This window comes from Chaetodon auriga, chromosome 2 (genome assembly GCF_051107435.1).
Source record: "Chaetodon auriga isolate fChaAug3 chromosome 2, fChaAug3.hap1, whole genome shotgun sequence".
Taxonomy (NCBI): domain Eukaryota; kingdom Metazoa; phylum Chordata; class Actinopteri; order Chaetodontiformes; family Chaetodontidae; genus Chaetodon; species Chaetodon auriga.
This window is the reverse complement of record NC_135075.1, coordinates 10,256,486-10,380,051: the sequence shown is the minus strand read 5'-3', so window position 1 is coordinate 10,380,051 and position 123,566 is coordinate 10,256,486. Positions and strand designations below refer to the sequence as shown.

The following is a 123,566-nucleotide window of genomic DNA, read 5'->3' as shown; positions in this document are numbered from 1 at the left end:
ATAGAAAACCATAATGTAATATTTGATAGTGTATATTTGAACAGAGAGAATGCAGCAGCTGCTTCGAGGAGTTTGGAAACAGGCTGTGCAGAAATATATCAGCAGATATTTCTGAGACTTTCTGAAATAGGGGTGCTGCCAGAGATTTGGGACCTCATGACAGACTGTAATTATAATTCTATAATAATTTTAATATTATTAGAAAATATTGGGCCCCCATAGATCACTAATAGTTGTATGTATGCATGTAATTGTATACATGTATTTAATGATGTATTCTGTAATAGTATCATCATAATTTCAGTGTAATTACATGGCATTGTCGTTAGAATTATTATAATTAACTAAATAAATTCTTTATTTTGAATGATCTCTGCTCTGGCAGAATTAGAGGAGGATTTAACTTTCACTCCAAAGACTGGCATTTTCCATCTTCAGCTCCACAGATCGCTCTGGGCAAGAGGAGCTCAATACTATCGAAGCAATACTGCTGGGCAGGAGAGCGAGGAGTGATGGGGGATTGACTGGAGCTGTTCTTATTAAATTTTGGATAAATGAAATATAATGATAGTATCAATTTGGTAATCTTGAATATAGAGTGTATTTAAGTGAACTCAAACCATTTTATTAGTTTTATTTGTTGTACTCTAGCTAGCTTGCTTCTAAAACAATAATTCAGGGTATTGCTGACAAAATGCTAACGTGGCTGTGCAGGCCTTCATGAGCACTTGCCTTTCTTGGAGAAAAGTTGGGTAACAAATTGTTGCCTTTGGTTCTCCCTTTCAGCTCAGGTCCAACTGTTGTCAGTAGTTTGGCACAGTCCATGTATGTGCACTTTTTTCCCCACTGACAGATCTATCCACACCCTGGGAAACCTTATACTACTGTTACCCAGACTCCAGGACTGAGAAAACATGTCCCGAAGGAGGTGTTCACCTTACAAGGCTGAGTTTCATTGGCCATGTCTATTTTTCCCATGGAAGTTCACAGTTCACAAAGCAAACCACATGGCGATAACCACGTGCTGCAGCTATCAAACTTAAACTGTGCCATGTTGCCTGTGTTTATGATATTGCCTTCACGTGGCAGAAATGTGGCTCACATGTTTGTAATAGGCCTATGGATAGCTGCCAGGCAGTCGTTTCAACAATACAACTAATGTGAAGCCGAAGGAGAATAAAGCAGCCATTGATCAGAGAACAAGCTGCCTGAGGAGAAGGTTTTTTTTGGGATTGAAGACCAAGCTCTGCTGCTTTTGTGTTTGTCTGCAGGAGCTCTTTTCCTCTTTGTCCAGAATGTTGCAGTCACTCCATTTATCAGGAAGTTAGTGTTCGACGCTGCACGTTTCTATGGGATAACTCCAGCAGGGTGTGTGTATGTGTGTGTGTGTGTGTGTGTGTGTGTGTGTGTGTGTTACCTCGACAGCTGGTTGAGGCTTCTCGTATCCTGATCTAAACACCATCTGACGGGGGGATGTCTCTTCTGGACTTTGGCCAGTTGTGCATATGAAGGCGTGTTCCTCATGCTCACACGAGGTCAAGGAATGCAGGCAGAACAATGGACAGCATGCATTAACGTGAAGGATACTCTCCAATGTTTTAATGATGGGCAAAAGAAGAAATGTCTCCCAGCACTTTAAAACTTGACAATTTGAACTCCTCGTGGCATGATGTATCGTATACAGACTATTCAAGGTAAGCGCCGGGATTTCTTTAGTGACCATAGTCCAACCACTGTCCTCATGTCTGACTGCTGTTTTACCTGCCCAAAGAAGAAGAGGGCTCAATGTCACAAAACTTTTATCATTTAATACGCTTTTAAGTATTATTCAAGGCTCTGGTAATTGAGAGGCTCAACACGGGTTCATGGAATCACGCTGGAAGCAAATGCTTCATTGATCCTATCATAGGTCTGTCTGCTCTGGCCACAACAGTAAGGTTTATGCAACATTGCTGCTGCAGTCGTTCACATTTTGAGCATACAGAGCAGCTCACGTTCAAAACTTTCTTTACATCTTTTCAAACTAAATGACCCAAGGTGTTATGACAAAGTGGGTTGAGTTCTTTAAGATAAAGTCAGCCATATTTACACAATCTCAGTGGTGTATGGTGTGTATATAATACATCTGAATGACATTAGCTGCTTGTCTTGTTAGTTTGTTTTGCACTAAAAGGAAGAGGTAGTAATACATCAGGCTTAGAGAAAGCAAAATACTCAGTTGCAGTTAATATTTGCAGTGAATGTCTTTGTTTTTTGATGGCAAGTCAAACACTAAATCAATCTGTCGATCATATTCTTGGTCCATTGGTCCACAACTTTAGTCCAGACTGAAACATCTTCGCAACTATTAGATGGTTCCTGTCACAAAGGGGGTTTCGGGCCCAAGTGCAGAACCACCAAAACATGGATAAAATTTATATCAATTTTTAATCTTAACTTGGCAAAACCAGATTAGCAGCAATACGTACAGCCTTTGGTATCACGCAGGGAGTCAATCATCCAGCAGTCACAGGCAGGTAAAGATTCAGGACATGCTGAAATCAAAGTCTTAGAGTCTCTCTAGGTGTTTGGTGTGGCAAAACACCAAGCACTCTCAGACAAACAAAATCCAGGAAGCAAAATGAAAGCTAAGGTATTTACAAGAGAACAGGTGTGGTTGTAAACAGCCAGTTTTGGCACCGGTTCAGTTCATGAGAAATATCTGGAGACTCTTGTATTAGAACAATGACAGCCTGGTGAGTGAGTGTGGCAGGGCAGCTTATACGCTGCACTGATTGCTATGAGTCTCAGTTGTGTGTGGCTGAGAATAGAAAAGTACTGAGGGCACCGGTGAGCAGATGAGGAAACAATGGCAGCAGGTAAGAACTGAATATACTGTTCCTACACGATGGCTTTGGTGAGCTGTTCAGTTTTCTTCTAGTGCCACTGTGAGGTTGACATTTGTGCTTTTTTAATCAAATATCTCCACAGCAATTGAAAAGCTATGAAATTGGATTCAGACAGTCATGACAGTCATGCCCCTTTTAAGATGAATTGTAATAAATGGTGATTTTGCGTCTAGTGATATGACCAGGTCAATATTTTAATGGCCAGACACCTGCAAAACTAATAGAATTACCCTCAGCTTCAGCTGCACTTTGTGTTTACTGCTTATTAGCAAATGTTTGCATGCAAACCAGCTAAAAAAATATGACGAACGTGGAAACCTTGACTCTAAACATCGGCATCAACACAGAGCAGCTAGCATGGCTGTAGACTCTAAAGAGTAACACAACACCAGGCTCTGTAGGTGAAAGTTTCAAGCTGTGTTTCACCTCCTGGATGTAGTTAGGTGTCATTAGGAAGTTTGCCCTGTTGCATCTGTAGCTCACCCTACTAACAGTGATGTCACAGTGTCCTGGAGTACACCTGTCTGTCACTGCAGCAAGGTGAGTGTTGAGGTGCTCTTTAATATCATGTGGGATCTGTGTGTAGAATCTGTGCACAAATACTTCCTGGTGAACTTAGCAGCTTGTGATAGAGTGTTATGCTCACCACAGGCTCTCCCTTTAAAATATTAGACTGTGGACCACCTTGCTGAATAAATCAGTGTTCTATTTCTGTATTGATATGACCCATGTGGCCTAGAAGGAAAAGCACATTTTTGCAAATGAACCTAGTTTAATTTGGTTAATTGCTGCCGTAATGCCTTCATTGGTGTAGCTGGTTATGTTTAATGTAGTGGTGATTATGGGTGGACAGTGGATAGCTCTATACTGTAATGCTGTGACATGTGCAGTAGTCAGTGTTTCTCTTTCTCTTTCTCTTCCTACTGTGGGGCTGACCTCAGACTGTAATGATGAAATGAGAGAGAGAGAGAGAGAGAGAGAGGGAGGCGGGGGCAGCTCAAAGTTAATCATTTTTCAGTGTTATATCATTGTCATGTCTATGTAATGTTTGGTCAGTTGTCGTCCTGCTAGCAGTGGATACACAGCCTGAGCGTGAGTATGTCTGCAGTCCACAGTTGTGAATTTTCTCAGCTGTGATCCACAGAGCTGTAGGAGTTTGGTCAACTTGACTGACACTCATTCTTCTTCAGATGCACTATTATTTTCTGACGCACTGTTCACATAGGATTTCTGTGTCTTCTTTGTTACAACTATTTTTAGAGTTAAGTTGTAGAGGATGAGAGTGAATCAAATGTAAGGATAGCCTCACTTAAATGACAAAATGATTTTATATCGTTTGCATTGCTACTAATGTACAGGTAATGTACAGTGATTAGGAATATTAACTCTAAGCCTAAGGCATTAATCAGTACTTTAATGACGCATCAAGAGACAATATGCTACTAATAAGCATCTACTTGATGCACACACACACACACACACACAAAAAAAAAAAAAAAAGATAGATGGTCAGATCTTTATCTGCAAAGAGAGAGGAATTCATTAACCACATGTACGTCTAGGTTGTAGGTAGTTTCAGGACATGGCTCCTCTGTCCTAACCTGAGAGTATGTGGCAAAGTAAACAGGTCACTTTGTATTCTCTACGCAAGGCCAGGGACTTTGAAGCCGTCCTCTTTGCGTATATGTCTTTACCCAGGTTTCCCTCTGCGTGTTTGACAAACAGAAAGACCCCTGACTCTTCTGATGCACTTCAATATGTTTGCAATCTGGTCCAGATTGCCCAATACAGTCACAGTGTAGACAGTGTACAGCCACTCTACAGCAGGTCAAACCCAGGAGGTTACATCCACTGTCATGCACAACCACAATCTCAGGCTAAACCATGCTTTTTGTCTCATGTCTCATCATCGTCTTCTGTACCAGGTGCAGTACATTCAGCTTAACTATAAAAGGTCTAGGTCCACCTTTGAGGGGCTTTCAACTGCATGGTTTGCTCAGTTGGCACACAAAAATGTTGCTGTGTAATAGTTCTTTCAAGGTATACTAAATGTGTTGACAACGGAGCCTCAATAGGGAGGAAAAATTGTTATGGATGAATGTGAGCTTTTCCAAGTGTTTTTAATGCCGTGAAACTGATGAGTGATTCAGCTGTGGCTTCAAAATCTCTGAAAGCTTCAGATATACACCCTAAAAAAAAGATTCAGTTTGAAATACTTTAGCAACTTCAGAATCCAGATTGATAATGGGAGTTACTGACTCAAAGTCAAATAGTGAGTAAATAGTCAAGTAGTGATTTAGTTGAGTAATTGTAGAAAGGAAAGCTCAGACTATGACTATGAGTCATATGTCTTCAGTCATCTTATGAATTCACTGCATAGCTGTGGTTTTTAATTCTGCTCCTCTGGACTCAGAGTCCTGCTGGTTTTCATTGTAGTCATCTGATCAGGGACTCATTTACATTCTGGGAGCTGGCTGGAGGCTATCAAATGTTTTTAACTGTGTGGTAAGAGAGGAACACTGACTCCTATCAGTCATGTGTAAAGTGCTTGGATGTTGTCTTCTTTTTGTTTAGTAGCTTTAAGGTCTAAAACCCTGCAGTAACTTTTTCACAAATGTCATCAAACCAGACTTCTAGCTTTAAATACATCCCACAGTCCAATGCCCTGCACCATCTTTGTTTGGTAAAAATGATGCCTGAGCCTCACAATTACACTTAAATGGAGACACCAGATTTCATACAATGTCTGCTGTTCAGTATCTCAGAGTGTTACTCCTTTTATAACCACTAGGTGTCAGACTCAGGCTTTTAATGTGACGTGTGTGTGCGTGTGCTGTGGAGTCCTGTAATGCGAGGTAGGACAAATCCAGATCATTGTTTCTTTCTGTTGAGTAAAATCCAATGCTTCAAACTGTGTTCAGAGTTCTGCTGGTGGAGTTTCGTGACAAGCAAACCTTTTTGCATGTTAGAACACTGATTTGACTTTGTCACATTTGCCTTCTGGGTAAATCCTACACTTGTGACCAACTTGTGATCAATAATCCTTAGTGTTCTTGAACTATCATTGCATGTCAGCACAATGAAGCACTGTCGTTTCCTTTTCAGCAGATGTTTCACTCTATAGTAAATTGCACTTCCCCCTCTTTGTTGTGAAATGCGTCTTGTCTCTCTATGGGTATTCTGTATGAGCTAGATATCTGACACGCTATGACCTTCTCATTTTAGGGTGCTGAAACATTAACATGGACAAACCACGGAAGCACGACCCGACTGACCACAAGATGAGTGACTCCAAGAAGAACTCTGAAAAGGTTGGTGTCATTAAATCACTGAAAACAGTGCTGCCAAGTGCATATCTTTCTCTTTGTGATGTTGACTGCTTTGACAGCTTGACAGTCCTGTCCTGATGGCTCTATGTACGTCACGGCTGTTTGACGTTACTGTTATTTGCCTGTTATGTTATACATTAACAGGTATGATGATGATAGGTATGGAAAGGACGCACTGTGAGGATGCTACATTTCAGAAAATATGTAGCTTTCTGCACTGTTTATTCCTGGTTATCTTTAAACATTTTAATTAACATGTAGAATTTTCTGTTTGCAAATGCGTCCACATTGAAAATATCATTACTAATCTGAAATATGTATCAGATGTTTATTGTATTATTCATGAGTGTTTATAATTGCTTATTAACATTTCATGAAATATAAACCGCACTCCACCCACTGGATGCCATTCCCTCACTGCTAGTGGTGAGGTAAACGTTGGTATTATGGTGTTGATCTAGCCAGAAATGCCACTTTTATTGACGGCCTCCTCCTGCTCAATAATAAACCGCTCCTCAAAGATAACACACACAGCTGCTTTCTAATCTTCCAAAGTATGATCTTAGGATACAGGTTTGAGCCACAGACTGATTTAAACAGGTTTGAGGTGTGCCAATGGAGCAAGGTCCCAGTGGAGAACTTTCCATACTTCATCTGTTCAGATACTACCCCCATTTTATTGGGCAGACTCAGCAACAACAATAAAGTGTCAATATTGGTGTGGGTGGTACCCAGTAACTCAATAAATCAACCGTTCTTAAACAGTTTTTGAAACAATTTTTTCTTTTTTTTTTTTTGCTTTTCTAGTTACATTTTCTGTATGTTTACAGTGACGAACACACATTTTCAGGCAATGATCAACAGAGCATCATTAACATTTCTGTTCAAACTGAAGCTGAACAGCATTTGTCACACAGGTGTGTATTCATGTACCTACACACACCTACTTATTGTGCTCTAACAACTGTTCTTCTATAACAGTTGGAGCGTTATGTCCAAGTTTACTCTTAGAAATAAACATAGACTCTCTGCTAAAATAGCGCCATGTCTTCCACCTCCACATTCAGCTCCTCCTTTGCTCTGTTTGGCCTTGTTATGACGACCTGCTGAACTCAGTCCTTTCAATCAGATGTGTTTCCTTTAGCTTCGACTTCTCCTTTTCGCAAAGTCAAATTTTATTGGCCATACGGCGTAAGCCATATGCTAAACCCATGTTCAGAGCCTGCTCATAGCTGTAAGTTCGTGATGTAGACAGTTTATTCACTTATTGCTGATAGCTTCAGTATCATCTGATCACACATTTGAGAGAGACACTTCTTTTGCTTTGGTTTAGCAGATAACATCCTGTGTTCCTCACTGTGAGCTCTAATCCTTAACTTTGCCATAATTCTTCTCCCCCTCTGGCTCCAACCCACCATCCTCTCTGTTCTACCTCCACCACCAACTCTTTCTCTAATCACTCCTACTGGGTCTTATCCTGATGTTTTGGATGATGCAGCTATGCCTCCAGGCTGTTGCTCTCTCTGTGTACAGCACAGGCTGATGCTGTGCATACAAAGGGTCTTTGTCCTTCACTTAGCAGTATATGAGACACACACAGGAGAGTGTTTATTGCCTCAAGACAGGACCCAGATCTGCTTCAGAGAGGCTGTTCATCATATAGGATTACAGTCCCAGTAAAGCTCTTCAGGAATTCAAACTAACCATTTTGACACCGCTTTCAAGTTATGAGTGGAAATCTGCAAAATGAGTCTTTTTTTTTCCCCTTAAAAATTAGATAAAATCTGTGAACTCACCAGCAGTACACAACAGTAATATAACAAGAGTCTGCAGCCATGCAAGCGGCTGTCAGTCTGTGCATAGTTTCAGCTAAATTTCACAATGCTAACTGATTAGCATTGCTCATTTTAAACAGGCAGAATGTTTACCATTGCCACTATCTTACTTCAATGAGCCAATAACCACAAACACGGAATACAGCTGAGAGTGATGGAATGACAGCTCTGCAGATATTTGTCGAAAACCAAAGAACTGGAAAAATGACCCGTCTGACCTGATGATGGCGCCAAAGGAAAAGTGATGGGATCACCAGAGTGTTTACAATGAATCCAACAGGGGACAAGACTGTCAGTGCCAAATCTCATAGCTTTCCATCCAACAGTTGTTGAGATCCACTAAAAGCCCAAAATGTCAACCGGCTGGTGGTGCTAGAGGAAAGGTCAGAGGATCACAAATGTCGGTAGAATCCATCCTCTTGAGATCACGAACGTCTGTGCAAAATGATACGACAATAGTTTGAGGGTTAAAATAAAAGAGACAGACTGACATTGTCATCCCTTGTGCTGTGCCACTGGAAGAGCTAGAAATCATCTGATTTACTAATATATTAAAATCTGGGTGACAGTTTTAAAAATCCGTAAAAAGCTAAAACTATTACTTTTATTTATGTCTTGCTAGCAGCGAGAGCTAAGTGGAGGTGATTGTGGAGTGTTCAATCTGTCATACAGCAAACATACTGCCATGGAATTCTGATATTATGGATATTAGTGTGCAAAGGATGATCTCTGCTTCAGGTCACCTTTTAACGTTTGTTTTATTATGTCAGGTCAAATTTCCAACCTCTATACAAGACATATGAAAATTAACTAGAAAGATCACCATTAAAATCGCAGCACATTCATGGTCCCCAGGGTGAGAACCTATTCCATTAATACTCTTCACTGCTGGCCTAAATGTCAGCTTTGCACACTGTATATATGTGTGTCTCATAATCTATGTGCCAGGAAATTTCATCAGGTCCATTCCCGAACCATTCATATCCCAAAGGGCTTGAATTTCATGATATTGTGGCCTTTTTTCTTGTGCCACTCGTAGAACAAACTTTATGACTCTGTCCCCTCAGGTGGTCAGACTCTCCGAGCTGAAAATCTCCAATGCTGTTTTCCTGCTCTGTCTGACTCTTTTGTGTTCTGGATTTTAATTAACTGCTTGTGGGTCTTCACACTTGTAGTCTTTTCCTGTTTTGTACCTGTGCCACCCGTTTACAGTGTCCTTTATTTAAAACTAATAACGTATGTCTTTGCAATTTCATTCATTCTTTCCAAATGAAAACAGTCTGTCTTAATGTCTCCTTTGAGTTTTGGAACGTTTTGATGTTAACTCCAGTATGCAGTACATATAGCTCAGTTCTTCTCTAAAACACCTTGAATAACTGCTGCCTGTACCATTTTGCACTGGTTTGCAACAGAGCATGCACAGACCACCATGAACTTCCCACTGTGTTGTTAATAACTGTTGTTTAAACTGCAGTCAAGGGCAAAGTGAAGGGAATAACCCAGTTTCCTGGCCTGGATACCTGGACCTCTATTAAACGTCCTAGTCTGAGCCCCCTTGGTTTTAGTCCAACTTAGAAATTGATAAACAACATGTGACGAATGCAAGACCTCTAACATATGTAATATGAAGGTGTGTATTATGATCCTGTATGTGTGCTCTCTTGTTAGCAGCCAGTCACAGCCTGTCTGTTGAGCGCAGCCTTCTTCGGTGCCCTGGGTTCATCTTTCATTTATGGATACAACCTCTCCGTGGTCAACGCCCCCGCTTCGGTGAGTCAGACTGTTCAATTGTCTTGTAGGTCTGCTTGTGGAGCATCACCAGTCAATTCTTTCTTTGTTAGCACTGCTAGAAATCGCTAAACTTTCTTCTGATTGTGCCTCATAAGCAGGTTTTGGAGTTAGCTTTAATGTTGAAAATTTAGTTTGAGTTGTCTCCTGTTTTGAATGAATTATCGAAAATGCACATGTTCACAAGTTCACAGACACTGTCACTGTTATATTCAGCCCCACTACAGAACTCATTAATTGCTGTAGAGTTGTCTATTTTTTGTCACTTAATTAGCACACACTATTTTTAGGGCAAAGCAAATCTTCTGTTTTCCAACCACATTGTACATTGGTGACAGTAGTTCTGGGTTAATGATTTCACAGTTTTTGCATGCACATTCAACAGAAACCAGTGAGCTGATTGTGAGACCAAAAAAAAAAAAATACACAAAACATATAACCTGAATGTCTAACCAGTTTACATTAAATGGTGTAATACCAGACAGTAAACTTTCTAAACAATACATTGCTGAATGTGACACTTTCGTACAGTCAGCAAAAGACATGAGCTGGATGGCAACTTCAGTATGCTCATTTAGGATGGATTGGGAAACTGTTTTCACGGTCTGTAAATCCTTTTTTGACTGGTGAAACTCAAACGCAGTTTTCAAAAGCTTTTATGTACCGGTCCAGCTGAGCTGGAAGAGACGCAGCTTTTTCCGAGGGCGCACTTTTTAATCTGGCCTTCTGTTTGTTTAGAGGTAATTAGATGCCCCACAGGTCATTTCATTAGTATTCAAACTTTACAACCCTCAGCTCTGCAGCTGTTAATGCATGTACAGGCAAAGTTGTAGGAAAATGCAGAAAATGGATTTTAGCTTTCACTGAATGAGATATAATAGAGCCTCATTGATGTCACTGCTTCTGTCTGAAGTTCTGATTGATTCAGTCATTCTGAGTGTCAATGCAAGCACTAATGTAATAATATAAAGGAGTAGAAGTACCATAAAAATTCAAATATAATTGTGTGTTGTTTTTATAGTATTTTTTTAAAGCCAATACCCAATACATGAAACATGGAAAATTGTCCCCCGAAATATTTGTAACTTACACATCAGTTCTCCCCAAAAAGCTGAAAGAAAGCAGATTTCTTCCCTTCAATTTTCAGAGTTGAACGACTCCAAAATGCACTGAATGTTTTTCATTCACTGAAAACCACTGTGTCTTGTTTGAGTTCATGTCAACAGCGACACTGAACACAGCAGCTGTGAGCGAGGTGCCGAAGCGTTGTCCATCCTTGAGGTCCTGCAGAGCGCTGCTGCTTCAGCTCTGAAAGTTTTGAGCTGAGCCCCCAACGTTTCTGGTCCTGGAAACTGGTGTTTTAATGCAACAGAGCAGAGCTTAACATGGAGCATACTGCAGAGAGCAGTAAAGATTCAGTTTTCGTGGCTTTAGCATGATGCAGAGGTGCACACACAGCTCCAACATCACAAACCAGCTTTCACGTATTTTGCTTCTTCTGCTGTTCTATAGTGTTGCATCTGTAACATGATGGACTGAAAGGTCCATCAAAATGCAGCTATTAATGTGACTCAGGCAGTGTTAAAAGACCAAAAAAGGACCAAATGATGAACACCAAGGTAGACAGGCTGAAGAACAACGAGGGAGCTTGAATCCAGACAAACGAAACAAACAGGCAAACACTGCAGGAGCAGAAAAATCCCCAAAACAAAGAAGAAACACAAGGTCTGAAATGTGTTAGATTGACATCTGAGGCTGACAATAATGCCTTTCAGGTGTCACCGAATGAATGCATTTATCAAACACCTGCAGCAACACACAGCAGCTGAAACGATACGTTTGTCTTTAAATTGAGAGTGATGTGCGCATTTACCCATGTGGCACAGCAGCAGCTTTGAGTAGGATCTGACGCACATCCACACAGGTCAGCTGCTACACACAGAGGAATTCTGTGCAATAAAGCAGCTGCTACAGGTGAATGCTGAGCTCCATCAGAACTCTCAGGACATTTTTATTTTAAGATATGCTATTAATGCTAATGTTGCTTCTGAACTCGTGCATGTGTAAATATGCAAGTTCACCACATCAGCTTGGAAGATGTGTGATTACTGTGTGCACAACTTGTTTCTGCTGCCCCTGAGTGGCCAAGAAAAAAAACACACTGCAGGTTTTATGGATTTAATAACATTAGAAATTCACTGTGTGTGCAGATGACGTCACCTTTTTGAACTCATATGGGTGAGAAACCACAGCTGAAATCAGAACACAGAGAACTCTCTCATGTAAAATAACCAAGGCTGTTCAAGCTTCATATAGGGCCCCACTGCTCAAAGTAAGAAGCTGACTGACAAACTTTGTTTTCAGGGCCTTTAAGTTTGGCATTTGTCTCACAGTCAAGTAAAAGCATATAGAATGGGGGTAGACAGGGTTCCTAGGCAGAGTCAAACTGGAGTTATTACTACAAAATATGTATCTTAGACCATTCCTCCAGGAATTCCCCAATATTTTTTAACCTAACTTGACATACTGGAATGAAAAAAGCAGGAGAGTCAAACAGAGATTGGATTCCTAAAGCCCTTTAGGCAAGAAGATAACCAGGAAAACATTCTTAAACTGTACAGTGAATCTTCAAAAATTTGATTCATTGTGTTTTTTCTGTTTCCACAGAAACATCTGGAAAAAAAAAAAAAAAAATAAATACTGAACTCACTGAAGCCATGAGAGAACAATGTGGTCACAGAACAGCGGGGTTCTTTTCATTAGGTCTTGTGTGCACGACTTGAGCAAACCAGAGATCACGATGTTAGCCGTGATTGGTGAGGTGTATTAAGTGAGCAATGGGAGGATGAAAGGGAAAGAGAGGAGACCTGGCTGCTCTGACCGGTCAGTCTAATTGACAACTGTGTGATCTCTGGGATCACTTCAGGTTTACTCTAATGTGATATCTGTGATATACATTATTTACAGGGCAGAAGAGTAGAGAACTATACATTTTATATCAAATAGTTCTTCTGTAGTAGTAGAGCTGAATCTTGTCTGCTTTGCCCAAACATTTTAAGGGGCATAAATTCACATGAAGAAACTATATCCGCAATTCTTTCATTTAGAGAACATAGATAATGAAGCCATGGCTGAAAGGAACCTGCCAACATGTTATAGCTGCATTTCTGGACACAGTGCATAGGAAGCAGCATGAGTACAGATGAGACTGTGCTGACATCACACAGCAGCAGGATCCTCTCTGCCTCGACTACAGTGACCATCTAACACAAGTCACGACTAACCAGCCAGCCAGAAGGCTGAACAGCAGGAAACGGGGCTGAGGGATGACTAACTTTAGCTGGTCAACTCTCTTGCAAAGCAAACTATGCCTGTTTCTCAAGAGCAATTAAATGTGTATAACTAATTGCTTTTCATTTTCACAAGTTTTAAAGAAAGAGACTGATCCTCTACTAAGCACTTCAGCAACACACTGCTAAGATACGGCCAGCATCTCCTCCAGCATCGACCAGCAGCTGAATGCTGTGTGCCTGCAGTCACTGCTGCTGGAACCAAATTCATCCTGCAACTAGACCTGAACTAGAACAGTAATGGTAATAAAATAAAATCTACAAAGTCATCTACAAACTTGGCTGTGATTGGCTCAATCTTCTCACGGAAGATCAACTTAGACTTCTAAGAAACTTTTAAGACTTCTAAGAAATGATCGTATTGCCTGTGGGTGCAGCCCAGTCAGTTTTAACTGACTAGTGATGTAGTAGCTTGCTGCAAGTAAAGGCCTATTTAACACGAACCAATGTGCGCAATCATAACTTACCATGAAGCATTTGTGGATGAATTGCTGTGTGCCACTCTTTCCTTCATCTTCCCTGCATCTGGCCCCAGGTGCAGCAGTACTCAAGTGGTTTGGGGGGGATTATTGAGGGTAAACACTATACATGAATGACCTCCAATTTCTCAGTAACAACCTGCTCATGGGCAGTAAAAGCTGTAAATGCACAAACTGCCTAAGCATCTGTGAGTATGTTGTGCTGTCAGTAAAGATATTAGCTCTGCATTTTCTTTTGATCTTGATTCCAAACTTTTTACAGGCGGTTTGGGCGTCATTACTCACTGAAAGAGGCTGACTGTATATATGTCTAAAGGGCGGAATCTCACACTGCACCATCAGCCTGCCAGCTTCATTTCTAACATCTCAGTCCACTCTTTTCTTAGCCTAATCCCTCAAAAACTGCTTCTCCAAAAGCATGTTAAGGCTAAGATAATCTTAAAATCCTTCTTACAAGCCGTCTTAGGAGGAGTCTCTCAAAAGTGTCATAACTGAAGACGCAAAGTAATCATAGATTAATGTGTGCTTCTGCAGGAGGCCAAGAGCATCTTAGGAAACTCCAGAACCTGCAGGAGGAACCGAAAATGACATATTTTATTAGTTCATACTTTTATCATGAGCACCAATGTTCTGTGTTAAGTGGCATTTGGTGTTAATTATTATAATAACATATACAATAATAATTGATATATACAATTATCAGTACACAGTAAAATGTGTCAACATTTATCAATAAGAAAATAGAGTGAAACTCGCACGCACGCACATTCAATAATGAATCTGCTGCTTTCTGTCAGAAATGATAACAGAATAACATTCACAGTAGAAGTTATGCATATTCATGAAACTTCACTTTAGGTTCAGAATGTGCCTAAACGTCTGCCTTGAGCAGCAGGAAAATCAAACCAAGTTTACTGTCTTTAAGTGACTTCCACCAGATAAAAGTGACTATTAAAATATAAATATGATTAGAAGGCAGTTGACTATACATGACTCATTGTTTCGTAATGACCTATTCCAAGTATATATATATATGTATGTATATAAAAAAAACATATTTAAATGCTTTTGTTGATGTGACGCATGTATTTTAAAAACATAACATGGAGTACATGCAGCTAAATGAGCAAAAGTCCTTTGAAGTATATTCATCATCCTTGGCACCACAAACAGCCAATTTTAATAAGCTGTTAACGGCATGTTTGTGTACTCACTCTTAAGGCTGCTTTGGGAAAGCATGTAGAAATTGCAGTAGTTTGAACAGACACTCTGGACAGAGATCTTCCTGTATCTTCTAAAATCAATCGTTATCAGGAAATAGCACAAAAATGATGCTGCAGATTCTTTTGTGTTCAGAGTTTCACCTGTTCAGCAACTTCTCAGTTTTATCAATTTAATCTATGTGCCATTAATGCAAGGGAATAATTGAGTTGTTTAAGATTAAAACATTTTCATTAGACTGCGCCAACTCTAGAGCTTTAAGACGTGCAAATATTCCATTTTCATTTAGTCTTTTTTGCAATCCCTACCTGCTTAACTCATCAATCTGATGCCAAGTCATTTCTCATTAATTCAATCACTCCTGTAAAAGTCTAAGCTAATTCTCCAGTTCATGTTGCTCACCAGAAACACGAGCTGGTCATTAAGTAAGTGGCGGCTCCTCTCTACGGGGTCCTCCACTGCTCCCACTGTCCTCACAAAGTTCATACAAAATAATTGAATCATGGTCTCCTGGTTCAGTCCTGTCTTCGCTCTTTATGCTACCTTGATCTGAGGGTCTAATATTGCCACGGGTGGGTTTACATTAGAGTTAGTGGAAAGCCTGCTGTGTCTCAAGGGATCCTTCAGTGTCTGTATGAGATGCCAATGAAAATATTCTGACTATTCACAAACTCCTCATTTGAAACTTCCAATCAGCGGCGAGGGGATAGGAATTTAGCCACCAGGTTTATAACCTGGGATACTGCTGTTACTATCTGATTTTTTTAAGCAAACTGGATTTACCCAGCGAGACTCTTTGCCTGAACTGGGTTTCTAATTAGCTTTTCACATGTACCCGACAAAGACTCACTTCAATCCCTTCAGGGTTGCGGATCAGGACACTATTTTGGTGTTCAGGTTAGAGTGGAAAATGAGATACAGACTCAAGGTCTTGGGTTTAGGCTGTTTATCTAATTCAAAGGGAGGCACACCAAAAGGGTGTGTGTGAAGTGAGCCTGTTGAGAAATAAATATGTAAAAATGCACAAAGTCCCTCAAGTTTCTGTTCTCTGCCGAAAAAATACAGCTCAAAGAACCAAAAATAATACATTTTTATCGAACTTGGTACACTGCATCAAGCCCTGACGGTGTTCCAACTTAAAGGGTGCTTCACACACGGTGGTGTTTCCAGAACTCTGAAGTCAAATCAAAAATACCTTTTCAGCCAAATGCTAAACAAATTATGCACTTGGAGTTGTTCAGCCTGAAGCCTGCAAGGACAGCCTTAGCATTCCTGAAGTACCGCAAACATTGACAATGACTGACTCCTCTGCTTTTAGTGCTGCCAGGAGCACAAACAGCACATGCTCCCCATTGTGTGCCAGCATTTTACCTGATACTGTTTTGTCTTCAGTGATTTGATGACTCTTAAACTTTGAATTTCATAACCACGGTCTGCTGGAAAAGACAATGGAACATGGTTGCAAAAAATACCCCAAAAACAAAACCAAACAAAACCAACAATTTCGTTTTCTATGCTTTTGAACTGACAGATTCATCCATGATGAAGGACACTTCAGTCAAAGCTAGAGTGCTTTCTGGCAGTTGCCAAGACTTTTGAACGGCGTATTCACTGCCCTATTGTAGCATTAATTCAGTATTAATTTCCTTAATGCAGTCACTTAGTTTGAAGTTGGGAAATTTTGAGTCTGCAATTAAGTTAATACAGTCTGTGACATGATTTGATGATTTATTTCAATGTTAAACACCAAAAGTGATTTTCTGCTACTAAACACACATACTGCATACCTGATGGTGGAAGAAGTAACCCCTCACAGTCAGTCTCGCACATGGACTTCTCAAAAATGCTAAAATACAAAAACATAATAAGAAAAATATGTTTGACTTGGTTCTAGCTAGCAGCTACCCACACATTTTACATACTGAAATTAAGCTAGCAAATCAACTGCACATGCTGCCCCCAATAACGTGACTTAAACAATTAAAAACACAGCCGAAATTAACATACAGTATTTTCTCCAGTGATGGAGGCTTTAAGTCATCATACACGGTACAGAAACCACACTTTTAGCCATAAAACAAAGTTAATATCTCTGTATTTTTACGGAGTTGATAAAATGCACACTTACCACAGAGATAGCATTCACAGACTGTTACCTACGTACGGGGTGCACCGCCCCAAGTCTGCAGGGCCCCAGCAGAGGGCGCTACACTCATTTCACCCTTAGCCTCTGTGGTAATATCATTACTATCAGGCAGAGTAAACAAATAATAAAATAATAAAATACATAGCACAACATGAAACAAACAAGTGATCAATAATAAATTTAAATCAGTGCAAATTTACATTAACAGGACAGTAAGAATTGGCAAGTGGAATTATTAACGCCGCTACGCAGGAAAAAAATTTATATCAGTTTGGATCATGAAGCCTACTTGTAAATGTTTGTTTGTCGCCTGCTCGCAAGTACTGAGGTGTGATACACTTACTATAGTACATGGTGTACATTAATTCTGTCATACTGGAACTACTGTTTTATTTACATTTGGACTGTGGGTTTTGCCCTTTAAAGTTTCATGAAAAATGGGAGCTGTGCAATAATTTAGCCTTTAGTCTTTCAAATGATGAATGATAAATTAAAGATGTCTCTCTCCTGTGTTTCTCCTCTACTGCAGTACATTAAGACTTTCTACAATAAGACATGGGTTGAGAGATATGGGAAGCCCATTTCAGCAGAGACATCCACCCTGCTGTGGTCAGTCACAGTGTCCATATTTGCTATCGGAGGCCTTCTCGGAGCGTTGTCTGTCTCTTTATTCATCAGAGTACTGGGAAGGTGAGTTGACACCATACACTGTGTAAAACATGGACATAGTCTCCGTTGCTACAGGTCCCTGAAGAGCCATTGTGAAGCTCAATGACGGTGGCTCTGGCTGTTAGCCATCTAGGCAGTGCCTGACTCTGCCAAACTCCTGGCTAATTCAAAAATGGGCAAAGAGGTGGAGCATGGGTGGAGCAAAGTAGCCATGCCTATAATTATGCATACGTTTAAGCCACAATATAATCTAAACAAGTGAGCTATATAAAAATTCACCTCTGTACAGCTGTAGTGATCAGGGAAATCACCTATAGAAACCAGGCTTTTTTTTTTTTATACCAGGCTGTAAACATGTTTATTTCTGCTCTAGCTTTGGACATTTTAATATGGAGATCCTCAAGTGGCCATTGGTGGAACTGCAGTTTTTTGCACTTCTGTGTTGGCTTCATTTCTCATTCCCAGAGGTTGCTGCTTGGTTGACTCACTTGCACTTATGATCAAATCTTGTTCATGTAACACAGAACTGTTTCCTACAGTTGTATCGGTCATGGGACCTGAATCATAAAAATTGACCAGCGGATTAGCCAGTGAACTTTGATTCAACCCAGGCTTTCTGATACCTGATGCTTGCTGACTTTTAGCTGTGGCTTGTCACAATGGTAACCTGTTCTGTTACAGTTTCAGTTCAGAGGATCAGATCAAAATGTGTAGATCTAAATGACTAATTGACTATCTGATTGGAAAAATGGAGTCAGCATTCTACAGGATAGACAAAAGTACTGCATTTACACAAGACAAGACGGTGATGAGAAATTAAGAACACTCAGACATTTTACAGACAAATATGATCACTTACGTTCCATTAAAGTTAGATCAGAGATACACAAGACAACATAGGAAGGAAACTCCATAACTGAAGAAAAGTTATGTTGAGGCTTGTTTGAAGATTGCTTCACAACATTTGGAAAAGCTTGCAGAGTATTGGAAGAATGATCATTGGCAACAATACGATGCGCCATGTGGAGGAGAATTAGCCCTGTGACCCTAAAAATACTATACCGACAGCGAAATTCAGAAGTGGAAGCATCATGATCGAGACCAAATGATCGAGAGGAAAATGAAAAGTGCCATGTGCTGGGAAATCTTGAAGAATCTGTCGCCATCCACCAGGATGATAAGGAGATATGGCTGGACTTTCCAGCAGGACTATAATCCAAAACATACAGCAAAGGAGACGGTCAATTGGTTCCAATATAACATTTGCGGAAGGGGCTGAAGATGAAGATTCCCCCCTGGAAACTTCAGGATTTAAAGACTGTGCTGAAGAATGGACCAAAATCCCAGCGGAACACTGAGTTCCTTCACATTAGTTCCTTCAGACAGTGAGCACCTTGAAGCTTGTCAATGGCTTCTCCAGCCAAGTATTAATTGAATTTCAATTACTGTGTGTTCAGTCCACTTTACAGCACATAATTTTTTTCATGGATTGGAATGTAACAGTTTCTTTATCTGTTTTATTGAGCTAATACCGACATATGGTCTCAATTTCTTGTGAACAGCTGCAGTGGAAATATGTTTAATGAAAAATGGTTGACGTATTGAATATTTATTTCCTGTGTGTGTGTGTGTGTGTGTGTGTGTGTGTGTGCGCGCGCGCGCATTTGTATTCCCATCATATACAAACACACAGTATATAACTGTCGTAATGCGATAAAGCTAGGCTTGCATGCACTTCTTAAGGGTGATGTGCTTTACTAGAAGCTGTTAAAGAAACCTTCCAGGAGAAACACTGCACTGTTTCCCTGCAGCTTTTCCTGGCGTGGTCCAAAAACATGGCAAGATTTATCCTCATCCCAGTGTGTGACATACTACACATACATTTTTCATTGTCTGGCTGAAAGTGCAATGCTTCCTCTTTTGGAGCTAAGGAGACAATCTTGCCATATGCTCTTTGTTTTCTTTGTCAGGCACTCAGTTCTTACTTTTTTTTTATTACCCTCCATACCTTATGCACCTTCTTCCTCTCTCTGACACTCTCTAAATCATTGTTTGCGACCACCAGCTCAGTGCAGGAAGTGTAGGAGTTCACATTGTGCATTGGCACTTACTATTAAACAGCACAGCACTAGCCAGAGTTACTTTTCTCGAGGGATTCCCGTTGGGATTGGGGTAGTGTAATTTACTTTTATGGATTTGCCATCGGTTTCTACTACAGAACAACAGTAGGTCATTGGCCCTAAGAACTACAGCAGGAGATACATGTTGAGACTACGTAAATCAATAATAGCTATGCAGAAAAAAAAAAAAAAAACGTTGCTGAATCTGAGAATGATCAATGTTTGTTGAGACTGGAAGAAGCTGATCCAATTAGCTGAACTAATTGATGAATCAATGATGCTGTGATTTCTCTAAATGCCGAACACACCGAAAACCTGTTTTCTCAATCAGCTTCTGACTATGAGTAATGGGATTTTTTTTTCATTTCACATGAGAGATGTCTGAATTTGCCCTTGGTTTTCTCATTGGCTTATAGGTAATTTTTCATATTTCTGTGCACCTGTCAGAGTTTGGCAACATTTCAATCAAAATCTGATGAGTTGTGGGGTTGTTTGCTTATGACCCACCTGTCACAGTTGGTGAGTGTGAGGCCACAGTGATTGGACCCAGATGCAGACAGATTAGTATCGTTCAGTGTTTTATTGCCATAATGAATGTACTAACAGGTAGGCTCAGGCGCAGGTAGGCAGGCAGGTTCAGGTTTGAGTACAGAGTCAGAGTAAAGTTCAGGTTATGGTGGCTTGAATGCAAAAGTACAAAGCACACGGCAACTTTGATGATCCGTTCACCGAGGGAGGAAATGGGCTGGTATATGGCCTGCAGGGCTGAACAGAGGTAGTAGAAACAGGTGAGAAAGGTCTGATAACTCAAGGGCAGGAGGGAGGGGCTGGATGTGAGAGTCAGGTGACTTGGTCAGCTGGAAATGTCTGAGGGCGGATGAACAGAGAATGGCAATGACGGCAGGGAATGCATGGGCATGGGGGAAGATGGAGGTGACTGACTGAAGAGAGGGGCTTTAAATTTTGCCTTTAAGGTTTTATTAATTTATGTATAATCTTCTTTTCTGACAAGTCTTACTCAAACAACCCACATATTAGCCCCATGTTTCTTTAGTGTACATTATAATAATTTTTTGTCATGAAACATTTGCTCAATTGGTGAATCACAACTCACCAAAAACAGAAAAGAGGAAAATGCAGGTAGGACTTGTACCGGCCTCCCATTTTCTGTATTGACATTTATCCTATAGTGCACTTACGACCACTTGGGATCATTTTGTGTCTCGTGCTCATTACAATGAACTACACTTCACTTCCTATCTTACCAGCTGCAGTAGTGGACCTAGTTTGACATTAAGAACAAGAATTTGTTGTTTTCAGCATCATCTGTTTGAGGTATACTGGATTTTTGTGTTTTCACTAGATGAAGCTTCACGGTGTTGATGCATGTTTTCTAGGCACATAAATGTAATGAATTGTAATAATTTGCTTCAGACTGAGCAGCAGTGGTTTGACAACTTGTTTTCCACAGTGAGATCAATCTCGCTGCCAGTGTGATGAGTTTCTTGGGTTTAGATCTAGCTTCGTTTCACCGCCTTGGCGCAGGGCTGCAGAACTGTAGGCCCTTCTTTCCCCCATGGACAGACTCCAGCAGTGACAAAATCACCTCAGTGCTCTGGAATAATATATGTTCAAAAGAATCTATTATCCACTAATGATGAGGTTGTCACTCTCTGCACAGGGAAAGACTTATGAAGCTTTTATTCGGAGTCATTTGAGAAAATTAAGATGCCCTTAAGATTCACCTTGGGTTTCTCAGTGCCGATCCTCACTGTGCTGATTAGGCTGAAACGTATTATTCATTCTCCCTCCATATTCTCTGCGAGACATCTGAGGGCCAGATGGTAGTTTTGCAGAATGTCTGAGAAAGGTTGAGATTCAGACGTCAGAGAGAAGAGTTGAATATATATTAGCAGATGAGGACACATGGAGCAATTTAAAAGGAAAGTATTTCAAAGAGTGGTCAACTGGTTAAAAAGAAAATGACCGTGAAGTTAAGAAAGTGTTTTTTTCTTTTGTTTAAACTGCGATGTCTGGAGATGTCACACAACAGTGTGTTAACACTGAGAACAAGTCGGTGTTTAAAACCCTGCTTGCTTCAAGTCTTTAATTCTTTACCCAGCAGAGTTTTGTCAGATTTATACATGTGCTGCCTGAGACAGAGTGTCAATATAGACAAGACCGAGACTGCACTTAGTTATATGTGTATACATCTATAGATATATATAGATATATACACAGAGCGTACTCAGTACAAAGAATGATTGTGCATCACCCGCCTGCTCAGAGCAGGTCGATGGCTCAGTGCCACAATATAAACCAAAAAGTTTAATTCCTCTTGTAGCTTTATTAGCCAGCGAGACAGAGTAAAGATTAATGAGTGATTCTTACCAACATTTTAATCCACAACAGTTAGTAAGAGTCCGTGTTCTGCAGGGCTTTCCTTCACTCTGGTGACTCTCATTACAGACCTCTGAAGGAAGCATCTGTTTCATCTGCAGTGAAACTGGAGTGATGTTACGTGCTGTCAAACAATTACACACAGAATTCATTTTATGCAACCAATGCCAGGCATGTGCACAATGAACCTCTCTCTGTGTGTGTGCACTTAAAACTTGTCATTTTGATTGATTATTTTAGTTTTTACTGCAGTGTAAATCAACAGGCTTTCTGGACACTGATGTATCAAAAACACAGATCTTTTCCATTCTTGATACTCTGTGATCATTTTGAAATCATCTGAAGGTTCATCAGTCCACCAACAAGATCTATGTCGTGCGAATGATCCGATCTCTTTGGTACAAATGAAGGGACGTGAGTAATACTTGGTGAGAGCTGTTGTTTTATCGTCTCCAAAAAATAATGTGAGGAGAAGGCGATTCAGCCTGGCCTTCAGGTCCTGTGAAGGACACATGCCACGTGAATTGTGTGCTGAGGGTGACACTGAACCCATGATTAATTTGGCATACTACTGCTGACCTGAGGGTGATGGTCATATTTATGTATATTGACGTTTTTTGTTATTCTCTCATTTTTTAAGACCCAAAACATCTTTCAGCCGTTCTAAGTATATTGGGATAATCGTTTTTCCTCAGACAAAAGGCCACATAAAGCTTCAACCAGTCGTGAGCAGCCTCCCTTGGAAATAGATATTGATTTTTCTGCTTTGGTGGCTCTGACGACTCGTATACATCTGCTCTTTATCCCCTTGAAGCCATGAATGCCACTCTTAATTATGCTTTTTTATAAATCCTTTTGAGAACATTCTCAACTCTGCTAGTTTTTGCTCCAAACACTTGAAATGTTTCAGGATTTAGATTGGATGGCTGTGATTGGTTTTGCTATTTGAATGTTTTATCACAGAGAAATCATTGTGCTCATTCTGACATAGAATTGAAGTGAATGAACTCATGATTTATATGAAATTCGTTTAGGATCTTGAAAACCTTTGCTTATGATGTTAATGTTTTCAGCTGAAATTGCCTCTTCTCTCTTTTTTCCATCCATATTCTCTTTTTGACTTCAGAAAGGGAACCTTGCTGCTGAATAACAGCTTTGCTATAATAGCCGCTGTGATGCTGTCGCTGGGTGAGATGGCAAAATCTTTTGAGATGCTCATCATTGGCCGGATTATAATGGGGTTTGACTCTGGTAAGTGTTTCATTTATATTCAACGGTATTTTCAAATTAAACAACTAAACAAAATGTATCTGTGTGGGTGCTTAACATTGCACTTGCGCTCCCTTGAATGTCGCCTATTGAAGCTCCCAGAACATAGATATGAAGTTTCTTCTTCTTAATCATCGTTACCCAGAGAAACACTGTCAGTTGTATATTAAAAAGAATCTGCAGCATCAAATGAGATCAAAAAAGTTAAATTCATTTCTAAATGAAAAGAAATTATAAAGATGCAAACCCAAAAGATTGATATAGGCCTGTAACAACATCTAAAAGACAAATCTATGGAAATTGACAGGGACCAAGGATAGTTTACTTGACAAACAACACTGCACTGATGATCAATAAGCAATGAGACGTTGATTACAGGTCAGACTTTCCCTTCTGCATGCACGTCTTTAGTCATGGAAGAAGAGTTTAACATCAGTGCTCATTCATCTCACTCTGTTGTGAGGATTAAATGTTCCACCACTGCTAACACACAGGTCATCTGTGTGCCCATAATGTTACCACACAGTTCAAGACAGTTCTCAGCTGCTGCTGCATGTTGAATACAGTCAGTGCAGGTTTTCGGCTGTTGGTTTGTCTGTGCTTGTGTGTTTCTGTGGGAAAATGGATACAGATGGAGGAAGAGATTCAGACACCATTCAGGCTTACAGCTTAAGGCTAAAGATAAAAGAAACATGGAGGGATACTTTCTCCTGGTACCACAGCTGTACCCATATGTAGCAGCCAATTATTTTATGGTATCATCGAAAAAACAGTCATGTCAGTGCATCCCTCCAGAATTCCAAGCATTTGTGTGAGTTAAAAGTCACATTTGAGTCTGCCTTTTGTCCTTTCCATTGCAAGATCCATTTAAAGATGTTAATACATAGTTTTTCTTTGACAGGCATCGCTCTCAGCGTGCTTCCCATGTACCTGGGAGAGATTACGCCAAAACAGATCAGAGGTTCCATTGGCCAGTTCAACTCCATCCTGATCTGCCTGGGAGTGTTCACAGGACAAGTGATGGGACTGCCTGAGCTGCTGGGTCAGGTCAGTGTCATTAGAGATTAAGAAGGAAGTAGTATTTGTGACGTTGCTTGCATAGGTTTTTGAAAGAACATTTTGAAGGCTGAAATTTAGATTTACGCTATCAATGGCATCAGAAAATCCAAACTGGGACAACAGAGTGGAGCCCGGAAAAGACTGTCAAGATTTACTGACTGTATGTTGTGAGAGAATTTCTAACAATCATACTGGTGCTGCATCTGAAAAGCTTTTCTGCATTGCCTCCAGAATTCAGCCGCTGTGGATGCTGCTGGTGGTTCATTTGTACGGACTCAACATTAGATCTTGACTGCTAGTAAAGTGGGAGTCCATTAGTTGTAGATACGGTATCTATTGCTGCAGAGTCACTTTTTCCGCCTGAAAAACATACAGTAAAGGTGACAGAAGAAGATTTATGATCAGTCTTCAGATTCTTCTTTGTTTGAATAATAAAAGGGATTCATTTCAGATGGAAAGAATAAACTGCTGTCAGGAAGCTTATTTATCTAAGACAGAACATGTGTTGAAACCATTCCACCATTTGAATCCCTGTTTTTAGCACTGTCTAGCAGAAAAAAGTGCCTTCTTGCACACAGAAACATTTTCAGCACAATGCAATGCTTAATACGCTGCTGGGTATGGTCAGAGGTAAACACATGTCATATCAAGGAGCTGTAACACATCAATTTGGACTTGCATGAATACAACTGAAAACTGAAACTCGAGTTTGTGTACAGCGTTTCCGTCCCATTCGGTCAGATATGACAGTGTGAGTCCAAATGAAACCGTGACATGAACACATAAACTTTTGGAGAAGTTCATTATTATTGTCAAACTGCTGGGGAGTCTGTGGAATATCAACCTTTGTAGGTCAGTCAAACCCTGAGGTGACAAGAGAACTGAAACAAATAAAAAACTCCTCCACAAGTAGATAGCACAACAAAGAAAATAAAACACAGAGGTCTACTTCAAACCAGGTTTAGATAATAAAATGGACGGCTTTAACTTTGACGGCTTTATTGGTGAACACTAGACTAGGCAAGCAGAGTAGACTACTGTTTGATTTCATTTAATCTGAAATGACTCAAATTACCAAAGTTATTATTAGGGATAAAATACATTCAGATCAAAACCATACTGGAATAGAAATGATTACCTCTGACCATAGGAGAGGTCCTGGTTATTGGAAAATAAATCAGTTATTATCAGAAGAGCAGGATTTCATTTAGGTCACAAAGAGGACTTTTTTCAGCAAACCCTCTGGTGATGCATGCCTTTAAATATGACTTAAGAGGTTACTGTCATTTATTACTGTTCAAGGAAAAGGAAGAAAAACATCTCTTTAGGGTAATGGATGATAATTCTAATAGAAGGAAAGAGATTTAGAAACATATTTAGAAAGACAAATCAAGCCAAACGTTCTATAAAGATAAAGCAGAAGGGATGGAAAAACAACTATGATGTACTAAACTCTCCATGAACTATCCAACACAGCTCAGCAATTTCACAAAACTCTCAATAGATAATATTGTTTTTACCAACCTCAAGGATTTTTACAAGAGATGAACATACATGTTTTTCTAAAATGTTTTCATTTAATATTTCAGTTAGATTTAATTTAATTTCATTCTCCAGTTCCACTTTTGAAAACCAATAATGAATCTTTCATCCCGATGACCCGACTCCAGTTAACAGTTAAAGAAAGATCTGAAATACTGCACTGTCATTGGCACTCAACTCTTTTAAAGCTTTTAAAAGGCCAGAGCTGGATGGGATACCACTTGTATCAGACCTTTTATCTTTACATTAAAGTTCCTGTGTTGGCATGTTTTAATAATGCATAGATTCAGGAAAAATGATTGTTTTTAACACAGGAACATAACTGACAATATACAAATCTCAAAGACTGGATGCATATCACATTACAGTGTTATGATGCTAAAATCCTGGCCAAGTGTCCCGCTAAATGTTGCATTAAAACTGTATTTTTTCACATCATTTATTTCATTGGAGATCTTGAAAAGCTTTTGATTGATTACAAGTGGACTTTTTCTACATGTTTGCATTATTTTAATTTTGGCTCATCCATAATTTATTAGATAAAATCCTCACATAATAATTGAAAATGGGAACTAATGAATAATATTTCCAAAGGGGTCTGAAACAGGGCTGCCATATCTCCTTGTTTATTTTAGCTATAAAATTTATCTACCCAAATATACCTTTGAGGGATATTTTGGGCACTACAGTGAAATTGGTGAACTTTGTTCAAGCCAGGCCCTGAACTCTTGCATATTTAACGCATTATGCAGTGAAATGGGCAGCGGCCATCAACATTTTAAGGCGATGTCACAGTCTGATCCTCAGTCCTCCACACTGTTCTCGGTCCCTGTCTCCAGCCCCTGCTTGCTTCTCTCAGGCCATGTACTCTCCTCTGCTCAGCAGGCCTGCTATGGTCCACCTCTCTACCTTTCTGTCCTCGGGCTTTCCCTCCGTTCCTCATCTACACCCCTGTTCCCACTTCTCATCTGTCCTGCTGTTACCTGGCCGAGTCTGCCCGCTCCCCACCATATACCGGTCTACTTTCTTTGTTATTTGCCAGATTATTATGTTGTGTTTCTGTGTGCGTCATGTCTTGGTTCCATACTTCTGTCTATTCCCTAACTGTATATCTGATCTTTTGCTTGATTTATGGACTTCTGATTCCTGCCTGCTCCTTGTCGGATTTGTTTGTCTGTTTGGGCTACCTTCTCTGCTTTTGACCCTTGCCTGCCTCACTATCCCATAAGCCTTTGTACATTCATTTTGTGCAATGAATCATTGAACTGCCTCAGCTCTGCTTTAATCATCTGCATTTGGGTCCTATTCCTTGCGTTCCCGTCGTTCTGCTGGCACCAGCCATGACAGACTACTGCAGATGTACTTGCAATGGTTATCAAGTACTGGCATGTTTCTTTGAACTGAAAGATGAGTTTAAAATGTTCTTTATTGACCACAGTTTTCACCTGTCTGACCATTTTCATGGTGAGTTCATGATGGCTATCTTATCATGGGGATATTTTTCTCTGAATGAACTTAATCTCGGATTACAGGGCCTGTTTGTGACCAATTCAAGAAGTTGAAGAGCAATGATTGACAACAAAACCAAATTCTTCCCATCATCATGTGCAAATGAACTTGATGTGACACATAATGTCGAACGCAACATTAATGCATCTCTGTGGGATGGCTACTTTGAAACTGATGAGTCAAACAGGAGAGCCTCATGCATGAAAAATGAATTCAATCAGAATTCTCTGCCAGATTTCGGGATAGGAGAGTGCACAGAATACCCTGCACTGGGCTGTCAAGACTTTGATTCTCACATAAATAGGTGGTGGTAAAGGGCTAACCCTAACCCATTATGTGCATTTTTTAATACAGGTTCATTGACTCAAGCACCCCCTCTCATGAACCTGTAGTGAGTATTTCACAAGTTCAAGTGGATTTTATATATTGGCCATTTATACATATACAATATTTGTTGGGGGGATGGGGGTATGTAGCTTGAGGAAGGTTGAATGAGTGAAGGGTACGGGGCTGTAAAAAGTTTGGGAAACACTGCCCTAGAGGAAATGTTATCTACTCTCTTGGCCCTGTATTAAAAAAATGAATGGCTAGATGCATTTACTCTTAAATTAATTTCCTACAATAAAGCATGCAGGTCTATCTTTTGGCAGTTGTGTGTGTTTGGTTGGAGGAGGTGATCTGTTGCATAAATGGGGCTTATTATCCAAGGATGACCCCACATTCCTGTTGCTATTCTTCTAGGGTTACACCAAAAGCATGTACACTAATTCACACAGTACACTGTATTGGACAACAGTTAGTTCTGTATGAAAGCTGTGTTATAGCGGGAAATTGCTTCTCTGTTCTTGAGTGAGCACAATTTCATTACTATTTAAAATCATGCAAACAGTGGCGATAGCGGCTAGTGAGTACTGAAATACAAGTAAACTGTTGGAGAGCAAAGCCAAGACACTGAATGTCAAGCTGACACTAATATACATTTACATAATAAGCTATTTATGCTTGATATACCTGCCTAACTGCTGAAAACCAGTCAGTAAATTGAGGTTTTAAGAGGATTTTTAAGCCCTGGTTTTAATAATAAATGACATAATCAGAAAAAATATTGACACATGTTTGTGTTTTCCAGTGGAAGGTAGATGATACAATGCTTACCTGGCTCTTACTGTTGTAAATTTGGCTAATGTGGCTGTTAAAATAGCAAAATAGTATAATTGTTGCAAAGATAGTGGGTGTCAGCTCTCTGCTGGTCCTGAGGAATTGCAAGCACCAGAAAGCACCGTTCTCAACATCAGCACATACTTAATTTAGCTTGATGAATGAATTGTGGTGAGTGGGTCTGTTCTTCTTGACTTTGTATTGGTGAGTTATGTGAATGGGATTTAGAATGGCGCACCAGTACATAACAGCCATTTCTGCATACCTGCTGCGACAAGATGGCATGTACAGCATCTGTGTTTGTCTCTGAAATTATTTGCATATGATAACATACTTCAAAGCCTCAGCCACATGCTGTTTGGGGCTTACACTCTTGTGGCGTAACGTGCATAACACAGTATTTCATATTTCCAGCAGCGCACTTGCTTTCATTCCAACAATAATGATTTAAGAGGAGCAATTGTGTTCCTAAGCTGGTAAATACTGGATGAAGCTCCTTTTTACATGATTTCCATAAACCCATGCCTTGACTGTCACCTTTTAAGCTACTTGACTTTGATGTCTGACTCCTCAGAAATAAAGTACAATTTTTTCCGAACAAAATGTATTCTTCCCGAAATCAATGTGTATTTTCACTTTAACTTTCAAGTTCAGTGAAGGAAAAAATCGAAACTGTTTGGACCCTGATGTATAGCTGGAGCTGTGAATCCCTTCGTTCTTGGTTTTATTTTTAGAAGATTTGACTATGTTCTCCTCTCCTATTTTCTTCCACTGTCCCTTTGCACTGACATTTACACATGGGCATCATGTCCGAGCTCCGAGCAAGCGGGTACTCATTTTTAATTTATAAGTATTGGTTTTGTCCCATCTATCACTTTGACCTGCAGACCACCTTTATAAATATCATATGGAGTTGCGTATTTTCATGCAGCCATCGCTATGTATTCATATCACCCCTGTGAGACACCTCAGGACAGCCCGTTTCCTTGTCATTTGACAAGGGCATCACAGACATATGTGACATATCTGATGATAATTTGATGGCATTTGATGATGAGACTCAAACCTCTCAGAAGAGGCTTCTGTTAATCGGAGCCGACACAAGATGCCACTTGTCGTGAGGTGCAAAATGGTGATAAGCTTTGACAAATGATAATTATTCTAACCTTCATGCTTAGCCACTGACCTTCTCCTAGTAGGGACACATGTTTATTCCAGCAGTGCGGCAGGAACAGGCTTTTAGCCAGTCTGTCACTGAACTCTCCTGAGACAGTGAACTCATCAGCAGGCTTCAAATGCAGCTTACGCCAGTAAGGTTAGAGGTCAGATCAGCGGCCTTAATGTGCCTGTATCTATATTCCATACCCTATGCCTATGCCTTTGGCTTCAGAGGGTTGTGTAAATGGACAAAAACATTGATGGATTGTTGTTTGTGGGGATTGTCACTGTAGTGCAATTCCTTTTAGATGGTTGTCACACCGTGTCAGAGAGCAGAGTAGTATGGTATTCTAAATGACTTTGATATGTGCCTTTAGGTGCTGTCTATGTGTATGCTTTCAGTCTGCAATTTCACAGTACAGCATACAATATTCTGTATATTCACACATAGGATACAATCAGCACAAGAGTAGCTTAGCATTCAGTGTTTTTGCCACATGGCTCTTAACTGTAAAGGTGCAGCAATGTCTGTGGTGTTTGCAAATAATGAAGACAAGGCGATACACTTCGTTTCTGTAATTCAGTCGGAACGGAGGTCAGATTGAATTTCTAATAAACGTTCAAGTATATCTGAAATGAAACTATAAAAAAGAAGCCATTGTTTTACACAGTCACATAATATCAAATGAATAGTTGTAAGTGATTTTTTTTGGCCTCTTGGGGGCAGCGGAAAAAAAAGTTGCAAACATTTTGACACATCATCACTGCTTATTTTACACATCCAGCAGTTACAAAGCAACATTACTCTTCATTTGCAGTTTTGTCTGTCCACCTGATGAATGTAAGTTCAATATTCATTCTATTTTAGCTCAATTTGGGTCTCTACCAACACCTGAGGAAATATTTGGCTCTTCAGCAGCTCAATTTTTAACTAGTCCACCAGCTAGTTGCTACCTGTGTCTGTCTGCTCAGTGCTGAGCCGGTAGTGTACAGTTGATTTGTAGATATTTGAGTGAACCTGAGCAGTAAAGTTGCGGACTGAACAGCTAAACAATGAGCTTAAACGTGCTACTTCATCGAGTCGAGGGGAGCTGCAGATTCAAGTGATGATTCTCTGTATGTTCATCACTGCAAGCGACTCCTATGACACATTGTTTTCACTTTGTCATTTCATATACTAAAACCGCTTAAGGTAAATTAGTAAACCATATTAACCCCTTCTGTAAAGTGTGAATCCCAGTGAATACCAGTTCCACTATCTATAAGGAGCGCTGCTTTAATATATTAAGAATAGGACAGCATACGGCTGCTAGGGCCAAATGTCAATTTGCTCCTCTGACAGAGCATCAGAAAAACAGGCTGCCGGAGGAGGTGACATTCATTCCAAAGAGCTACAGGCAGAGGGATGATGGGCTTTCTCTGATCCTGGCAGCTCCACCTGTATAGAATTCCAAGGGTTTAGAGTCTGCTGATGTGAGGCTTTTACCAACAAGGTGTTCATTTTATGAGAATTAAATGTGGAAGGGGTGTTGTGGTTATCATATTTACAGACATACAGTAACTCCAGGGAAATCTTTCAGGTAATGGGCAGGCTACTGAGACACGACTACAAAAAAGTATCAAGGGAATAACTGCTCCTTCCCCTTGGGAATCTATCTGGTGCATTTTTATACTTTTACGTTTTAAATCCTTTGGCATGCCTCATGCATCACTGGATTGATAGAAAAATGCTTATTTGCTTACCACTTAATTGCTCTTCCAGGGTAACAAAACATTTAAATATCAGGTATTCTGAAGGTTTTTTTTTTGTTGATGCACCCTGTTATCCATCATGCATTAGTCTCAAACCAGCTGACGGTGAGTGACAGCGAATTCATTCTCACCACCCTCTGTGGAAATAAACATTTGTGATTCACAATTAATGCCTCCGCTGAACTTAGTAAATATTCGTATGGAGCAGGATCCTTTCTCACTTGAGACATGGTCTGAAAAGGTAAAGTAATTAAGACTGACCTAACACAGATAATATTTGGTTGTATAATTGGATACATCATAGGTGTGGACCACCTGACATTTCCAATACCTCTATCTGAGAAGGTACAGCTTCACACTGATCCCCGTCTCTTTGTGATGGTCCTTCTGTGACAGTAGCCGAGGCTTCTGTTTCGTTCCTCTCAGCTCTAAACGACAAAGTTGTGTTTCATCCTTTGCTTTTGTGCAATCACATTTTTGACATCCTGCAGCCTCTGCATTCTCAGAGGAGATAACTGAGAGGAGAAACTGCAGAGCAATAAACGATTTGTCTGCTTTGTTTAGTTTACTGTAAATGAGTATTACTCTAAGTCATAGCGGGGCTTTCAGAGCTGTGGTTTCTTTTATCACTAGGGATGATCAGTGCCCGGAGGGGAGACACAGCCTGGCTCACTGAGCTTGGCCCAGTTAAAAGCAACTACTGGTAGACACCATTAGGCATGCATTTAGTGCGTGTGTGTGTGTGTGTGTGTGTGTGTGTGTGTGTGTGTGTGCGCGCGCGTGCGCGTGTGCATGAAGTAGAGAAGTACATGTGTGCCCTTCACAAGGTACACTTTCCATGACCCTTTTCTGCAGCTATAAATGATCACTTTTCATTTACCTTACAATTGTCAAGTCAATCATGTGTATTCATAATAGCAACAGTCTTACCTGATTGTTACTGTAGGTATTCTATGTGAACGTTGGATTATGACACCTCACTTTCTGCCAGTGTTCTCCTTATACTTTACATCTACATGCTGTAAACCTCTTTAATCAATCATTCTTTTTTGGGACATGCCTGACTGTCAGAATGGAAGTTAGATAATGATGTTAGAACAGAATTAATCAGTTTCCGAGTGGAGTCAACATCAGCGACCTGTGCTTTATGAGATGTATATTAGTACAGACCTCAGAAACCAATGCTCGTAGAACGGAAATTAAATTGCCCGTCCTCATCTCCAGCTGGGATAGGATAGCTCAGCGTAACTAGTTTGCGCAGCGTGCAGCCAGGATTTAGCACACAGAAGATCATAGAGAGGAGCTGGACTGTTAGCAGCACAGAGAAGCTTGTTTTATCAGTCAGAGGCAAAAAGGCATACATTTTCCATTTTTGCAAGTTCCAAGAAATGTCTCTAAAGAGCCTTACTGAGAAAGATAATTAAGCTCAAAACTTGAACGAGTTCACGAGGTAATGACTCACCCTCTTCAGAAGGGCTCCCCTTCTTCCTTTCCCTTCTCATTAGAATACTTATTAAATAAAATGGAAATGCAGATGTCATATATTTTCTTCTTGAATGTGTCTAGAAGCTTCTTTTCAAGATACTCATCCATCACACATCCGTTAGTGAGCCATAACAACTCAGACATTTTAGTGCATTTCACCAACACACATGGAGGTGTAGGTCCACATAGAAACAGTAATCTGTTCACATTGTTGTTGTTCTGTATGTACACGTAATAAATGACCACTCATGGTTTGGCATCGCCTGCCACAAAAGCTTGATTTGGAACAATCAGATGACTGAGAGGACTGCTCTGTATTTTTAAAGGTATTTCATGCTTTTATATTACAGAGAGAGATGTTATTTTGTATGAAGACTTTGAAAAAAAAGTCATGTTTTGAACAAAAGGCTGTACAATGATTCAACCGGAGTGACAAATCAAAGAGCAGAAAGAGACAAAATACATCTTAAAAAGTATTATACAACACTGTGGAGACATCGACTAAATGGAAGTTTTGATCACTTATTCTTCCTTTGGGGCCAAAAGAATTTCAAATGTAAGTAAAATATTTGCTGCCTGAACTATACTGTTTTCTTTTTTTTAAGCCATTGTTGAAGAAAAAAGGAAAAAACATCAGGTAACACTTTATATTAAGGGACAAATATTCACCAACAAGTTGCTTATTAGCATGCATATTAGTAGCAAATTGGCTCAGTTATGTTTGGCGGTTCAAAGAGACCCAGATGCAGGTCACTCAGCAAGCAGGGTGGAAAAAATTAATGAAACCTGATTCCAGTCAAGCAAAACAGGCAGGCAACAAAAGCTGAGGGAGAAGGCTCAGGCAAAATCCAACAAGGAAGAAGAATTACAAATAACTAAACTAATAACAAATCAATACGGCAGCAGGAACACTAGCAACAAACCCAGGGCAAGGGAATCAACACAGGTGACCTGACAACTGAAAGAGGGAAAACAGACTGATGAAACAGACGATTAACAAAGAACAGGTGAAACTAATCTACAATCACAGGGGCAGGGAAAGAGACAAAGGCAGGAAGTAAAACAAAACACCACACATGACGAGAGACTCTACAAAATAAAACAGGAAATGATCGCTTGTAGTGACAAACCCACAAATGCTCACCTAGTTCTCCTCAGCTCTTTGGAGCATTTTGGCATCTTTCAGCTAACTAGGTAGATTTTACGAATGACAGCTTTGATTTTTGGCTCACTCTCACCGCTCTCAGGCAACGTTAGCAGCTAGCTGGTGAACACAGTGAAGCATTTAGTAGCTGAAGAGTCAGATATTTCCTACAGGAATTGGTAGAGACCAAAAACAGACCTAAAAGATGATGAATATCGAGCTTAAGTTTGTCAAAGGCACAGAAACATGATTCCAAATAAACAATAATGTTGCTCCATGTTTGCTGGATGTGTAAATAAGCAACTGTTTGCTTTCCATCTAAACTTTATTGGGCTGCCACCAGCATATTCGAATAATATGGCTTTAATTGAAATCTTTAATTTGAATCAGTTGGACTGTTGAAATCTTTTTTTTTTTTTTTTTCCCCAGACTATGTATATAACTCATAAATGTGCAGTTAATATTCAGCCCAGGCTGAATACATCAGAGTTGTTAAAATTACATTTTTAAAAGTTTTACAGTGTGATAAGAAGTTTTTAGTAAAGGTTAGGCAACTAAATCCCCAACAGACATCTTATGAGTTGAGAGCTGACATTTTCTCTCCAAAGGGCACCTCCTCTCCACATTCAGTGCATCACTACGAATGTCCTTCATGACGCTCAGATCTGCTAAATAGATGGGACTGTGCCTCCTGTCACCTTAAATTCAAAGTGAGCAGGATTGTCCTAAAAACAATGTACAGACTCACACAAAAATGATCCCTCTCAGTGTGTGGGGGTGTCTGCCCTCTGCCTGTGGCTTCTTGTTTTACTGTGTTCAGGACATTTCAGAGAATCAACCCTTGGGCAGTGGGTGTGTAGCTCCCAGCCAATAACAGCGCTCAGGGTGTAAAGGTGGGACCAAAACATATTGACACACGTGCAAGAGGAGCCGCTGAGCCAGAGAGGAGGTGCCAGCTTTCAGTGCTGTGCTCACAAACAACGGACAAATCCACTCATTCTGCCTTAATGATGCACGCACATACAGTATGTCAGTGTGTCGTTGCAGTGCAAAGGTCAGAGATCCTTTATGGTGTGTGACGCATCGTTAGTGGTGTCTGTGTGATGTCAGGTCAGTGACCTCATCCTTGATCAACACAGGCTGATCCTCACACTCTTGTTAGTTTCAGTAATAAGGCCAGGTTTGTCAGGTTTAATTAATTGTAGTCAAGGACCATTTTTTATCAAATACAATATGCAAAATGTTCGGCACAGGGCCATTTCTGAGAAAACTTTAACAAGTAAAGTGAGTAATAATGATAATTAAAGTTATCTTGAATGACATAAGTGCTCCATGCTGTTGTTGTTGCAAAGCACTCCTTTGATAAGACCACGTTTAATACCAGTTTCCATAAATCTACCGGTTTTGATAAATATTTAGTCTCTGAGGCATTTTGTGAAGAAACCGCCGAGTAATGGAGACGATAAAAATGACTAACGGCATCCCAGTGGATGCACTTGTGTTCAGCTATTTGTCTTCTCTGCATCCAAGCAGTCAATATTCACTCCATAACATGACTGTCACACAGAAACAACAGACACAGCTTTCTGCATTTGTCAATTTGAAGATGTCTGGATCTCACAGATTTTTGCTGGCCTCATAATCAGCTGATCATTTTGTACTTCACCTGTCACGGCAGTGACTGGAAAAACAGCCAACTCACTTTCTGAGTTTATCGCATCCGTTAAGGCAGGAACGCCCTTGACCAAAGTCACACACAAGACGAGATGGAGGTGCCACTTGAAAACATCTCTTTGAGCCCCCTGTTAAAAACATACTGTGAATTAATGTATGGTAGCTACCGTAGTAGAAAAGTTGCCCAACAAGAATCATGATTTAGTGCTTTTTTTTTTAATTTGTTGGGATATGGTGCCTGTAACCACAGCACTTAAAAATCTAATGTCTATTCAATTGTATTTTCATTTTCCATGTTCCTTTAAATTGCTTGACATTTCACAGATTCACCATTTTCACAGACAGCACACTCAGCGCAGCATGCTGCTGTTGTGTATTTTACGCTGACATTAGCTTTTTTAGTCCGATAGCCAATTATCACTTATTCGCAGCAGAAGAAATGCACCATTTGATATTCAACTTTCACATTCAAAGCATTGTCTGAGCCTATGTCCTATTTCCTACAAGCACATTTACTCGATGTTGCGTTACATTTAAATGATAATCATCGCTGCTTACTGAAATTCTTAATGAGATTGATGTGCCTGCACTTATTGCATTGAGCATAATACAACAGCTGTAGGATCCATCTGTTTTGTCCAGCGTCTTTGTGTGGTGTGGAGTGGCTCATCCATGTCTAAAGCTTTGACGTGGCCTCTGTGTTGATATTCTTGACTGCAGGAGTCCAGGTGGAACTACCTGTTTGCTTTCCTGGCTTTGCCGGCAGTGCTGCAGCTGTGTGTGCTGCCCTTCCTCCCTGAGAGTCCTCGCTACCTGCTGATGGAGCGGAGGGATGAGGCTGGAGCAGAAAGAGGTACTGCAAACACTAAAACCTGTTTTGCACTGGACAAAAATAGCCACTAACAACAACTAGCATGTGGCTCTTCAGTTGGAAAGGGTCCAATCAGCATTCATTCTGCAGTAGCCTCAGGTATTTATAGGCTCCAGCTCCGATCAACAGAGATGGAAACATGATACTCGGGTGGACACGCTAATTATTGCCACTTTTCTGGTGTGATGATGACACTTAAATTCTAGTTGCTGGTGCAGAAATATTGCCTGATAGCAGACAGAACTGTCATCTCGTTATGCCCTGTTTCTACCTCATCATCATCATCATCATCATATGATTAAAGATATAAAGAAGAAGCCACCATCACATTGTCACTGGCCTCCATGCTGGTTTCTGCTGTTCATGACATTGAACGTGACACGATAGGCAAGCTAATCCACTGGCAATGGAAAAGGAGTAAAAAATAAAACCCTGCGTATACACGCTAATTTTGGTGTAGAAGAGGCATAAAGGAAGCATAAGCCGTCCGTCTCACTCAAGTACATCTGCAGAATGCATATAAGCTGCTGCACTATACGCTTTAATGTCTTAAATCCATTTGTGCTTGTTATGTTTTAAGAGCAGCTCTCTGATCTTTACAACAATCACGTCCACACGCAAAAATGATTCTACAGGATTAAGAGTTTCACTGCACCACTGCACAAATCACCACTGCTACAGCTTGGTTTTTAGAGCTCCAGTGTGCAAAACTCTTGATGGGAAGGTTCACAACTTTTCAAGTCCTTCCTAGAGCGACTGGTTTTGCTGGAACTGGTTTTGTTTGCTGTGATCTTTCCTCCTGTTTACATTGGCCGTTGTTTTAAGGCAGACTTGCAAAATGTCTTGTATACAAAGAGTACAACACTAAATCAAATGCTCAGTCTTCAAAAAGTATCTTTAAGCCTCATCCGGACTGGATTGATGGTCTTATTTTACCTGCACTGATTGGTCATTTTCACCCAGTCTGGAGCACGTTTGTCATTTGACACAGTGACTCAGTCCCAGCCCAGCAATAATTACAGCCGCAATTACCTTCTGTTTTTTTGGTGACCTCACTGGTCCTCCTGCAATCTAAATCCCATCCAGACTGACCTCCTTCTCTTTCAAAGGTTTTATCTGTTTGTCCTGATTTTTAAAAATCAGCTCAGGGTGGAATTTGTCTGTTGTGTGAAAAGACCAAATGAAAGCCATCAGGAGAGCAAGACCCCTTGAAAGTTCATCAAATGGGCTGTTGTAATCTCAGCTAGCCATTCTCTTTTGACACTGTTTTAGATGAGAATGTTTGTGTACATTTTGGCAAATAGCACCATTAAGTATGTGAAATTTGCAGTCAGCAGTTCCTGGTGGCAATGTTCCACGGCTGCTCAGACTATATCACCTGATTACTTTAATCCTGAGAAAAATGATGTTCTGAGGCGTTTTTATCTATGATTTCTAAGTGGATTTATGGGCATATATCCATGATGAACATCAGCAATAATGATATCCTCGGGAGGTGTTAGTCACACTAAATGATAGCAATATGTCATGTCAGTGTGTTAATATTTGAGTTACGACTCAGTGAACGAGTGTGATTTTTGACTCAGTTCCCCTCACACAGCATCTCTGCCTCATGTTTCTCCCTGTCTGCCTTACTTCCAGCTTTGGGGAGGCTTTTGTCTTATATCCTGTGGAATGTCCATGTCTTACAGACTATACCCTGTAATTTCTAGATGGTTAAAGCGGAGAGAGATGACTTAATGCTGACTCCGCATGAATTTCAAAATAGTTTCTCATTTATATTTATATCATCCTGATGAAATGATCACTGAGAATATGTTACTGTTTGACAGAATCATGTGACTGATTCATTTATTCCAAAATGCAACAGTGAATCACAGTCAGTGAACATAGTCTTGTAATGCTCTGTTAAACTTATGTCTTATTTAATGCGACGGCTTCATTCTGAGTTCTCACTTCAAAGAAATTAACCCGTTTTGCAACACATTAACACTTCAGTTTGCAGTTGCTCAGCGTGGCATTGAAAGACACATTAATGAATGTTTCTTTAATATTCCAATATTTGGAAATGCTATCAAGTCAGTGCCCACTTTCATTAATCACTTGAAAGACCTTTGATTCAGCAAAGCAAATGAAAATCTGCTTACAGCCAACAATACCTTAACCACAATTTACTCTATGTACTGTACTATGACCACAATCTTTCCCCAACCTAATTATATTAATAGCTTTAGTATAAGTATACCTTAACCATACTGTAAGTATGAGCTCTCAGCTCTTAACTAATCTAGATACATCCTGTCATCCAACAAACTTTTGAGATTGCAGAGACTTCATACGAGCAGCTATAGGATGATCCTGTTTCATGTTAAAATGCTCTGATATGAGAAGAAACAGCATGGGTTAGAGGCTTAGCTCAAACTGCATGTGTTAACGAAAAATGTGACGTCACTTACGACTTTGATCAGTTTTGTCTCTGGGGGGATTTGAGCTCTTTGATGTCTGCATCAATACATTATAGATGGGGATTCTCCGAAGGTTTGGTTCCTTGTGTTCTTTGTAAAATGACACATCTTGTTTGTTTCCTCTGAGCTCAGAGTTGTGCAAGATTTCGGCGAAGTCTCGGTGTCAGAGGACTTTAAGGTTGCTTAGCAGCACTTTTGATGTTTATACATGAGAAAAGTCATGATAAAATCCATTTGAAGAAGTAAATTGGATGGTATAGTTTACCCTGTTTCTCATGTAAGTGCTGGAAATTTTGCCAGTATACCAAACTGAATTAAAGAGGAAAAACTGCTTGAGAGTTAAAACAGTGCAAGGCTCTTCAAAATAAATGAGGGGGTGACTTTTCTTTTTGAAAGCCTGGAATGTCAAACTAATACAAATAAAACGAAGAGCATACTGGATGTATTTTGAAGTCCTGGAATGATATAAATTTAGCATGCCACTGCAAGTACAGACAAACCATCGCTGTGCATCATGGGAAGATGTTTTGTGCATTATTTTTCTTATCAGTGTTTTTTATGATAAATCCCTGTAATCGTGTCTGATTGAAAACTTTTTCTAACTTCGTGCAGTGCAGTTAATCTTTGAGCTTCTATTGTTTGGAATTCAAGGACGGTGCTTGCACTTCTCGTGATGGATGGAGTGGTTTTGGCTCACTTTCTCATTTTACCATCTGTCTTTGTTTATAGCTGCTCTCACCAAATAAATAATTCCAACCTTGAGTCTGTTCAACAAATTGGACTCCAGGAATTTTTTTTCCTCTTTTTAACTTTCACTAAAGACAAAAAGGGAAGTGAGCAAGTAAAGAACTTTGTAGATCAAACAAAAGCCGTGACAGAAGTCTTCTGAGTTCTGAATCTGCTAAATCAACAGTATTACGTTAATTCATGGTTGAGAATGGTTGAGGCTGACTGGGTGTGAAGCTCCTGGAGGAAGAGATGAATGGTTGGTGAAAGGACATCCTGCCCAAACTCCCCTCACATCCTCGCCACTCCAACATTTTGCTGGCATGAGGCTGCACAGCGCTGCAGACCATTGTTACCGGCTTGTGTTACAGCACTGCGGTTGGAGAACTGTTGTCAGCACACTCGAATATTGAGGGGAGGCCCTGAAGTGTCCTGTTATCATCACGCAGTGTCAGACGGGAACAGCATGTTCTCATGCACCCCATATGGTCTCTTGTCATGTTGCCTCTGCAGTGGTCCTGCCCTCCATTTAAAGGTTTCAGAGGCTGAAGATGAGGTAGCTTAGGATACTAAAGGCTGTCAGTGCAATTGCCCAACTGTGCTTAATTTTAGGACTGCCTTCACTCGAATACAAAGCACAAATTGACTTTTTCCACACCAAGACTACAAACTTGAACATATGCCACGAGGTCTCGCCTTCTCAACACACCAATCCAATCATAACTCATGCAGTGCAGCACGTGCTCGTTCCTTATCTCTTTCTCTTCTCTCCTTGCTTTACTTGCTGTCAGAATGGCTGAAGGCAGGAAGCCAAGGTCACTGGTCTCTGACTTACAGTCAGGCGTGAGGTTGAATCCAGCAGTTATTACTTTTTTGGCTTGAGTTTCGGTATTATTTCAGACATATGAGACTCCCTCTGAATATGTTTGCTTGACAATTATTTTGGCTGCATAGATAGTGCTTGCCACAGCGAGTGAAATGCTTGCAAGAAATTATCAGATTTTGGTTTTGATTAGATCTCTATTAAAAACACAGAAATAAGCCACATCATACCATTGATTGACATTAAAGATTTACATCATCAGCACGAACCAATGGGCTTGGGGCAGAGAGCCACAGACACAGGGTGGGGAAACTACTGTATAATCAGAAACTACTGAGACTTACTATGCATTGTTGTTTTGGTCTTCTCATGGATTTTTTGACAGTAAGAGAAATAGAATAATGCCTCCTTATCCTTTAAATTCAAGGAAAAAACGTGTCCACAATGGCCATCTCGCCAGTCCCTTTCAGACCTTCTTTGAATATGCAACACCTCTTGCTCCCACACTAATGTTGCACAATCCTTTCTCAAACAGTCTGTCAGTCAGGCTCTATGGTCCCTCAAAGTGTCTTTGTTGTGCAGTGTAGAGTGACATGGGGTGGAGCCCCACTGTGCTCCTGAGGGGAAGATAAAATGGGTTGCCTCCGTGGGGACAATAACACTGTTGCACATCCCACCACCATCATATAAACATCAATATCATGCCACGCCACTGACAGCGACAGCCCCAGTATGACTCCGGATTAAAACAGATGTCCATATTTTCTATCAGCATGGAGAGGCCACTGAAGACTCATTTACATGTGCTAATGTGGATAATAATTATGTTGAGGTAAGATCTCATGGTGGGCCTTCTGGTAACAGCATGGTGGGTGTTTTTCTTTCCTTTCCTTCACTTTCTTATGGTTCTTACATCACTGTAGATTTTTTCATTGGTTTGACTGTTTTGAAAGTAACAAATATATATATATGTATAGATATTTGGAAGTTGTAAAACAAAAAGTAATGTGCTTGGAGCTGTATAGATATTCTAAATGACCTGACAAAAGACAAGAGATTCAGTTTTTGCTGTGATCACATAAAATCAAGCCTTGAGTTTAACAAAACATTTTGCAAACTGTAGCAGGCAGAATTCACGTGCTGCCCTTCATCCAGTCACTTGACAGGGTCATTATTCATACAAAGCATTTTTAGAGTTAGAGTTAGAAACATTAGCCTCTGAAATCTACGTTTTAGAAAGGATAACATGGCACTTCTATGCACTTCACAACAGTAGTTAGAGGTACTTGATTCACACATTTGATGCCATTTTGCACCCAAAGAGCCACTAAAAAAGGCAAAATATGGAACATGCTGCCACTGAGTTGTACACTATTGAGGATTTAGGACAATTATGTCACATTATGTGAAGTATGTCCCTCCTGTGGGTGCAGAATGTACATGTCCAACACAAGAATTCTACTTTAGACAAATCAGTATATAGAATATCAGCTTTCTGTTGCAGCACACCTGTGAGTTTCCTTTGATACACACTTAACAATGCTGCACCATGCCACCCTGGAGTCCTTGAGCCTGGCTTTAGTTTGCAGGTCTTCCTGGCTCCCGTGTGGTCACTGTCCACACTCTGTCCCATCCAACTCCCGCATCCCAATGATGTCTCTGTCGGTGTGGAGCCATTTGTTATTCCATGTCATGTCCTTAACTTGTGCACACCTCAACTTCCCATAACCTCAGGGATTCACCTTTATAGGAGAAGGGATTAAAGTGAAGGGAGAAGTGTCTGTACACCCACTAATTCCCTCCAGTCCATCACATTCAAGTTCAAACCACCTTCAGCTGGCCAAGCTGAAAATGGCAGAAACCTGGTCAGCTCTGGTCACACAAATAGAAAATGTTCGTATATATATCTGGTTTAAAACCTTGTTCGGCCCTCTGAGTGATGAATAGGTTTTCTAGCAGAGGGTTTAAATAAAAGTCATCCTTTTCATCATCAGTTTGCCATAAATAATAGATCATAAAGATCACTGATATGCTGATGACCGTGGCCACTAAATACAAGCTCATATGCTTTTATCAGTGACTGAAAAGACAATGAATAGTGAAAATCTGGAGGGACATCGGTCCACATTTCAAGGTAGAACAATATTGTGTTCAACCACTTCTGAGCTAACGTTACCGTTTCATAGAGTTAAATGATATAATAACAGCATTTGAGCTGAGCCCTGAGTGTGACGCCCGCTGCGTCAATACGGTCTGCTGCAGTAAAATGTAACATTGTGTTGATTATGATTGTTATGTGTCCCAGAAGAAGCATGATGTTATGCAACATGACAGGAGCAGAATTTAGTTTTAGGGTGTGCCTAACACTTTCTGGCTACACTTTGAGGTGCTCTGTGAAGCTTCCTTGTTGACACACACACAATAGATTAAGTTGTTCTCGCCAACGTTTGTTGTGTTTAGGTCAACCAAATGTGATAATGCATTTCCATCCTCATTACACATTTACAAAGCCAATCCTTTACAGTGTTCACAATATATAACCAGAGCTCAAAATGTAGCTGTCACTGACTCAGATTTTTTTAAATAGTTAAAACAAACAGGGTGAAATGAAGAAGAGCAAATATTTTAACCATTCTGGGTCATCAGCATTATCGCAGAGTTACAGTTTGAGTGTATAAATTAACAAAGCCGATTCTCTTTAAGAATGATCCCCATTTATGAGGTCCTACACAGTCCAGAAGTGTTAATACAAATCTAGAGATTATGCAGATGTTATGTACCAGTACTTCATTGCAAATTATGTGAATATAACGCGTTGCCACATTGCCACGTTGACACATACATCTTCATATGCTCGGTTTCCTCATTTTCCTTGATCTCAGCATGATGGTTGCTTTTTGTGGCTTCTAACACCCTTTTATTTGTGGATGGTTTTAACAGTGTGTGTGTGTGTGTGTGTGTGTGTGTGTGTGTGTGTGTCAGCCTTCCAGAGGTTTTTGGGGAAGAAGGATGTGTCCCAGCAGCTGGAAGAGGTTTATGCGGAGGCTCGGGCTCAGAACAACCTACACATCGCCTCTGTGCCAGAGCTGCTGAGGAGCCGAGCTGTTCGCTGGCAGCTCATCACCGTCATCATCACCATGGCCTGCTATCAGCTCTGTGGCCTCAATGCTGTAAGATGCAGATCTTGTTTCACTTTTCTCAGATTGTCAGTGGAATCCAGTTCTTCGCTGTTCATTGTGTTAAGGACACAAGTATGGAATTTAAATGTTTTCCAGACGCACATAAAAAGAATCAAAAACGCAAAATGTGGATGAAAATGATAAATATACCTTCTCTCAACACCAGTTGCCTGGCAGACATACTCTGAATCAGCCAGAGACTTTCAGAAACTCTTTCACACCTCCAGTCACACCTTGACCCTGTCAGTCAGTTTTTGGCCTCGACAGACAGATTCATATCAGTGCCATGGTAGAAAAAAGTCAAGTGTTTCCTCTTGTACTCCAGAGGCACAGACAAGACAAAGAGCCATTGTGCATTCTGCTTACCACATCACAGAGGACACAGCCAGCTGATTGTGACATTTCCCTCGATCCCTGATTTTAGGAAGCCTTATCTTAGCTTAACAGAGCAATATAAAGCTGGACTGTTTGAACATTTTTGGGCCAAGAACAAGTTGGTTTTACTGTGCTATTGTTACCTTATGCAGTTAGAAAACACTTGTCTTTTTACACATTCAGCACACGTAGAGCAACATTAGACGGATCACTCTTCTTTTTGCTCTGTTTTGGCCTCCATAAACATTTCTGACTCTCTCATGTACCTTAACAATGACCAGACATGTTGGGCTGTTTGACAAAAACATGACAGGACTGACGGTTAGCTGCAGACATGCTAGGGTGTGCTGTACCATCACAAAAAAAATCCACATGGTCACAGCCCTGCTTGTCAGTGGATCAGGTGTAGCAGCAAACTTGTGTCCCTCTGGGTCTTTGCGTGCACAGGTGTGAATACGTTTGTGTTCTCTTATAAATGAAGAAAAGGTCATTTTGTATTTGCTTTTTTTCAAATTCGGGCCAACTGATGTATTAAGTGTCAAAGTGAGTATTTTTGTTTGTTTCTGGGAGGTTTTTTTGTTGAGATTAGGGCTCATTTATTGGTAATTGAACTGTGGGTTTTGTACTGAGCACTGACTCTTCCTTGGCTGAGGTCTGAGAGCATCTTCTATCTCACTATCTAGTTATCATTATGAATGTTGAGTCTGCTCACAAGATACAGTCATAGAAAAAACCTTACTTTTGTAAGAACGTGAAAACAATTATCATTAAACAATTATAGGCTAATTAGGCCTGAATAAATTATTTTTTTAGGTCAGACCCCCACAGTGTCTCTGTCCTGTCCCCAGATGAATGTGGTTTTAATGTGGCTTATTCCCCTATCATTGACATTGTCATAGCAATGTTAACTGCTGGAGAGAGTGTGGACTTACTGTTTTAGCCTTGTCTGCCTCAGTTTCACACTAGCCTAATTACAAGAGATGTGACAGTAATTCATTGATTAAATGTTATTTTGTTATTGCCAATTGTTCTGGGCCTCTGACCTCGAATAAAGATCAGATGCTGACCTTGAGTGATAGTTTGAGAACCCCTGACCGACTGTGTTGCAGTGCACTTGGTGGGTGGTAATGACTGTTGTCCAATTATGGGACCTACTGTCTCAGTCTTGGGGTAATAGATGCCAAGAATACTCCTGCATGAGGAGAAGTTGCTGCTTAATGCTGCAATCGACTGCTTAAAACAAAAAGCACAGTGAACCGAGACAAACTTTAGACTTTCGATTGTGTAGATTCCATCACCGCGAGGAGAAATGTGTAAACCACCAGCCTTGGCAAAAATGTGCAATTAGAGAAGTTTTTACCATAACCTTTACAGACTTACACTAAGTATTTAAATCCATGTGGGGCTGACAAGTGAGCTCATGTTCTACCAAAAAATAAGTTCCAAACTTCCATGTTACTGTTAAAGATGCAATCAGAACTAGTCATTTTGAGACTAAAATTCCTTTATTCAAAGCAGGGAAATGATAGTTAGCTTCCTTCAAATTCATTTCAGGATGAGCATCATAAAAAGTAATATTTGTGCCCAGAGTTTGGTATTTAATACGTCGATTGACTCTTCAGTAATATGATGCAAGGCGAGAAAACACAAAGCTCATCTGAATTATCATAGATATGACCATGACTTCATTTACATACATTTTACATTCCAAGATGACAGAATGCAATTTAGATCACTCTGAAGGTCTTTATTTTGATGGTCTTTCACTACCTCATGGCCATCAGACCTGTCAGATGACAATGAATATTATAGTCTGACAATGACTTAGGCTTATTGTGTTGCTATGAGGCTGAGTGCTGATGCTAAAGTTGACAGTTGAGAAAGATTCTTGCAACCAGAGGCACAGCATCAACGCTTCAGCTTGTAAAAATTCATAATTTCTGACAATTGCCTGCATGTTTTGTATTCTGCCGTTCCCTGTCAAAAGGACCACTGGAGAGAATAGTGCAGGCCATGTGGGAGGATGTAGAGAAAAATGATAAATGCAAAATCATGCTGCTTTTCACTTCTGTTTCAGTGGTGGAACTTCTCAAACTCTCGAGTTTCTGAATGTTGAATTCATGGAGGTCTTCAGTCATGTTTTTAAAAACGTGAATGCTGCTCTTAGTCTGGTAATATGTGGTTACCGGCAAAGGTAAAAGTAATCCACTTCTATTACAACTACTCCATCCTGGAGTTGGAACTCGACACAGCCCATCATCATCTTTTCATTTGAACTTACACCATGTCTCCACAGGCTGGGTGTAAAACAGCAGCATGTCAGCAGCAGCACCTTCAATTAACTCAGAGGCCTGATGTGTTCAGGCACAACTCTACACAAGAAAATACACTTGAAGCCTTAATGTGAAGACATGATTTTACACCTTGTTGTGATGGGAGTTAGCAGATAACATGAATTCAGCCTGAAATTAACTTGGTTTAAATGTGAAATGAACATTGATATTAGTATTATTACATTATTGAAATACTTAATAAACCTTTTCTCCAAAGCGACGTACATATGAATTCACACACTTATGACACAGCATCGGGGGCAGTTTTGGGGTTCAGTACTTTGCTCAAGGACACCTCAGCATGTGGACTGCCGAGGCCAGGGATTGAACCACTGACCTCCTGATTGGTGGACGACCACTCTACCTCCTGAACCACAGCCGTCCATGTTTTTCACTTCATCTATAACATGTGAATGTCCAATGGAATTTTATGTGGATTTTTTTTTTCACAGATCTGGTACTACACCAATGGGATCCTTCAGGAAGCAGGCTTTGCCAAGAAGATTCTCCCCTACATCACACTGAGCACCGGGGCCATAGAGACTTTGTCTGCCATCATCTCGGTGAGCACTAATCTTCAAATCAATTAAACATGCCTTATTCTTATTCTTATTGTATGAGGCTGCTTTTCGTAGCATGTGTGCTACCAAAGCTGTGAGACGCTCAGCTACTTAGATTATTGTCATCTCTGTACTCGACACCAAAATTATCCTTTTATAAAGCAAATTCTTTCAATTTTTCCAAACCAAACTGAGTTGCCTAGCCGTAAATCTAATGCTCTTGATCAAGGTTGGTGTATGTGGAGGAACTGGCCTCGAACGTGGCATGAAAAAGCACAGCTGTCAGCAGCAGCACATTCCTTCTCTAGCAGCGGATCAGTAGCTAAATGGAGCAGAGAGCACTTTGCATCAAACAGCTCAGATGAGCAGTCATCTGATGATCGTAGCTCTGTTGGCAGCCTGTTAATGTAGCATCCCACACCTGAGCATTAGGTGATGATTTACACGCAATGATTACTGCACACAACACTAATGAAATATTAAACATGGTAATTGAATAAAACCACGAACAAAGCTGCTATTCTGACATTTGTTGTACATCCTCAAAAACAAAAGCAGCATCATGAACCGGTGGAAGGAGTCCCGCTGCAGCTTGCAGACATCTTGCCCTCCACAGCAGGTGGAAGGTAAGATATACTGTAGTTATCTCCATGACATCTTACATCAGCAAACTGCTGTGAATGGCTTGTTTTCTGAGAGGCAGAATGGTGTGAGACTATTGTTAATTGTAGCTTTAACACCGAGAAAAAGGAGTCAATAATTTTCTGTGTTCAGCGAAAATCCTATTCACTATTGCTGTAAGAATAATGACCTACTGATAATAGCATGTCATTGATCCAAATTACACTGAATGAGGTACAACAATGCCGCTGTGTTATCCACTCACACAGTAACTGATTGATTTTCTCATGACAAATTCCCTTTTTTTCACCACAGGAATATATCATTTCAGGAACCTTTCTTGCACTTTGAAAAATATAGATATGATTTAAATTCCTGGGCCATCGTTTGTTTGTTGTCCAAAAATATCCCTGCAAATCCCTGAACTGTTCAGTAAATGTAGACTGACAGACCAAGACTGGGAGCGTCCTTTAATGTCAATGAAGTTTAATCGACAGTTATCTTGCTGATGTCCTGACTTGTAAATGTGAACAAAATGAGGGGCGAGACAGAGAAAGAAACAAATTTGGATTTTTTTGGTCACTTAGGGACAGCACTAGAGCTGTCTGGTGCTGGTCAGGTTGTGTACAGTGTGTGTTCGTCAGAGCTGCTTGCTTCAGAAAAGGTCGCTTATGAGAGCTGTGAGACTGAACTAAAACAGTAAAGCTGTGAGTCGTAAAACCAACATTTAAAAGAAAAATGATATAAAGCTCTGCAGAGCGGAGGGGAACTGCAGAGACTGGAGATGCTTCTCTGTGGGTTTCTCACTGTGAGCGGCACCGTTCACATACGCGTGCTATTCATCTGACCCATAGTTCATGTAAAGACACAGATTAGAGCAGCGTTAACTCTTCACATTATTTGTTATTGATCTCCTCTGTGCCTGATGCTTGGTGTTCTAGAGATGTGATGTAAATGCACTAAAGTGAGTTTCATTTGTTCCCAGGAACCAAACTTTTTGGTTAAATAATTTAGCAGTTTAACTCACCTATGCATCAGGATGAATGTCTATGCCTCAAGTGTTACCTTTCAAAGAAGACGTGCTAGCAGTGCAAAATGCAGTGGGAATTGCACACCGTCATCGCTCTTCATTTGTTTGGTGTCTTAATGCCCTGTTTTGGGCTGCTATCTGTTGCTGTGATTCCTCTCAGCACAAGCACTTTAAAGCTGATCTTTGATCTGCGGCAGTGAGAAACCCCACTGAGTGACTAAGCTGTGAGTTGACTGATTTCAAACACCAGCGTGTACTCCTCAGATATCAGTTTTCTCTCCAGCTTTACAGCATGTCCCCATCAGCCACAGCCTGAGACAGGCAGACTGGGATAATAATTCAGGCTCGACCTCCAATATCCACATTCACTCCACTGACAACAGAACACAAACTGGAAGCACTTTTTGCTGTTGAAATATTGTTTTCTGTTTACGGTTTTGTCAGGAACATACATTTTAATTTTAGTAAAAGGAAAACTCTTGATTGCACAATGTAGTGGCTGTAGAAAAGTGACACTATCAGCGTTCAGATCGGTTTCCTATAAGCCTTCTGCCTGCCAGCGGGTACGATGTCCTGGGAAAACGAAGGTTCGATTTACATCATTAAGGAAGTGTGTCAACCATAGTTACACAGTAGATGGATCCAGTCAGGCTGAGTGCATCGATCTACCTCAGCAATGTTATCACAGTCTCTGATGTGCAGCTTCTTTGATTTTGTAAAACCATAAAATAAGTGAGAGTGCTCACATGGATAAGAGAGAGGGAGGATGGACAAAATGTGAATGTGATACAAAAACTTTCTAAGCCCACTTTTTCTCTACAATTCTCTGGTTTATTAGTTACATGTAATCACTAATCTGCACACTGAGTTCTCTACTAACAGACTGACGGTGGACGCATATGAATGGGTCCAATGAGGGTTGAATGCACATCAGTATATTCATGTTATATATGTCTTGAGTATGAAAAGGCTGTATCTTCACTACACTACATTTTCATGAACCAAGGGTCACCTGTCTCGCCGTGACGAAGCTCCGCCTCACTGTCTCTCCTTGGAGGGAGTGGATCCTGTCCGTGAGAGCAAACTTTGATACAAGCACGAGAAAGGGTGAGCTGCTGCATGACAAAGGTTGAATTGACTTTTAATGCATCAGCCTAGAATGCAGTATGCAGACAAAAGCAAAATCTGTAGTATGCCAAAAATACCTGGAGGTAGTACTGATTCAGTATTCATCCAACTGGTCTAACTTGCCTACTCCGTCCCACAATGCAAAGCACTGGAACAATCACAAGTCATAGTTGAAAGGGCGGACAACTCCCCCTCAATATAAAGGTAAGTGCCACCTATAACTTTTTTCCTTATTTAGTCTGTGTAATGACAACAAGTTACAGCTGTGAGTATCTGTGATGACCGTATAGCCACAGAGGTTCAACACCTCATATCAAAGTTGCTAAACTAATGTTTGATTATCACGAAGACAGCAGTGTTAACCTTAGTGAACTGTCAGTAAGGAAACAACATGATGTAAGTTTTATTCATTTAATTTTTTGTTTCTAGGAACAGGGCAGTTAGTGCCCAAACAGCATTTGAGTAAGTTAGGTGTTAAATAGTTAGCTAGCCCCCTAGGTAGACATTTACAGCGGTCTGATAACATTGACGTTACATTTCCGGAATTTGTTGTATTTTCATGAAAATAACAAGCTTTTTATTGCTGTTTGTCAGGGAGCACTTTCCGGTGTTCTGTCAGACCTGCTGCTCTGCCCTTTTCTGCTGAGAGCTACACAAGTCATGGGAGCAACAGATGCACTTCCAATGCACTTGCAATGCCTCGAGCATGTGTGTGTTTGTGTTGTACAGACGCTGAAGGCCCAGAGGACAGGAGTTAGCACAGAGGGAGGAGAGGCCACTGCCGCATCCTGGAAGGTGTGCAAATGAATGTATCAGGCACCGGGCTGGAGGCCGAGCATTATGCCTCTGATTATCATGGACTCATCCAACCAGGATGTGGTGGTGGTCTCTCCTCCATTACCCAGGGAACCCCAGGCTGAGGCCAGAGACCCTTTGAAGACAATGAGGGAGCCAGTCCATATCCTAAAACAGGTTACAGGTTTGGAGAGGAGAGAAACTGGAAACACAGAGAGGAAGGAGCAGAGACAGAGAGCAAAAGAAGCAAGAAGAAGCAAGTAAAAAAGAGATTCAGTGAAAGAGTTGAATTGAATTTTGGTATCTGCTCTATTGACAATGATCATTTTATGTGTTCCAGTATCATTGTTAGTGTCACATAACCATCATCTACTCTTTGTGTAATTTAGACAGGAAGTTCTGCTCTATCCTAATTATCGGGACAGAGCATATTAATGATAACATCAGCCAGTATTTTTCACTCAGTGGAGTATTTTGTATTGTCATGAGGGTGGATGAGCCACATCACCATCATCATCATAAGAATAATGATTGTGAGTGAGCATACATAAGGCTTTTCATTACCATGGTGCTAGTAACCATCACTGCATCATCCTGTTGATACAGTATTGCTGACTGATTTCCATCCATCCGTGTGTTCAGGAAGCGACCTTTGTGATCACAAATCACCTGCAGCTGAATTAAGTGGAATTGAGTGGCTTCCTGTTACAAAAACAATGTAGTCACTAATGGCTGATGTGGGATTAAAGCAGGCCAGTATGTCTTTGCGTGAAGTGGCAATTCATATGCAGAGTACCTTTTCAGGTAGTCGTCCTCGTTAGCTGCAGGTGGTTTTATGGACGACATCATGGACTGTGGTGGTGGCACAGGCCAGTCAATACAAATAAATGCCAACCTTCAGGTCTTTTCCCATTCATGGCTTTTACTGTACCCCAGAGACTTGACCAAGACATTCACTGTCTGCCTTCAAAGACAGAAGTCTTTCTCCAAGTCTCCCTGCTCCAGGAAGGGATGGACTACAGAGTGAAGGCATTTACCTGTTAATTCTGCTCTCATCACAGCCTGTAGGAGCAGAGACAAGATGTTTGATGAATATTTTATTCTAAACTGTTGTTGTTATGTGTGATGGGCATTTTTGTATGTTCTGCCTATGTAGTACTAAAACTGTATGTCCTTTTGGCTGTTTGTGTTTTAGGACTCAATCTAAATGCTCTTTATATTGAAAGGTTTGTTGCAAATGAATTGTCCCAGTGGTAAAATAAACATTTCTTTATGAAGTTAAGTTAGGCTAAGTTAAGTTTTTTAAGCAAAAATTGTTTTCTAACATGTTTGTTACGTCATATTATTTGTTGACTTATCTGATTATTTAATTTAAAGATGCACTTTTTGGACTAGCTCTAGTTCAGGTTACATTCACACAGAGCTGTTTACCCATCTCTCTCAGGTAAACGTTCATCTTTTGGCACATTGAGAAAATCCACATTCATAACTTCGCTTTTTAGGGCAGAAGGAGATGCTACACAGTAGTAGTAGCCATTAGTGTGCCATCATTTATTTCCACTTTCGAAAACCAGAAACCAGCTAAGCCTGGCCTAACAGACTGCAAAGTCAATCGATTCTTACTGCATGCTACTGTGAAAAGCAGTATGCAGTATTTTATGAATACTGCATAGTGCATTCATTAGTAGTATGTAGTAGGCAGTTCCAATTACAGCCTTAGAGTTGCTGCACGATAGAGTTTGTATTTGACGTTTAGTGCACGAGAGAGACAGAGATCCAGCACCAGAGAGCCTAAACCTCATCCTCTTGAGCAGTAACTATACTCCATCATGCACCTTCAACCTCTCTCGTGCACAATAATAACTTGTTCTCTCTTGCACACCTTGACAGTCCTTCAACATCTGTCAGGTACATTCGTTCCTCTCAGTTTTTGCTCACCTTTTGTCCAGTTTGCCACCTCATAGCACGTATGTAAGCGTTCAGATGACTGATCGCAAAAAGTTTTGTGATTCTTATTTTATTTTTTTGTAACGCTGAATGATGCCATAGCCATAAACTGAATAGTCTTTGCTCTGGAACAGTATCTCAGGCACTGCCAGGAAAAACGAACACGTACAAGGCAGAATTTCCTTTGAGATAAAGCAGAGTATTTGACATCTTTCCTTTTGAGAGCAGCCTGTGTTAATATTTCATTGCCACTGACCAAATACAATTGGTATGAGCTGCATGTTCTCAATCAGAGACGCTTTGACATCCGATGAAAAAGATTAATTTGATTTGTGGTTTCAGGAGCTTCAAACATTTATGAGATTTAAATCAAAGTCTACACCTAGCTTTAAAATTTGACTTTTTACATTTAGGTGGCAAACATTTCAACGGTGAGGTTTAATCTTCAAATCCTTTGATATGTGCTCCTTAATATGACACACTGAACACACCACAGGGTGCATTCAGCTGTAGCTCTAATTCCATCTCTAATGCCTTTACACCACACAGCTGCCAACACACTAACACAAAATTCTCACGCATGTTATAATTTTCACACTCCAGATCAAGAAGGGGAAGAAACGCTCACAATAGAAATCTCAGTGAACGCAGTCGCAGGTCAGCTGCAAAATCTGCACCCTTTCTATGAACACTGAAAACCTGTGAGGAAATATTGTTTTGGGAGTACCCAGGCAACATCTTTCCTGGTGTTGCTCCTTAAAGCAATTGAGATTTGCTTTATGATTACAGGCAAGAGCAAAGGAGAGGGCTGTCCCTCATGGACTGCTGTTTGAAAATGAGAATGTTTTGTGCCATATTATGTTATATTACTTGGAACTGTTTGGACCTGAGGTTTGAATGACAATTGTACATAATTTAAGTGTGTCCATTCAGCACTGAACATGTTATCCACGGTGATTATTAATTAATTATCTGTACCTTGCACTTAGTATAGCTGACGCAACTTCCCATGAAGCCATTATTCTTGTGCATGGTGTCATAGATCAGTGGTTCCCAACCTCTTTTCCTTGAAGCCCCCCTTGCCTGTGTCCAAGACAAGCCAGGCCCCCTCAACCCCACCTCCTACCCGCATACACGCACTAAAAGAATAAAGTGATTACAAACTTTTATTTGCAAAAATAAAAGGTCATAGGTAATAAATAGCTCAATGAATTTAAATGTGGATCAAAAATATGTTTTAATTTGGATTATACAGAGTTCTGATTATCCAATTGGGTGTGTTATTCCGATTTTAAATTTTAATGTGCACAAATATAATTTTGGTAACCTCACAACCTCAGCGCAGACAAAGTTGTGCACACCCCCTGCGATATCTGGACCCCAGGTTGGGTACCACTGTCATAGATGATGCTGCATGTACCAAAACACATTCAGCGCTTGCAAGGCATGTTCATCCGCCCCTCCATGCCAATCATGAGCTGCCTTTGATTGGTTGTAGCGATACCAGTGTATTGAAAGTGAAGTGAAGCACCGACTCTATCACAAGTGTTAAAAAGCTTGACAGCATAATTTAGATGTAAATCAAAGGTGAACATGTGACATCTTTTATTCAACATGTGTGAATGATCAACATCTGACGGACATAAACAGGCTATTATGTCCTTACTCGGTCTATGCAATAGTTGGTTTATGTGTAATTGGCCAAAATTTTACACTGTAATTAAATATTCACCTCCCCAGAGTGTAACATGATGAAGCTGTAAAGGCAGTAGCTGTCCTCGGACTAGGACAACCAAATGTGTCATGTCCTCCAAAGCTAATTTAACACCTCCTGTCTTCAGCATCTTATTAAGGGAATCTCATAGTTACTTGGGGCAATTTTGCACCTCCAACACAAGGACATCAGTTTCTGGTTGCAGGTCACTCGCACTGTATGGTGGGATTGTCCCACTTCTCTTCATTATTAGAGAACTGCGGTGTGGAGAGCACAGGTTTTTAAGGGAAGGAAAACGGTTCGTAATAGGGATGCTGTTTGACTACACTATGTGTGTTATGGAGCCTTCAGACCAAATGCAAAACCACTTTTTTCCTCGTGTTACTCGTGCAAGTTTGACTGTGGGACCATTTGATCAAATGATGAACGACATGTTTATTTCAGTCAGCATCTGACTGACCTCAGCACTCACCACAGAAACCTGTTCTTTCTGTTTCCCTTCTGTCCCTCTTCCTCTCCGTGAAGCATCAACATGGAGAGACAGACTAATTGCAAACATACAACGGTGGAGGTTGGCACCTAGCCGACAGGTTGACAAGCAAGAATGAAGACAAATCCCCTTTTTTAATCTCCAAAGTTTAATGAGACAAGAGGGCATAGAGAAGCATCGTGGAAACCTGTGGATAAAGGAAGGTCATGGTTAAAGGTTAGCATTTGCAAGAAGAATATGACTGGAAGCTGCAGGAACTGTCTTTACGAATCTTTCTGAAATTGCCAAATGTTCAGGTGGGCCAGCAGTCTTTTTAACCCTAACCACACCTGACATGCTTGTCAACAGAAAGGCGATATCTCACACATCTTCAAGAATAATGTTAGTACCCACATAACCAGACCACCATGTGCAACAGAATTTCTTTCTCCTGAATCTGCTCGACTTTATAAAAAATGCTGCTCTTAATCATCAGTCAGACAGACTTAGGACAAGGGTTTGGGCTTTTGCCACAGTAGGTCAGAGGTTTAGGAATAATCACGCCGCCTTATTTAAGATTAGATGAACCCTTGAAGGTCACACAGACTGAACACAAAGCAAGACTCTGAGTGTGTTGGTAGTTTTTACACAGATTTATTTAAAACCTGTCAGTCCTATTTTTCGTCCAGATCTTCTCCTTCTGTGCTCTGATCTGTGCGTTCGTGGAATGATCTAATACAATTCCAGATAACCATGAATTTTTTTTCTTGGTGTTAAAATGTTTACAAGTCAAGCGTCTTCACCACAGTTCATACTGCCTGGAGTGAAAATTTTATCCATTCATGTCCCCTCGCATCTGTTCATATCTTTCCATTGGCTTTGTGTGCATTCATGCTGCCTTTGAATTTTACATCTCATTAAATATGAGTGCATCATTAAGCATCAAACAAAGAATTATTTATTCTGCCTTTTACTCAGCTCTGTTAAACTCTGTTTTTCCTTCTATTTCACCTTCTCTTGTGTTTCTTCTAATCTTTTGAACAGATTATGAAAAAAAAAACCATCACAATGTATGATTACTTAATGCAAAATGCTATCCACTGAGCTCCTGCCCCCCTTTCTAGTGCCCTACTGAGCCATCGCCCTTTTACTGCGGCACACTTGTCACTATACGGCTTGCTAACACACAAGAACTGTGGAGTGTGTGCCACCCCACATTAAATCACACACATCGGACCATGTCGTCACACTCTGTAGCCCTTTGGCAAATTAAAGTCTAAACACAAACAAATTATCATGGAATAGAAAGACTGAACTGTGGTAGCAGGGAAGCATTTCAAATAACATTAATATAGTATAGTATTATATAGTTTTAATTTACTTTATTTGCAATCTTTTTTCATCATTACTAAACTACATTTCTCTTCATGTTTATTGTGATGGATTTTCTAGCCAAAGTAATTCTGCCGGTGTCAGATATGTTTCCATGCTGTACAGATATGATTATCTGCAAACAACTTCCTCTGACGGCAGGAAAACAAGCCCTGATATCATCAGCGATGCACACTGTCTGCGGATCCCTGCAGGAATAATGTAAAGCAGTGCAGCAGTCTACATAGATGGCTGGAACAGTCTGAGAGACAAAATATATCAGCATTCTCCTTCAGTAGCTTTCTCTTTACAAGGTAATTTGTGTGCTGATTCTTCTCTGTCAGTGTGTCTTTATGCAACAGATCTCCTCATTCAAAGCCTCTCCCAAGGGTTTTACCAGGGATGGTGCATATGAAGGGCCAGCAGTGCCTCAAGCTGTGGCCAGTTGTCTTTAAGGGCTCATCCACCTCTTGATGTGATGAATAATGTTCAATATTTTAGTCCTGAAGCCTGAAGTCAGCAGTTTGACCTCTGTCGCACCTGCCAAGAAATAATACTGGATCATGTTTATTATCATGCAAGAGCAGTCATTTGTTCCAGTTTCAGTAGTTCATGGTGTTATTTGTGCACAAAGTGGAGTCCTGGATACACATTAAAGCAATTAAAGTGATAGTTTTGATATTGGTGTATGACTTGTTCACAGTCAGATGAAGATTTGAATGTTGTAAGAGAAGCTCTTTTAGGCATCCCATGGCTTGCTTGTCAAAACTCAGAGAAACAGTGTATCTGGGCATATTGTCATGAAGCAATGACTGAAACACACATTCAAGCCCTTAGGGGTGAGTGTATGATGTTCAAAAGGTAATCAACAACCTTCATGTACACAGATGAGTGAACACCAGAATGCGATAATCAAAGGCTCACACCATACCACACACATCCGTCTCTCTGGTCATACCTTATTGGTGATAACACATATATATTGCTACAATCACCAGACACTTCACTTCTGCCCCACTCTTTATCATTCAGGCACACACACACACACACACACACACACACACACACACACACACACACACACAGAGGCTCATAAATATTCAGTATTTTACACTGTCAGAGACCTTAATGAGCTGTGGGTTTGCTGGTGGCTGGTGTATGTGTGTGTGTGTGTGTGTGTATGCGCGCATCTGTCTGTGTGGCTGCAGCGTGGGTAGTGTCTAGGACAGAAATGTCCTATGCCTTCAGGGACTTGTGGGATGTGCAGGGATCCACATACACTCACTCACACTCACACACACACACACACACACACACACACACACACACACACACACACACAGACAGAGTGAATTCCAATGCTCTTGGAGGCAGATGAAATCTAAAGCAGATAAGTTGTGTAGCATAACCTGCTGCCAATGGGAAACTGTTCAAAATAAAAGAAATGAAGTCAATGTAAACTTTGGAACAGTGGAAATGTCTATCTTGATCCAGTTTTCTTGTGCAAGGATACATACTCTACAAATGCCCCTGACCTTTTTCGACAATCTCATGAAATCCCATCAGTTAGATGAGCAAAAGGCTGTTTCATGAATACTTTAATGCTCTGAGGCCATGACTGAGGAAGGGGTGCCGCTGTGGTAAAGGCTTTGCTTGGGGCTCAGTCTGGACTTAAAGGTGGCTGCGAATGAGTCAGCCCTCTATCCCATGTCCCACCCTGCATCTGTGACCCGAGTAGAAAGACACCAGGGTGGAGAATGAGACGTGCTTGAAGAATTATTGATGAGCCACATGCAGTATTGTGTGTGATTAAATCTTTATTTGTATGTCACCATATACGCACCTGATCCATTATGTATGGGGTGTTCTCCACCAAAGACTGTCAGTAGAATTTACTCATGGTGTTGAGGGTTAAGCAAATAAATGTGACAGGCTGAATCTTCCTTCAGCAAATCTTTGCTTTCAAATTGGTTTGCACATTTGTGTCCTGTCATATTCAGTAATATTACCATATGACACGTACAGTACAGATCTAGAGAGCTGAGAAAATGCACAAAATCTCAAACAGATGGTAACATATTGATCACACATTTTCCTCTGCTATGTGAAAACATCCTGTTACAAGACTAAATGGGCGTTCAGACTGAAATCAGCACTAAAATAATGTGAGGGGTTGTGTTGGTGTGGTAGGTTCAGGTACTGGTGAGAAACAGAAATATGATGTGCAATACAGATTGGATGGAACAATTCAGCAACACGTAACACAGAAACAATCTTGTCATTTGCCATGACAATCGCAAGAAAAATAGTAGATATATGTCCACGTTACAAAGGGATCTATTAGGAACGTGTGCTTTAACATATGTGCAGCGCTGTGCCAGATAACAGTGTGTTGTGGTTGCAGCTCTGTGAGGCTGTTCTCAGGTGTAGCAGCGCTTTGGGGGAAATGCTAATGTCAGCATGCGAACGTGTTCAGAGTAACAGGAGCTTTGCAGGTATTTGGCCATGAAACAAAGTATTGGGAAAATTGAAATTTTGACCTGATGATAGCGCTAGATGATAAGTTAAGAGATCACCAAAGTCAGTAGGATTCATCGTCTGGGGAACATGAATGTCTGCACTAAATTTCAATGCATGCCATTGTCATCTGCTAGCATGGTAAACTAATGACTTTAGAATGAGACAGAAATTGTCCAGAAACCACTTGACATGCATATTCACAGCTTTTTTTTTTTCCTCCAGGGCTTAGTGATTGAGCGAATTGGGAGGAGGCCCCTGCTCATATTTGGTTTCTCTGCCATGGCCGTGTTCTTCAGCCTACTCACATTGTTCCTCAATATCCAGGTAAGCCTCTCTCCCTCCTCTTCACTGACCTCATTCTAGACACATTGTAAGTGGAAAAGTGTCACAATGTACATGCTCAGTATGTGGCCCAATTATACTGTGAACAAAATGCCATCAGGATTCCCACTCTGGGAGAATGAGGCTCTTATACCTCCGCATCGGCAAAACATACAGTATATCTCCTGAATTTATTGTTTGATGTTTGCTGCTTAAAGAAAAAACGGAAAATATGGGATGTAGCTGTTAATTATTTATTTCCCCAGTTTATTTATTATGACAATCCTGCTGCTCTGGAGTTGTAACTTAGAGATGTTCCACCAACATAATGATTGTCGTCACTGCAGTATCTCCTCTTGTTCTCTTATCACAGGACAGAGTGTCATGGATGCCCTACCTCAGTTACATCTGTATACTGGCTGTGATTGCGTCCTTTTGCTCTGGGCCAGGTAAAACTACTGACCTACATTACTGGCTGAGATGTTTTTACCTCTTTCTCTTTCCTGATTTATCTTTTTTCTCAATCATTCCTGAGTTCTCCGCTTCACTTGAAACTCCACTTAAAAGAGATTGAATAATGCTCTGCAGATTTGATCAGATTTCCTAATTCATATTTGGCTGTATTTCAGTGAAACAGTCGTTGAATAATCAATGTGAGTGACTTCACTCGGGTCCTCTCTTTTACAACTAGCTATGGAGCTGTGTTTGCAGTGCTTTTTCTTCTGTCTGTAATTAGAATCACAGTCGAAGGTGCTGTCCTATATTAGCACACAAAGTAGCAGCTATAGAGTACGTATATGACATGGCACTGCAACGGCACAGGGGACAGTGTGCGTGTGCACAGTTGGTCTTGGTGGGAGGTTGACTTTGAGTTTCAAGGTGAGGCGATTGCTGTCACCACACATATACATCCTTTCTGAATAATAATGTCTCCGGGGAGCGTTAATCCAGCAGTGCCTCAGTGTATCAGCATGTGATGAGCAGTAGGGTAGTAGAAAGTGTGGAAACACTGAGACAGAATATAGGCTAATTGAAGAAGCACATTGTTTTTTCAACCCAATCGCCAGAATAAATGCTGCCATTGTATGTTATGTTCAAAATTTATGTTTCTTTACATTTCAGTTTTCAGTTTTACGTTGGGATAGCGCTGTAGTTAAGGTCTCGTTAGGTTTAAGCAGCAAAACCGCTTAGGTTAGGGTTAGGAAAAAAAGTCATGTTTTGGCTTAAAATACCTGGTTTTGTTGCCACAAACACAACTTGAACAGTGGCCTGCTGCTTGACAGTCATGATGCCATCACCTCCTCTTGATGAGGAGTTCAGCTCATATACACGTACTGCTAATCTGAACGAAGTCACTTTGATATGGATTGTAGAAATGTTAATATGATACATATAAAATGTACAAATTAAACGTGTACATGCTTTTCCGAAACATATAATGCCATCATTTTATTCTGGTGACTGGGCTGGATTTTCCTCACCGAGCGGCCATGGTTGTAATAAAGACGTGAAAAAAGACATGAAAAGGTTAAAGTCCTGCACGCAACTGCAGGATGTGCAGCACTGCCACTGCCTTCTATTAGCGTGCAAAACCTGCACTGTAGGTTTGTGATTGTTCAATGCCCTGCTCAGGTGCACTTTTGTGGCAACCACTGAAGGAAAAGTGATCCTTCCTTGTTCAGATCCACTGCACAGCAATGATTTATGGCCTATTGAAATGAATGAAGCCCCTCTATTCTTGGGAATGGTGAATGGCTGGGAGGGAAAAAGAAGGAAGGAAATTCACATGAGATATGACCCCTGCGTTGCTTTGAGCTTGTGAGTGGGAAACAAGGAGCCACAATTCCTCTTAAGTTCTTTCACCATGGATACAGTGGCCCAGATACTTCAAAGTTTGACGAAAACACAGATTCTATGGCTCTCTGACAGTGAATAAAGGGCGACTTTTGCTTTTGATATGAATCAAAGGGCATAGCTGCAGTATGTTTGTACAGCTGCATAGTTATTGGTTATCAAATCAGACACTAAATATATTGTCTCCTATAAAAAGTATGAAATATTTTGTCAGACTTTCATCTGCAGCTATGCATTTTCATCGACCTACCCATCCTCGACAAATATGTCCATCTCTGCATTTAACTACAAACAACCAGAGAGATAAAACACTGTCAGTGTTCTGTTAGATTAGTCATGTTGTGATACAGATCTCAGCAAACAATGAATGACCTCGAGGTAATTTCACTTTCAAATTGCCAGCAAATCACACATTTTTATGATTGTATTCAGACGTGTCAGATTTTGTAACAATAAATATTTAAATCTTGCTTTCAGTTGAAAGGGGAGCAGCTAAAATATGAGCGCAACCTGCATTTACTGATGTGTTTAATGAACCATTACAATCACTTTAGCATTTATTTTAACAGTAACTGCAAGTGCAAGACATCTACTTACTCTCTGAGACAGTGATAACCTATAGTGTCATAGTGTGACGTTCAGTCAGTGCAGTCAGACAGCCAGACCTTTCTCCACAGCACTGGATCAGCACTGGAGAAGGTTCAACTACACCCATTATCATTTTTACTTTTCTAATCACAATCATCTTGGGTGACACAAAGCCCAGGATGCAGTGTTAGTTCCCTTGCTAACTAGTGCCGAGGGGGGGAACTTCTTTTGGTGGAACATTTGCACGTTGATGTTTGTTGCATGTTGATGTTTGTACCTTTAGTGACCAGCTTAGGGTAAACTGCCATGGTTAGCACAGATCAGTGTGTAGGTTGATAGCTCGGAGGTCGTTGCTGTCGTTTTCCACAACGATGGGGGACTTTGAAAACGGTAACACGTAGATGATGGCAGGCATATACCCACAGTCTTCATCCGGTGAGTCAGGCTAGATTGGCTCGTCTGAATCCTCTCATTATTTGGGACTGCACGGGTTGTTTTTAAACTGAGATGCAATTTGCCTCATTAAGTATGAGCCTGGCATGGATGGTAAGTCCAACACTGGGATGAAAGAATATTTGAGTCGCAGCATGTATAAAGAAATAAACTTCAGTGTGCAAACAAGTAGCATCTTTTAGGGGTGATAGAAATTTGGTTTAGATCTGATATCAAGTAATTTGAAGGCCAGGATCATTGATCAATATCAATACCAGTATCAATATTTTTCATTTTCAAAAGTTGTTAATGTACTGTCAGAGAGAAATGTGTCATGATTTATGAAGTTAATGTTCTATTAACAGGCTACCTCTGAATATATTTTGAACTGAATAATTTGCCAAACGAACCACTATTCTCTGTTAATGACTTAATTACGTGCATGTTTGAACACAGTTAGACAGTTTTGATGTTCATCATGTGAATTATCTGAACTAAAGCGGTGAGCACTACATGCATGCACACATCAGGAGTGAGGAGAGGGTTCATGTGCCCAGGATATGATTTATCATGGAGCCATTTTATCTTTGTATTGATGCTTTTATTGATACTCAACACAAGGCTTCGTATCAGTATTATTGATCCTTTGGGGATTGAGCTGCCCACCCCAGCATCTTACATTGCTGTATGTCTGTGCACACGTACACATGTTAAAGCCTTTACAATCTGTCATTGCTCTTTCATTAAAGGACCAAATGCTGAGGTCTGTCTGTCTGTCTGTCTGTCTGTCTGTCTGTCTGTCTTCCTTCCTTTCCCTTTTGAGACTCTCCAGCATCCCATAAAACCCTTTTAGCTAACTTATGATATGAATATGTTTCTGCGACCTCCGCACCATCACTCTCTCTTTCTCTCTGGCCTCTATGTGTCCAGACATAGTCCTTACATACCTGCCGCTGGTGACACACCTGACTGAACTTGTTATCATCCCAGTGTCTGTTCAGCTGCTCCTTCAGGTCTCCACGATATGGAGAATACATTTCCCAGTTTTGTTTGCCGGATCATTTATGCTGCCTTGTGTTCAGCTTCTGCTGCCCACTGTATATTCCTGCTTTGACTACCTGTTGTTGTCCTGCCAACCTGCCCACCCCCTGGTTACTAAACAAACTAAATTGCCTTTTACTCCACCTACCATTTCTCTGCTATCTGCATTTACTTGCCACCCAAATACAATTGTGGCAGATTTTGAAGAACAATATCAAGATAGCAGGAACAAGTCAGATTTAAGTCCTTGATTCTGTAGTAGAAAAATAAAGGGTGCAGACAGAGCAGGTAAACTGGGGCCGGTGATCTGTGAGGGCTCATGCTTTCACTGTGAAGAGAGCTGTAATCACGAACTCAAACCTGATGGGCACTCTTGTTTGTTCTGAAGTGCTCTATTCAGAGAATGTGCTTGTCCATAAGAAATCATAATGGAATAGTGATCTTGGTGTATTTTGTCTTTTTTGTTACTGACCTCTGTAGGTGTACATGGCAATAATTTGGGATCATTTATGGTGGTTTTCTCATATGATATCAGTGGCTTTGAGTATCACCCTGGCTGATATTTCCTCCCAGCATCTCTGCACCCAATCCAGCAGTTTGCAGTTCTCTAAAACTCCTTCAAACTGGAGGCTACTGTGTGTGTGTGTGTGTGTGTGTGTGTGTGTGTGTGTGTGTGTGTGCAAACGTGTGTGTGTGCAAACGTGTGTGTGCATGTGTGTGTGTGCTCATTTACATGGCTGTGCGACTGCTAAACAGATTAATAAGTCTTGCAGAAGAAAGCATCATAACTATGAGCTGCTGGCGCCTTGAGTCAGAATTTCTTAGCAAATTAGCAAGAGTTGGAAAAAGGTTTAATTTACTTTATTTACCATCTGGAAAAATACACTGTATGTGTGCAGATATATGTACTGTTTACAGCAAGATGCACTGTATAATCTCTGGCAGCACATTTCCTCTATTATATCTTTGAATTGCAGAGGCTGGTTTGCTCTGAACGCATTGTGTGTATTATGCATTTTGACCCAGTTCTGCTTCATCAAACTTCCGTCCTTTTGTGCTATGAAGCTTCACACTGAAGAAAATTAGGTGATGGATCAAGGTAGTGGGTCTTCATTGCGTACTTTCCCTGACAGTGATGTTCCTGAAAGGGAAACTCTCAAGGACATCAATTTTAAATTATTTGCTGTGTCTCCTTATTTTTTCTCCTCTAACAGTTTGGTGGGCATACTGGAAGTCTTTGGACTTCTGACTGGCCAACTTCTGAGATGATTATAAGCTGGAGTGAAATAGGTTCAATTGATATCTTGGGGCTGAAAAGTGTAATTTACTTGAAGTTGTTGCCCTCTGCAGCAGTCAAGTCTGCAGCAACGAATGCAAGGTTGTTTTGGGTTGTCTGAAAGCCTGTTGCTTTTTTGGAATTAAAGTGGATAAATGCACCAGCTTGCGTGTCGGTTTGATACCACAGGACTTATACCTGATTTTAATGGAGGAATATACCAACAGTAGGTGAACGTGGGGCTTGAAGTGGATGTATTTTGAATGAATTTTATTGGCTTTGGCAATAAATTTACCATTAAACAGTAATGTGCCAGTTTGTGTGTTTGTACTTTACACAGATGAACATAACATTTAATTGACTGATTAATTACATATAAGTTTTATAGGATCAGTGTCTGTTTGATTGAACACCTCTCAGGCTGGATATGATATGTTTTAAGATAAAGTACATCCTGTAGACTAGAGCGAGGTTTGAATAATTGACATTCTGCAGCATATCAGAAGAATTGTTTGTGGGTGGTTGCTTAAGATCAAGGCATCTACACAATGCTCCAATCCCTCCGCTCAGCACACTTGAAAGTGTGTTAAGTGTTGGGTGTGAGCAGTTGTAAACCTCCCATCCTCTGTGAAATCTCTCATTGTGACACAGCCAGCGTCTCCACCTGCTATCAAAGCTGCCATGTCTGATTAAATCTCTGCATATGTGATTAATACCTTTGTAGTTCCTTTGGATCCTCCTCTCTCTTGTAGAGCTACATGTAATAAAGGACAGGGTTTATATTTCACCCATATGAGCGAGTAAATTCTCAGTACACCTTCCAGTAGATTGGGTCAGGAGTGCACAGTGTTCATTGTACAGTTTGGAGGCGTTTGAGGATTGGCCATTACAAATATTGGGAGGGCAAATTTCCATATTTCATATTTTAGGGAGAACGTGACCCCATCTGCCATCCACTGCAGCGATTACACGCTTGGTGCACATGAACTGACACACAACTACTTGTAATGATAAATGCTTTGCTTTCAGAGCTCTACACATTTTGAACTTCCTCTTGAAAATAAGAGAAAACACTCAGATTTTGTCATACAGCACGTCCAGTTGTTGTGATAGGATGTTTCCCACACTGGGAGTGTGTGTGTGTGTGTGTGTGTGTGTGTGTGTGTGTGTGTGTGTGTGTGTGTGTGTATGTATGTGAGAGAGAAAGAATTACTCAAGGAGAACACCTGGTATCTGGTTTTACATATCTTTACATGCCCTTACGACACACGTGCGGCCACATATCACCATATTCACCGTATGCAGCATTTAATTTATTATCAGAAATAAAATGGAAGAGTCGTGGGATGATTCAGGAAATACCTCAGGCTGGACGAGCTCTGTTAAAACCTGTGCACCTGAGGGTAATACTGCAGGCGGTCACACCCGTCACTTGATGATGGATGATGCCAAATCTGAGGAATGTGGGAAAACTATTCAGATGGGATAGATGTTCTTTAGATAATAGCGGAGTAAGATGCAACAAGATGTAAGGCACAATGGAAAACAGACAACTCATAAAACTACAGTCTAATGAGATGTTTAATGAAATCCACAAGTCGTAATAAATTGGTTTTTCAGCAGCAGTTTCTCGCTGTGACAGATTTGAATTACAGGCTGCAGTTTCCTATTAGTACAGCTCTCCATTTGAGATATTGTTTAGGTGGAACGATGGTGAGACTAAACCCTGTAAAATCCAGCACAGCACTGTGACAAGATCCAGGCGTGGATAAAGCTGTGTAATTTAACATTTTTACTATCAACAAATCCTGTGAAAAGACGAAGACATAATAAATGTATCTTATTAACATATCGTTTGTGTAGCTTTATTCATCTGTGCAACAAAAATCCACTGTAAATGTAATAATAAAGCAATAAAAACACATCAAAGCCATGTCTTTGCATTAGGTGAAGTCCTAAAATATTTTGCCAAAATATTCTATTTGAGCTTTGGAGCTTCAACAATAGTGCGACATGGACACTTTATATTGAAGTCAGAAGTGTTATACACAGGAAGAAAGAACAAGGACAGCATGCTGCTGATGTGCTTTGAGAAATTTTCTTGACCACTGAGTAACACGCGCCACTCTCTCAGTTTTTCCAGTAAAATTCAGATTCTTGCATTCCTTTGCCTTTTCTTGTTCAGCAGCACGGACCTGCAAACTGCTGCATGTGCTGTTTGACACGCACCACACATATGACTTTTAATTGGCACGCACAGCTGCTGGAGCTTTAGGTTAGAACTGCTTAGCAAATTATTCATGGACAGACAGGTTTTCAGATGGTTTGAGGCGGATGATTGACAGGTGGAACTGCCATCCACTGAAGCAAATCCATTCTTCTGCCAAACACAAAAGCTTTTGAGCAGCACCATTAGTGCAGATATATCTAGTCAAAGTTAATTGGGTCCTTTGACTGCTGGGGACTGTAACAGAGGCTCACTGTATAGGCTCCTCAAGCTAGCCATTTTTCAGCTGTCCCCTTAGAGACTACCAAACAAATGGTATTGAGATCATACTCAGTTGTAGGGCATGGACGTAGTGTAGTTACATTATAGCTGCAGAATAGCTCCTTTCCAGTATTTCATTTCCTGTCTTTCTGTGGATCAAACATGAGGTTTCCAGAGTTCTTAAACTGTACTGTAAGTTAGCATTTAAAGCAAAGACAGCCAAACAGTTTTTGACTCCTAGTCAAGTCAAAGCTTCTTCTTTTTTTTGCTTCTCCCAGCAGGCTGACACTGTCATCTCATTAACTGGATATTGTCGATTCTATCTTTGCAACCTTGTCAAACCAGAGAGAAAACAACTCTGCATGAACCTTTTCACAACCGTTGTAATGCCAATGCCCACTGTATATATGAGGACTAACAAGACCAAATATAACAAACTAACATGACCAGATATGACTGCATCGCATTGCTCCTCTCTGCATTCTGCATGGAAATTGTGCTGTCAGCTTTGATAAGTGTTCGTATATATTATAATGGCTGGAGCTGTTGGTGGACAAGGAGCCACACTGATGGAGGCAAGTCGGTAAATATTCACCCACTGAACAGTGAGATGGCAAGATAAATAAAAAAAACATTTTCCCTCTGGTTTACGTGTAGTCCTCAGAGGGCTGTTCCCTCTCTCCTGTCCATATGTACACAGCATCAACTCTGACAGGTGGCCACTGTTCTCATGGGGGACCTCAGAGACTGACACTTCCACAGAGATACTCTGACTCACTTCATTAGTTTGGGACCAGCAGCTTTCTCCTGTGGTACTGGAGTTTCTTGAAGTGGCTTTGACAGACTGTTTAGTGTATGATCATGTAAAATCAAACCACTTTAATTGAACGTCTTTCACAGCAAGGATGTGATGGCAAACACCTGCACAGTGATTTTTCTGCATATGTTAAGTTTTGTTTTAATTACTGAGAAACTAAAGTCTTGAGATTTGGACGGCACTATCAAACTATAGCCCCCAGCTTTTCGAATACGAAGTTTCTGTGGCAGTGCCATTGTGTAGACTCACAATAATAAATGTTCTGTGAATGTTCTTCACATTTATGAGTTGATTGTGTGTCATCAACATATGTGGAATAGATGCAGTTAAAACCAGCTGAATGTGTGACGCGTCCACAGCGAGTTATTTATTCACAAATGATGATTACTTCATAAATGGGGTCTGTTTGATTTATATGTATGCAGTGTACTTCTCTCACTGAAGGTAACAAGATTCTTTGCTTGTGTATGACTCAATATTTGGGGCAGCAGCATCATACTTTACAGTCCTGCAGCTCTTGATGACAGCAGTGGATCAGTTGCTAGTTGTTGCCTCAAAGCATGAATTAACTGGATTTAGATCTCAGCCCTTCTGCTTCCTCTGTGGACAACATTTGCATTTTTTTTTGCACTTATCGGATGCCAAAACACTGTGTTTATAATACTCACAGACAGGATTTCACGTCTCTTGGAAGTTAAATTATGAGTGTTGGGTAAGCTACTTGGAAAGTGGAGTGAACTAAGCTACCAGTTACATTAAATGAAGCTTCACTACACTGAAGCAACCCCCCAGAGACATGTAGCGAGCTAAGCTACAGCAACATGCCAAGAGTAGTTTACTGCACCGAAGATAGTTTTACACTGAACCAGCTTCATGGTAAGTCAGTGCTATCTCAGTGATCAGTAAAACTGTTGGTTAAACAGATAGGCAGGTAAAAAATATAGTTCAGTTGTTTATTAAACAATGAGCTGTGCTCTCTGCTCTCACTGCTCCAAAACCTGCTGTTGTACGTTTGGCAATGCAAACAAACAACAACAAAAATATGCTCCCAATAATAATTATGTTGAGAATGTCTGTATGTTCATCTATGTGTGTGTGTGCCTGCGTGTGTACCTTATTCCTGAGGTTGCACACTAAGCACCTGAACACATATTTTCTCTGGGTTGTTTTACGTACACTCTTGGCCACGTCGACTCCCTAAAGTTGAGTTTCTCTGCGTCGTCACCCTGTGCCATGTTTCCATCAACTAAGCTCAAGCTTGCTTGTCTGTATTCTCCTGCAGCGGAGACGTTGTATGCACGAGCACAAGCATTGGTATGTGTGTTTCTGTTGCCTACACATACACGTCCATGTGTGGTGGTGGTGTCACCTCCTGGTCCTTAACAGTTTTATTTCAGCTTATTTCATGCTTGGGAAAATGTGGTTTGTGTGGATGCTAACACACTACTCGATGAAAAAGAGCAAAGCTAGCAAAAAGCTATCTGATTCAGAAAACAGTGACTCCAACCACAGTACACAGATATCCAACTATTTAATCGTTCGTCATGACAATCTTGAGGTAAACGGCAAAAGTGCGGTGTTCCTGTTAAACCGCCGGAAATGTGCATCTGTTTCCATCATTGGGCAACCGTTCACCACATTCATCACACAAAAGGAATGATATCATACACTCTGAATCTGAATGTTAAAAGGCGCTTGAAGACAAGACAAGTCACTGCAGATGCGAGTGTTAATTTGTCTGTATGTGTGTATTCAGCCAAGGTTTTCTCCAGCTCTGTCAGCAGTGCAGATCTAGGGTGGAGAAATGTCTGGCAAGGAGAGACCAACACAGCAGCTGCTCGGTAAAGTGGCTGTCATTCATCAAGCCATTGTATTTTCATATCTGATCACTATGTGGAATTGGTGTGTGTTCTATTCACAGCTGAGAAATTATATTAATTAATCCTGGTGACTCAGTTATCATGTATAACAGAGATTAGACTGTTGCCTAGGATGAAAATAAACATTTCACAGCCACGTTGCTACCCCTCAAACTTAACACTGCAGTCTGTGTGGAGTTATCTTGGTGTGTGTCTTGTGTAACTTGAGGAAACCTGTCGTTTTTCTCCATCACTGAGAAATAACTTTAGCAAAAGCTCATATTGCACTTTATGTCACTTGTTGTACAGACAGTGGAGTCAGCAATGTCGGCAAAACACTGAAAAAGAAAAACAAACTTGAGGTTTACCAGTTATTCTGAGGAAACCTCCTCTCTTCTTTATCAAGTGCGGCTGATGTTTTCCATCTGTCTGGTTGAAATCATAAATGCTTTAGGCTTGTGTTTGTTTTGACGACTCCACACAGGCCGGCTTTAGAGGGAAACAATGAAACAATGAAAGCAGATGATCTGCAGGCAGAACCTTTTGAATTTAAACATCAAATTTGTGTGGCCCTTGCAGCCACCCACCCACTGCAGTGAATCGCTGAAAGCAAGCATTCTGTACCTTTGAATGAAAAGAGGAGAAACTAGATGGAATATTACTTCCTTTGATTTATGCAAATTGGGTCTGTATTCAAAGTTGTTGTTGTTTCAATTTGTTGTTTGTTAGTTGAGTTATTATTTGCTCATAACTCAACTAACAAAGGTTAGCTCAAATCTGATGAAAGGGGAGCAAATGACTTAACTTTGAGTGTGTGGTAATTGAAATGCTGCAGGCTTTGTGATGATGACACAAGTCTCAATTCTTGTTTGAACAGAATTAAAATGAGCTAAGTGACTTTGCTCACCTTTGCGAAGCCTAAATCCCTCATGTGGCTTTAATTTTGGCCAATTGTGTGCAAAAGGGCTTGAACCAGGGATTACTGCTTGTGTCTGTATTGTCTGAGCCACCTCTTGAACCATTTTCATAGCTTGTTGGCTGAGCGACACAGTCAGACTGCTCGAAACTCGTTAAGTCGAGTTTCGTCACTTTGATGACTCAACTGTTGTCAGATTTTTTTCAGTATTTGAACGTATAGCTATCAGCAGCAGAAATATGTGTGTGTTACATCCTCTGCAGTCTATTTTGTGCATGCATAATTTTACACAATGCTCACACAGTTGGAACCTTTGTTAATTACTGGAAACTCCGAGCACGCTGAGACCTAAAGGCAACTGACCTCCACTGGTTTTCTGCCATAAGCTGTTTCACACATATTTCAGGTTTATACAGTGACATTATTTGTGAAGCTGTGTGACACTATTACTACAGTAAATAAATCTTCACATGGCATTTCCTTTAAATAGTGAAAATCTGCTGTGTAATCGTTTCCAGATCTTACTCAGGTGCCACCAAGGCTCAAGCTCAAGGCTGTCAGAGGTGAAGGCTTTTGTCCTTGAGGAGGTCAGGCTATAATTATGTAATTATTTCTGCACAGCTACCAAAATAGCTTGTTCTCTGTTTTTCCGCCGCTAATGCTTCATGTTAATTTGATTAATTGGATTATAGGCAGGTGGCTGAGGATCACTTGTTCTGTATATGTCAGTTGCTCCAGTGCATTTGGGATGCGAATAGGGATTCATGCTTAAATAGAAGTCAATGGAGGGCAAGAGCATCTTGGAAATGTGCATCAGCATTATTGTATTTCATGGTCAAGGTGAGGGGTCTCAGGTGTTTTTCCTTCAGCATCTTTACTATTCCTGGTCTGGATTTAAATCAAAACACTCACTCACTTCAGTGGCCAACAAATGAGTCCACCTGGTGTTTCTGAATTGTATTTGTGAGACAAAATGCTAATTATATTCTTTTGTGTGCTATGGTGTGAAGCTGCCTGGAAAGCAGCTGAGGCAGTTACTATAGATACACATTGTTCAGTGATAATAGGGAAATAATTGCTGTTTAAATACTGTAATTGTTGCTCCCCAGCTTTTATTTCCTTTTCTTGCCATACATTTCTTTTGTCAAAATATTCATTCCATAATGTAAATAAAGTACTTAATTAAAGTGAACAGGCACCAGTAAACAGGTGCTTTAATTTAACATACAGTTAAGCCATCCAAGGGAATTGCTGTATTTACGGCTGCTTTTAATGAGCTATTAAAGCTGCAAATTTTTGCCACAGGGCCATTATTCCGCAGTAAGACTGTAAAAAAAATGTTTTAATAAAAGAATGATTGCATGCACAGTTGGAAATGTACTGCATCAACTTTTCCCAGAATCGTCCACATGGACATAGCTCACCCAGGTGAACAGTCCAGAAATGTACTGACCTTTAACTTGCCAGGCTCATGCAACGCATTGACTATTCTGTCTCTCACAATCAATGCAGTCGATTGGAGGAGTCAGCGAGATAGAGAATTTTTGATAATAATCCAAAACTAAAAAAAATACTCCGGCCTGTCAGCTTTGGGTCAGGTGGTTGAAGAAGATTTCTTTCTCTCAACATGTCGTACCGTTTTGCAACTCTCAGATCCATAAAATGTAATGAGAGCAACATTTGGCCACAACTTCAAGGATCATCCATGGGTTGAATCTGTTTTTCTAATCATGGTGGTGAGAGATTTTTTAATATGCATGTCAGTGGAGCTTAGATGGGCAACAAATGAAATCACAGCTGTTGTGTCACGAATAATCAGTGCTGTAGATGTAATAAAGGTGTCCAATTAAGAGTAAATGAAAGAATAAAACTTAAAGTTGGATCAAATGTGCAGCAAAAAAGTTGTGCCACTTCTGACTGTGAGGTGATAAATATGGGTTGTGGTGTCAAACGAAATAGGATTATTGTTTTCACAAAATTGTGTTAACTGCTCGGCCATTCATTTATAGCAGGAAGGTAATATAAAACCATCATATAACTGTCTGCAGTTCATCTGCAATGCACGCAAAACAACTGTGCAGCAAATTAGAGTTTCCTCTTTTGAATTTTTGCTTGAGAGCTATGATTTTTTGTAGTTTAGAGCACGGTGGAGCAGGGCCTGTGGTCTTGACATACTTGGATGGTATATTCACTCAACTCTCCTGGGAAAAGACCATAGCTTGAAGACAAACAGAGAGATGGTAACAAATTGTTGACAGACAGGCCTTGGAAGAGGAGACAGAAGATCATTGAACAAGATGAATCACCTTTCACCTGCGAATGTGGAAATAAACACGTGCTGGGCAGCCAGACTTGCTATTGTGAGAGTAGGCAGGTAATGAGAGATACAGGGGCTGAGATGTGAACGACAAGAGTGACATCCACTGCTTTTTAGAAGCCACAAGCAAGATATACAGGGGTAGAAGCGATGATTGGAGACTCTCTGTGGAGTAAACTGGAGCCAAGGTGAAACCTAATGATGTGTGGCAGCCAATATAAGAACAACATTTAATTAGAGGAGCAAAAGAAATGAAGGAGGAAGTAAAGGCTGCTGGATTATGAGTTTGTGAGAGAGAAATGTTCTCTGTACAACTGAATTTATTTGTGGGTGGCTGTATATTGTGTTTGGTGCCTCTGATCATCACTGTGTTTACCACCTCCTTTGGTTAATATGTGGTTTTATTTATTTTGTATTTCTAGTACCCAGCTATTCAGTCTGTATTATTTAATATTCCAATCTTGCCATCCTGTGTATGGCTTGAATACATTGTCATTAAGACTTAATGAACTCTCCCTATTTCCCACTTCAAATATGTTCTGTGTTTATGGACCCTATTTTCCCATGTTTTTGTGTCTAAATGATTAATGGGGACAAATTCTTTTGAAATTGGTCCAGTATTCAGCCGCAAAACAGGCTGCAATGTAATCCCTGTGGATGTTTTTGCATTGTCAAAGCATGTCCATTAAGAGTATTTTCGCCACTGACAGGCTCAGATTCCAGGTGTTCGCCAACAATATGAAAAAGATCTCTGCAGAGATACCTTTTTGCTAAAGATTAAGATCCTTTTTGTTTAACTAGGAATAGCCGCTGTTTCGCTCTCACCAAAGCCACCAGACTCCATATACAGAAACAGTAATTTTATCATCGTAAAATGCACCTCATTTAAACTCAAAAGAAACAAAATAAAACTCGCCGAAACCTTCTTGATTTGTCTTTTCACTGTTCCTACAATCATCACTAACTCTGGTTTAGTCGAAATAAATTAGGAGAGGAACAAATTAGGAGAGGAGTGAGACATGGCAGACATCTGAGGAACATTTCGAATATTTTCACACACCAGAATTTCACTTTTAGTCCCGGTTCATTACTGAAAATTTTAGTTGGATTAAAGTCACATTTAATTTTTTTTTTTAATTTTTACTTTTTTTTAATCAAGATTTAGTCTAGTGGAACTGAGTTATAATTTTAGTCTCATTTTAATCAGTATTTCAGCCATGACAGTTTTGTGATACTGTAATAGATTTGGCTGAAAGATTTTCCTTCTGGCAGTAAAAACTGTTCATTTACATTGTCATTACAAATGAGCCCTGACATAAAAGCATGTCGAATACTTATACTCAAAAATTTTGTTGACAAAATTTACACGGGTCATTCATTTCCTACTTTCCCCATCGAATACTGCTGTGCTTCCTAAGACTGAAGCCTTCTGTGAGATTGGTTATATTCCCTCCATGTACACCAACCCCTGAGACTGAGAGGTGTAGACTCAAAAGCAGGAAACAATGTTTTCTTCACATACACTGTACGCTGTGACATTGATCATCTTCCAGGAGCCGGACCTCCACGGGGAAGGACTTATTCTCCTTGGGATCCTGAAACATTAGCTGTGGAAGACTACACTAGAGATTCCCTCACTTCTGGATTCATCCCTCGCTCTACTCTGCTGGCTGCAGCAGGCTTTACTTTTGTGAAATAGAAAGGTGGTTTCCCCCGTAACCGCTCTCTGTAGTTGTTTCTTCTTGTGCTATTCCTCACTGCACTATTAAGAAGTCATCTGCTGGATAAATATCACTGCTAACCAAGTCCTGCTTAGAAACAACGATTTGGGTTGTTCAGACGTCTATGTCAGATTTCACAAAGAGTGCAAAGGCTGAGCAGGAATTTTCATGAATGAAAGTGCAGTTGTATCATTGCCCCAGTTCTGAACAACCCTGACCTTCTACAGTCATTTATAGAGGAGGACACTTAGACATTTATTCCTTAGTGACTGCAACCTCCACATGTGCTCACCATCAGTCCTCCAAACAGTGTCTTTCTGACTTACTGGGTCCATTCCCAGACAGCATTGGTCTTATTGTCGCTGGATTTAAATCCTGACCTCCATCCCTCCACAGTTAACTCCAGTATCATGGTTGTTGCTGATCTTCAGGCTACATTTTTTTTTTCATCCCGGTGCAACAGCAGCGTGATTAATCATAGTTTTCTGTCTCCACTGACTGCCATGTAATATTGGTTCTAATCATGGCCACCAATCTGCTCCATGGCTCTGCTCTCTCTTGGTTGATATGATCACTACTCTCTCCTATGGTTTCTATCTGCAATCTTTAGTCCAAGTGGAGACAACAAATGAGGACCTGGAGATCAGGCTGCTTTTCAGCCATGGTTTTTCTGGTGCGGGCAGACTGTGAGTTCAGTTCACTGCAGTGTTCTGCTGCAGGGAATTTGACTAGTGAGTGTCACACATGCCTCAGAGAAAACAGTGTGAAGCAGCTGAGAGGTTTCAGTGCTGTTGTTACGACCTTGTTGAGGGCACTGCCAGTTTTTACCTCTGCCAGGATAGGTCAGATACCTCATGTTCATGACAGTGTGGCTATCACCATGGGATCGTCCTCTCAGGGTTACATTTTGAAAATAAGTAACCTTTGTTTGCCTTCATCAAATAACAGTAGGCTGATATTACAACTCCTCAATTCAGAGCACAGTGATTGACCAATTCATTGTCATGGATGACAACTGATTGGAAATGCCAAGATGATAAGTAAAAACTGTTAAAACATCTGTTGGCTAATTACTTAATAAGATAATATGCAATAATGAATTTGAATTTGAACAACGTCTAACACAAATAAAAACAGAGCAAAATCTTTTACAAAGATTGCATTCCAGCAGATGGCGGTAATGCAGAACTTACAGATGCCAATTGTCATAAAACTCAACAGAAGAAGAGTAAGGCGGCAACTGTCACTGTTCATCATTGCACATTTCTTGTCTATGTGCAGATCCTGTTGACACATAGGAACCAGCTAAATAACCTACTGAGACAAAAGACAAACAGACACTGGGCACTATTTTGGTGCTCTGCCACCTGCAAAGACATGTCGAACCAAACCCAAACTGGAGAAAAGACTGAAAAGTTGCTCCAAGATGTGCCATTGCTTGAAGCTAAGGATGAGTGAAATAGTGGGTGAAATGCGGTGTAACATATGTTGCTTGATTCCACATCAAGCAGACAAAAAGGCTCAAAGAATTTCGATTATCCATTGTTTAATAAACACCAAAATAATAAGGAGCACAAAAACGTGACCTCAGATATTGCTAACAAACAGGCTTGTCAAGATGAAAAATCCAGTCACCCACTTGCTGAATGGCAAATCAAGTCACATGAAGAACAACAGCAAGCTCTGTGTAATATTTTTCTCCTGGCATTTCACGAGGCTAAACATGCACGCCTTGTGTCTTCCTGTGCTGAGGATTTTACTTGATTGAAGCGACTGGGAGTGAATGTCAAAGGTGCATATTGATGTGAAGGTATCAGAGCATCACACAAACTCGGTAAGAGCAAAATTGCAGTCTGCTGAATTTTGGGGGCTGCTCTTTGATGGGTTGGAGAGCACCTTGCAACTTGACAGAGACTCCACTTTGAGAGAATGGATGCGCTTAAAGCAAGCAGGAAAATGCTTGTCAGCATTCTCTGAGTATGACTTGGTCCAAACAATAAACACAAGCAATCCGAACTGTTACTACAACATCAACAAGGTGGTTAAATTGTCTCTTATGCTGCCTTTGAGCAGGGCAGCACATAAGAGGGGATTCTCACATTTCATCATAATAAAATCTAAGTACATCTTATCTGTCACTCATCTCTCAGCACGTCCACCTGTCAAAGATGACCACAGAGACATTTGACCCAAAGCCAGCTGTTGACCTGTGTACTGAGATGGCTGATCTCAAACAGGGTCAGGGAGGTGCATCTTCATCATCTGCCAAACAGGAAGCTGAAGCTGAGGACGGTGAGGGAGGACTGTGAGGTTATTATTGTCAACTGTGTAACAGTTCAGCTCATGCTCTGCTTGTCACACACAGGTGGTTGGTGTACGACAGTGGCATCACACCTGAGCCATAAATACTCAGTGTCAGTGTATCTTTTCTAATTTAACCCTGCGTGCATCCACTATGCATGTGCATGTTTCTGCATGACTTGACGAAGTGTTTGCACTCTGCTGGTGCTATTGTACGTGTGACATGGATGCTTCATATGTTTGAGTGGGAGGGCAGTATTCTGCCAGTGTGACATGATTATCCCATTATATAATTAATCTTTATTTATAGTGTGTTTGCTGTTGTTGGATAATATCACAAGCATCCATCTGTGAGCAGTGGAGCAAGCCACATGAGTCACCACGAGGGCAAAGGTAGAGCTGCTAGAAAATCCTTTTAGACTGCGGAAAGTGAATATGAATCATTGATTGCTACAGAAAAAGGATTAAATAATAATAATTACTGAATAATTCATATTTTTGTATTGTTGGCCACTCTTTGGGGATTAAGAATGCGGTTTATAATCCTGCCCTTGTCTCAGCCATGAAGTAGGATTACTAATGATAAACTAAACAGATGAGCCAGTTAAAAACCCTGTCAGAACCAGTTGTGAGTGAAAAAAACAGTGGCCTCTGGTGCCGCCATCTCACCACTGTCCTGTCATCTGTGGATCTCTGCCTGAGGCACAAGAGATCAAGGCCCTGGCACTGGTTAAGTGTGGTCAACCCCCTGAAAATGTGATGTCTCAGGAGGTCAAACTGAAACAGACGGCAGTGAACAAGCTCTTGTCACAAATCCAAACCAAAACGATTCTGGCTGTTTAATTTCTTTCTGATCAACTTTTGGGCCCCTAATGCGATTTAGATCTTCTCTAACTGATAGTCCATGTGTACATGGGAATTTCTAAAAACAAGGTCTTTTCTCTGTTCTAAAAAAAATATGGTCATATATTCATACGGAAGTGCAACAATACAATTGAAGAGCTACCAGTTAAGAGCATACCAAACCAACAGGCCAATCAGAAGCCTGAAAAATAAACTATTATCAGAAGGCTATCTGCAGGTCCGACTGCTAAATTACGAATCTTACTATGGCAAAGGCATGACCCACCCTCACCATAGAAGGATTTGTAGAGTTGTGGCTGGATCTCATCCAAAACTGGTGACGTTGGTGGTGGGGTATCGTGGGAGTGTTGGATTATGTAGTAGTGGCCTCTGCATTGTGACGCCTCAATATAGAGGAAGAGTAATTGTACATTTATGATCAAACATGAAAAAAGTCCTGTTAGTCTGCCATTGCACAACATTGCATCATGTTAAAAAAGGTGATACTGACACACACAAGCCAAAACCTGTGTTTTCCCTGCAAACAGTTTCTGAATATGTTCACACAAGAAGGATTTTCCCAAAGGTCCATTTTCACCTACATAAAACAGTGTTAGTGAGTGGACAAAGGGCCAAAACGCGTAAAAAAGGCTACATTTTAGAAAATACCTGTGCATGTCTGGACAAGGCATAATTGATAATCATTAGTAAAGCTGTCATTTAGTCCATTTCTGGTCCTCAAACCCTAGAAAACTAATGGTCCACCATATACAGGGGAATATTCTATTTAATGGTGAGATGCAGATAATCAGTTACACTTGTAAAATATTATCGGTCTGATGGCTGGTATTTTTGTGATGTGGATCTCAGAGCTTTGTACGAGAAAATCACCATGTTTGAGTCTTGAACTTGAGTGTGTTGTTTCAGATTGAGGGAACTGATGCGTGCATTGCCCACCTGCTCAGTGTTGCACGTGCAGCATCAACAGATTCTAACCTAAAAAAAATCCAGCTGTTTTAATGGACGCTAGTCTAGCAGTTTGACTTTGATGTAAGTAAATTCCTCCAGCTGTTACTGTACTTTTAAGCAAAACTCCAGTAGACCTCTGCAATTTAACTTGAGGTCTTCCTACAACATAGAGGGAATTTTTGGCGTAACAGGGATTGTTGTAACAAGGAAGCTATTTGTTTAATTAGTCGTTTGCTGGTAGCGTCACTAATCAGTGGGCTGCTATGGTCTTTTGCTGGAAGGGAAACCTGCGTACTTTCATCCCACATGATTCAACACATGCTGTTTCCTCTACGACCTTCCACAAACATATGCTGGCCAAATATCACACATGGCCTAATTAGCGTACAGTCCCTAGGCTCACTCCAAGCCTCTGAGACTGGAACTGAGACGAAAGGCTATAAAGATAAGTTTGGCTTGACATGGATCATGCTGTGGTAGCAAGTGCACTCAATTACCCCCCTCAACTCAGTTGAAAGGCTGGAAATACCCTCACAACAACTAGCGATATGAAATATGTCATGTTTATATTAGTTAAAGTTGCATTTCCTTTTTTTTGTTCCTAACAGTCAAGAGAAGCAGGGCATACCTACAAACTGTTCAAAGACAAGGCCCACGCCAGTGCTGTTGAAGAAGGGAGTTGCGACACTCCTTGATCTTGCTGCCATGTGATCATGTGGTTCATGTAGCTCTGAATAGTCGCAACAAATCTGGTCTGTCAAGCTGTTTGACTGGTGTCAAGCGGGACAGACGGCAGCAGAGACAATAACTTCTGATCAGCAACTGTTGTGGCAGGTCGAACTTCCTGAGGGGGCAGGGGGCAGAACACATATCCCTGAATTTTTGGCACGGGGGAACTTCACACAGCTCCAGTGATTTGTTGAAAATCTGTGCGAAGATGGGTGTCAGATGATCAGCACAGACTTTCAGACAGGAGGGGGACACGCCATCTGGGCTTGATGCCTTCCTGATAATGTTTTGCAGTGAGAAAAAACAAAAGCAGAAGGTTGAACGAGTCTGGATGAGAAAATGGCTAGGGACATGGTCAACGTGGGCTGTCAGCTTTTCAGTGACAACTGGAGGTGACCTTTTTACTGTTAGTCAACACTAGCATGCTCGCTAACGTTAGCCTCAAAAGCTAGAATGTCTACTGTTGCATGGCAGCACCTTCAGCTTCTGTCTCCTTGTAGACTTGTCTCTTTCATTGGCTTTTGTGGTCCCACTCAGAAAGTACTGATGTAAATATCTGGATTTTACCTCCTAAATGTCGAACATGTTTTAAATTACTTGCTCTGCTCTGTGAGCAGTTCAGAGGTTTACGACTGAATGTGTAAACCCCTCATCTGAGCCGAACACTGGTAATGACCACGGTTCCAGACCAGGTTTCTCCCCCGATTATCAGGAGGATAAATTGGCTCCTGTAGTCTGAGTCACTTTATAACTCACTGCATGTTGAGATCATAATACGGGCAGAATAGAGATAATGAGAAGGTTTATTAATATCAGGTGCAAATGCAAAGGCCAGTGGATCAGATGTCATTAGCCGGATAATGCATGTTAATACCAGGTGTAGATGGGGCCTAATTGTGGATGTGGATAACTAAACTAAAACAAAACTATCAAGTACTGCGAGGCTGCGCAGACAGCCAGGTGTTTTGTAGCTGTTAAGAGGAGAATTATCTCTTTCTCTGTGATCTCTTATTTTACACATCAACAAAGTCGACCACATCTGTCATGTATTCAGGCAGACAAGCATAACAAGGTAACATCACTTCAGTGGCAATTATGATCCAAGACTGATTAACAATTTTATGCTTGTTCAGTTGTGTGTTGACGGAAACTGAAGAATATCTCAAAAGGAACATATGAGTTCAGCTACACTGAAATACAATTCAAGTGAAGAGAGCAGGAGGGGGGCAGGAGTAACCGGGCTGTGTCTGTCGTCCTCATTACCGGGTGATGGCTTTAATGCACAATTTACAGGTTAGCTGAACAAAGACGTGGAAAAGGAAAAGGTTCTCTTATTTCATATTACTGTGGCATTTCAGTGTGCGAGAACTTTTCAGAAACACCCTAAAGACTCTTGTGTGGATGCAACTTGTTTCCATTATCCTCCTTAGTGTGGATGTACTCTCAGCGGAACCAGGGAACATCTTGTTAGTGACCATTAATCAAATTAGATTAAAGGTTTGGCAAGTGGTTAGTCTTTAATAGACATAATAGCAGTGTGCAATCTGTCCAACTGCTCACATTTGTGAAGCAAGGCATCTTATTCAAATAATGAATGGCTTATTATCACAATTAAAGATTAAAGGCTATAAAGCCATACCTCTCCTTCTTCAGCTGTGTATGAAAATGCTCCTGTGGTTTGCAGCTCTTTCATTGTCTTCGCAGAGGCAATTATGTGACAACAAATAACCTGCTGTGAGGATATAATGCAGCTTCCACACATTCAGCGTATAGTGTGCAATTCTGTCTCCCTAGTTGATGTTTTTGTGCTTTTTCCAGGTGGTAAAACACAGCCCACAGCCACATTTATAGAACATAATATTATAGAACTAACATCTTAAGTCATTTATACCGTTAAAAAGGAGGTCAATGTACACAAACAGGCTTAACCAGGCCAATACATCTCAGTTTAGCAAGGACCACCGTGGGGGAAAAGTGTGAAATATGTGGCCACATGGCTTGCCAGCTTCCTGAAATTGCTTATAAACACTATTTCACAGCATGCCTTGGCTTAGACTGAACGCTATCTGCAACCCAATACCAATATTCTGTCAGGCTGCAGCTTATTCAAAAAGAGCCAGATAACATGTAGTCCAGATAAGACGTAACTTACATTATTATCAAAAGTTTCTAGGATGCAAACAATAATATTTACTTTTGTTCATCTCTCTCTTCCAGCTTTTTGCTGCTCATGCAGTGCAGTGTTTCTAAAATATCACTGTTTATGTGTAGTCAAACTTTGACGTGCACAATGCGGTCAGTCACAAATTCGGACAACAACTCCATGACAGCAAAGACTCTTAATCATGTTTTATCGCACAACATGGTGTGTACATGCCCACCACAAATCACTAGCAGTCCAAATCTTCTCCACCTCCATCTTTCCCCACAACTCACAGCTGGAGAAGGTGGGTGGCTGCCTTGAGCAGCTTGCTCGTGCATAATCTCTGGGTTCATATATATGAATGCCTGAAGGGTTCCACTCTGATGAAATACGGTTGAAAATGTCACCATACATTACATTTTGAACAGTGGCATTTCTCTTGCATCCATAATTGAGGTGGCAGAGAAACTTGCCAATCCTGTCCACATGAGTCTTGTGTGTTTAGGGAAAGTGGATAACTGCGTTTCTTTCTGCACAAACTGACCTGTGTTATTGTGTCAGTAAGTGACAAAACACACAGGTCATTCAAGTCGGCCTACGGATACATCACATACAAACTCTTTCTCAACAGTTCAGCAAAGTGTGTCTTTCTCACCATTAAATGTTTGCAGTTTACAGATTACAAAATCTAAGTGTTGCATTGTGTTCAACTGTACTGTTTGGTTGTGAATAATTGCCTTTAATGGTGTTTCATTTTGCTCAATTGTTTGTGTAATTTCATTTGGACTGAAAAAAGTGAAATTTCAACTGTAAACAAGTTTTATGTACAATGTCCTAAATTAAAAAGTAATTAGCCTGGTTTTTGGAGAGACAAGCTGAAGGGGTATGAATGAGGCAGCAGTTGGGTGGCGATACCCCTGGACATACTAACTTATTGAACACATGTATCACTCTAAACTCTGCAAATGGCTGCAACTGCTTCTCTTTGGTGAGATGTCTGATTTCTGTCTGATGCTATTTGCAGCTGGATTTCCAGGTTTGGGTCAGTCTTTAGCAGAACTGAGTCTTTGCAGGTGCCAGCTTTGAAAAGAGCTGATCGCAGTAGTTGGTCGTTGCTTTGCAGCTCAGTGATTTCATGTTGTAGGTTACTGTGTTTGTAGCTGTAATTACTCTAAAGATCAGCCTTTTTTAACTAACTTTGACACAAAAAACAGCAACAACAAAAGAAACTTTTGTCCATTTCTCTTGAAATGACTCTCCACATCTACTTTCTGTTTTGTCAACAGGCACCATGATGCATTAATGTGATATCAAGCGCTACATGCGTGTTGCATTTAGGTTGGAGAAGGTGTTAGTCTACTGTTTTATTTTCTTTATTGCTGAATTGAATTTGTTGTATTTATGAGTTACCTTGTGTGCCTGATCAAACAGTCATTGTCTGTCAACACAGTCATTTGGCGATGTGTTATCGGTTTCATGTCTCGAAAGCAAAGTTCTGCCATTGAATTCACATACCAAACTCAAATGTAAACTGTCAAATGCAAATTTGGAGGTTGGAGGGAAGCTGAATGAAATCTATTAGTTTTATTTTCAACAAGATGGCTGAATGAGACTAATTCTGCAGCAGCAACATTTTTCCTTTGACTCTTAAGACCACAGTGCTCTGAATTCAAATGCTCTCTACTGAGTTTGCGATAATCTGTCAGGATGAATTACTACCGCTTACATTTGAACTCAGTGGGCCACGTTTTTGGATTTTGGCCTCCTAGTTTGACGTCATTACCCACCAAAGCATCCAAATGTCATCATCTGCTCTTGGAGGTTTGGAAACGTTGGTTGCACATTGTACTCGGGGATAAGCCAGAGGAACTCCCGACTTCAACAAGAGGAGCAACCATATTAACATGTTTCAGCTGGGACTGTGATATGTCAGCCCTTATTTGAACACAGCAACATAACTCTTGGCTTTATTGACAAGCTGAATTGTTTTTAACCTAAGACTTGTGGCAGCTTTAAGTCATTTTTTTTCCCATGGACTTTTTTTTTTTTTTTTACATGTGAAGCACATTATTCGTCTGAAGTACAGATATATTTTAATGATCAAACAAAGTTTTACAAATCTTCATTTTCATTTTACAAGTCAAACTCATGAGATTTCAGCTGATCGAAATAAATTGCTGATTGTATCTTCAAAGTGGCTGTGAAAAGGTAAAATGAGTTTTTTTCAAATAAAAGGGATGCTTTGTGGGATTTAAATAGGAGGATAATATTCGCTGTTATAGAGTCAGACATGCACGGAAAAACACAAAAAAAGATATTATCATAGCACTGTATTAGAACTGAAGCAGAAGCAAACGAAGAGCATTTCAGCTCAAATCATGCTCAGAGTAAAGCTATTTGTTTCTGTTATTTGCTGTCAGTGATTTGTTGTAACTAACTCTGCGTCTGCTCTCTCCTGGCAGGTGGAATCCCCTTTGTCCTGACTGGGGAACTGTTTGAGCAGTCCTACCGACCTGCCGCCTTCATGGTCGCTGGCTCCATAAACTGGCTGTCCAACTTTGCTTTGGGCCTTTTGTTCCCCTTCATTCAGGTCAGTTACCTCCTCTACATGTGTACACATTGAATTAGGGTTGAGGTCAGGCTTTGGAGCTCAGTGAGTTCACGGTTACAACAGTAGCAGACAGGCTTCAAATAAACAAGGGATACTATGATACTATAAAAAAAAAAGCATTACACACACAGTAAGTCATCAGCGGGCTGTCAGCTGGACCAAACCAACAGCAGCTATGTTTGTCACTTCAACCTTCACAGTCCATTAAAGTTGTCAGCTCTTCAATAATCCTTGCAGTGGCTGCCTGCCATACGATCTTGTGGAGTGGCTGTGCTGCCTATGATGTTTCTGTAGTCCTATCACATAAGATTATGTATTTCATATCCTAATTATATGCAACCACTGAGCTGCTGGAAGGGTCAGTGACCCCTGCTAATTTACATGCTTTTTTTTTTTAAGTTAATGATCAGAGTGTTCCTGGCTGCACAAGCACAGCAGTTTTTGTTCCTTTTAGTGGGTCCTCACTGAATCACCTTACTGTAATGGAAATATGGAAAATGATGAAAAAAATCGGCAGTCATTTCATGCAACCCTACTGACTTTTGAAGGTAGCTTTCTGCGTATTCATATTGTTAAGACCTAACAATACCAGACATGGCAATGAAAATGTCCTTTACTGTAAGACAGTGGGATCACCATCTCAGCTGTAAGAGCAGTGAGGAGCCGCTAAGCCACACAGGGGGTTCCACCAGGCATTTGCTTTTATTACCCCACTAGCTGTTTTTATTTCCCTTGTTAGTGTCACAGTCTGTGAGATTTTCTCTTCAACTGCAAGATAATGGCAGTAAAACATGGTGCAAAGGGATGCTCCACCCATTAAACGTTCAGTTTGTCATCATGAGAGGTACTGAGTCTGTGATAACAGTTGTGTAATGTCTTCTGTGTCTTAGGATGTTGGACAAAGTTTCCCAAAGTTCGCAAAATAGCCACCTCATCATGTCATCTCAGTCTGGACTTTACTTTAAAATCCTGCATTATAAATCGAGTTTGAAAAGACGTGGACATTTAAGAGGAAGGCAGTCTAATGAGAGATGCTATGTTGTGCTCTGCTGCTTCAGTTTTGACCATGTTTAAAAATATCGATTACTTGTGACATATACTACTTTTCAGAAGTGCAGCTCTAATTCACAGGGGTCTGCTGTGTTTTTTAGTCATCCGCTTATTTGCTCGATGCAGTTGTCAACCGGTGCTTTAGTGGCTGTCTGTTTTTCCCCCTCTTACACTCATGGATCAGGTACATGATTTTCTGTTGTGCTGTGAGCTCTGTCAAAAGGCCTTTGAGTGCCTAGCAGCGCTGTGGCTAAACTGATCCAGTGTGGACCTTATAAGCAAGGTATTACTGATGAAAGGTGAGACATTACAGGAAATCTGAATATAGAGCATTTGACACAGAAGCACTTTCAAAGCCTCAAAGCAGCTGTAGTTGCTGATTGCTGACAAAACAATAGGAAATGATAGTAATTGTCATTTATTTTGGTTTAAGTAGGAAGTGTTTTTCCAGCAAGCACTGAATTAGATACCTACTTAGCCCACTATCATGTTTTAAGCTTTCCAAAAAAAGACGAAAGCTTCCATAAGAAAATACCCAAAGCTATTAAGGAATATAAATGTGTTTTTTAAGAGTGGAGTGTAAGCAAATGCAACAGTTTCAGACAGAAGGGCCTATTAGTGTCTGAAACTGGAATGCTTTTCCTGGAAGCTGCAGGGTCCTCTTTCAACTTCTAAAACCGGACTGTTGCTCCAGGTGGCTCCACATCACTGCCTCGTCTCATTTTACCCCTTCTGTGTCCTCTCTCTTTCTTTGGCCTCACAGCTTGTTTTTCTCTGTCTCTCACTCTCATCTTCACTCTTCAGTTCTTACCTTTAACTTCAGTGTTTTTCACTTTACAGTCTCTTTTCAGAAGCAACTTTCTATGAGTACATTGTGCTTGTGCACTTCAGAATTGGCTTTCATACTATTAGAGAATATTGCTTGGTATTGCCTGCTTGGCTTTGGACACTTGACGGATTGGTTGTGTGGTGCTGAGTTCTCAGTTGAGTTTAGTGTGTTATGTCGCAAAAAACCTTGTGGGTTGGCTCTATTGCAGTAGGAACAATTCTCTTTGATTTTAGTGTTTCTCAAATGATTTTCACTCAAAGGCTGTGTCTGAAATCACTCTCAGTTTACTCTACATCTATGCCATATTAGAGTCTGAATTCTGAGTGAGAAATTTCTGCTCTTTTTAGTCTGTTTTCAAAACTATGAAAATTCTCAAAAATTACCCTCGTATGAGCATTCATGCAGCACCACGCCTCCTACAGATTCATGATGACTGATGTCCAGCTACAAATACATAGTGAATTAAATGTATTGATGGAGCAGCAGAGTTTTATTCTGAAGTAAATTTAACAGAAAATGTGCAGAGAAGCTTCAGTATACATGACATACCCTCATCATCATCATCATCACCTTATCCACTTCTCTCCCATGTCCATTGCCTCCTTAACAATCCCACGCATCCATCCAGAAAAAGCTAACCACGAGGTAAACATGGAGGACAGATATGTAAGTATTAATAAATAAATAACAAATAGTGATTGAAAACATTCATCAGGAAATCACCATAATTATCACTGACTACACTTACTGAAGACAAACTTGTCTTTAAAGAACAGATGCAGGAGATAATGTTGATGTAAGTTTGATGGTAAGATATTATCTTTGAGTAGTACTATGCAGTGTTTGTGCCACTGATGGTGAGACTTATCTGAGATAGTGTGCAGTTTTTCCACTTCTACAGGACTCAAACCCACCGCCTCGAACATAAACGCTTTGGGTCCTTGTTTGTCTTCTTATCCTGTTATCATTCCCAGACTTCTGCTGCCTTTTTGCATTTCACAGATGCGACAAGACATTAGAGAACACTCAGAAACATTCTGAGAAAAAGGACATAGCTGAATGCTTTATCCAAAGCACTTTTTAGTTTGTCTTCATTGCCCCGTTGTACTCCTGTCAGTTAATCGATTTCAAAGCATGGAGAGTATCAAATGAGGAGAATCTGTCAAACACTTGAGAAGTACAAAGCAGTCTATAAATGCAGAGAACTGCTGAGTTTTCTGAGTTAATTCAGTGTGTACAGGAGACAGGAACAGCTCCCGTACACCCTCCAAGGGGACATGACCATCTACACAAACAGACAACCCCAAAGAGATTATGTACCCCAGGTAATCTGCTCTGAGTCTGAGGATGCAAATGCCCTGAATTGAACCCCCTTAACAAAGCCTGTGATGTGGTGGTCTGTTATTATTATTCTGTATAGAATGCAATCTGTGGTCCATGAGCCACACCAATATCCCCCACACACCAAAGTGCCACTGATAAGAAATGAGCTTATCCTTGCTGGGGCAGACCATAATCAGTGAGAGTTAAGCAAACACACTGGGCAGATTAAATTCAATTTAGATTTCTCTTCAGAAGCGAGTGGGTGTTAGTGGAGCACCACCAGCCCTATTGACATGCAGAGAAGGGAGGAACTCAACACCTTGGGTGAACTGGCAGAGCGTATTCTGCAGTTTGCCACCAGCACAGCTGTCTCCAGCAACAACGCTAAAGGATGTTGTATCCAACACCAAGGTCAGATCCCAGATCATTACCAGGTTGTTAGATAAAATGAGTCTGTGATGTCCCCTCTACATGGGGCAGCACAGCAGAGGGTGCAGACCTCCTGTGTTAGCCAGTGTGGGTACTGATAAAACCTTGGCATATGGGCCATTATGGCCTCTGAAAGGCAAGAAGGCTTTTCCTTCATTTGTAATGTCTTGCAAGAAGAACAGCACATGAGAACTGCCACAATTTGCCTGCTATTACACCAAACATGTGGCACTTTGCCCAGCAAGCATGAATAATTTGAATGGTTTCCATCTTGCTGGTGGGCAGACTGACAACATCTGAATTTGTCCCCTCACAAGCCAGGTCCAGAGGGCTAACCGTTCAGAGAGGATGTTAAATTCCTTGAATACAAACTGTCCCTCTGGCAGCACTGTGGGAATCAGGCTGAGAGGGGACTGTTGGAGCTTTGGTTTGTGAAGAAGACATATCCACAGTGGCCTGCAGGCACAATATCTGTGCCAAACACGGCTGACAGCCTGTAGGTTTGGAGGATTCGCCCCGGACAGGAGGTCTGCCCCCGTGTTTGTGGCCCCTGGGAATCGAATGGTGTGCAGTGACAGGAGATGTCTGCCGCTCCACACTCTCAACCTGTGTGCCAGCTCTTCAGGGTGCGTAATGCAAGCTATCAGGATGACAATCAGATGAAAAACTGCCTGAAAAATGGAATTTACCACACAAACATCCCAGCACAGTCGGCGTCACTGTTTGCTTTTTAAATGACTTTTAGGCACTCTGGTGCATAATAAGTGGCTCATTTGTGGTTTCTCCTCATTTTTCTCTTCACTTTCTATCATACTAAGCATATGATGAGATGTAATTCTCACAACCGTGGTTACTGGAAACTGCAGTCAATGGTGTCTTCATGTGGCAAGAAGTAACTTGTGGATAAGCCATGAAATAACAAGTAAAAAGCAGTTTCAATCTATTTGCTTTTTTAAATCTGCATATTTTTTGTGTAAAATAAGGTGCTGTACCTGTTCTCAACAGGACATGGCAAGTGAAAATCCACTACTCCACTCCGCTTGTACATGTCTCTCTCTTGCTGAGCCCAGACAGGACTTTGAAGTCACCATCGCCACTTCATTTCTATTACTTTGTCCGCTCCAAAAAAAAAAGAAAAAGAAAAAAGCAGGGTGCTTATATTGCATTTAGTTCTGAATTCCTGCTTGGTTTCAGAGCCATGTGCTTCACTACAGTCTACTACAGTGTAACCACTTTTCTGGATTAACAGCAGGCCAAACGAGCATGCTGGAGCTGTATTTTCAGACAAATTGTTCTAGAGGAGAGATTTTATTTTTTAATTGATAATTCCTATATGTTGTCTCTTATTTATTGCGTCGTCTGTACATCACAATTCCCTCAAGCCCTTTATGCTGTATTTCCATATCACATTTGTGAAGATACTGCAAATCTATTTCAGTCACCTCCTTCTATGGATTCAAATGTTATTCCCACAGAGTGGTACATGTTTCATGGCAGAATTACTTTGTCAATACTCTAAACTCCACTATTCCCAAAGATACTGAAGGAATCGACTCATTAAGTGCTCCAAGAGAGAAACTAAAACTTGTGCTCTTTTTAGTGAGCTACTGTAAATGAATTGGGCAAGCTGTTGAGAGGGATAGAAGATGTGACAAATTGGCAATGAACAGCGAGGTTGAACTGCAGTGAGACTGAGTAGAAAATGAGCCTGGCGATGTGCGTCAGCTTTTTGTATCGGACTAGAGAAGAGGAAGGAGTTTTGTATATGTATTCTCTGTTTACTGTCTCCCCCTCGCTGTCTGCTGCTTTCTTTTCCTCTCTCTTTGATGTTTTGTCTTTAACGTCTCAGCGGGTGTCCTAAATGTGTACAGAGTTGGATCCACCTGGCTGTGATCTGTCTTTCACAGATCTATTCAAATCGTTACACTCATCGCCACCAGGAGGTGATGAGTACAGGTTGTTTATCTGTAAAGACGATCTGACAACAACACAGTCAGGTGAATCATCACTGTGTGCGCTAAATGTGACATTTTTATGCTTTCCTTGACCTATATTATATCATCAGCTCTATCTGTTTGAAGAGTGCTTCTATAGACCAGCTAAGAGGTTGTTATTAAATTGCAGGAGGAGAAATCAATGTAACATTCAGTTTGAAATGATTAAATCTAAGACGTCTGGCTCTTCATGTTACTGCCCACACTCTTGTGCAATAGCCTTGTGCTGCTTTTATGTCTCCTCTCCCTAAAAGTGTCACATCCTCGTCCTCTCTGTGCCTCTGCAGTACACACGTCTTTCACCCAAGGACTTTAGCTGGGGGGACCCACTGAGCAGATGTAACTTCATCTGCTGTCCCCTTGACCTCTTTTACATATTCAAGCGAGCATAAATTGTGCCCTTCTGAGTCTTAATTCAGCTCTCTCTCCAACACATCGTTTCTGTCATAAGTGTATATCATAGTTTCTGTTGGAAGTGTAACCTGCAATAATAGATTTTTTGGCCACTTGGGGATGGTTGAAACAAGCTGTCAGTACAACACTGACATTTTTCAAATTGATATTTCGAACTTGTTTGCAAACAGTTGCCCATTTACACATTCAGCAGATACTGAGTGATGTTTGTGTCCCACTTATTCATGTAAGTCAAATATTCGCTCTCTTTTAGCTCTGTTTTCGGTCTCCACCAATTCCTGATGGAAATATCTCCTTAGCCAAACACTCCACTATGTTCACCAGTCAGTTTCTTTATCTGACATCTGGTCTGAGCAGATAAGTACTCTACAGTGTTTCCAGGACTTTTTTGCTTGAACGAACTTCCTGCTTCTTTTGAAAATGACACTGAACAGTTAAGATGTGAGCTGTAAAACCTAAACACTGAGGTAAAAGACACCAAAAAGGTTTGTAGAGCTGAGGGGGAACTGCAGAGACAGGTAATAATTCACTGTGGTTTCATCGCTACGAGAGATCCCTTTCTCATGCACATAAAGCTAGCCAAAGCTGTAGCCATAGGTGCTCTGCATAGGAGTGCTGGGTACATGGATAAATGTTGTTTATTCAAAAATGTTGCTATGCTAAGCTAGGCTAAATGTCTCATGGGTCCTGCTCTGTAGGCTACTCAAAGGTTAGTTAGGTAAAAGTTTGACATATTTGGAAATACTCTTGAGATCCAGACTAGTCTTCGTGTTAAGTGTCATCAACATTTACTACTGGTTTCACTCGGGAATCAAACCCTGGTCTCCTGTGTGAAGGCCATCTGTGTTCCACCATTGTAACCTCCACCCTTAGACGGACTTTACCGCCTTTTATACTACGTTTGTCCTTTGCTTCTGTCATTATCCACCCTTGCTGGTACTACACCTGCATACACACATGTACTTTTCAGACATAGGTGTGGGAAACCGTGACACTGACACATTACTCTCTAGTGGACTCTTTGCAGTGCCAGCCAACATGCTGGACAGATAGATAGACTGGCTACATTCCCCCAATGCTGATTTCTCAGCCACAGCTTTGTTGTTAACACACAGATATGAGAGCAATATCAACTTATCATCTACCTTGATGAAAAAAGAGAATATTTCTTAAGTCCTGACCTATTCATTTAGGCAGTGATGAACATTCCACTCAAAAATGCCTTTAACTAAATTCAGTGATTCATTATCTGGAAACTGGCTGAAAACATCTTAGAAAGACATATAATGATGGCATTTACAGTGTAACTGATACATATCTACCTGAGAGTAGCTAGAATTTTTATTTATTTAATAGTATGACAGAAGTGAAGTCCTACTGTCTGTTCTGATGGCCCTCTGTGCCAAGGACATAGTTCAGCTCAGCTTTATATAGAGGCAGAACTTTGCCCTCGGTCATAACGTCCCAGTTGTCCCTCATTAGATCCTAATGGCATTTGACATTTCAATCTTCGTGAGTTGGAAAATATAGATATGTACGCTGAAGATCATGCCCTCTGAAAGCCACAGTTTTCTCAAGTTATTCAAGCAGTTCTTCACGTTGGCCTTCATTTGCAGGAAGATGCAGGGGCTTGCTTTTAGCTGATTACAGACAACAATTTCCTGTTAATAGAAATACCTGATGCAGGAAGTTTGCTTAAGGCTTTTCTCTTTCAGAGAGATTTTATTGAGGAGAAAATGTAATATTTTCTTGGTGGTTATTTCACAGTCTGTAACATAGCAGTTGCTTTGCATACCACAACGACATACCCATAACTTAAAGTTATGATTGAATGAATACCTAAGATGCAGAGTATTGAAGGATGCCTTATCACGTACTTTATTGAAATTCCAGTCTTGGCAACATAATGGAGAAATTTTTCATGCAGTGAATCCCCAAAACACTGACTGACTTAAACTGAATGCAGGAAAAGACTTAAATGCCTCAAAGATCTGAGAAACAGGAGACATGAAGCTGGTGAAACTACACGTGTATATGTCTCTGCTTAATAAACACACCGAGTAATTGCATTTAATTTGCTACATTTTCAGCACTGAGACACCAGACGGCATTATGGAATCTGCATGAACACCTACGAGTGGGAGTGCTGGTGCTCACGTGCTTAATCACGTTAATCACATTAACGCGAAGCTCAGCATGGGTCATTTCATAACTCCTGTGCCCGTCTTCATTTAAATAAATGCTACAGCTGGTAATTTGTTTAATCCAGAGGCTATTGCTCTTTTGCGTGCCTTATCTGTATTTCTAGTCGTGCACTGAATTTTACAAACATTCCTCTGTGCTTAGAAATAGTGTGCATGCATGAGCATCATAGCTGTGTAACTCAGGAATAAGTCTGACCTCTAGTCAGTGCAGTTGGATGCAGGCATTTAGCCCCCGGCGTTCATCAGGACATTTGCTAGCAGTATTCAGTTACAGTCACACTCTGCTGAGGATAAGCACAAAGGACATGAGCACAGGATGTTTCGGGCATAACCTTGTTAAGTTCTGAAAAACAGGAGTAGGGACTCTGAAATTCATCAACATATCACTGTGCTCTATCCAACAATAAACCTAATGTGACTGAACTACACAGGGAAGTATAATTACCTTGTATTACAGTACACCTATCTCCACTATAGCATGACTTCATTGAGTGAACAGCATGTCTCATTTGTGTTCATGCACAAGTGCACATGCATAGTTACATTACAGCTCAGGTCATTAAATGGCATACTGCTGCAGCTGAATACAACATATATCATAGAAAAATGCTCATCCACCATAGATGACATTAGTTCCACTTTCTCAAGCTACAGATATAGTTTAAGACATGGTGAAGGTAAACAAAACACTAAAAAGAATCTCTGATGTGAGGAAAATGCTTACACAAGGTTGAGGGAGGGAGGGTGAAGGGACCACGATAGCAGTTAAATCTAGAACTGGACTATATGTGTATCTAGTATAAATGCAGTTTCCTAGGAGCAGTTTACTATGGACCAATAGTACCAATGGTGGAGCGTAAATAAATGCATTTACTCAAGTACTACTGTACAAACATGGTGTTGCAACATGACAGACTCCATGAGAGAGGATCCGCTCCCTCTATAGATATAAAGAGCTCATTTTAAGGTTGCAAAAACATGATTCTCATTTTCGGCTGATTCATGAAAACATAACTACAAAAGATTATAATCCACTTCCCCCTAAATCTCAAACATCAGTCCTTTAAGTATTTTTTGCTGATTACACTTAGTTAAGTAAGGTTTTGAATGCAGGACTTTTACAGTTTACCTGTAGTGGAGTTTTTCCAGTGTGGTATTAGTACCTTTACTTAAGTAAAGGATCTGAATGCTTCCTTCAGCACCGTGCAGTACGATCACTGTCCAGCACACTGCTGCTGCTGCGACCTTTACTTTTACGTATAATTCCAGCCAAAGACACATACATACACATGCACGCACACACAGGCAAGGCTTGTCTTGCTGTGACTTGAAGGACGTGTTCACAGAGAAACAGAAAGAGTCAGACAAAAGTCAGCGCAGAAGTTTGAGATCAGAGTGAAACTTCGCTTGCGGCGTGCTGGACATCGTAGTGAGTTGACCTTCTATCAAATGTTTTCTGCCTGTTTTCTCTGCAGCCCCTGCAGATAAGCCTAATTTTGTCTTTTCAGTCAGCTGCACCAGTGTGTCATGTGTGGGAGGCAAAGGGTGAGAACTAAAATAGCTGAAAAGGGCATATCAAACACTCAGCAGTGGTTTCTTCGAGGTGGAAGTTGTTACTCTTATAGGATCAGTCAATTTTTTTTTTAACTTTAGTCTCATTGATTTTAAGACGAAACACAAACGGGCCACAAAAAACATTAACAAGAGAACAGATCAGATCACAAATTGAACTTTTCTTGAAACCTGATTTTGTCAGTTTTCCTAGTGCAAATACCTGCATTGTCTTGCTTTGTTTAAGTAACATTTTGTCTAATATTTAACAATTGCTCTGAAATGTTGTAGCAGAATCTTCCCACCACTTCATGTCTTCATCAAAAATTTAAGTGACCGAAACATCCTGCTTTCCACTATAAAGCCCCTATTATTGCTCATTTCTAAGACATTTTTCACTCTTCATTTCTCATAACATTTACTTGCCTTTTTGTGCCCAGTTAACACTCACACTATAACCAGGTAGGAGATATCTGCTGCCTTCAGTAGAAAAGTGCTACTGTGGAAGTAATTTCAAAACATTTACAGAAATGTGTTGAACTCCCGACAGTTTCAGCATGACAGAGAATTTCAGCGTATGTAATCCTGTGTAAGCTTTCTCGTCAGTGTTCATTAGTTTTAATGATCAGAGGGTGCTCGCTGTGTTGTCAGGAAGGTGTCAGATCTAAATTGGTACGTGGAACCTCATCCGGAGAGTGTCAGCAGATCCACAGGACACTAATTATACAAATCAACATTGTCTCACTACATGTCACCTCATTCCCTAACGCCTGATTGGAGCCAGTGAGCTTATGTATATACATATGGACATACGAGCATGTCTGCCTGCCTGTGTTGTGCACAGATAGGAAGACAGGAGAGAGGAGAGGTGTATTGTGACAATAAAATACACAGATGGCTTCTTCAATCCGATGGATGTACAATGAAATTGGTGGCAATAGATGTTAGTCAGTGGAAGGTCAAGTAGAAGTGGAGCTGAATATGTAATTAGACAGATAATGGAGGCATATAGCAAAGAGGTAGAGATGCCACGGGAGACCTGAAGAAATGGATTCGGAGACAAAAGAAAATGAGTGTGGGAGATAAGGCTGACCAAGGCGAGGAAGGAGTGGACAAGTGTGAGAGACAGAAAGCGACAGAGGGTTATTTTTAGCCAGCCAATGCCACAAATATTGCTGTGTCGGTTTTGTTGGCCTGACTTCCTCCTATGCACACACTGGGCATCCAGATCACAGCAGTGACTCACAGGTTACTTGCTGGCACCTGAAACCAGCTTTGACCCCTGTTCAGACAACACACCGCTGCACCATCACATCCCTTCACCTCTATGGTAGACCACCTCTGACGTGTCATTTGGGCTTCTGCAGGGGCAAAAAACTTTTTGGTGTTAAAGAAGGGGGGCATTTGAGAAATGAGTAAAAAGAAGTTAGGCAATAATAAACTGTGTATTATTAATAGTTGCATTGTTTAACCAGTGCAATCAATTCATTGGAAAAAAATTGTGTTGTGATTTATATATGTATATTTATATATTAACAAGTGCTTCGTTCATTAGCTCGATGTTAACACATGATGACAAAATTAGTGTGTCACAGCCCGACACAGAAATGACCATTGTGACCACAATAATTATCTTAACAAACAATCCATTTTCCTTGTCATGCTTAACGTAAAGCACATGTGAGTTCATCAGACATATATCTCCTCTTCTCTGTGGAAGCAGATAGCTGCTGACTTCACATTGCTAACTCAGTCTGTTATTCTGCAGCCTCCACACTGACCAGCTACGGCAACCTCGGAGGGTCCAAACTCAAAACTCCAAATAGGTTCAAAAACAGAGCCACCACTAGGTGGAGACATTGTGTGCCAGGAGAGGAGGACACACTCACAGTATGCAGGAACACCTAAATGTAGCATTTAAAAAAGATATTTTTCAATCTGTGTACATTTTATTTACCACTTTTATATGAAGTCAAGTCCAGTGTTTTGAAAGCTCAGTTTTCAAGTTCAATTTGATAAATGAAGAATGTTAATTTAAAGTCTCACACAGTTTTCAGGGCTTTATTCATTTTGCCCTAACATCTTATTTCATTTATTATATTTTTATGGTACTAGCTTGATGAGCAGCTTAATGTGGCAGTTTCCTTTTTTTTTGGTACACAAAAGAGGAAAAAGGAAGGGAGACTGCAAATCACACTTTTCCATGCAGTACAGCAATGATGCTGCTGACATTCACTCAGAATGTCTAAATGGGATATGGCATGCATTGTTTTTGGAAGTAACACAATGAAAAATTGCACTAAATCATAATATTGCATCGCGATACTTAAAAATCACAATACATATCGAATCATCACCCAAGTATGGCCTGGAGAGATAAGCATGATGTCTATGAAGTCAAACGGAGCACAGATGTGTAAACGGCACTAGACACAAGACACGGTGAGACAGAGGAACAAGACAGGTCAGTGGAACTAAGGATAATGCTGAGCTGAGACTAAAGCCTTTCCTTTTCAAATTGCTGCGATTGTCATATCTAAGATACAACACAGTTTGTGGACACAGCAATCTCTTACATTTTTCCCATGAGGAAATCATCAAGTGTTTTTCAACAGCAGCGCAGCAGTTGACCTTATTTAACCGCTACTGAGGGAGATTTTGATGTCAAAACACTGTGTTGAATATCAAGCATCAGTCGTTTGTTTTCAGCTGACACGCTGTTCGCAGCCCATTGTGGTTCGCCACACTGATAGTCTTATTTCAAATTTGTGCACAAGCAAGGCCTTTTCTTGTCTTTCTCATTGCTCTTTGTTTCATTCCATGGGCAGAAATCCCCCTGTAGAAGAAACAGGCTGGGAGTAATAGAAAGAGAGGACTGTTGTACGCAGTCTATGAATTATAATACGAACAGTCGCAAAGCAAATGTCGCAATTTTCCTTTAAGACGGAACTGATTTCACATCTGGTGGCAGATTTCTGGAAGTGAATAGAGCTTTAAAGAAATGAAAGATGAAAACAGTGAACAGTCAAGTACATGTGACATAAGTACTGAAATCCTTTACTTAACAGTGTTTCCCCAGGGTTGATTGCTTTGAGGGATAGACTGTGGGTTAGAGGCTCTGAATTTCTTTCCATCTTTGATTTTAGATTTAAACTTTTCACTTGCAGAATGGAAAAAATACGTAGTACAAATGGTACAGCATAGCAGTGCAGTAAAGCACAAAGAAACAAATGCATGCATATCTGTGAGTTGTTACTGATTGGCAGCATTAACAGAAAACATTTGAGGACTGTAAAATGAGATCAGCATTTTCTGTGTGACTGTGTGAATACACGACATAAACAGTTGCAGTAACTGCAATGGCAATAATATCACACTGCTACCATGTTAACTGAATGTTCACAGTAATCTCCGTCACCACCACTACTGTGGCCTGGATCACCATTTTTGCTTCCAGCAAGTACCTCAGACCTGGATGGGATTGTGCATCTTTAGCAGCTCTTCTAAACCTCATCATGGAGAATTAAGCAGTTTATTTCCAGAAGTGTAGGAAGTAGGCCCAATTACATTAATAGTTGTTTTTCTAAATTGTCTTCCAGCATTTAGGTACTTAAGAGCATTGGGTCTTTTTCAGCATAGTATGTTTCCTAATATCAAGTTAGACACAGACTGAGAGCGGAACAGCTGCTGGTTGACAAAGTCATGCTTGTTTGATATGTAGTGCTGTCCATGGTGCTGATGCAACTGCAGCAGTGTCGCTGTTTGAATCACTTTGTTTTGCAATAATAACTGACTTGAGACCAGTTACTTTCCTCAGGGGCCAGGACTCATACAAGACAAGCTATACCAGTTAGATCAACACTTAGCAAAGCTGATTTCGAAAACAGGTTAAGTACTGAAACAAGTCTTCACTGACATCGCAGCTGTATGATAGCACAGGGAGGATGAGCGTAAAGAGAAGGAAGAAGAAGCAAACATGTAATTCCAAAGTAAAATTTCAAAATAAAGGTCTCTGAACACAAAGAATTCCCAACATTTTTTTTTTTTTTTTTTGAGGAGTTTGGAAGTCCTGACCCCCCAAGGCAATGGTAGTGGAAACACTGATTTAGTAAGAGTACTAATACCACACTGTAAAAGTGTTCTATTTCAAGGAAAAATCTGCATCGAAAATGTTATGTGAAAGTATATAAGTAAGTATTAGCAGGCTGTATGTACAGCATTAAAAGTAGTGCTAAATGCAAACTGGGGAATGCTGTCACAGTTACCCAGAGCCCAAGTAATTTATTCAAAATGAATTAAAAATCATTAAAGGGGAAAGCAGCAAATCACATTTTAAAAGTGACTTAAATTATCAATTTTCAACTAATTGATTAATTGACTGATCATATCAGCGTAAGGTGTATGTACTGTTTGATAATTTGATTTAGAAAAAAACATCAGATTTTCTAAGCTATTCATATTTCTTGTGGGCCAAAGACACAGTCTTTCTTAGCAGTTGCCCGGTTCTTATGTACATGTGTTTGTTCTTCTGAGCAGTTTAAGGGCTTCACATATCTTATCAGAATGTAACTAAACACATTTACTCAAGTTGTGTCCTTGGGTACAATTATGAGTTACTTCAGACTTTCAACTTCAACTTTCAGGCCATTCAGCCATTTCCAAGGTCAGCATGAGCATTGAAGTTCACCTAAATTTTAACTGTCTTGATGCTGTTTCACAGTAATTAAATTGTTGCTAAATCACAGTTTGCCTTTAAACAACACAGCGTGCTATTCTGTGAATCCATGCATCTCCAGACTTTTACATTTTTAGATATATTGCGTTTTCTTCTTCTGAAACTAATTAAACCAATCTAAAAATCAATTGATTATCTTTGACCTTTTCCAGTTGCTTTCAAACATTGAACTAAATGCAGTGAACATACAGAACAGATGATTTATTGACACTAATATAAAATGGTGCAATGATAACAGGCACTGTTTGTTTATGACAACTGTGAAGACTAATGAGCCGTCACACTCAGTCACATTGCTAATGGGTTAGGATCATCTCATCCATAGCCGTGATGCTAAATGATTTTGCTAAATGCTAAATGATGTTTTTCTTTCCGTTGCTGTCCTCCCATTCATTGATGTGACACAGCATTGACGTATGGTAATCCATAAAATCTCTAAAGATGCTGACCTTACCTCCAACTGGGAAGATTCTACACAATCTATAAAAGCCCACACACATGCAAATAATCCCCACACACAGTTTACACCCCAGCCATCGACGATGACTCTCGCTGGAGAAACCAGTGACTGTGACAGTATATTTCCCCGCAACGGGTCACTGGACCATGACATTTACGATCTCCATCACATTTATATCCACAGTGTGTGTTTAAACATTCTCCTCTCCTTTACTGCTGGCCTGTCCTGCGCTGTCCCATCCTGTCCGGTCTGACTCCATACTCTTGTGTCCTGTCCTATCCTTTCTTGTTCTGCACTGCTCTCTCCTATGCCGTCTGGTCCTGTTGTGTCCCATTCAGTTTAGCACTATTCTATCTTAGGTTGTCCTGTCCTACACTGTTCGGCCTTGTCCTGCCCTATCGCATCCTGTCTAGTCCAGTCCCATCCTTTTCTTGTCCTGGCCCGTCCTAGACTGTCCCATCCTGTCCCATCCTGTCCCATCCTGTCCAGTCTTCCACTGTTCTGTCCTCTTCCATTCTGAATTGATCATGAATCATCCTGTTCTATCATAGCCATCCTACACCTTTCTGTCCTATCCTGTCTAATCCAGTCTTGCCCTGTCATGTCCCAAACTGTCCATTCATGTCCTGTGTTGTTCTGCACTCATCTGTCCTATTCTGTACCAGATTGTCTCATACTAGCCTGTATTTTCCGACCTGTCCAGTCTCCCCCCATCATGTCTTGTCCTTTCATACACTGTTCTGTCTCATCCCATCCTGTCTTGACTTCGTCCTGAACTGTTCTGTCCTGGACTGATCTTTTCTGCCCTGTTCTGTCCCATCGTGCACTGGCTTGTCCTATCCAGTCCTGTCTTGCATTTGTCCTGGACTGTCCCATCCTCTTCTCTTATTCCATCCAGTCTTGCAGTGTTCTGTCCTGTCCCACTCAAGGTTTGCCATCACTGCAAGTGCCTTCTTCTCCCTTTATATTACATCACTCTGGGTCCAACATGTGTCTGAGCATGAAACAGGAAAATATGCTTCATCTTTGTATTATGTTCATGTTGGTCTGCAGCCACAGATGAGTCTTTGTGTGCACGCCTAATTGTTTGTGTGTGCAGCAAACTGAACCCAGCTGTGTCACCACAGCAGATCAAAGGCTTAGCCCTGTGTCAAAGATGGGACTGTCTCATTTTCCTTGCCAAAATTCGATAAATGACAGATGGAATGGACGCAGAAATGTCCTGTTTGTGCCATGACTCATCTGAAATGACAACTGTAGAGGAAGGCAGTGTTTTCTGAGGAACTTGCTAACTTTGCAGATGAGCGTTACGTCACTGAGGCGGCATGGAAACTGGGTCAGGCCCTTTGCACGATGCTCTGCTTTTTCAGTGCTATTATGACATACACTCAATAGAGGAAAACAGTGTCAGAGACAGCAGCAGTGGTGATGTAACAGCTAAAATCAAAGCAGTAAGTAGTTCCTCAATGAGGTCACGGTTGTTTGGACACTGCATTTCTAATGCCAGTTACATGGCGCTGCATTTGAATCCCGTCCTCTCATGAGTAAGGTATTATAGCTCAGCTACACACTGGTAAGGGTCACTCAATTTATTCTGCCTCATACAAAATCTCTCTCTCTCTCTCTCTCTCTCTCACACACACACACACACACACACACACACACACACACACACACACACACACACACACAGACAAACCCTCTCTCCATCTCTAAATCTCCCTCTGGGTAATCAGTCAGTGTGTATTTTTAAATCTGTCACTAATCTCTATTATTGGCATAACACCCTGGACAAGGTTAGCTTTCATACTTTTGGTACTTTGATGTTTTTCAGCTCACAAACACGTGCATAATGTTCAAGAATCTGAAGCAGACGTGTTGTCTGACTTGCACTTAGACTCAGACAGAAGCCTGTGGGACCTCGATTGGAGAATGATGGAGTTGTTACATCAACACAGGCAGATGACAAAACAGATGCCACACGTCTCTCTGGAGTTGGCAAGAGTTTAGGATGGCAGAAAATTTGTAGGATTTGTCTCTGGGCAGGGGGAGGATAGCAATTACCAAATGCTTGAAATGCTGAAACAGCAAAAAATAATAATAAAAAAAATAAAATAAAATAACCCAACAACAGAAAAACTATGTTTCTCCTGAATTTAATATTTTCATGCCTTTTCCAAAGTTCTCTGAGAAAATGTAGCCTGTATCTTGACACGGGTGAATAGGATGTGTCTAATTCCTGTCTGTGTGTTTTCTGTTTATGCAGGAGAAGCTACAGTCGTTTGCCTTCCTGGTGTTTGTGGTAGTCTGCACTTTGGGATCTGTCTACCTTTACTTTGTCCTCCCTGAAACTAAAAATAAAACATTTATGGATATCAGTCAGAGCTTTGCCAAGATCAACAAAATCCCCGTCCCCTCCCCCAGCCATGAAATGGAGATGGTTCTGTCCAATGACGTGAATGGAAAAGTCCAAGACGCCGATAAGATGGAAAGTTCCGTCTAGCTGAACAACCTACACTGACTGTGGAGAAACAGTGTTGAAATATAAACTGAAATTATTTGTTGTTTGTACATTATATTTAATGACTGTAATCAATGAAAATCCATGCTTTTCAAAGTATTTTGCTATTTTATATGTATTTTATATGACTGGAATATTACACAATATCAGTTTACAGCAATTATTTGTTTATGTCTTATTAAAATTAAGAAAACAAAACAAAACAAAACACTTTTCATGTCCTGTTTACTAGTCAATATGTAGCATAAAGCATAAATTTCAGAAACTCCACACTCGTCGACATTTAGAAATTGGATAAATGGGGATATCGGGGCCTTGCATAAAATATTGATGTAAAGTGTGCTCACTTTTGGCCATTTGGGTGTGGTGAAAACATGCTGTAAACTCAACACAAACATGTTATCACCTAATGTAGAGATATAGCAAACCCTAACTTATGTACTCATCCAGCAGAGTCAAAGCAGCAGTAGCATTTATTTAGTCATGTTTGTGTCCACGTGACAAATGTGAGTCCAGTATTTAGCTCTGCTTTGTTCTCCACCAACTCTCGAGGGAAATAGCTGCCTCTTCAACTGTTAAATGCCTCAGTTCACCAGCTCGCCGCTAACATCTGGTGTTTGCTGGGCAAGTGTCAGAATTTTTTCAATTAAAAAACTGCTTTCTGTGGATGAAAATAGCTCTGATGAGAATGGAGAGACTGAACCAAAGCAATAAAGTTACGACCCAGAAAATGAAAACAATGAGTATAAAGATGCTGAATTGCTCAGTGGTGGCATAACTGAGAACAACGACTTTCACATCACATAGTCCTTTGAGCCATTGTTAATATAAACTTATTTAGCATAGCGCCTTTAATGAAACAGTAAATTTCCTATGAGACCAAAATAAGGTGTGCCTGACCAGCTGGACACTGATTATTCTCTGAGTGACCCCCTAAAGCTGCAGCAGCGTGCAACATCTCTTCATCTCAGTCAGATTTCATCTTGCATATATCATCCTTGCCATTGTCCCAAAACAGCTGAGAAAGGTGCAGGCGTGTGTCTCAGGACAGACATATTTTACAGGATTATAGCCTGCTGATGTGTTGTCTTACTTCCTTAGATAGACAACAAGAGAGCGAGAGAGAACTCAGATAGCACAGTAAAGCTGACAGGGACAGTTTTTTGGAACCTCTCCAAATCTGACAGGAGCCAAGGCTACCTCCTACCAGATGGCAGGAGCCAGCGGAGGAAGTGATCTGAACGGAGGCAGACAAGCGTAGCATTGGATAGCATTCACAGTTTGCTCCACAGTAGGGTGCACTCAACATTTGAAAGTCCGCTGCCTCGGGGCTAACACCCCATGCTCGTAGACACCCACAGACACAAGGCTATATGTGCCATGCGATGATAAATGGGTGTTCAGGTATTTAAATGGCATTGTAGCAGAGAGGTAAATTTCACCACATCATCGCTCTTTTTAACTCCTGATCAAATCCAGTGAGTTAGCGTCACATCTGTTCAACTGGCAGTCAGGCAGAGAAGTGAATGGAATAATAATTTGTAGTGTTGTCTCTCGCCGCTCCGTTCCATGTTACTCTCGAGGAGTTCTAGTCTCAGTCACGTTAGTTAGTGGGTAATTGACAGAAAGATTTCCCACTGATTGCTGCGGGGGAGTAATTATGTTACTTCATAGCTGCAAAGATGTAAATAATATATGTTTGATAAGATGCACTGTTTGATAAATTGCTGTTTGTCTTACACTTCACTCTCAAGAAGTTTGATTAAATTAACTTCCCATTATGCAGAGTAAGAAGTAGGCACATGTATAAGTCCTGCTTACACTTGAAAAAGACATTTTTTTATTCTTTTGCACTGTAATTCTTACCTGCCCTTGATTTAGCCTTCATTCAGTTTTTATGAAAATCACAACCCATAAGATGCTTTTTCACATTTATTTTAAACTAAGGTTGTAAGTGGTTGGCAGCTGTCGTTTGATGTGATGCAGTGCTGAACAGTCGCTGGATCTGTCCAGTGTCCCTGCTGGCCTAATTCTAGCAACACCTTTAACCTCTTACTCTGAATGAAGTGTGTCCATCAGACCCTAAAGTAGGCCACCTTTAGCTGCAGGAGCACAGATGCTGTCTTTGTGATTCCTCACCTCACACAGCCATTATCTGTTTCATTTAATACCAGTTTACTCACTGATATTAGACTGTGGAGGTTCAGTCAGTTCAGTGAAAGTTGCTCATGAAGTACAAAAAAAAAGAAAAGAAAAGAAAAGAAAAGAAAAGAAAAGAAAAACATCAAAAACAAGAGCAGTGGTGTCTTTTTCTGTCCGACCACCCGCACATGAACAACACAAATGTAATATTTCAATACGGCTCATGGTGGCTTTAAGATATACAGAATACTGGACATGCTGGCTTTAATTGTGACAATTAGCGAATACAGCTGTGACTTCCTGGAGGTTATCTACAGTATTCTAGTGCGGTGACAGGAGGCTGGGCTCTTTACTCTGCAGGTGTGTCACTTCGGTGATGAATGGGCCATTTTATGCTGTGTTTCCTTCCCCCTCCACGTACCCTGCCTCACCAATTGAACTGTGACAAGCACACAGGTGTCTTTGCTCTGTTCATAATGCAGAAGGCTGCCTGTCTGAATCGGGAGTACAAAAGAGTCAGAATATGCAAATTCTTTTCTGTCTGTCTTTTTTCTGTACAGTCATCAAAACCATGAACATGATTTATACTGCGTAAGGTTTGCTGCCTCACAGGAGTCTCAAACTAAATGCATTTTATCATGCAGTCGATGGGATGCAGCATGATTTATTAGTGTAATTCATCTTTACCCTATTCATCAGCATGCTTTCCTCAGTAAGTACATTAACATGCAAACTAATGTGTGAGCGATGCCTCCTGTCCAGGTTCATATTCACAACATGATGTTCACTTGCAAAACTAAATCCTGGCCATTCATCTCCCTGCATGTTGGATTTTAACGGTATCCAAGTTTTTAATGGTCTCTGTGTGTGCAGCCATGTATTTGAGTCCTCAGCATCCCTGCCACTATCTGACAGTTCTGCACAGACTGACTTACCTCAGCAGTGGAGGATTAACCCACTTTGATTTCTGCCTGCCTGCTGCATTCATCATTCTGCAGGATTTGGTCTCTCCATCTGATCACCAGTAACAGAAAAAAAGCAACAAGCACTAATTAGTTTATCCTGCAAATTACGAGAGTTAGACCTTTAATTTTGCTTCGGTGTGTAAGTCATCATTATGTCATTTGCCATCATTTACGGTTTTTCTTTCAGTCTGCGCAGTGATTCAAAACCATGAATGGCGCTTGTGGCACTTGCACGCCATATCCTAACTCCTTTTGGAACAACACAGATAGTTTATACAGGTTTGCCAGAACTTGGGTAAGAGTTTATCTAGCTTTCAAGGTCTGAATTTTTTTTTTTTTTTTTTCATATTTGAATTGGATTCTCCAGAAATCCCAGCCTCCCACACCTGCATCTTGAAACACTTTGTTTGTGTGGTATATTCATCATCTGATTCTCTTTTTCAGGCTGACCTGTGAGTAGATCACTCAAACTGTCACCCAGCAGGGAGGTTTGGGGGATTCTTCATAATGTCAGAATTTCAACTTTGTTGTAGCTTCAAGTCCTGTGTTGACATTTGCACTTAATAATAACAGTGATTTGGTTAAAGGGCCTTTCTACTGGCAGCTCCAGCAGAAGACTGCTGTGCCCCTGAAGCACCTGCTTTCTCCTTTAGTGGTAGTTTACCACAAGTGAGCTTCAGTACTTTAGACACCCTCAGGTAAATATTGAGACAGCAAATGTGTGTGGGAATTTGGCTGTGTGTGCGATTAAGTGCAAGTGAGCATCAACGAGTGCTGAAGACAGGTGCTGAGGAGATGAAGGAGGTGGCATTGCTTCAGTGAATCTTCAGTTTCTCCGGTTCATTACAGGTTAAATGGAGAATGTTGAAAATGCACAAAGTTTCCCTTCTTTGATCGCTGTGAAACAGGAAAGACTCTCTTTAACAAATCTTGAGTTTTCTGTGTTAATCTAAAAGATAATTATCATCTATCATGTGAACATGATTTTATTTGCTTTTGGATTTAAACTTGATTATTTCAGTGGAGTGATAGCTCAGGCACTGTGTCGAGACCCACGTTGTTTTATCATCTCACACTGTTGTGAGTCAGTATGATACTGTGGGCCTCATCTTACTGACAGCACTGACTTAAAATTGCAAACGTGAATGTAAGCAATAAAAGATCATTTTCACCGTGGCACTTTTTTAAATTGACCACATTTACACATTATGATATACTCTTAGGAACATGAAGAAACAATGGTTATGTTCTGTAACCCTGGTTCAGTGAGTACAACTGCTAGCCTAATTCCAGATGTCTGAATTGCTGCCTACATCTCAGATTTGTTCAGCAGTTCAAATAGATCTATTACTGAACCCATTAATGGCTGTTTGAGCTGGTTGGGGAAAGTCAACCGATCAGATCTATGCAGTCCAGATTTAGAACATCAGCATCACCTGTCTGCATAGCTAGCCAATTAGCTTCAATGTATTTGCCAAAAAAATGGCATGATGAGTCTGACATACAGTGAGCTGTGACTCAAACATGCGCTGCCAGCTATGGTCAGAGGGAGTGTTTCACCCTTATCTTGAGAGGAGGTTGTACAGCTGATGGTGCTCCATTTGTTTCTGCTGCGTCTGTTGCTTCTTTTGAGTAATAAGCAAGCAGGTGAGTCTTTAGACTTATTGTTTTTGTAGAGTAAGCGACTGAGTCAGATTATCGGGGTCTTGAACAGCCTCTATAGACAGCATCGCTCTCTTCAGTGCACATACTCAGTTAAACAGGACAAGCCTTTTTTCACCACACAAGGACGCAGTGCCAGCTCACTCTGCTTGCACAAAGTCACCGACTTCTTGAATGACAAGGTGAGAGTTCTTCACCTATACTCACAGAACCCTTGTTACAGTGCATAAGCAACCTGTTTCACACAGACTTCACTCTCTACTGAGCTACATAGGTTTAAAAGCCCTAGAAAGCCAGACGCCTGAACCCCTGGGCGTGACATCCACACAACATAATTGAACATGTATGCATCAGTCACCATGGTAACATGCCACCGTTCTATGACCCAACAACCTAGAGCTGGAGGGCAGAATCTACTGCTCCAGTTAATGCCTGATTGACCTTGTACAGTGCAGAAAAAGCTGCTCAGTCAGGCAGCGATACGCCACCTCTCACCACTGCAGTGAGAGAAGGAGGGGGTCGTTATGCTTATGAGCCAGTCATGCTAATGAGCATGCAGCTAGTGGCAGACATCACTGCTGCTTTTATTCTAAAGTACTCTCAGACACACCAACCTCAAGACCTGCAAGCAACAAATCCAATTTGCACGTTCAACCTACACTCGATGTGGATGGAGGAGCTCCTATAGTATGAAGCACACAGACAGCCATCCTCTGTGACCTCTACACACAGTGAACCATGTAGAAAGTTCAGCCCAGGATCCTGGGATTATATATGATAATGCAACTCATGATGCTTGTCCAAGTGCCAGTGCAGGAATCAGTGCCCCCAGCTGCAGACTTGCACATGGACAGTGGATGCACATGTGCATCTATACATAGTACAATTGAGTTTCTGCTATGTGCTCCACACATGCACACTAGAAAGCAAAATGCTGACCTCACAACAGCAAGAGGCTGAACAACAAGAAGAAGTCAAAAAAAAGAAAATGGTGTGTAACCATGGCAGGACCAAAGGTGCAGAATGTCTGTGTGTCAGGGACATGGGCAGATGAAGAAACTTATGTCAACCAAACCCACCCAGATGCTTGTGCATGCTTGTGCAGCAAGCATGAACTGGGCTTCAGGGTGTGCAGGTTGGGGTTGTGGATGGGTGTAAAGCACTACTGACTCACACATAAACTGCAGATTATACAAACCTGGGGCAGTCCCATCAGATACAGAGTAAACCACCACACCTCACCCTCCAACCATCAGCTGATGGGAGGAAAAAGCTGAGAGCAAGGTCTCAAAAAATGGCTGCTTTGCAGGGATTCAGCTCTGACCATCAACAGGTAATAACACATAAAAGATCAAGGCAAAGTCCTGCCATGATGATCCTCTACTCTTGCCTTGAACATTGTGGAGTGCAGACAAGCACTCCAGAAGAATCTAAGCCGATATGCTCACAGACGTGTGAAATACTTGCACAGAATCAATGTGCCACCTTCTGTTCAGGAAGGATCTTGCCATGAGCCCCGTTGTTACAACAGATGAACGGCTGCTGTGAGTATCTCAGAGAGCCTGTTTGGTTCCACTTAGTATGCCAAGACATGCACAAGACACAGTGATGCAATTTCTCCCCTCACTACCTGCTGTAGTTTATGGTGGGGAAAAGATATTCAGCTGAGCTGCTGTGCACCTGAGAGAAGACCTGATGTTTTAAAGCATAAAGCTGATTGAAGAGGACAGTCAGTTGATCCTCTTTTTGTCACTTCAGGCAGCCCATTTATTCTGCATGAGACTTGCAAGTACAGGGCTGAGCACACATTCTCTGGGTTGGCCACAGTTCTGAATGGGACCATGCCTGTTCCACTTTGGGTCCAAGGTGAAGGTTATAAAGCCCATTAGAGGACAAAGCCTGTGAGAAAAAGATAGAAATGGACAGTGAAATAGATAGTGGTGATAGAAACTGACTTTGCTGTTTGTCAATCCAACAAAAGAGTAAGTTTTCTAAATCAATGTCAACTGTGAACTGGGAAAAATAGTCGCTTTCTGATCATTTTCCCCACAGAAAAATATGCTTCTATATGTGTTGGGGGCCCAGTATAGAGAAAGTGTTTTCATTTGTTAACAGAAACACTTTCAAATCCTTCCCCAGAAACACTCTGACAAGCTGTTGTTTTTTACCCAGTGTGCAATAAACCGCCTGTGACCATGCATGGAGAAATCAAGCAATCATTCTGTGAATGGATAAGCAGATGTGTAATTTTAAGGCTTTTCAAAGTTACTTATCTCATGAATTATCAAGCAACATGGCACACAATGTTCCACTGATTGAGCAGGAGTTAGGACGTGTTACACTTTCTATTATGCAGCTGAAGTCACAAAACATCCTCAGTGTTACAGAGAGGGCTGTTGGTATTGTTATGATAGAACCTGCTAACAAAAACCTGTGCATGTTGTAGGGTCTGCATTTCATGAACTGGATTGCATTTTTATTTGGCTCGACCTTCATTTTCTTGAGTTATTTCAGTCTGAACCAAAGTAGACTGACTGACATTGCCATCCCTTGAGCACTGCCCCTGGGTAAAAGTACTCATTAAAACAATTAGACTTGTGCATGTTAGTGAGTCAAAATGTCATTGACTTTCTCTTTAAAATAAATTAAGGTGACTGGTGTCTGTACTTTAAGTGGTTTCTATTTCTGCCTCCTGTACACACTGTTGGAGTCCTGAGACTTGCTAGTTACTTGTGACTTGAAATAGGATGGCACGGTCCCACCTCTACAATCCGCCACTCAGAAAAAGTACATACAGCCTTTGCCCGCACATAAACTGGTATTCAAAAAAGGGGAATGTGTGATGAATTTCATGCATATTTCAGAATAGTACAGGTAGTTTTCAAGAGATAGCTGCAGGCGAAGGATGAGGTGGACATGAGATACACTGTAGGTGAGAGATGTAACCTTAGAGTAAATCATCGTGTGTTTGCCAGTTTCACTGTTATCATTATGCAGTTATATGAAATATCGCTATGAGGCGAAACTACAAACTTCATTATACATTATTTGAGTCATGAATTCTAGAACATTTATTTAATAAATAAAGTATTTCTGATTCTGATTTACATTGGAGCCAGGGAAGCCCCTGTTAATGTTCTTTTCATTTCATCGTGAATAACAAAACACTTCTGGTCTGGTTCAGTATGAGCTTGATGGATTAGCTATTGATCATCCCTTAGACATTTAATAATGATGACTGAGATACTCCCGCGATGATGGTTTACAGATACATGTGACGAATTAGTTGTACAGGCGCTACAAAACAGCCGCAGCCGTGCGTAAAGGTCACACGTAATGTCAGCTGTTTGGATACTCTTGGAGGACCTCGCTGATGAAACACAATTGGTTAAAGAGCATTTATTCTTCCCTGCCATTCTTCTCATTGACAGCTCTAATGAGTGGTGAACACAAGTATTGATATGCAACCGATATTTAAGAGCGTTTCTACATCTTTAGTCATGAATCTACGCAGATCTCTGTGCATCTGTACTAATTTCTGTACTATCTCAATCGGTCAACACTTTCCCAAAGCTGCAGAGCTGACAGGACCAGAGTGCTGGAGCCCGTTAAGAAAAGACAGAATCAACGCCCGTGACTGCATGAATTTGATGCTCGAGCAACGTGTGGAGAGGAGGTCTGCATCTGTGTGAGCAAATGCATGTCTGTCAGCTGTTGAAAGACTGTGGTAAGATTGCCACTGATGAATTGTGGGACAGTGGCACTTCATTTCTGATGTGGATTGGACCGGTGACCCTTCCTGAACCTTAATGTCACCTCTCAAAACAAATGAGCTCACATGTTACTGGTGTAGAGGACAGCAACGAGAGCTCTCAATCTTCTTGTCATTTCTGGAACCAATAACAGCTGCCCTACGCTCAGAGATGACACTGAGAGAGACACATGACTCCCACATCACTCACATCACAGGATTTCTTCTTCAAAACTGGGACAAACGATTCTATAATGACACTAAGCCGTTTGATCACTTGTCAGTATTGCCTGGTATCTGGATGCATAATCCTGTGGATCAAACACCACTTTGAGCATACATGATTACTCAGTATTTGTAAGTGTCAGTCTCAAAGTGCTAAGACTAAATTTCCGTTTTCTTTATTGTCGCCTGTTTTGCTGCATTTTACGTTCATTAGCACATGGCTTTTCCACCTCAGCCAAGCATTAAACTTTTTAGCAATATTCACACTTTCTTTTTCTTAATATCCAGCATGCAGTAAAGACCAGGTGGATATAAACACATTTGGTTTCTTCTTCTTCTTCTTTTCTTTTTTTTTTTGGATGCAACCACCAGGAGAAATCTTCAAAACCTACGCACTGGGCTTTAATATCACAAGCAGGAAATCTGACACTGAAATGAATCAGACAAACTCCAACTGTGTGGCAATTATTTCTAACTACCTTGCAGAAAATACAGCAATGAAAAATTTTATTAGCATTTCACACCTAGTGTTTGAAGGCCTCTCCTCGATACAAAGAGTACATTGTAGAGCTTCCACAGCATTTTGACTGACTGCTCCATCCATCTAGCACATAAAGGAAACACAGGTGTGGTAACAGTTATGTTATTTAAAACATTCAGATGAATGTCATCTAGGTAAAAAGAGAGCCTGCAGTTTAATCAGCATCCTGGAACCAACTTCCTGCTCTGTTTTTCCTCGCACAGCCAAGTGACCCACTTTTTTTTTTTTTTTTTTTTGGTATCACATTATTTAATCACAGTCCCTTAATCATCACTTGACCTCATGTAAAAACTGTGCTGTTCCAATTCAAATTTATTGTACTGTCCAGTCACTGCAGTGAAAAACAGTTTTAGAAAGCTGAAACGTTAGATCCAAAGCTGGAAATTACACGTTGATCCATTTAAACTATGTTGAGTTAGACCCTGAAGAAGTGGTGTAGCACCACATGAGGGACTCAGTGTTTGAACCTCAGTGAAATGATTTATGTGTGTCAGCAGCGGGTGAAGCAGGTAGACTGCAGGAAAAGCCCGCTCATACACCCAGAAGCTACTGACATACTGTAAGTAAGAAGAGGATTACACAGACATGGCTCAGACGTGCGCTGAAATAGAACATCACTGTTTGTAGTCTTAAACCCCAGAAATATTTGTCACATGGCTTTCAGCAGGATTTTCAATTCATGCACAAACAAGGTTTTCAATTCTTAGAGCACTCTTTCACTGTTAGAATAAGGGGGAAAACCATCAAGTCTCTGCCTGGAAACGATGATGATGAGAGCAGCGAGACTGTAACAACAGTAAAGTTGTGGGCCATAAAACCAAAAAATGAGCTGAAAGACTCTGAAATGCCCTGTTGAGCTGAGGGGAACTGCAGAGTCAGGTGATAATGTGACGCCTTTCAATTTATGTTGCGCCCACTTCTCCCCAGCGACCTGAGAATGAATTAAAAAAGAGTAAAGCAGGCACAGCTACCACAGGACAGAACATCAAGTTACGAAATAGAGACATCTGGAGAGTAAACCATCGCTACATTTCAAAACTATTTCAAAAACCAGAACACCACAGGACATCATACACTTTGTCCTAAAACAGCCCAAACCAATTTGGAAACACTGTACTCACTGAACGAGCGTATGAGCTTTAATAAGCTGAAAGCAGAAGCTCCCAGAAGTCCGGCCAGTCTAATAGTTTATGTTTGCTTTTGTGCTTGACCTAACAGTCATCCACATTTCCACTGAGGCCACGCTGTGTCCCAGGAGATAAATATTTAATACATAAATATTTTCTAATCATTCTGTTATAAGATCACATTTTGCAGGATAATCTGGGCATTAGCTGAGCAAGGTCACCTTCGTCTAGTTGACGCTGTTCTCCCAATTGAATTTTCCCTCCTCACTGTTGTGCGGAGAGTAAATATGAAATATTATTTCATTCTAACCATTCTGTCCATAAAGGGAACAGCCATTAGGCCCGTCTCTGTATCATGAGCTATTTCTGACTGTCTTCAGGGCAACCACAAGTTAGAAGCCTTTGAGAGCAGAGCTTATTTAGAGAAAGCTCTCTATGAATATATTAATAACGAGAGAGAGGGCACAGTGGGAGCCAATGAACTGTTGGTGAGCAACCCTGTCTCCTAGAAATTCTGTTTAAATACAACTAATTTGCATTCATAATTACATTGTGGTGACAAAATGTAATCTGAGGAAAAATTTCTTTGAGTGACTAAAACACTACATTTTATTTACCCCACTGGAGCTGCAGGGAGGGGCTGCAGGTGCATGACAGGCGTACAAAGTGCAGGACTGTGCTTGTTTTTGGAGCATTCCACAACTTTCTCAGTCATTTTTTTCGCTCCTGTCCCAACTTGTTTGCGATGTGTTGCTGGCATCAAATTCAGAATAAGCAGATATTTATAAAAATCAATGAAGCTGATGAGGAAAAGCATTAAAATATATTGTCGTTGTACTGTTTTCAATTGAGTATATGTCACAAAGGATGAGCAAATGATCACATTTTTTGGATTGTATGTACTAATCTCACCATCTGATGATGTTTTACAGTATGATTGTGCTTGTGTTCTCTTATTTTTTAGCATTTCTATATCTGCTTGTCTTCGCTTGAGGATGGGAAATAATATTAATTTTCTATTGACTTTCACAAACACATCATAATGCAATCGAGCTGTCAACAGCAATAAAATCCAATTCATGCTCAACTGAGAGACACTATAGTTTGTGAATTTTTGTGAAAGATGAACATCTCGAAATTCAATAAACTATTGACTGGTAGACTTTTCTGCAAATGCTGCTATACTGAAGCGCTGCCAATTCCAATAAAACCTTTTGAATCAAAGTGGTAATTACAAAAACATACAACACATAATTTAGTGCTATATAAAACACTGTCAAATCAGTAATATTCAATAAAATATTCCTGATGCACAAACTCACTCCACGCTCATTCAGTCAGAAAAATGCATGTAGGTCGGAGTATGGGTCTACAGGCCTAATGGAAGAGAAAAATAGCGTTCACCTCTTGAAAAAGTTGCAAATGACAGTGTGCCAGTGCACCATCTGTACAGCTGCTGATTGCAGCAACCTACAAAACAGAAGGTTAATGTGGAACTGGGCCACATCTTTCCTTCCAGGTCCACAAATATACTGGCCAACGTTTGGTCACAGGGAGTCTGTCACTTACACTCCCCTCTGAAATCTCCAAATGCCCTCTCATCATTATCCAGCAGAGGATGTACTTGTGTGCAAATTGACTTTTATCTTGAGTAGCAGAATAATTTTATCAGTTTCAAAATATATTCACGCAACAATGATCAGTGTCCAGTGCAAACATCTCAAGTTAAAGGTCCCTAATTGCATCAGATGAGCATTATTCGCTGGCTGCAGCACCATCTGACTGGGAGCTCTCGCAGTAATTACACAGGATTAGCCTTTGTCTACACACTAAATCCCTGCCACATGTTACGTGCCCAAAATGACAATAATTTTGTTCAATATTCCATTAAAAATGGACTAAACTGAAACTCATTCAGTAACTGGTTTTGGACAGCGGTGGCCTTCTGCATACTACAGAACTGAAAGTATGAATTTAGGAATTATTTTCCCCACAAAATTGTATTTTTAACATTTCTATTTCTATGAGAATTGGAAAACTTCAGCTGCTGTCGAAGACATGATCGAAAGCTTCGCAGCAGCTACTCAATAGACCTTGTGATGGCTCCTGGTCGATGACTTAATGTGTGTAAAAGATGAACTGGAAGCAGTTATAATGAATATTTCTATGGTAAGAATGTATCAGATAGCAGAGAGAAAACAAAGCTATTTGACAAGGATCCCTGGTAGTGAGGAATATACAGACAATTATCACCAGAGTCAGCAGCTTCCATCTACTTAATAGAGCTTTGTAGTGAGTTTCAGCTTTTTTTTTTTTGCTGCTGTCTGGCCGCACCTTTGCTGTTTTGGTTCACTCCCAGCACTCAGAGTAGTTGAGCCAACATGTTATATATTTCTGCCTCACAATATGAGTCCAGCACTACATTTCTTAAAACTGGAAATACATGTGTTTCACAATATATTATCAAGAGAAAATTCCAAATCCTTATTTTTAATGTAAATCTCCCAACTTTGACAGCCAATGTGGAGCCATTATTCCTCTAAAAACAACTTCCTGCAATAATAAAATCGGGTGTAAGAGTCAATGCCCTGAACTTGGTGACTGGAAGCTCAACTCCAGGCATCAACAAGGGACTGGTGATATGGAAATGTACCTGGAGGAGAGGGAATAAACATGGATACTGGCTCAGTGATAAAAACGTGCAGCAGGATTTTTGTCTCTCAGTTGGTACGAGACTGTGGCAGCAGCAATATGGAAAGGAGTCAGCAAAACAAAAAATAGACCAATCAATTTGATCAACAGAGCAGCATCATGACAACAATGTCAGACCTAAACATTTATCATCGTAGACATTAACAATCATAGTCACATAACTTGGAAAACACACATTTTTTTACATAAGCAGATACACAGCAGGCGTTTGGGCAAAGCTGATGTACAACTTTTGGCAAAACAAGACACTTTTTCCAAATGCATATGTCCTTTCTGCACCTGCAAGAGACATAACAGCACAGTCAGAGAGCCGACCTAGAGTGACTCCAGAGAGAGAAGATATACAGTTTCCCCACACAGTCTGACAGCATGATGACTCTGAGAGTTTTACAGTCAGTCTAAGAACATTTTATAGCACTTTGTTAATACAATACCACTGATATGAGGACTCAAGTCATACATACTTAAGACAGGTCCTTGATAAAAGGCACAGTGAGCTTCGCCAACAGATTTTTAATATTTTCATCTGTATTACTCATCCCTGAAGCTTTCTGCCTTCTTTTAACCCTCAAGGTACTCTTCTCTCCATGCTTTGTGTCTGGTTTTGAAGACATTATGCCACTCATCCAGGAACATTTTGCTAGTGGCCCATCAAAACACATGCAGTGCAGAGTCCAATGTCATTCAAAGCAAACCTGCATTGAACTCAATCCAGCCAGACAAAATGTGTAGTTTGTCAATGCCCTCTCACCTCACTTCCTTTGCTCCTGTCATAATTACGATGGTGACTGGTGAGTTTTATCCTTTGTACATAAAAATGTATCAGTTTGGGTCACAGGTTGAAATGGGTAGTGCCGTTGGGTTTATGTAGTAATTTTAATCATCCTTACAAATCTCACAAAAGCCTGTTTTTTTTTTTCTTTTCTCTGCAAACTTGTTATGAAAAGAAAAAAAAAATCAGAATCAGACTGAAGTGCCTCCTTGTTAGCATGATCTCCCAGACAAATCCTACACAGCCATCAGCACTTTGTTTAATCTCTGAGTGTCATGCTCTGTTTGTTTCACTGGAGAACGCGTCAACACACAAGTAGTGTACTGCAAATAACTGAGAAAAGAAACTACCTAGAAACTCATCTACTACATCCCAACAAATGGACATGGAATGTCATTCGTTTTTAAGGTATTTTGTTGTTAATTAAAGTATTGGCCAAATTACAGGTATGACCTGAGGACGGACAAAAGTCAGGGGATCAACCAGCAGTTCATCCTGAGGCAAACATTAATGCATGCAGCAAATTATATGGCAGTGATCATCAGCTAATGGCCCGAGGGCCACATGCAGCCTGCCTAAGCTCCCCATCCAGCCCACAGAATATGAATGAATTCAGAAAATGTGCATATCTGATGTTACTCATCAGTGGATGGGGGCTCAGTCCATCCTAAGAGTGATAACTGATTAGGTTGCCAACCCCTGACAAGTTCTTTAGTATTCTTCTACCTCCACTCTCTCTACTCCTTGGCCTCACCATCAAACCTCTCAGCCCCCGGACTGGCCATTCACTGGGGCTGACAGCAGCACACTGGCTGGACTACGGGTCACTCTGGAGTAGTGGAGAATCACTCAGCTTGTCTATTAGGCATAAGAGGCATGATGTTTTTAAGAAGTCTGTTAACATTGATGGATGGATAAAAAAAAACAAACAAACATCAATCCTAATTCAATCTATAACATGAAATGAATGTTTCCATTAATATGATTTGACTGATAATCTTTACTTGTTTCAGATTCTCTGCAAAGTCTTTTGTTTATTCAACTTTAAGGATCTTTTTGTTCTCATTGTTAGTTATCTTGCCTTTACTCTGTCCCTCTGCCAGACTACAGTGTGTGCTGGGAAAAAGCCCCACCAACACTGTAGAGTATTACTAAAATGCAATTTCTTTAGAGGCATAACAGGGAGATCTTTGAAAATGGGTCTAGCCCCAAGTTTCCAATCAATGCACTGCAGGTGTTCCATTCAAGGCAGAGACTACATCACCAAGATTGCTTTTCTCCTCTTTCTGATTGTGTTTCATGAGAGCAGACGCTCTCCTTACCTACAGGAATTTATTCAAACCTACAAGAAGGGGAGTTTTCTCCTCAGCTTTACCACAGAAGATATAACAATCAAATGATTTCTAACTGCGGTGTCAATGTCAGGATGTTGAAATGAGACGACCCATCAGAGGCTAAAAAAAAAAAAAAAAAAAAAAGGTTCGCAAGAGGATTGTAGTGTCATGTAAGTAAAAAGGTTGTGGTCTTCTGTATGATGCAACAATAAAAAACTTACCACTTGATACCATTTGTACGATAGCTCTTAGGTTATCCAAAAACTGAGGGATGGCTGTGCTCAGCTGGTTTCATGGCTTTAAAGTGTGTTGTACTCAGTTGCTCCAGAGATGTGACCTCTATATTTTAGCTATTTTGAAATAACACTACATCAATCTTGAAATCATACAGGCATTCTTGAGCAATAAAGCACATTCAGGGGTTTTGCTGCTCTACAGCCTCACTTAGTCTGGTATGACCATTAGTTTGTGCTATGTATTTATTTACATTTTGCAACCTGGCAGAGCAGAGTGTGCAGCTAATGATGAACATCAGTCAGAAGTCTTCAAGGAAAGTCCTCAAATGTACTTGATGTGTGGTTTTTAATTTCGCCTTTGTCACTCTTCCATCTTTTCTTCTTCTGTTGACTTTCATGGCAGTTGACATGTACAGTGTATATGTTGCACTGCAGCTTCAAAGTGAAAACTGTGTGTCAGTGTGGCATCTAGATCTTCTATGTCAACAATTTTCAAGAATCTCCTGCCAGAGTCCAACACCATTTTAATCCTTTCTGACTTCCCTTGTTTTTTAGTAGCAAATTTAATGACGATGGCAATAAATGCCAAATGTCTGTACTTGTCCCTGCAGATATTCTCATCAGTTTCATTTCTTTCCTTTTGCACTGCCACTTTTTTCAGTTTTCTCCAGTCTCTTAGCAGCTTCAGGCTATGACAAACCCTCTTCTGCTTCAATCTTATTCCCTTTTACTCCTTAATTCTTTTGGGTCACTTTGCTGACCCCATACAGTGATTTTAACCTGACATTTCACCTGCTGGACTTCCTGGTCTTCTTTGCACTTATCAGCAATTATTTATCCCACATCTCCCACATCTTCTGACTCCTCTTCACACTGCAGCAACATGTCTTTATTCCTGATAGCAGGAACATCTGAGAGGTGCTCTATCTCTATAACCTCACCTTGTAGCACACATTCTCAAGGTACACTCTTTCCAGGAATTCCCCTCAAAAGTCAAATACATTGATTTACTGTCCTCCTCCCCTTCTTGGAATTTTGCCCATCTTCTTGTTTCACACAGACCTCCAATCCAGAAATAACTCGGCCTCTGCTGACAGTGGCCACTTACTGCTCCCTTTTTCCTTACTTCTGATTTAAGGGGGAAGTAAGACACACAATTATACAAGAATCACTGACAGCCATTGCAATCCTGACCAAGTATCCAAGTTTTCCTTCTACTCCCCAGCCACATGTGGATCCTTGAAAATCCTGTCTGTTTTTGTCACCGCTATCATCCCCACAAGATAAGCCTCCTCTTTCCTCATTTTCTGACTGGACTCTCTTGAATGACTATGTCTCTTCCTTTTATTATCTGATCCTCCCAGGTCCTCATTTTCAATTTTGCTCTCGCCATTTCCGCCCACTGTTCTCCAATTTTCGGATGCTGACTGTTCATTAGTGTTTATTGTACACTGAGAGGCTGTGTGTATGATCTGAAAGCATTGTTTTATTTTTAGCACAGATATATATTTATTTTTTTTTTATGAGATTTGCCAAAATAGTCAGAGGATTTGCAAATGTAGCTTAAAGATCTGGTTTTGTGTGTGCAGTTTTGAGAAGAGGCAGGAGGGTTTCAAGAAAAATGTCTTAGCAGTTGTGAAAAACTATAATCAAAGCAGATATCATTTTCTTCAATATTGTCTGATTAGCATTGCTATTGCTACAGGTACATGATTATGTTTCAGATAGGAATTAGACTCAATTGCAGACACGCAGACAGGGAGTGAGGGAAAATAGAAATTTACTGAACGTGCAATGAGGAAACCAGCAGCTGGGAAGTCCTGAGAACAGCAGGTGAGGCACGAGGTTCTGAGGTGGAGAGCAGTTCTTAGATGTACTGGAGCACTCAGCACACAGGTGGTGAGTACTTGTGTTGAGGGCACTAGGTGGTGGAGGTACAGGTGAAGCGAGGTGGTGGTGGTTGAGGGTTGGAGGCTTGAGGTGGGTGGAAGCAAGAGGCTGGGCAGCATGGTGGCAGACATGCTAGAGCTGGAGATCAGTGCTGGTGAACTAATGGATCCAAAAAACAAAGGCAGAAAAAGACACAGGAGATGAGACGCTGGGAACAAACACTGGATAATTACTAACATTCATAACACTAGTTGCCGGCCAACAACCACGAAGCAGCAGAAACAATCTGGTGATAAGTCTTCAGCAGTCAACAGTCTTTATGCTGTGCTGATTGTGATGAGTCCCAGCTGAGTAGGAGCCAGCTCCAAGCCCCCTGGAGAACCACACCCAGCCTCTGCCAAAAAAGGAAGCACAGGAAACAAAGCCCCACACCTCTCCACAAAACACAATGAAGGCCAAGTTTTCCAAACCACCACAGAACTAAAGTGGTAAAGAGAGCATTGTGCTGTTACTTCAAATATAATTCTAATACTGATTTGTATCCCACTTCACAGCCCAGATTCCAAAATAAGTTTGGACGCTGTATAAAATGTAAATAAAAACAGAATGCAGTAATTCACAAATTAACTGTTTACTGACAACAGTTTTACAAAGTGTTCTTGAGTCCATGTATTAATCTCCTTTATACAATCATGTGTTCACAAAGTGGTGAATCTCGCTCCATCCTTGCGTGTGAACGACTGAGTCTTTCCAGGATGCCCCTCTCATACTCAATCATGATACTATCACCTGTTACCAATCAACCTGTTTACCAAACGTTCCAAACAGGTGTTTTTGGAGCATTCCACAACTTTCCCAGTCTTTAGTTGCTCCTGTCCCAACTTGTTTGAAACATTGTCTCTGCACTGTTGTAGTGTTCTCACTTGAGTATACATCATAAAAGTTTAGCAAATTGTCATACTGTCTTTTACTTATGTTTTACACAGTGTCCCAACTTTTGGAATTGGGCTTGTACTTATGTGTGGTAGGGCATATCCAATTATTGGTTAAACTAGTCGTCTTCGCAGAACAACCTCACGCATTGATTTAGTGTTAGTGCTGTAGTGCCTTTGCAGCCCATTTCTTCTCAAATGTTGTTAAGGTCTCTTTAGGTGCTCGGGTCAGTCACTGAGCCTGCAAAAGGATTAAAGGAAAACAGTTACTATTCTCCTCTGGTCAACAGGGGCTCAACACTGCACTGCTACATGAGGTAAATGAAAATACATTTTCAGCCCCTTGTTGTGTGTTGGGGCTGCTGTGTGGAGGCAGAGAGGTTCATTACAGGAGCTGCACTGCTCATTAACAGTACCTACGCCTCTGTGGATCTCAGCCGCAGAAATAGAATTGTATTAAATGTTGTATATAGTGTTGCACATTCCAAGGTGATGGCTAGTGCTATGCACTGTGCTTCAGGATAAATGGCCTATTTGAAGACTGTCTCTGAGTTAATTCTGCCCCACTGGTCCCTGCATAGCTATAATGAGAAGTGTCTCTTCTCTTAACCCCAGGGAAATGCTGACACAAGCAGCTCATGATCCTCTTGTGGGGTTGTTTTACCTCTAAAATGAGTGTTCCTAAAAAAAAAAAAAAAAAAAATTCAGTAAAACTCAAAGGTCCATCCTCTAAACTGAAATGTAATTGTAAACAGCTTCCTGATGTGCTGTGCCATTTTTTCTCTTTAATACATAACTTTTCTTGTCAGACATTGAATTGAGAAACTGTTTTTTTTGGTTTTTTAAGAATAAAGCAGTAAAAACAAACAAAAGTCTTTATATTCTCTTTCCTGGAGCTCCTCGGATGCACAATGTTGGTTTTGGACAAAAGGACAACTTGGACTGGAAAGAGTCTGGAGAGTCTGTAGCTGTGATGAATAATAGATGACCTGTATTCTGGCTTTGTTCAGATGGAATGATAGCAGCAATTACACATGCCTTTGCAGGGGAGGGCAGAGATGAAGCAAACCTGTGCTGATATTAGCTCAAAATGCAAGATATCGTGTAAATATATCAAAGCACATCTTGGGTTTCCCCTGACAGAAAATAATCCAAATATAACCACCTTAAACAAAACCAACACAGAGAGCAGATGTAGATGTACAGAGGAATGAGACTGTTTCAAGCTTTGTTTGTCTGTACAAAGTCTTCCCCCTGCATACATCTCATTAAACACTGATGGAGGGTCCCTACAGTAAATAACTAACCGTTTATTGATTAGAGCGTACAGTAGTAAACCAAATGAGAGGCTCTGTTTGCCCTCAGATAACACTCAATACAGGTGAAGATGTAGTGAGAGATAGAGAGATTGCAGAAGTAAAAAATTAAGCTTTTGTGAACCTGCCGGGGTCCCTCACTTTCCCTGTGCTGAAATTGCACAAGGTCAGCAGAATTCATTTTGGATGACTGGCAGCTAGTAACTGACAGCTAGTTAGAGCTCTGCAGCTAACGATGTGGAGGAGAATGGAGAGAAGAAGGCCATTAACCTCTGACTTTGGGGATGATGTATGGCGTTAGAGAGTAGAGACTGTCGGCAGACTAACAAAGCATCTGATTCCCCCTTCTTTTCATTTGTTCTTTCTTCCTCTTTCTTAAGTTGCATCTGTCATCTCATTAAATAAAGCAATCCCAAAAATTAGACAATATTCTGCCTCCGGGAAGTGACTTCAGTTTTGTCACAGCATCATTTTAACTTCGCCTAAAGCTTTGTATCTTGTGAGAGTTTTGACATTATATGTTGAAAATTCATTCATAGGAAAATGATGACTAAATAATTGAACTCAACAGTAATTAACATACATAAAAACTCCTTCAGTAACATGTCATGTTTGGTTTTCGGTTTATTATCTTCCAGCTCTAAGAAGAAATTGCACATCTATGAATAGCAGGCAACGCTGGTATTGAAGACAGGTTGAACACAGGTTTGCCTCTTCCAGGGAATCCAGTCTGAGGGGAGTCCTTTTTCTAACTCTCGTCTCCCTCAGTCTCATTGAGAGTTCATCTAGAACAGGCCCAAGGCAAAGAGTGAGACCTAAGATTGAAGCTCTTTGAAGTTTTACATTTAAAAGCTCTGCACCTTGACCTCGATTAAGCCCTCTGAGTGCAGAGTGGAAAAAACGTTACACTCAGGTAGAATTTTCAGCGACGGAAAAAGATTGCCGTGCAGTGCTGGAAGGCTTTTAGCTGGCAGACAGGACAGAGATCTGTTGATGGAGTGCATGAGAAACAGCTGCAGGTAGTTTAACGTTTAATTTGGCCGTACAGAAAAAAATAACTTTGAGGGGAAAAAGGTGAGATCCTGTGGAATGAAACATTTTATTAACCAATGGCTGCCCTTTAAAGAAATCCTCTGACATTTTTTTTTGGAAATGTGCTTATTTATTTTCTTGCTGATAATAAGATGAAAAGACTCCACTCTCATGTCTGTATGTTAAATAAGGAGTTGGAGCCAAGATGCATTTAGCTTATCTATTAAATACATATATATGTATAGAATATATTTGCTAACTCTCCACAAGAAGGTAAGTGTGTTTCCCAAAATATCAAGTTCAATGTACTCCTTTAAATGAATGACATCTTAAACAGAAAAAGCGGTTATAGTATAGTATAGTATATATTAAGTGACAATGTCCTGAAAAAATAAGCCTTCAGACCAAGAGTATTCCTTGCTGTATCCTCAAGACTGTAGAGCTAAAAAAGAAAAAAAAAAAAAAAAAGTAAAAATCACTTAAAAAATCCACCCTGTGCAAGCTGTAATGGCATAAATATTGCACCTTTGGAACCACTGTGCAGTCATTTGGCTTTTTGGCTTGAGAACACTGAGATGCTGTTGTACAGGCTGTTCTGAGTAATATAATGGTCATTTCTGCCTTCTGTTGTTTTAGAGAGAGCTAAAAAAAAAAAACGTGCAAGCAAACTCAAACTGTGTTATATGCCATAAAAACATTATGGTGTTTCAGGCAATAGCAAGGAATATTACTATCACACCTATAGGCAGAAGCACATCAGTTCTATCTATCTATCTATCTATCTATCTATCTATCTATCTATCTATCTATCTATATCAGATAGCAACATCAAGCACAAAAAGGGCAACAACATCAATCAGGCCTTCAATCATCATCACAATGATAAGTACTACAAAGATACACTGGATAATATAGTGCAGTAAGCATCTTTAATTTAAGCTAGAGGTGACCACTTTCATTATTCCAAGTTTACAATCGCTCCAGGACCAAGGACTGTAACAGAAAAGATTTGCTTTGCCAGCCTCTGATCTGATAGACGACACTTTAAACTAAAGCCAACCTAAGACTATGACTGCTTTCCAAAAATAAAACCTTTTAGTTTAAGTAAGAAGGAAATTTGCCTGAGGTGATCAGGGGTGGGGAACCTCCAGCCTCTGGGACGGTATTGACCCACAAGACCATTTGATCCGGCACAGAAGCTAATTCATAATTACAAAGAAGCTATTAGCTATTAACTTATTTATTATTCAATGACAAAGTAATAGACTACCCCGTTTTTCGGAGTAGCCCC

General features: G+C 40.6%; 1 protein-coding gene across 1 annotated transcript; it reads left to right on the top strand.

Moving 5' to 3' along the window:
* The first annotated feature begins 2,795 nt into the window (after positions 1 to 2,795).
* Positions 2,796 to 101,706, top strand: slc2a9l2 (solute carrier family 2 member 9, like 2). Its single transcript, XM_076753398.1, has 13 exons — positions 2,796 to 2,858; positions 6,114 to 6,199; positions 9,721 to 9,822; positions 17,566 to 17,726; positions 23,352 to 23,476; positions 24,396 to 24,541; positions 36,696 to 36,828; positions 43,843 to 44,030; positions 47,200 to 47,310; positions 59,125 to 59,226; positions 59,597 to 59,672; positions 83,980 to 84,107; positions 101,384 to 101,706. The coding sequence occupies exons 2-13, from the start codon at positions 6,131 to 6,133 to the stop codon at positions 101,618 to 101,620; spliced, it is 1,578 nt and encodes a 525-aa protein (XP_076609513.1). The 5' UTR covers positions 2,796 to 2,858; positions 6,114 to 6,130; the 3' UTR covers positions 101,621 to 101,706.
* Positions 101,707 to 123,566: the final 21,860 nt, after the last annotated feature.

What these genes read in the sequence shown, in the direction of transcription:
- slc2a9l2 (XM_076753398.1), top strand. Translation starts at nt 6,131, where the DNA reads ATGGACAAACCACGGAAGCACGACCCGACTGACCACAAGATGAGTGAC. An exon ending in TGGTCAACGCCCCCGCTTCG is followed by an intron (nt 9,823 to 17,565) that starts GTGAGTCAGACT and finishes CCTCTACTGCAG; the next exon opens with TACATTAAGACTTTCTACAA. An exon ending in TTCATCAGAGTACTGGGAAG is followed by an intron (nt 17,727 to 23,351) that starts GTGAGTTGACAC and finishes TTTTGACTTCAG; the next exon opens with AAAGGGAACCTTGCTGCTGA.